Source organism: Lemur catta, chromosome 1 (assembly GCF_020740605.2).
Source record: "Lemur catta isolate mLemCat1 chromosome 1, mLemCat1.pri, whole genome shotgun sequence".
NCBI lineage: Eukaryota > Metazoa > Chordata > Mammalia > Primates > Lemuridae > Lemur > Lemur catta.
Window position 1 is genome coordinate 167,253,456 of NC_059128.1, and position 144,179 is coordinate 167,397,634.

Here is a 144,179-nt window from a genome sequence, read left to right on the forward strand (position 1 = left end):
TCATGCTGAGTAGTGAGGAAGGTACATAGAGGAAAGCCACGTGGCAGATGGTGAAGGGTACTGTGTGCTATGGTGGAAGTCTGACCACTGTGCAGGAACGCCAAACATGCTCTGTGGCTGCCTCAATTCCAGAAACCTTCACCTCGTCACATCAACCTCCCCAACTGTCTTGTCATCTCCCAGAAAAGCCACCTCTAGTTGTCAACCTAGATTCTACTCTACCCAAAACCCATTAATCCCTTTCCAACCACTTTCTCTTAGTCCCACAACCACTCTGCAATCTCCTAGGCTCCAGGCTTCCAGATCATGAACATCCTGGTCTAACTACCCTGCCCAGCTGGAGCTCATGACCAGCCACTTGAACATGTCACCAACACCCTGAACTCTCTTGCACTGCCGTCCTTACACCTGTGCAGAAAAACTCCAGTGCTCCATTAACCCCACGGTCAGCCTTCTCTTCTGTGGCAGACTGCTAGCTTGCTCCCCCAGACCTCTTCTCTTCTTCCACAGTAACAAAGTTCTAGACAGGAACATGGCTGCCCAGCTAGACCCCTTTCTCAGAAGTCCTCGCAGCTAGATGCCTAAATTCTTGCCAATGGAATATAAGCAAAAGTGATGTGTATAACTTCTCTATCATTTATCTAAAAGGAAGTGATTTGCTTTTCACTTCTGCTCTTGCCTTCTTCTAGAAGCTAGAACACTGATGTGGTGTGACCCAGCACTGGCCATGAAGCCACATTAACATAGCTGATTGGGAGGCAGAACAAGATGGAAGGGAACTGGGACTCTGAATGGCTCTGCAAAATGAGCTGCCCCACCAGTCTGGGCCACCCTCCTCCCTTTGTATTGTGACAAGAGAAATAAACATTTATCTTATTTAATCCAGTGTTGGTTATGGCAGATTCTACTACAGCCAAATTCATGGAGAAAAATGCCATAACCAAATCAGGGCAGTACCACTATAAAGTCCTTGTCTTCAACCTCAGCTGATCCCACTTTTACTCATTTTTGGTGAGCTCCCTTTCAATTTCCCTCAGTTATGGCTTCAAACTTTTAGGATGCTTAGAGGTCCCTACCCAGCCTCTTACTCTGAACCAACATACCAGCTCTCATGTCATTATAAATGCTGAGACCACCAAGTAGGGTCTCATAACACATCCTGCCCACCCCTGCAATCCTTTCCTCTCATCCCGATGGTACAGTGTCCTCCTCTCTGTGCTCTGGTCAGACTCCATCCCCTATGGACTACTTGTGCAACTATCTCAACCTCCATTTCCTCAGCTGTAAAATGGAAATGATTAACAATACTGCTTCACTTGACTGTCGTAAAGATTAAGCAAGATAATGCATGTAATTATAGCACAATGCCTAGTGCACAGTAAGCAACAGCCACCTGCCAATAACACTGCTAAAACAAATGTGATCATATTACCACCCAATGAAAGCTTTTACTGAATTTCCATAACCTCCAGAACAAAGTCTAAACTTCCGAATACGTTATGCTGTCATGGCTTCTCTGCCATTTACCCCTTGAATCTTCTCTTGCCACTCTGCCTTGAACACTATGTTCTGATAATACCAAACTGCCCACAGATCTAAAATAAATAAATAAAATTAACTTTTGCCCATTTGACAGATATATATTAAAATGCCCACCACTGGAGTGTTAGTGACTACTCCAATAAATTAAGTCCCCTTCCTGGAGAACACTTACCCCATAAAACATGCCAACATGGGAAAAAAAGAGCCTATTTTCCATCTTGTGTCTGGGAAGTGATACTGACTTCAGGTTCCTTATGTGTAAAATACAAGTTAGGTTACCCTCTTTTCATTTTTAAAATGTGATGCTATGTTAACATGGCTGTGGAAAAAACAATCTTTATATCTACTTTTAAATCGTATTATACTGTTTAGATGCACTAGGAGTGTCTCACATCCTGTGGAAAGAGAATGCAGTTCCTTTAAGAGGGGCATATGCTACATGAGCCAGATGGTGAGGCTGGCAACAAAGAGACACTGAAGACTGGGCGAGGCCCGGAGTGCCAAAGAGGAGGTGGAGAAGGGAAGCCCCGCAGTGTGGAGCCAGTCCAGGTTTCCACAAAGCTCAGCAGTGCCAGGCTCCTGTCTTCCTTTTCCTGCCTTCCCAGAAGAGGTGGGAAGGACCCTAAGGGAGTACTTACCACAAGACAAGAGTCTGCTTAGCTGACCAAGAATTCCTGTCAGGTCAAATAAAGCTGCCTTTCTCCTTTCAGCTAAGTCATCTGTGTGTCTTCCTGGGGAAGTGGGGGGAAGCGAAGGCCAGAGGGACGCTGCCTAGAGATTCCAACCCAAAACTTAAACACAGACTTATGAAGCGTTGCACTTCCGGATGAAGAAGATTATGGTCCAGTCAAATCCATTCTGGCCTGAGCCAGGTCGAGGCTAGAAGAACTTTATTCAGAATATTAACTCTGGTGCTTTTCTAGAGCCAGGACCAAGAAGAATTCCCTCTCAAGTCCACCAGAGTCTCCAGCACAGTATCCTGTTCTCTAAGTTATGCACACAACTTCTAAAGTGGTCTTTAGATGTATATTAAGTAATACTGTGATCAAATAATGTCAATTCAAAAATTAAGAAATATTATATGAATGCAAATATTGTCTAAATAAAGGCATATAACATAATGTAACAAATTCATGTTACACATCATTAATTTTTAAGCTTTTAGTAAGACTTTCAATAGAGACATACAGCAAATCTCTGATTTACCCCCAAAGGTCCTAGATAATCAGATCACAGAAAAAAGCTACCTGGTGGTAGGTACTGCATGCCAAATATTGAGAACATAAATACCTTTGCAAGCCCAAATCTATAAAGTGGTGGCAGAATTATGAACTGGTGGAAAATAGTAGGGCCAGAGTAATAGTAATCACAATGAAATACAGGGTAGGGTTTACTGAACAAAGGCTTAGAGACTAAAAAGTTAGGTAGTAATTCCTACCAGGCTTTCTCCTCAAACAATGGCAGTACTCACCAACTTAAAAACCGAGCTGACTGGGCACTTCCTAGGTCCACTAAGATTCTTCACAATCACTGCACTTCCTCTCATATCCGATAGAACTTTTGAAGCATTACATATATTACTGAAGGAGGCCAGATGCCAGTCAATTTCTGCACAGGGGCAGATATTGTTAGTTGACTGCCAACAGCGATCTCCCTTCCTTACCAATGGAAGCTCAATTTTGTTTAGGGCACGAACACAATCAACTAAAAACTCAATTTTCTTAAATGTGCATCAAGTAATGAATGAATAGTATATATCCATATAATGGAATATTTTTCAGAAATAAAAAAGAATGAAGTACTCATACATGCTGTAACATGAAGGAATCTTGAAAATTTATACTAAATGACAGACACAAAAGGCCGCATATTATATGATTCCATTAAATATGAGAGGTCCACAATAGGCAAATCTATACAGAAAGAAAGTAGATTAGTGGTTGCCTAGAGCTGGGGCTGGGGGTGGAATCAGGAGTGACTGTTAATGGGTATGGGGTTTCTTTTGGAGGTAATAAAAAATGAATTAGATTGTGGTGATGATTCTACAACTGCGTGAATATACTAAAACTCACTGCATTTATACACTTTAAATGGGCAATACGTGAATTATATCTCAATAAAGCTGTTCAAAAAACCTCAACAAAGCCAGGCATGGTGGCCTGTACCTGTAGTCCTAGCTACTTAGGAGGCTGGGGTGGGAGGATCGCTTGAGCTCAGGAGTTTGAGAACAGCCTGGGCAATATAGCAAGATCCCATCTCAAAAAAAGAAAAAAAAAGCCAAACAACAAACCAAACCAAAAACACCCAACAACAAAATCTAATTTCTTGGCATGCCTAATAGCTAGGAGTACCCACATGCTGCAGTTCTGGCTAGTAAGATGGTAGACGCATCCTACAGGAAGTTAGTAGTCTCCTCACAAAATGGACTCAGCTAACTCATGACTCTTGCCTTCTGCCTTTTCCCATTTTCCTATCTAGAGCAAGCTCTAGGCCCTGGGGGTCCCTAACAACCACAGCACGCTAAAGACGGCAGAGCAGAAAAAAAGGCAGGAGACTGGTAATGGATGACAACCTGGGATCACTGTGCCAGCCCCGGTTTCTCTCTCTGGATCCGTTACTGGAGAAAAATAGGCCTGCATTTGGTTAATTGATTATAGCTGGATTTCCATCACTTGCAGGTAAATGCTATCCCTAATGATGCAAGCCTATCTAATATCAGCCTATGCTTATTCTTGGAGCCAAGAAGCAAAAGGCAAAAAAGGAGATACAGAAATATGTGAAAAAGTTGATTCCAAATGTAACCTTCAGACACCATGGAGTTAATCTTAATTTCTTTGTTTTTAAGGGTAGTTATTTTATTTTCAAACCATACATGTTTTCCCAATTTTGATATCTCCACAGGAGAGTGCTCACCCCTCTAAAAACAAATCAATCATTAAAATATGTTTTAGTTTTGAAATATTGATAAGCCAAGTATGAACAAGTGACATATTATTTGTTCAAAGAGGAATAATTTCAAATATCATCAATTCCTATTTCTTGTTTTTTTTTAAAAAGTCTTTAACAGTATAACAAGAATATCTGGTCTTTGAAGGGTTAGGAGACATGTCCATTAAACCCTCTAGACCTGGTTAGCCTAAATTTCTTAAAGCACAGCACTATCAGGGAGAAGACAGAGGCCCACTGATACAGTTTACTTATATATATGATGCACGTAGTCAATATACTTATGCAGGACATCTGTGTGTCCCAAAGAATTAAGTTCAATGTTATCCTGAAATACTTAGGGCAAAAATGAAGAAGAATGAAGAATAACACCTAAAAAACAATCTTCCACTAAAGTCAATAAATTCCTTGATTTGGGATAATTATTTTCACGTATAACTCCAAATAAAGCTGACCTCGTGAAAGTATGAGACAGAATTTGCAATCAGGCTAATTATTCCTATGACCAAAGAAAAGGCAGGGAAAATGAAGTAAAAAGGTAGGGGAGGGACAGTGGGAGAGGACTTACGTCAATCTGAGGATGGGATATGGTCTTCCCTAACAACCCGTCACTTTTTAATTTAGCTTTATTGGTTTACATTACATAAAACTTAAACTCTTCAACCATGAGACAACGCTTTTAACGAATAAGACTTCTTCTTTGTAAGTCTAATTGCTCTCTTGTGAAAATTTAGATAACTTCACTCATCCAGTCATTAAAAGCACCACTTAAGCAATGGAGAGGCAGATCTGAGTAAAACACAAGTTCCTATCTTCAGGGAACTCACAGCTAAGTGGTAAAAATAAACCCCCATCTTACCTTTGTCAGAGTGCAAACCCAGGGAACAAGGCTGAAAAGAGAAGGGTAAGGTGTGAGAAGAGCCTTCTGGACACCCAGGCACAGTGGAGTGGAGCACCGCACTCTAAGACAAGGAACAGCACGTGCAAAGGAAAGCACACATGAAACAGCACGATGTGCTCAGACAGCAAGTAGCAAGTCAGTGAAACGGGAGAGTTGAGTGGAGACTGTGCATCTAGGAGTTCTGAACTCTACCCTGAAGACTTTGGGAAACTACTGAAGGGCTTAAGCAGGGACAGCAGCTCAGTTTTAGGAAGTGTTACCCCGGCAGCAGCAGCTGGCTGGAGGGGTTCAGGGCCAAGGCCAGGGAAGCAGCTACGGAGGCAATCTGGGCAGGCACTATAGCAGTGATGGTCTGAAGTTTTAGGGAAGCCAACTCAACAGAGGCAGACTCCCATATAATGAGACGGTGAAAGTTTTATGCCCATCTCCCTCCCCCATCCTTACATTTTTACGCTAACAATACCAACCTTCACCACAACCAAAGAGACTGGGGGCCAGACATGCTTGTGGACCAAATGACAAGAAAACGAGTGCCCAATACCCCAAAGGGATTTTTCTCCCTCTACTGGATCATTTCCATTAGCCTGTGAAACATTTTCTGGTATTGTATCTTCCTCTGGAAAACAAACACACTCTCTTCCCTGCCCCCGTAAAACCCCTTTGATCTCTTGTTATTGCTCCATTTCCCTTCACAGCAAAACTTTTCAACAGTGCTGAACACAGTAGGGCCTCCACTTCCCACCTAAATCCATATTTCCACTTGCTCCAATCCCCATGCTTTGGTCAGTAATCTCCATATTGCCAAATCCCATCAGGGCTTCTCTCTCCATTTTGAAACACTTTCTTCCCTGGGCTCCCACAACACCTCATTTTACTGCTTTTGCTTTTGCTTTTACCAACTAAAGTTGCTTCTTCTGGGTCTTTGTTTTGTTATCTCTTCCTTCACTGGATGAAACTAAATGTTGGAGTGTTCAGGACACAGCCCTAGGACCAACTATCTATCTATACACTCTCTCCTAAGGCAAGATCATCTACTACCAGGGCTTTAAAAACTGTCTATGTTAACGCTCCCACATTTGTATGTTCAATGAGACCTTTTCTCTGGGCAGCAGACTCTCATATATTAATTCAAAGTCTCCACTTAGACAATCAGTTGGCATCCCAAACACAGCTTCCAGCCAATTGCTGACTCCTCCTGCCAACGCAAACCCTGTTTCTCCTAAAGTTTTTCCCATCTCAGTATACAGTTTGGCCATAAAACCAGATACTCAAGCCCCAAGCCAACTATTAATAGTCAGAGCCCCTTTACTTTTTCATCCCACTGCCAACATCCAGTGGATCCAGGTCCTGGTACACCTTCAAAATATTATCTCTAATCTGCCCCTTCTCTCTATATCCCCACTACCCATAATGGTCAAAATTACTATCTTTTCTTTCGTGGACTATGCAACAGCTTCTTAAAGGGTCTCATTACTTCTACCTTTGCCTTCCTACAATCCAATCTTGACAAAAAGAGTTGGCATAATCTTTTCAAAATGACAAGTCAGATCATGTCACTCCTTATTTGAAAAACTCTTCAATGGATTCCCATTTTATCAGAATAAAATATAAATGTGTCCCATGGTTCACAAGGACTTGCTTTATTCATCTCTCAGACCTCACCTGGTACCACTCCTTTCCCTAAATACATTTTAGTCACACTGGCCTCTTTTTTCTTCGCTGGAGAATGGATAGACAAGGCTGAGACTGTCTGTTTGTTTATGCTTTAAGGCTTCTGCAATTATGTCCCTTCTACCTGAATCTTCTCATGGCTGGCTTTTTCTTGTCATTCAGATCTCAATTCAAAGCCATCTGTGCAGAGAAATCTGGCTAACCACAATATCTAAAGTTACTGTAATGCCACTCTGTTACTTCTATCACAGCACTTACCAAAATCGTATTTATGTTCATTATCTGTTTCTCCTAACTAGAATGTAAGATCTAGAAAAGGAGGAATGTCATCTGTCTTGTTCTCTGCATATCCTGAGCTGGGTATACAGTGGACAATCAATAAAGATATATTAAATGAATAACCTAATTCTCCTTGCATCTAGAAATAAAATTTTCTTACAACAGGAATGTTACAAGAAAGAACAGAATATAATGGACCTCTAGGTCACTAGTTCTAGCTCATAATATCATCTCTGTAATTTGTCAATTTGCATTCCTATAAAAATTGCATTTTCTGCAAAATCAGTAAAGTGTAAAAGTTCAGTAATAATCACAATCTATGACAAAACCACTTAAGAGGATAGCCATGGAAATCTTATAGTGGCTCTTTCGTTCCCATGTCAATGACTTCAACTAGCTTAGCAAGAAAAACCTACCAAAGCAAAAATACATGCATAAAATAAAAGCACTTAAAAACAAAAAAGATAAGATGAAAGGCACCATACCATCCCAACAAACTGAGAGCACCTCTTACTACCTGCTAACTGGAACTAGAAGTCAGAAGTCAACATTTACTTTTTTAAATGGATCTTGTACATAGAACTGTGATTTCTAAACAACACACTCATTTGAACACAAACAAAGAATGCACTGAGTGTTGGAAAGGACACTAGAGTTGAACCACTCCATGAGCATAATACATAGTAAGTGCTGTATTTGTTGATTGAATATCTTCTAAGAATGCAGGTTATGAACAAAAACATCTGTGATTTTATGATTAGTTCAAAGGAACTTTTTTCAGTCCTGTGAGTTGGGCACAGAGGTTCACACATATAATCCCAGCAACTTGGGAGGCTGAGGTGGGAGGATTGATTGAGGCTAGGAGTTGAAGACCAACCTTGGCAACGTAGCAAGATTCCATCTCTAAAAAAAAATTTTTTTTAATTAATTAAAAAAAATTAGCCAGGAGTGGTGTTGCGTGCTTATAGTCCCAGCTACTCAGGAGCCTGAGGTAGGAGATTGCTTGAACCCAGGAGTTTGAGGCTGCAGTCAGCTATGATCATGCCACTGCACTCCAGCCTGGGTGACAGCGAGACCTCATCTCTTAAAAAAACAAACAAACAAACAAACAAAAACCCAGTTATTCAAGGGACTGAGTATTTCATAAAACCAAAGAACTATTGTTAATAAACAGTACAGAGAAAATCATGCACTTGGCTTACTTAGGGGAGACTTACTTATGTACTGTGTGAGCTAATTTTACCTATGTACTGTGTGAGCTATTGACATTTCTCCAGATGAGCTGCTGAAATAAAGCTTCTTTAAAAACCATAAAAGCCACCACTGCCAAGCATTCTCCCTTACATACCTATGAGGATGGAGTAGTAGCAGACACCTGCAAGCCTAATTATTTAGGAGGACCATTCACCTCTGCCTTACGCCAAGTAAACCTCAGTATAAATACACACAAACCCCTAATTTTATTGGCTCTGGAGAAATGCTTCAGTATCATAATAGTTCCTGTAACAATAATAATTCCAACTTTTTATTAGAACCTGGAGGCTGAGTCAGCTGTAATGTGTTAGGACTTTGGAGCCTGAGTGAGACACTCATGAAATAAAACATGAATATCTAGCTGTTGCATGTCCAAAGACTTAATATATGCAAGAACTGTTCATTATGAGCAATATTTTCACTCCTGTCATAATATAAAACAAATCCTTTAATTTTTCAAGTGTTTTAAAAAACAATTTTATACTTAAGCCAGCCTTGAAGATAAGCACAAAATTTATCAGCTTACATTTTTTTTTAAACCACAATAATACAAGCACCCACTCTGTGCATAGCACTATTCTAGGTGCAATAAAAGGGAATCTTAACCTTAGAAACATGATTTCACTTTCTGGAATTGTGTTATCTCCTTTTCCAGAGAGTAAAAATAAATAAAATCACCATTGCTTACTATGGTCTTCCCCAATCCCCTTCTGGCTCACAGAAAGGCTAATTTCTGCCAAATTTAAGATGTAATGAACTCAGCTCTTATTTCTCCCAAAAATAAGAAAGCTTACTTTCTTATTTAAATAGGAAAGTTTACTTTTCCTAAAAAAGTAAACAATTTTCCATGCAAGAGCAGTCTGTTTCCAATAAGTATTAAAAAAAATTCTTTCAATTTTTTCCTCTAGCTTTCAAGTTTTCTTCTTACCTTTTCTTGTACAAGGCAAACCAGACGCCTTTTTACTATGTTTTCCTTTCTTAAGAAAAGTATTGTATCTTGAAGACAAACCATTTCCAAGAGTAGTGATAAAAATAATATTAAAAAAACTTTAAAGGTGAGTCACCTACATTACCTTGAAGTAAAAAAATAAAAAGCAGTTGGCACTAAGATAGCTATTCCAAATATCTGTGTCTAAACAATTAAAAAAAAACTGTTTATTTATTTTGTAAGAATGCACCCCTAGTCCAAAGTAACTATGTTTTAAAATAATTTTGGCCAAAAAATTTACAAAAACCCTTTCAGTTCAACCTAATAAAAGTGATATCTAGAAAATATTCCACATTATTAAGTCTGTCTTTAAAAGTTCAGATTCTAAAGCATTCCTAAGGCACGGTGTTCTGGAAGACAAATGTGCTTCTGCTGGCATTGTGACATATATGAAGTGTCCATGACAGGCTCCAGGTGAGCCCCGCCAGGCACCTTCCTCTTGATGCTATGGGATTTTGAGAGAAGAGTCAGACATAGGCTCCCAGGGCTGCATGGAACTCTGTAAGACACTGTACCAACTGCTGAAATTTGGGCCTCTCCTCTGGATCTAAGGCCCAGCAACAGGCCATCACAGCAAATCTGCAGAGAGACAAAAATGGAAAATTTGGGTAGTAATGACACAGTACCACTAACCTTTTGGTTAATTTGATGCCAGTTATGTTTTCTGTCTAAATGTGGGCATGGAAATGATGACATATTAAAAATGGATCAATTTTGCTATTGACAGTTCTAGAATGAAAGGAAGCTAAACCAAATTATTTGGATTACATGTGTGGATTTCAATTCTTCATGAAGGCATATCAAAAAGATTTCAGCAGATACAGAGATTTCATGTAAATACCTAAGCCACATTAATAACCTATGTTATATTTATGTTCTGAGAGAAAAAACTTGGAAGAAGAAGAAATTTTATCTAAGTTGTAAGAACTACAGTCCTCCTCCCCACCCCCCATTCCCACTGTATGGGAAGATTAGCTATGTAATGAAAGCAGGAAACAGAAAGCAACCATCTCGCTCACTAGCCCAGAATATCTTCCCTACCTATCAGTTGATACCAACTGGCAAGGCAAGATGACAATGAGAGGTTTTTTACAACTATCATACTATGTCCTTAAGGCTGTATAAACAAAAGTCAGGTCCTTACTCTATAAAGAATAACTAACACAGTATTCATAACTATGAATTCAAAACTCGTAACACAGTATTCGTAACTATAAATTCAAAACTCACAGTATTCAAAACTCATAAGTTTTCTCGCTATATCCATTAGTCTCTCAGACTAATTTGTAGTGCTTAGATTACATACTACCAATATAAGATGCTAGAAGTACTAATGTCAAATGCATGAAACAGTGAATGAATTTGCCTTGGTGGTTCTCTACAAGAGTCTAATTAAATCCAAAGAATCATTATTCTCAAAAGGGAAGGCTCTGTCTGAATATGAAAATCTGCTCCTCTTCTTTTATCCCAATACAGTAAATGGAATAAAACTCATGTCTTCAAGCTCAGAAAAACTCACAGTTCATCAGGACAGTTGATCGGCTGGGCTATTCGGTAACCATCTTTCAAGTATGCGGCCATTTCAAAGGGGTCGATGTCCACATAGGGTGTCTGGCCCAGAGTCATAAGCTCCCACAGCGTCACTCCAAAGGCCCACTAGGAAAGGAGCAGCAACACAATGAGGGGACAGTTAAAACAGCTGTCAGGGTGCTGCTGCCTACAGCCAACTATAGGCCAAAAATAGAAATTCAACTAACTCCTAAGAAAAGCTAAATATTACTTACAAAAAGGAGTCTATCATACCCAGTTAGTTTCTCTTGCTGGGACAAAAAAAGCATCCTTTAATGTGAATATTAAGTATCGTATATTCTAAGTATTAGATCTATTGGAAGGAACAGTTTTTATTGTTGATTATAAGCTGCACCACCCACAACCAAAATTATGTCTAACATTTTTCTAATATGAAAATTTGTAACTTTAAATCTTATAGTCTGTATTATTGAGGGGTGGAAAATGAACATAATTTAGTCTAATTAAAGGGAAGAGCATTCTGAGTACGTGAAATATGCAAATTAGGTAAAATATAACTCATGGATTTTAACCATATTTAAAAATTTAAATTAACAGATAAAAAGATCTTCCAACTTTGTGTAAGTAAAAGACCAGATTTATTTAAAATCAGCATGTGAACTACTGGCAGGAGCAGGAATGCTAAGCAGTGGCAACAGTGCCCAGTCATGGTCTGCTCGGGGTCCCCCAGTTTGGCCCAGCCCTGGCTGCACTGTGGCCCTGGAGGGCACGTGGAGGAAAGACAATATGTCTACACAGAGCTTCTGCCATGTGCTAGGAAGGACTCAGATTGGGGGCTCCCACTTATATCCTGCCATATGTGAACCCCAAGATCAGAACAACTGAAGCTAGATATGAAAAAGGATACCTGTGTATCATGGTATCAGATTATGAATGGCTACAAGTTCTAGGCATTTTGCATCCTTTAATATTCTCAACAAAACTGTGAGAATCATTGATATTATCCCAATTTCATAAGGTGAGGAAACTGAGGCTCAGAGAAGTAACTTGCCCAAAAATATGTTTTTTAATGAGTGAAAGAGAAAAAGTGGAAAAAAGGAAAAAAGAAAAATATCAAACACAAGTCAAATACAAGTCTGTTTATAAAATCTAAGCACAGTGCATTAAATTTTAGGTTATTATTTTTCAATAACAAAATCCAGAAATACTTCGTAAAACATAGGGATTTTTTAAAAGACTTGCATTAGTGATAATAGCTACATTTCTTATCAGAATCTATATAAACAAGAAAACAATGGAATGTTATCTTTTGAAATATTTTAAAAACTGTCAAGGAAAACTCTATATTAAGACAAAATACGTGTCAAAAATGAAGACAAAATACAGAGTTTTTTAGACAAACAAAAGCTGAGAAATTATGTCACCAACAGACCTGCACTGAGGGGGAGGGGGATAAAACTGTTCCCATTTAAGTACCTCTGAGCTAGATTGAACAAAGACAACAAAATTATTATCAGGAATGAAAGAGAAAACATCATTTCAGATCTTATAGACATCAAAAATTATTATGAACTCAATTGTATGCCAATACATTCAATAACTTAGATGAAATGAACAAATTTCTTAAAATACAAATTACTAAAACAGACACAACAGCAAACAGAAAATGTATACAGCCCTATATCTATTAATGAAATTGAATTCATCATTTAAAACCTTTCTACAATGAAAACTCCACATCCAATTTGCCTGGTGAATTCTATCAAACTTAAAAGAAAAAATAATAAACAAATCTATTAGTTTCCTAGGGCTACCATAACAAAATACCACAAACCAGTGGCTTAAACAACAGAAATTTATTGTCTCACAATTCTGGTGGCTAGAAGTCCAAAATTAAGGTGTCAGCAAGGCCATGCTCCCTCCAAAACCTGTAGGGGAGAATCCATCCTTGACTATTCTGAGTTTTTGGTGGTTTCCAGCAACCCTTGATATTCCTTGGTTTGTGGCTGCAGCACTTCAATGATCTATCTTCATATGACATTCTCCCCTCATGTGTCTATCTCCCTTCTCTTCTTAGGATGCCAGTCATATTGGATTAGAGTCCACGCTAATTGATATGATCTCATCTTAATGTTACATTTGCAATGACCCTATTTCCAAATAAGGTCACATTCTGTAGTACCAGGGCTTAGGGCTTCAACCTATTTTGGGGAGGAACACAATTCAGTCTACTACAGAATCCTACACAAACTCTTTCAGAACAGAGAGAAGGAAGGAACACTTCCCAATCATTTTGAGAGCAGCATTATCCTAAATATTAATACCAAAACCAAAGTATTCAGTCTTTTGGAACCTAATATTGTTTTCATTAACAGTGATCATTCATGTGGAGCAATGTCCAATGTTAAGGTCTATGTTTGGGAGGAGGAGACGCATAGGGGACAGGTGGAGAAGGATGTATAGTTTTAAAATCTCCATAGAGAACTGGAGCCTAAACTTCTCGTAAGCCTACTGGGATGTTCTATTCTGGCTAAAAAGGGAAAAATGATTTCAAATTAATAAAAGTTAAATAACAGTGCCTGCTCACATCTAGTTATTTGCCTATCTTAAAATCTTACTTCTATATGAAATCTTAATGTTCACAGTATTGCTTAATTTTAAAAATAGTATCCAATTTCCAAAGAGAAGGTAATTTACTACACAGATGGAACAGAGCCCAAAGAAGTGAAACAGGTTGGAAAGGTGTTCCCATCCCTTCTTCCTGAGATGAAACAGGTCTGTTCTTATTCACTGATTGTGGCAGAGCTGTGGGGAATAAATAATAAAACTAGATTTTGGAGGAAGAAACAATGGGAATTGGTGAAAAGTAGATACTGCCACTTTGTACACAGGGAATGATTCCATTCACTGACAAGAGAAGTACATCATAACTTCTGGCTGTAAGGGACTTTGACAGTAATGTTGGCAGTATCTGAGATCTGGAGTTGTACACAAATACCATGACAGCACAATGTGCATAAGCTGACTTTTAAAAGTTACTTCTTTCACAGAGTTTTGTCCACATTATCACTAAACATTCACCTAATGTTCTCACATTACACACATATTGTAACACTAAAAGACACCATAAAAAAGAACAATTAAGCCAAAGGGTACACTGCAGTTTCATTTCCTTAAACCAACAAAAGTGATTAATTATATGTTTGCTAACCAACCCTTAAAAAAATAATCAGGACAAAATGGCACAAGGATGATTTGTGGAAAACTTTTTCTCTAAAGTCTTCTGATAACTGAATGATTAAAAATTTAGATAGACTTATTTTATAATTTCCTTCTGTTTGACGTCGTTGGAAAGGGGGCGATAAGAAGGTCAAGCTGTTCTTTCCAGAGTTTTATGAAAGACTGCAGCTATGTCCATTTAAAGAACATTTAGAGAGTAACAATGTTCTTCCATTCATCTTATTCCTCTCCTCCCAACTTGTGTTATTTTATAGCTTTTTAAAATAGAGGACATAAAACACTTTTTCCACTAAAACATACATGGATGTGGCTTGTCAAAAGCATATAAATTCTCTTTTTCTTTTAATGTAGTGCTACATAAAGTTGGGGCTACTGAATTAAGAGATTTCTTTTTTTTTTTGAGACAGAGTCTCACTCTGTTGCCCGGGCTAGAGTGAGTGCCATGGCGTCAGCCTCGCTCACAGCAACCTCACACTCCTGGACCTAAGCGATCCTACTGCCTCAGCCTCCCGAGTAGCTGGGACTACAGGCATGCACCACCATGCCCGGCTAATTTTTTCTATATATATTTTTAGTTGTCCAGATAATTTTTTATTTCTATTTTTAGTAGAGACGAGGTCTCGCTCAGCCTGGTCTCGAACTCCTGACCTCAAGCGATCCACCCGCCTCGGCCTCCCAGAGGGCTAGGATTACAGGCGTGAGTCACCTCGCCCGGCCTGAATTAAGAGATTTCTATTCATTACTTCAGGAACTTATAATGCAAGGCTCACTTCAGTATACTACATACTGTCAAGAAAAAACTTTCACCCAAATTTAAATTATCTTATTTGACAATAGTAAATGTATGATCAGGTGTTTCATGGCTAGGCCTTTCTGTTAATACTAGAAACCTAACCTCTCTTTGTCACATACAGACATGGGTTCAGATAACCAAACTGCAATTAAATGAACCTAGGTCACGTGCTTCCCAAGCTTGACCAATGAGAAGAATCATCTGGGTGCTTGTTAAAAGTACAGATTCCCCAATTCTATCCTAATAATTCTGAAGCCTGGAACATTTTAAACAAGAGTCCTAACAGGGTCTTAAGATCCAGCAAATTTAGCAGCTAGTCTTAGATATGTTAGCAGTAGTGACCAGGTAGCAAAGACAGTTTTGGGGTGTTTGTTTTTGAGACAGGGTCTTGTTCTGTCTCCTGGGCTATCGTGCAGTGGGGCATCATCACAGCTCACTGCAACCTCAAACTCCTGGCCTCAAGCAATCCTCCTGCCTCAGCTTCCCAAGACTATAGGGGTACACCACCATGCCCAGCTAATTTCTTCTACTTTTTTTAGAGACAGGGTCTCACTCTTGCTCAGGCTGGTCTCAAACTCTTGGGCCCAAGTGATCCCCTACCTTGGCCTCTCAGAGTGCTAGGATTACAGGTGTGAGCCACCATGCCAGCCGCAAAGACAGCTTTTATTTTATTTTTACTGTAATACAGCTGACATACAATAAACTGTACATAAAGTAGTCAATTTGGTTAAGTTCTGACATATGAACACACTCTAAAACCATTGCCACAATCAAGATAATGAACATATTCATCTTCTCCAAAAGATTCGTCCTCCTTTGATCCCTTTCTCCCTCCACCCACCACCACCTCAACTATTCCCGAGTACCCATTAACCTGCTTTCTGTCACTACAGATTAGTTTGCATTTTCTAAAATTTTATATAAATGGAATTATTCAAACTGTATACTTTTCCTAGCTTCTTTCACTCAGAATAACCACACTGAGATTCACACATGAGGTAGAATATATCAACAGTTCATTCCTTTTTGTTGTTGAAGAGTAGACCATTATATGAATGTAACAGTTTACCCCTTTACCTGTTGATGGACATTTAGATTATTTTCAGATTTAACTACTAAAAATAAAGCTGCTATGAATATGTGTATACAAGTGTTGGTAAGGATGTTTGTTTTCATTTATCAAGGAACAAAATGACCGGATATGGGGGGGGTGTGAGTGTGTATAAATAAATAAATATATATATATATTTAACATTTTAAGAAAGTAACAGACTGTGTTCCAGAGTGAATGCACCGTATGTTCCCACCAGCAGTGTAAGAGAGAGCCAGCTCCTCTATGTCCTTGCCAATACTTGGTATGGTCAGTCTTTTCAATTTTAGCCAGATTAATGGTTTTGTAATGGTATCTTACTGTGGTTTTATTTTGCATTTCCCTAATGACTAACCCTGTTGATAATATTTTTCAAACTTGGAGAGAACATCTTAAGTTTTCTGACCAATAAAAAAAGGTATACCTCTCCACTTATGTGTCTTCTTTAATTTCTCTCAGCAACGTATTGCAGTTCTCAACGTATAGTTCTTTCACATTTTTTGTCAAATTTATTCCTAAGAATTTTATATTTTTTGATATTATTAAATGTTTTATTTAAAATTTTAATTTCCTATTATTTATTGTTAGTGTACAGAAGTACAATTGATTTTTATACATTGATTTTGTATCCTGTAAGCTTTCTAAACTCACTTATTAGTTCTAGTAGCTTTTTTGTACATGATACTGGATTTTCTACATAGGTGATCATATTGTCCCACAAATAAAGAGTTTTACTTTGTCCCATCCAAGCTTTTCTTGCCTTAGTGTAGTGGTTACAACCTCAAGTATAGTGCTGAACAGAAGTAATGAGTGGGTATCCTTGTCTTGTTCCTGGTATTAGATAAAGAGAATTCAGTCTTTCACCATTAAATACAATGTTACTATAGGGTATTTTTTGTGGATGCCCTTTATCAGGCCCAGACTGGATGGCCAGGGGGACGTGGCTGTCTCCACTTAGGCTTCAAAGGGTGGGGCTGCCTCTCCAGGTCTGGTGGGCCAAGATGCCCCTGCCCAGTGCTTCTGAGGTGGGGCCTGGCAGAGAGCCGCTGAGGTGATTTCCCACCCAGCTATGGGGGTGCTATTACCACCCCAGTAGACCTGGAAGGCAAGCATTAAGCCAAATAATTATTTTTGAGTCTTATGATTTAATATGGTTTGCCCTGTTAGGTTTTGGACTTACTTGGGCCCATTACCCCTTTCTTCTGTCCTATTTCTCTCTTTTGGGATGGATATGTCCACCCAATACCTGTCCCACCATGGTATTTTAGAAGCACATAACTTATTTGATTTCATAGGTTCAGAATTGGAGAGAAATTTGCCTCAGGATAAATTGTACATTGAGGCTTGTGCATACCTAATTTAGATGATATTTAGATAAGACTTTGTACTTAAGAATTCAGAACCGATACTGAAACAAGTTAAACCTTTTAAAGCTGTTGGGATGGAATAAATGTATTTTGCATGTAAGGACATGAATTTTGTGGGGGTCAGTGGCAGAATGTGATAGACTAATGTGTCACCTCCAAATTCATATGTTGAAATCAAAACCTCCAAGTGATAGTATTAGGAGTTGGGGCATTTGGGAGGTGATTAGGTCGTGAGGGTGAAGCCTTCATTAATGCAAGTGGTGCCCTTATAAAACAGACCCTCAGAGAGCTCCCTTGCTCCTCATGTCACATGAGGACATATAGAGAAGACAGACATTTATGAACCAGGGAGGGGCCCCCCAACAGACCGAGTCCACCAACACCTTGATCTTGGACTTCCCAGACTCCAGGACTGTGAGAAATAAATGTTTGTTGTTTAAGCTACCCAGTTTATGGTAGTTTGTTATAGTAGACCAGATGCACTAAAACACTACCTCAACTTCAAAACTTGGCAATCTTTTTAAGCACAGAATGTCACACATGACTGAAAAGAGAATACTTCTGCTGTGAATCTGTCCTAGGTTCTGTGATTAGGAAAGACAGAGGCACCATTACTGGATGGCTACCAGGCCATCACAAGTATCTGTTATTTACGGCACTTTTCTCCACTGTACCAGGTGCTTAGACATTACTCCATCAGAACACTGGGGCTATCTGAAGGGAGTATTAAACAGAATGATAAGGGCAAGGCTCTAAAGGAATGGAAACGAAAGAGATGTTCATAAGATTTTGTGAGTAAAATATCCTGAGGAGAGCCAACTACAGAAAATACACCCAGAGCAACTACTTGATCAAAGGATAGCAAGCGCTCACTTCTGAAAACATAGTAACTATTCTTATTCTCATTCCAAGGAAATACTAGGATGATTAAAATACTATTAAATAAAACTAAATATCTTCTTTATATTAATAATATTACATTTTAAATCTTTATTTCCTAATGTCTGAAATGATCCTTGCACCTGTAGATTTTTCTTCATGTCTTTAATATTAATTCTTCTTAACATCAACTTAATACCTAAATAATAGGTCTAAGATTGTTGATATGTAAAAATCTACAACCATAAAGGAAACAAGTGACTATCAGGAATCTAAGCATTACTCTAAAATTAATAATGAAAAAATAATTAAACAAAGTTTAAACTGTACGTTTAAAAATAAGAAGCATCCTCTGATAACCCTAGCTTTCTCTTCAATACCACAGTAGTTCAACAGAGCACTCTTCATAGGTATGTTATAAACGTCACGCTATCCTGCTCACGTTTGCTCAGGGTATGGCAATGATCTTTCACAGCACTGGGCAAAGAGAAAGTAATATGAAGCAATATGTTGCAGAGGTAGCCTCTGGATAACTTTACAGATTTCTTTCCTTTTTCTAGGTAATTATTAATGTTCACAGAATAAATAATGCAAAGGCACGAGGAACACATTTTTATTTGCCTTACCCCTAAAAACTATTCAAATACCTTAAAAAACGATCTCTTAATTGACATAAATCACTCTAATAAGATTGGCATGGAAGTCATTTCCTTGACTTGTTTTTCCCAAGAAAATGCTTTTTAAACACAATGTAATACATAAAACCAAGAAAACCAACAAGAAAGAAACTCTTAACTATGCATTGCTGATTGCATTTAGTCTCTTAATAGAAGGTAGTCTCCTAACAGTAGAATTACGTTAGCTACTATAATTAGCTAAATAATTCAAAGAAGACATAAATCAAAAAATGTTTTCAAATAAAGGAAAAGAAAGTCACATTAAAAAAATCTATGTTAGTATCCACATTTGATAAAAACAGAATAAAAACAATATCCAGAAATTCATAAGAATGTATGATGACGTCACATCTTGGAATAAAATTAGAAAGACATTTATAACTAGTCAAATTTAGTTGTGCATATTTCCTAAGCTGAACAGTTAAAAGTTGATATTAACATTGTAAGAATCTTGACACACTGAAATAGTGAATCCTTCCAGTAAAAATTGTGAAAACACAACCCAGACAAGCAATGTATTATTTTTATGATGGAAAACATTAATGTGTTTCGAAACAAATCATATCGATTTTTTAACCATAAAAAATGCAAAAATGTTAAGGGTATTTTAAAGAACAGAGAAAATGTTCCCTCCAAGGCAGCCCTATCATTTGTTGGGTGCTACATTTCCATCTAAAAATACGTATTTTACATGTATATAGACTCTGGTGGGAGTGGGGTTACATTACTTATTTTTGCATATGACTCTGCAAAAGCTTTTCAGCCCAAAAATAGAATATTAAATGTGGTGTTTAAACCCCCAACTCCACCCATAAAGGAAAAGGGGGAACAGAACATAATGATTACGTGTACACATTTTCAATGCAAATGTTAAAAAGCTATCTTTAACACTTGTGATTTAAAAATACTTTAAGAATTCAAAAAATATTCAATCCTCCAAAACTAAAATGCAGGATTTTTACACTAACAGTCACATCATAGTCATGGAAAATAGAAGGGTGATCCTAGCCCTTTCAATCTCAATTATCCAAGGCAAAAGATATTTAAAGGATGTGTGTGTGTGTGTGTGTGTATATATATTTAAAGGGAACAAATTTATAAGAATCTAAAGAAAAATCTGAGCATTTTAGGAGTTAAATATAAACAATGTTAAATGTAAATCAAAGGGTATTCTTACCACCACATGCTTACTAAGTACAACTCAGAAGAATCTGGGTCATACAGACATTTAAAGATGTTTATGCCAAGAAACTCTAAAAGTAATTATGATTTTAAAGTAATTCTCCTGTTAAGTTCTCACTATTATGTTAATGGTGATTTTTAAAATAAAGCTGTCAAGTGAACAAGCAGCAACAAAGTATTTGGTTTAACTGCATTATGATGAAGGCAGATTCTTACATAAAATGTGAGAAAAGAAAGAACTTTCACCTGAGGAATGTGAGTCCATTTAAATTATTAGGCCTAGAGAGACATTAAAATGAGACAGCAATTACATTTTATTTTTCCCTCGAGCTATATATTTATCTTTTGAAACTGCTTGCTATTGTCACAAGTAGCTATAAATTAACCTAAAAATACTGCAATGAACACTATTACCCACATGCTATAGCTTAACAATGCATAGCCAATCCCTAATCAATGTTATTTCTGTAAACCAATGAAAATTCCTGACAAACAATTTTGTATTATCCCACTCCCTGTTCCCCTTTTTTGCCTTTAAAAATCCACTTGTACTGCTGCTAATCAGAGTGTATGTTTAAGGCAACTGGAATCTATGCTCCCAGGTTGTAATCATCAAGTTTGGCTCAAGTAAACTCTCCAGTGGAATTAATTTTGCCTCAGCTTCTTCCTTTTAGGTTGACAAATATCACAACTACAAAAATAACTAATTCTAATACGATTTTGAAATGTTGTGCTTAACTAACATGAACTTCACCAGCTAATACAGAGCAATGAATCTAGCTGAAGAGCTGTCAATCACACTGCTTGAAGATGTATTATTAATTACAGTCTCATTTGTTGAAAGTCTAATTTAATTTTCACTCTGGAATTCCTGGGAAATATTTGATCATAACTATAATAAAAAAGAATTCCTATCATTGCTGAATTAGACAATGGAATACCTACACAGAAATAAATACATTAAATTAAGTAATGCATATTTTGGGGGCCTCCACCACGCAAGCAAACAACACTACTGGCCATCTTGTGCACTACTCTGAAGTATCAGCTATCAGTACTCCTTTTTCTAAGAGAAAAAAAATCTCTAATCTCATGAAGTTACATGAAATACTTACGGACTGTCCTCTAAGAAATATCTTCTATTTTTTTCCCATAAAACTAGTTTTGGGTTCACCACAATGCCATCTCATTTCAGCGAAGGAAACTATACTACATTTCAATGAGTAACAAAATAAGATTTTAAAATCAACCACTGAAAAAAATATTAACATCTCAAAGAGATGACTGAATTCATCTTTTTAATTGACTGTGGAATGAAATTTCCAAAGTAATACTCAGAAAAGTTTCTTTTACATTTCTGCATTCAAAAATGTTTAAATGTAGGCTTTTTTACTAAAGGAGTGAGTTTGAAAACCACATAGTTCTAATTCAACTGAAATTATGTTTTAAAACTACGTTCTAAAACCTAAGTTAAATCCATTTTTCCCCCTTTGAAAACAACTTTTTTTAATGTAGAAGCTGGTAAACGATTCCAGCTATAATTCAGCACTTCTGAATAAAAATTTGGCAACTCTAAAACCAAACAGCTTATCAAAGAGTAGAATTGGTCCTTATTGTCATTCAATATAACAGCTGTATACTCACCTAAAATCAAATTGTTTTCCCTCTATATATTATTTGAAAAAAATCAAAATCAAAACCAAAAATGCAACCCCTTCCTCCCCAAAAAAGCGCAGGTTCTCTTTAGATAACCATTAAAACTATGTAAGTTGCTTTGCATATTTCTATTGACTTACTCGGAAATTTAGCTTCTAGATATTAATGTTATAGAGTTTTATTTTATCATCAAAGCTCTGAAAAAAACAGACTAGGCTTAGTTCCCCACGGCTATACAAGCTGAACCCTAGGGTTCAGTGTCTAAGAGTCTGGCTATATCTCCCTCACCTGCCACCCACCACCTGCCATGCCCCATGCCTCTCTGGCCAGGAGATGCTGTGGGCAACGTGAAGCACGTTTCCATCCACCATTAACCTCCGCAGGAGCTCTGTGAAGCAGATGACATCCTTTCCCATAATCATTCATATTTACTCTGCTTATTTCACAAGTGTCAGATAAGTCATTTTCAGAGAGTAGTTGATCTTAAGTTAAAACAAAGTATTTTGAAGATATATACAATAAAAGACCTTAAAGAAAGTAGAAAAAAACTATATAAGTAAATTGTTTATTCATATCAATTGAATACATTTTATCAAGATACTTGGTATATAAAAGGAGCAATATATCAAATAGCACCTAGTTTCTAAAAAAGAAAAAAAGTTAAGATTGTAATTAACAAAAAGGTTTTCCCCCTTACCAAATTATTCTCATTTCAAAGATTTTAAATTGGAATATCAGTTTTTCAATAAGGAAACCATAGAAAATTTCAATTAACGAGTGTCATGAGCTGAATGGTTGCCCCAAAGATATGTCCATGTCCTAATCTCTAAAACCTGTAAACATTAATAATACCTAATAAAGCAAAAGAGTTAAGGACCTTGCGAGAAACTTATTCTGGATTATGTAGGTGGGTCCTAAATCCAATCATATGTATCCCTGTAATGGGGACATAGAGGGAGTTTTGAGACAGACACACATGAAGGAGAAGATGGTATGAACATAGAACAGAGAGATGTAACCAGAAACCAAGGAATGCCAACAGCCACCAGAAGCTGAAAGAAGCAAGGACAGTTTCTCCTCCTACGGTCCCTGGAGGGAGCATGGCCCTGCCTCCAACTTGATTTCAGGCCTTTGGCCTCCAGAACTGACCTGGGGGAGAATAAATCTCTGTTATTTTGAGCCATCAAAGTTGCAGTAATTTGTTATAGCAGCCACAGAAAACTAAGATGCTAATTAATATTATTAGTGTATAGTGATACACTATTAAAAGAGTAATCCTTAAAGTACACGAACTTTGAAATGAAAGAGTAGCCCTAAATTATAAATAAAATTTATCAAGACCCAAGATACAACAATATAGTAAGCCTTATAGTTGAAACTTTGAAATAAATTATAAGATTTTACACATGACACAGATTGTCATTGAGTGAACATAATGAAGGACCTTATAAACAGAAGTTTTACCTAATCTCTATATATTCAGCCACAATAAACTGTAACAGGCAAGAGATAGAAAATATATTAAATTGAGCTTAATCTTCCAAATAATACTAAAAAGCCAAGTGACAGAATTAAACACAGCTGCAAAATGCCCACAAGTAGATGTGGCTTCTGAAACTATACCTCATTAAGCATAACGGAACCAACTATATAATCTGGCTGAGTGGGCAGAACCACCCAGAAACTGACAAAAAGAAGAGAATGACATGGGAATTATAAATCATATAGACCATAACACTCAGAAGAGGCCCTGTGAAAAAAAGAAAACAATATATCTTTATGATCTGGTAACCACTTGATCATTCTCTTACATAAGAAAAGAAAAATATTCATATATTGTAACCTCTCTAAGCCCCAATATTCTCACCTTTAAAACTGGGATGCCAGCACCTACCTCACGGTGTTAATAGTGTCCCCCTCCATGGTACTGTGAGGATAAAATGAGGTTACACATACTGCTGGCCCATGGTTTGGGTCATAGCTCCTCTCCATAACCTGGCTGACTAGGAACTAACTATATTTGTTTTCTAGATGAAAAAATTCAGGGAATAGTTACTAGATTAACCCCCACCATTTCCCTCACAAACTAAAACATCTTAAAACAGAAAGCTTCTCCATTCTGTTGATACCTGGGGGTCCCCGCACTTACCACATCACTAGCGCTAGAGAACTCATTATTAACCAGACTTTCAAGAGCCATCCACCGAACTGGCCTGTTTTCATTATCCCCCAAACAGTGATAGTCCATGGGGAATAAGTCTCTGGAGAGAGCATTATCTGTGATCTTAACTTGAAGTGTGTCATCAATGCTGAAAAGTAAAGACATGAACATCAAATGTAATCAGAGTATTAAAAAGTATAGATCACTATTACCCTTAAATACAATATAAGTCCCACTATGACTCCTGGAGAGAACCCCAAGTCCAGGGAACACTACACATCAAACGACAGTAACGAGTTGATGGCACCTACACACAGTTCCTAGCAGCCAGGTCTTTGTGGATGACTTCCCTTCTGGCCAAGTAGCTCACTCCACAGGCAATCTGAATAGCCATGTGTACCAGGTCTTGCTGAGAAATTGCCTGTGGTAACAGAAAATGACATGGTTTGCAAATAGCACCAAAATTATGATGGTGGCTGCTTATTTTATTTCACAATCCTACTCCATCCCAAAATACTTCTTTACACCTACACACTGAGTTTTAAAAAGCTATTTCTTGACCAAGAATATGTTCCCATAGCTCCCTATACTTATATTATGATCCTTATTATTCTGTAACATAATTAAACATTTACTTGACTGTCTCTGCTCATCTTTTATAGATGTATCTCCCTAACATCTAACACATCAATAAATATCTGTTTGATGAATGCTGACTTCTAAAGGCAATATTTCCAATGCTTATTATTCAATAACTTATTCTTTTCTTTTAAAACAGTAGTTTTCATTAGGAGATTATCTTTTGCGGATCATTTTCAAACTAATACCAGTCTACAGCTCTCTCTACTGATATGCTCCTCTAAATGTATGTCAGCAGTGTGAGCTGAGGAATAAAACTCTTCCCCAAGTGATGCAAATGGGCCACAGCATCCAACTACTTGTTGGGAAACCCAGCTTTAATCCTGTCAATTTGCAAAGCATACCATACATATTAAGCCAAATACTCAATGCAGCCTTTGAATCCATTTTCTTCTGGCAACTGTAACAAGTACATTATTATAAATCCTAAAACCAACTTGATGGGGCTACAAGATACAACAAACAGCAAAATACTCACCAGGTTTTATTACAGGTTGGTGCAAAAGTAATTGTGGTTTCAGTATTGTTGAAATTTGCTGTTTTATATTGGGATACATTCTTAAATAAATGTGGTTATGTTATACATTATTTTAATGCGCATTTCTTGCTTTATGTTTTTTTGCTAATGATTTATTACTTGCTGTTTATTTTATATTTACTTTAGACTATGGAAATGATGTCAGACAAAAAGCAAATTTGAGCGATTTTCTTATTCAAGTTCAAAATGGGTCATAAAGCAGCAGAGACAACTCGCAACAGCAACAACACATTTGGCCCAGGAACTGCTACAAACTTACAGCACAGTGGTGGTTCAAGACATTTTGCAAAGGAGACAAGAGCCTTGAAGATGAGGAATGCAGTGGCCAGCAACTGCAAGTTGACAACAACCAACTGAGAGCAATCATCAAAGCTGATCCTCTTACAACTACACAAGAAGTTGCCAAAGAACTCAACGTCAACCATTGTACAGTAGTTTGGCATTTGAAGCAAATTGGAAAGGTAAAAAAGCTCGATGAGTGGGTGCCTCATGAGCTGATAGAAAATCAAAAAAATCATCGTTTTGAAGTTCTCTTCTTGTACACAACAACGAACCATTTCTCCATCAGAGTGTGATGTGTGACAAAAAGTGGATTTTATACAACAACCAGCCATGACCAGCTCAGTGGCTGGACCAAGAAGACACTCCAAAGCCAAACTTGCACCAAAAAAAGGTCATGGTCACTGGTTTTGCTGCCGTTCTGATCCACTACAGCTTTCTGAATCCCAGCAAAACCATACCATCTGAGGAGTATGCTCAGCAAATTGATGAGGTGCACCGAAAACTGCAACGCCTTCAGCCAGCACTGGTCAAGAGAAAGGGCCCAATTCCTCTCCACGACAATGCCCAGCTGCATGTTGCACAACCAACGCTTTAAAAGTTGAACAAATTGAGCTATGAAGTTTTGCCTCATCCACCAGATTCACCTGACCTCTCAATAACTGACTACCATTTGTTGACTACCACTTGTTCAAGCATCTCGACAACTTTTTGCGGGGAAAATGCTTTCACAACCAGCAGGATGCAGAAAATGCTTCCCAAAAGTTCATCGAATCCTAAGCATGAATTTTTACACTACAGGAATAAACAAACTTATTTCTTGTTGGCAAAAATGTGTTGATTATAATGGTTCCCATTTTGATTAATAAAGATGTGTTTGAGCCTAGTTATAATGATTTAAAATTCATGGTCCGAAACCACAATTACTTTTGCACCAACCTAAATACTACTACATGTTTGGAGTCTGACCAAATGCTTCACAGTTATGTACATAAGCGGTTAAGAGAAAGAAACTCTTAGATGACTGACATCTTGTAGCCAAGCATATTAATAATATATCCACTTATCTCCCACAATCTAGACCTCCAGACATCATTAGCTTTTGGTGCAATATGAACCAAATGGCTCTGTAAAGTCTGTTTCCATTCCTAGAAGGGAAATCTAGGACAAGTGCTTTCATAGATTTATCAAGAAAATGACTGAGATGGTTTTACAAAGGGTTTGAATGCATTATAGATAAACACACAATGAAAACATATATACGGAAAAACTTTGGCATCAGCAAAGTGTAAGTCTCAAGACAGGAATCACAAACATCTTCATTTTTTTTTTAAATCAATAGGTTATAAATATCTTGTGGTTCATTTTGAGTTTCTTTTTTGCAGGACTTTAAACAGCTTATATGTAAGAATGTTAATATCTACTTTCAAAGACATTACAGAAACTACTGGTAAATAATTGGTATTTGGGCAAATTTTTCTCACCTGTGGATTATTGGCCTCTACTAATTTGCACTGCCGTAAAAACAATTTAAGATTCCCCCAGTTCATGTAAGGCAATATCACCATGGGCTTTTCTCCTTCTTCTATACACACGTGAGTAATAGGAAGAAGATTTCTATAAAATAATAAGAAATTGGGAGAAAGACAAATGAAATCTAAAACCTTAGGGGCTTATTTTTAATAAAAAGTAATAAAGATAACTTAAAACACAATAAAATCCCAAACATACTTAAAAACATGATTACCACTAAAACTGTAAAATTACAAATGATCTATATTTTAAACCAGACTTAAATGTTCCCCATACGTGTACATTCTTGACAGAGAAAAATTATAAACTCAAGTTGCTTCCTGTGGACTGGATTCTCTGAAGAAACACTCTATCTAGCCACACTAAATCTTTCTTCTAAAGGGTGATCAGAGACACCTAAAAAATAACTTGACCATAAGTATATTATGACAATATCCCACTTATTCCATCATCACACTTATTTAAAAAACAAAAGGCCAGATCCAGACTGTGGTCATGAATATGATAATCAAAAAGGTCTCTAGGAGGCTGAAACTGCCACAAAAGCCACCAAGTCTTTAGCTGGTCACATGGGATTTAGAATCAGATTTCTGAATCCTAGATTTACTATTTACTACCTGTGTTATAATCTCTTTCTTGCCCTTACTTTCTATCCTTATAACATGGGGATCCCACCAACCATAAAAGGTTGCTCTGATGTGCAAAATAAAACCAAGCAGGTAATAGACAATCTTGTTCCTATTTTAATTTCTATGGCATACATATATACATTTCATCCTATTGCCTAATTACACTGCTTCCATTGATATATGGAAGTAACTGCTAATTTTTCCCTAGGTTATGTAACTTTTTACATAATTATCTCATCTTCCACACTAAGCTGAAAATTGCTAGAAGGCAAAAACTACCATAGACTCCCCCTGCCCTGTCTACTGTAGACTCTTAATTTTTATACCCACTACTTTGTATTCTGTGACTTACAAAACAAACATTTAAACAACTTGTGATACAATATCCTTATGCACATTCCTACTCCTTAACTTAGCAAATTCTGCTTCTAAGGATGTTTAATAAGGAAATGATATATCAAACATAAAAAGCTATATAAACAAGGATAGTTAATGAAATATTAATAGTAAAAAGTTGCAAACAACTTGAATGTCCCAAAGTAATAAAGAATAATAGGATAATATGTAACAATTAAATGGTCACAAAGATGTAATGAGAATATGAGTAAGAGCTTATCTCATAGGAAAGAAGGATGCCAAATTCATGTTTGCAGGATAATCACAAATATGGAGAAAAAATAAAATTCTGCACAGAAATATGGCAATAGTTAAGAGTTGTCTTTGAGTTGTGGGAGTATAGAAATTTCCACCTTGCTTTTCTGTATTTCCTAAAAATTGTCTGAATTGAACATGTAACACTTTTTAAGCCACAGTTATAAAATTATGTCATGACCACCACTGCACGAGTGGCAAAGCTGTGGGCTCCCCCTCGTGTTTGCAGGAGTTACTAACAAGGAAAGCACTGACCCTGAGAAGCTGGGAAAATGAGGACTCAGGGATCAGTAAACCTGGAAGAGGCAATCTCTCTGTGAGTGATGGTGATTATTAGTCCCATTTTATAGGCAAGGAAACCCATGCCAGGGAAGAAAGGTTAGGTAACCTGCCAAGGACAAAAGCAAGTAAATGCAGAAAAAATTTGGATCTTCATCTGATTCCAAAACCCTTGTGTTTTCCCCTGTACTATTGGATAGGACATTCCTTCCCCAGGAAACAAGGCTGAGTACAGGGGAGACTACAGAACATCCTTTCCACTAATTCCCATGAATACTAAAATGATTGCAGGTTTATAATCAGGATTAACCTGGGCATACATAATTTTAGGGTGAATATCAAAAACTGCCCAATCTCTTTAACCCCAAAAAGATGATTTCTATGCTCCTTTCTTCAAGACTGAAATTCAGTTAGCAGTGTTAAAGGTATTTTATCCAGGAACAATAAGACTGAATGAGGCCAAATCTTCTATTACACCGCCAGAGGATTACCCACTAGTAAAGGTAATAAATTTCATGAAAATGTTTCAAAGTATAAATAGCTGCTTTTCATTCTGCCCATTTTATAAAGAAAAGGAGGATAAAGAGGAAGGTTTGTGATCTCTAAGAGTAGATAAGAGCCAAAGAAGGTGCTGTAGAGGAGAAAAGGCAGAGGAAGGGTAGGTTCTGTAGGCTTGACAATGAGCACTGCCTCTCCTCAGTCTTGCTGAGTGCACTTGCAGAAGAGCTATGAGGCAATCAGCCTCAGCAGTGCCACCATCAGGCATCCATGGGCCAACGGAGGAGCCAAACTACAAGCAGAAGTAGCTCTACGACTTTGATATGAAGCACTTCCGATGAAATTAAAATAGACTGATACTTTATTTGTACAGCTATTTTAACTTATAATAAAAATTAATTATTCTCACAAATTCTAGTGGAAAAAGGAGTAAAATGAAGGGATTTCAAAATGTTTTAAAGTATTTCAATACCCATACAATCCTTATTCATGGAATGTTGAAACATGAAGCAAACATGCTGAATTGTATGCCACAACCAGTTAAAAAGGTAAAATCTGAAACTAGGTATCATTTCTTGCTGAGCGTATTGTATTTGCTTGATAAATTCTATTATATGATCTCTGAAGGTAATTTCATTTTTATTCTTTGTGCCTAACAGAGTTCCAAGTGCAAAATGGGTACTTAATAAATTAGAATGAAAGAATGAAGAAACAAGTACATACACATGGCCCATGAATAGACTACAGACATCAGAAGTCAAAAATAAATGTGTAGTAGGCTCTGGTCCCCTTAAAAATGGGATGAACTGCTATAGTGCATGGAAAGAATAATATACTTTCTACACACTGACAATGTGTTTTGTTCATTATAACTAGGAATTCTGGTTATCACTTCATAGCCAGGAAGAACAATTAACTGTGACAAGCTATAACCTACCTTTATAAGACTTTCTGCAATCACTAAATGTCTAGCATCAAATAACCCCAATTCAGTATGTCATGTCATTCCATTCAGTAAGGAAATCCTGGTAGGATGTTGGAAAGCCTTACAGCTTGATGCTGCATGAGAATGCTGCCAATGCTCGTTCTGAACATTTCCAGCCAAGACATCTTTAGGACTACAGTGAATATAAAATTGCTTCTTGGGAAAATCCTGGCTTTGTCTACATTTATCCCTGCCACTCACTTCTGTGTTCAAGAGGTACAGAACTTCATCAGGGTAAGAATATTGGCTAGGTACTAAATACTAAATTAATATTATATACCAGGATTAAACATTTTGGCTTTTCCTCCTAGGATCAGCATAAAACAACATCAAATACTCCTAACACAGCCAAAAAGTACATTTGCAATATTCCAACTTTGTTTCTTTCCCTTCTGCTGAGATTTATCAATTTTTAGTGTTTCTTTCACCCAGAAGCTAAGAGCTGTTTTATGTTCAATCACAGCAAAAATATTTCTCTCTTTACTGTTTGCTTATTTGTTTTCTTCTCTACCACCACAATGCCAAAAAACTTAGTTTCATTTTCATTATCATTTTATTGATCTTATTGTAGCTGCCTTTTCTTTAGGCCGTCAAATTCTTTTGAATATGAACCAAAAATAATAAAAAAAATTCAATACTAAAGCTCTATGTAGTCAACTTATTTTTTTAGCAGAGTTCAAGGAATTACCTGAAGTACACAGAAATTAAAATATATTTTTTCAGAAGTCCATAAACACCTTCCAACAGGGATGGTCACAGTTTCATTTTTAAACATATGTGTTCAGACTGAGTACAGTGGCTCATACCTATAATCCCAGGACTTTGGGAGGCTGAGGCATGAGGATCACTTGAGGCCAGAAGGTCAAGACCAGCCTAGGCAACATATCAACCCCGACTCTATAAAAAAACTTTTTAAAAAATTAGCCAGGCATAGTAGTGCATGCCTATAATCCTAGCTACTTGGGAGGATCTCCCGAGCCCAGGCATTTGAGGTTGCAGTGAGCAATGATCGTGCCACTGCACTCCAGCCTGGGCAACAGAGCAACACCCTATCTCAATTTTTAAAACATTTGTAAAACTTTAAAAAAATTTAAAAATAAACATATGATATCAAATTTTCAGTAGGCAAATTATATTGACTCTATATAGTGCTTTAAAAAAAAAAACACTTTGGCCCAATATTGATACTGCCACATATTATGTTATATTTAAGCCCCTTCTCAATTTTTGTTATAGCTCTGTGAATAGGATATAAAGCTTTAAAAAGATCTCTTCATATAGCACAAGCATTTTTTTTAAATCACACTATGATTTACTGATCATGTACAAGGAATTGGTTAAATAAAATGTGGTGGATCCTTTCAATGAAATACTGTGTAGCCTTTTAAAACAGCAATATGGATTTATAGTTACTGACACGAAAAGTTGGAACATCATTTTGTTAAGTTGGGAACCATGTTATTAACCTTGTCAAAGATAATAATGGTATTATGATTATATAGGAAAATGTCTTCGTTTTAAAAAAATACATACTGGACATGCACTAAAATGTTGAGATGCCTAATTTACTATAAATATTTCCACATACAAATATATGGATATATGTAAAGACAGAGATCTCTAGATACAGATGACGGATACACATACACACACAGAGCAAATATGACAAAACGTTAACTATCACTGCATTTAGAAAGTAGGTTTATTGGTGTTTGTTATTCTTGTCTTTAGTGTTCTATATGTTCAAAAATTCCACAGCAAACACTTTTTAACATGTATTTCATCATCCTATTTTTTAAGGGAAATATGGACATAAATATGTATAAACTATTTCTGGAAAGATTAGCTATGATTATCCAGATGTGGGCTTACACAGTGTTTTTTATACTTCATTGTGTTTGTAAATTTTGTGTAATGAGCATGCATTTCACTTTTATATTCAGAAAAAAAGATTAAGCTATTCCATAAAGATTTCAATTCAGAACACAATACAATGTTCTTTAAATAAAAATCTAAAGCGTTGCATGCTTGACACTGAAACGCTGGAGGTTTCTCCTCTCACCTGTGATGAAGACCTCGCAGCTTACAGCTTTCAGTGAGCATCATCGTCACCTGAATTTCAGAAGCTTGATCTATATAAAGAAAAGAAATTGTCTTGAATAATAATACTACATATATGACATTACTATTTTCTGGTATTAGTAAATAATTACCTTGGACTACATTTTCATCATAAGTTACAGTAAAATCTAAATAGATCTAGCCTAAAGTTCTACTGCAGTAGATAAAAGTCTCATCAAATAGGTTAACTTTCTGAGAAATTTTTACATAAAAATTAGAAATTCAGTAAGGTTCTGTAAACAAAGTAGAAAAAGCAATAATAGACTGGAAAAATATCTGCAACAAGTCAATAAGGAAAAATACTAAAAATGAGGCAGATGATACATACATATAGTTTACTGAGAAAAAACAAAACAAATGACCAATAAAATCACAAAATTCTTAGCTTTCCTCCTAAGTAAAGAAATGCAGGCCAGGTAAGGTGCCTCATGCCTGTAATCCTAGCACTCTGGGAGGCCAAGGCAGGAGGACTGCTTGAGGCCAGAAGTTGGAGACCACCCTGAGCAAAAGCAAGACCCCATCTCTACAAAAAAAATAGAAAAATTATCCGGGCATAGTGGCATGCACCTATAGTCCTAGCTACTTGGGAGGCTGAGGCAAGAGAATTGCATGAGCCCAGGAGGCTGCAGTGATACTGCAGTGTAGCCCAGGTGACAGAGTGAGATGCTGTCTCAAAAAAAAAAAAAAAAAAAAGAAGAAAAGGCAAATTAAACTAGGAAATACCATCTCTCCACTCCCCCGAAATCATCCTACCCACTGTCAGTTTGAGAGACAAAAAATCCAGAGGCCTGCCAGTTTAGGCAAGAATGGCCAGTTTAGGCAAGAATGTGAGGAATCAGCCTCATCCATTAGCGCCTTGGATAGGTGGGGGAAGCAACATGTAACAAAATTTTAAAATGCAGATACACTCTGCATCATCAAGCCTATTGCTAAGAGTCTACACTACAGACATATTCACAAAAGCTCATCTATATATAATGTAACAAGAACACTGTTCAATTGTAATAGCAAAAAACTCAAAACCAAAAGTATTTGTCAACAGAGAACTAATTAAATTGGCACACTGGAATACCATGCAGCTACTTTTAAAAACTGAGATTGGTCTATATGTACCGACAGAGGAAGATCTCTAAGATATATGAAATTCTAAAAACAAAGTGTAACCTGTTTATATGATCAGTTATGTTTTAAGAACAAAATTATTTGAAAAATTAGATATATTTGGGAGCATTTTTTTCTTACTCATAGACAGCATCATAATAAATTGTTTACATATGGCAGTTACTTTTAGAGATAAGTGAATTTATATTTTGTACTTTCTGTTCTATTTACATTTCCTAACCATACAAACATACAACTACAGAAGTTCCGATTGGAGATTATGGCCCATTTTATTGCTTTCTTCTTTTTACCACTTTGTGGTTAAAAACAAACAAAAAGAACTAATATTAAATAGTGGAAAATTAAGCTAACTTTCATAGATAGCCCAAATTAGGATATTATTACATTTTATGTTTATTTTTGTTTTGGTTCAAAGTAACAAAACAGAACTAAGATGGACTTTTAGGTCAATGTTCTTGAAACAAAACATGATAATGCAATTTATCTTTACTCTGTACTCTGTACTCTAAAATAATTTTTAAGCCATCAAATATTTGTGCAGATCCACAAGGATTCCTCATCTTATAGGGACCTCTATCTTAATAATATAGAAGAATTTCTCCACTGTTTGAAATGGGTCAAAAACTTTGGTATGAAGCACTTCTGATGAAATTAGACTGATATCTTTGACTTATACAGCTATTTTAACTAATAATAAAAATTAATTATTCTCACATTTCCATTAAGTGAATACTATATTTCCATCATAAAATGGAAACAAGTTTGAATTTTTAAATATCAAAAACAAACATAAGAGTATAGTGAATCATTTAAAACCCTTTTAAGGAAACCAATAACTAATTTTTACGTCAACAATAAAAACAATTTATATTGTTAAATGTTGAACCAACCTAGTTAAATGTTGAACCAACAATAAAACCAGTCCATTGAACTCAGGCACTATGATTGTCACATTTGGTCCTTAAAAGTGGAGCTGTCAAAACTGAAAGATCTCAAATTTCATTTACTTCCAAGTCTACCCATTGGAATGTCATTCTCTGCCTCATTCTCTCTCCCATTACTCGCTAGTAGTGCTCCCTTTCCAGACAACTTCTCTTAGTTAAGACTTTTACAGGAATGTAAAATGAGTAGATAAAAAGCCAAAGTCTTGAAACACTTGGTATTTCTTTGGAAGAGGTGCTTCATACCAATGTCTGTTGGAATAAACTGTAGGTGTCTAAAAATTGCTTAAAATTTGGGATCATTTAGTAAATGACAGAATGTGCCTTTATTACTCTTTCTAGAACCTAAATAATCTCTAATGAAATTATGGCCAAGACTACTGGGGACTGGTAGAGTCTTTTTAGGTTAAAAACTGTTAAGTAATGGTTGGAGTTCTTACCCAGTTAGAGTTTACCTTCCCCTCAACTGGTAAGGAGACCCAAGTACAAAAGGTAATTTCAGGATGTGTCATTTTATACATACTTTTTTTCAAATTCTTAATTTTGATAAGCATGTTCTATTAAGCAAAGGACACTAGAACTAGATGATGATCTAAAAAAACTTTCAATTGGAGAAAAAAAACTTTATCCATTTAGTAAAAAAAAACCCTTATTTTCCTGAATTCTTTTCCCAATCTAGTCCTAGTCTTTTAATTTTAAATAATGAAAGGTCTATCTTCAAGATGTATACATTCGAAAATGGTACTATTAAATGCATTCTAAAAGTTACAAGGAAATACAAAATGATGTTTTTAATTTGCTTATTTCTAAAATTACAAAAATTTAGTAGCTATAAAAGAAAATAAGAACTTAATACCCAAAACCCCGCACTGATCCATTTGTTTTATGGAATTCAATTGCACAATATTTATTAAGATTCAGGTTTCTAATTTCAATCTCTGGAAATTTACATTGGAAGACCCATTAAGTCTCTGAACAAAATTATGAATTTTTTAAAAAGCCAAACTCCCAATTTCCTGCTTTTGCCTAAAGGCAAAGGTCAGTGCTCTGAGAAAACCTTATTTTTTGTATTTTACAGTGCACTTCTAATTGTATAACATGTAACAAAGCGTTCAGATTTGTGGAAGAACTTTGTCAGCTCTATATAGCTACAACTAAAAAAATAAAAATAACATTCCAAAAGAGTATCTCAGAGATAAGTCAATCACGTGGATCTATCTAACAATTTTCAGGCACCCAGTCACTGTACTTCCTCTCTGTCACCCATGCAAACCATGACCATATCTTGGCTAAGGACTCACTGTGCTTTCTCTTATTTCCATCCAGCTTAGAGAGAACATGATAATTACAGTGGTAAGGCACAGAAACAACCAAGTGACCACAATTCAAGTATATATGGAAAGCGAAATCTTATCTTTTTTAAAACAGGCCTGGTACTACCCACATTGTGTTTTATTACTATTATTTCCTTTCTGCTCTCTTCCAACCCTACATCAACCCAATACTACATGAAATTTTTTGTTAATTCAAGATTTATTCAGAACAAATTAACAATATCCTAGTTCGAAACAGTCTATAGAATATTTTAAAACCCCAGAAGAAATACTAGAATTAAGGAGAAATGTTTCCTTTTAAAAATAAGGAAAGAGTAAAAAAAGGCAGTTGGTTTTAATCAACCTATGGTTCAAAATTTTACATTTACAAGAAGTAATATGTAAACTATCCTTCAAAACTAGTCAGAAAACCTCTACTAGGACCTAACAAACACTAATCTTTAAAAGTGTTTTGAGGGCTGGGTGGATAAAATAAATACTGAATGATATAGTAAGTTAAACCACTTGTTTAGAAAAGCTAAAAAGGGTGTGTATATGGGCATGTATATTTGTAGCAGCCTTAAATAAGCAATTTTGCTAAATTAAAAGCAATTATCAATAATTTCCAGAGATTTTTTTGTTAGATTGGTACAACCCAACTTTTTAGGAAAAAATAAATATAAACCCTTCATACTTTCTAGATATTCCTTTAAGTAAATTTAGAAACAGTTCTTATAAATTAACTTTGTAAACTTTATAACATTTTATCACCTTCTATTTAAAATTTAATTTTCCCCTCAATTTCTGCAAAGTGCAAATTTTTTTCAGAAATTATCTTGTCATCTCAACCTCTATCAGACACTGACAGACATTAAGCACCCTATAATTTACCACATTTTTCTTTTTTTCAAAATGAGCAAATAAAAGACTTAACTGAGAATTACTTAAGCGTTTATAAGGATTAGTTACAAGTAATAAAAATTCTGAAATTGTAAAAAGTCTCACTAATTTATCAGTTTTAGGGAATAAGTAATACACCTATATAAATAATATTGTAGTATTCTGATAGAGAATCTACAATTAAATAATTTATATAAATCAATAAATGAAAAATTAGGCATCACATTTTAAAAAATGGCCCCAAAGAAGAAAATACGTAATTCTGTTCATGAAAATATAAACCAGTGCTGTATTTCAGCGAACAATCTAACAATATCTGTCAAAATTTTAAGTGTACACACCCCTTAGGCCAGCAATTCCAATTATCGCTGTACCTGCACAAGAGTACCAAGAAGCACCGACACAAAACAGACACACATGCACACACACACTTATATAAGAGAAAAAAGGAGGAGGGAGGGTAAAAGGTAAACAATGGCTCTACATAAGGTACGATGGGTCTGAGAGTCATTTAAATTTTTCTTCATAGTCTTCAGTATTGGGAAAGAAAAACTAATGATGTTTTCTAAGGGGGGAAAAGAGATAGTACCAAAGGATTTTAACCTAGGAAAAACACAACGTAAGATATAGCAACAATGAAGTCAAGTGGATACAGTTTGACTAGAAGCCTGAGTAATATCTAATAAATGTTTAATGTCTTAATTTATCAGACTTCCATTTTTTTATACCTCATGAGAACCAAATATCCTAAAAGTTAGCCTCATATGAGCTTAATTAACATGGGCTGATTTAAAAAGTCCAGCACACACTCAGAAACAGACACAGAATTTTACTGGCATGAGCCATGTAAGACAGGAAAATATTATGGAAATAGTATGGAAAAAAATCTTACCTTTAACTGTTTTTACAAATGCTTGCTTTTCCTTATTTGGATCTTTTTCATCTACTAAAACTCCATGGAAAATACGCCCAAAAGTACCTAAAAGAAAAGGAATAATTAATGAGATCATACAATAACCTTAATAAAATTATAGTGCAAAACTTCCTGGCACAATGTAACCTAAACAAACATAATGAGGGCACACGTGATCAACATCATTATGTTCTAGTCCCAAGGCAAATGAACCCAAAATCTCTGGTTTTTAATGACTGTTAAAGTTCTTTATAACTATTAAACCTCTTTCTTGCCTTCAGAAACATCATATCTAAACTAAGCATATGAGAATTTTTCTGAATTATCCTAAAAAAACTAATGATATAGCCAGGAGCTCAGTAATGGGGGTATCTATAGTGTCATTTATGAGTTTCTATGCCTAGCCTCAGAGCAATGACAAGAAGAGAAAAGTGGTCTCTCCTCCCTGTTGCAGAGCTTTAAAAAGTAGCTTCAGTGACAGGCCCAAGGGTGCAAATCTTAGATCGAGACAGACAGTCCTGGGTTCTAATCCTTCTACCACTTACTACTTAGAGGGTCTTAGAAAAGCCACTTAGCCTCTAGGGTCACTGCTAAAATATTTAAGAATCAATTCTAAAACCTTTACAGTAAGAAGAGAAGTTAGTTATGACCTTTGGTGGGGGGAGGAGTAGTTAAAAATGAACTATGAAAATCCACCCAGATCTTATTAGCAATTATTTTGGAATTGCTAATAAAAAGCTCCCTAATGAGGAGATGATCATCAAAACTTAATCTCATTTTACTTTCTCATTGTAAAATTTTCTACTTTCCTTCTATCACCAATCTAAAAGACAAACTTGCAAATAGTTTCACTTTGCGGCAGATACCATGCACACAAAGAGGCTTGCTCTAATGTCTCTCACTCTGAGCTGAAGTTGTTACTGCCCATCTATTAAGTCTCACTGTGGCCAGAGATAGAGAGTAACTTGGATGCTCAAGGCAGGAAAAACTCTGGATAATCTTTATTTAAGACACCTTGATTAGAGCAGAGTAAATCCCTTCAAACACTCTCGAGCATCCTGACCTGTCAGTCCCTTCCTTACAAAAGTCTTCCCTTCTGTCCTCACTCACTCAAGGTGACCTTGCTTGACTGAGCTTCTTCACTCTCTCCCACAGCAGGACTTCAAAAGCTCCTCTGTCTTCTCTTCCCACTGCCTTAGTGCCATTTTAAAATACTATTCCCAAACATGGATTTACATATCTTCAAAAACAAAACAATTATGGGTATGGGGAACATACACAAAAGTACAGCTATACATACATTACTTTACCACAAGGTTATAGCAATTCCTACCAGCAATGTGTAAGAGACCTTGCCCCTCCATATCCCTGTCAGCCTGGATGTTATCTATCTTTTTAATTTTTCGCAATCATGTAACTATTATTTGATTTGCATTTATCAGATTTCCAGTGAACCTGGTCACTTTTTAAAATTGTAATTAGCTACAATGTTTTCTTTTCTGAAATCAACAGAACTTTAAAATAAACCATTTGAAAATATAAGAAACAAAAACAAAAACAAAAAAAACTCTACCTAGTTCAGAATTTCCTCTTTTCCTCAAATTATACCACCACAATAGATTACTTATTCTATCCCATTTAGAGACCAAAAGAAACTGCAAATATAACATTATTCATTGGTCTCCCATTCGATTCTCTAGGAAATGCTTCCTGGTCTACTTACTCTCTTCAGACTGCAAACAGATCTAAAAACTAGTTATGCTTAGAAAATATATAACCTAGGAGGGAAGAGGAAAAAAATAACAAAAAAAGAAAATATACAACCATAACAAGTGGCATTCCTACACTGAAAAACAGACCAAAAAATCTACTTCCATTAATTAACATTTATCATTAGAGGTAGTTTAAGTACCTGACTTAGCTATGAATAACTTTTCGGTATCCCAGCCAACATGAACACAAAAAGACTCATGTGCATCCACAATATTCCAAACCAAATCATAGCAGGGGTAAAAAAGTAACTATTTAACAATTTGAAGAGCTATATGCAGTATTTTTTATTAATTTCTGTCCTCTTCTTTTAGCATCTCCCTAATCACTACTCTAAAACTCAAAATAGAAAGTAAAGACCAGTAAGAAGAGAAGGGAAGGATACCAATATCTATCAAATGCTACTATATGTTAGTTCACTGATTGTACATCATTTCATCTAATCTTCATAACTAGTCTAATAAGAGTTAATAATGCAGTCTAAATTTAAAGAAGAGGAAACTGGAGATCAAAGACATTAAATGATTTCTCTAAGGTCACACAAGTAATACTTTGTGGGACTGGAACTAGGGTCTAACTCCAAAGCCCATGCATGTTCCTTCTGCTAGAACCCTCATGTTATCTGTCAAGAGTAAACCACTTAGAATATTTCAAAGAGATCTGCTATGGAGTGATCACTTTAAATAAGAACAGAAAATATACCTTAAATAAAGTAACGAACACTAATACATATGCTTTGATATGTTTGAAAATCAAGAAGTACACCAAAGCTGTATAAGGCATTTTAAAGTCTAAAGAAAGGAAAAATGAAAATCATTTTTATAAAAGAAATAAACTATACACTGCTTTCTATCCATATCTGAGACACAAAATGAGATGAAATTTTTTAAATTATTTGAAAAAAATGTTTGTAGTGGTAACATTAATTCTTACTTACAAAACTGATTCTGAGATAATAAATACCTTCTTGGAGTACATCTTTTAGAGTTATCCTCTCCCTGGATATTGCTATATCCTTCACCTTGGCTTTGGCCTCCAAAAGAGTGACACTTCTCAGGTCGTTCTTCTCTATCCGCAAGGTAGGATAACCTGAGGAGCCAACAAAGCCAAACCAAGCAATATAAATACCCTTATTATGGTATTGGGGTCAACCAGTTCAGTCAGAACCTCAAAACAGTCACAAGAATAAATGTAAGAATCATAAAAAGAATGAATAAACATAAGAATCATAAAAGAAAATAGGCATATACATGAACTGGGAGAATTACTTATGAAGGCCACACTAATTTAGTAAAGAAATGCTTTCCCACCTACCATAGTACTACCCCCAAAATGTTAAAATGCAGAATTACAACAAAAAACTCTAAAAATATTATAATCACCACCACTTCAATTGTCTTTCAGCCAAATGAAATAAGCTTTGATTCACAGAATTTAATTTAATCCCTCCTATGGACAGCTTTTCTTTCAAAAGAGTTACTAATACAGTCTCCTAATAAAAGAACTTTTCAAATAAAGAGATGTTCGAACAAATATCTTTTCTGGCATATTAATAATACATGATCAGTTTAATTATTATGGTATTCCCATAGCCTAGTGATATCCTTGTGAGATTCAGATTGTTAAATTCCCATTCATTCTTAATATAATGACAGCAAAAATAAAATATATAGCCACAAATTTAAGTTTTCACTCCAAGAAACAAAAATGTTAGAATAAAAGGAAAATTCAGTGTTAGCAAGCAAAAATTGGAATATTACCTGTAAATGATTTATTAGCTTTGGTAGATTGGTGGGGGGGTGGGGGCTGCCTAAAAAATCAGTAGACTTATGCAATGATCATCAATGGTTGCCAGAAGAACTACAAGAAAGGCTTTGGGCAACTTTATAACAGATGTAGGCTGACAACATCTGAAACCACCGATCAGCAGTTTCACTGTGATATGCTTAGGTGTGTAATTATATGCGAGTGTTTGTACGTATTTAATCCTTCCTGGAGTTCTCTGAGTTTCTTGGATCTGTGGTCTGTTGTGTTCTATTATCTTAAAAAAAATTCTTGGCTATTGTGTCTTCAAATATTTTTCTGCTCCTTTTTCATTTTTTTTTTTTTTTTTTTTTTTTTTTTTGAGACAGAGTCTCACTTTGTTGCCCGGGCTAGAGTGAGTGCCGTGGCATCAGCCTAGCTCACAGCAACCTCAGACTCCTGGGCTTAAGCGATCCTACTGCCTCAGCCTCCCGAGTAGCTGGGACTACAGGCATGAGCCACCATGCCCGGCTAATTTTTTTTGTATATATATTTTTAGTTGGCCAGATAATTTCTTTCTATTTTTAGTAGAGACAGGGTCTCACTCTTGCTCAGGCTGGTCTCGAACTCCTGACCTCGAGCGATCCACCCGCCTCGGCCTCCCAGAGCTAGGATTACAGGCGTGAGCCACCGCGCCCGGCCTCATTTTTTAATTTATAAACAAATGTATTTGTATTGACCTTTTTAAGAAGTATTTTGTTTTTAGCACACATAATAAATGAATTACCTATCTCCTAGAGGTAATGTCCACAATTAAAAACAAGTAAATTTCTTATTGTTAGCAACTAAAATTTTTCAAAAATAAATTTTTTCTATTCACTTTTCTTAAGAAAGTATTTTTAGCATATACAATTGAATTATCTTCCTCTTTAAGGTCATACAACAATAATCAATTCTAATAAGCAAAGCCTAACACCTAAACACTAAGAGCAATGATGAGCCTCTTCACTTTCGCACCTATCACTGTAATTCCTGAAAAGCATATATTTCCCTCTTTCATTGGTGGTGATGGTAGCTGCTATTGCAATTTCTCTTAAATTTCCTTTAATCTAGAATGCCTCCTCCCCTCTCCCTTTTTCTTGCCACTGTCTTATTGAAGAAACTGGGTCAGTTATTCTGAATAATGTCTGGCATCTACTTTCTCAAGTAGCATTTAACTTGTTCCTCTACCCCTGTATTTCCTGTAAACTACAATTCAGTTCTACAGCCTCGATTAAATCCAGGTTAACTTTTCAGGGGTGGTATAGGGGAAGTCAAGAATACTCCATAGCTGGAGTATCTTAGAGTACAAAATATCTAGTTACCCAATTTTTAGTATTGCTAAGTTTCATTAGTGGATTCAGGTGGTAACAGCCTGAACTCTCAACGGTAAAGTTCCCTATTTCCCTTTGTTCTTATGGTTATTTCATTAGGGCTTGCAAATGTGATTTTCTAATTCTGTGATTACTTACATACTTATTAGCTGGGAATCTCCTATAAAGAAACATTTTCCCTCATAAACCAGCACTATCCGGTTACCCTGAAATACAGTTGTTAGAGTAAGGCATTACTGGAGCCTTAGTTACCTCTTATAATGAATATTGTTTTTAAAAAAGTATCACTATTTGTAGATTTTTATACTTTATATTTCAATCAATTATATAATAGCCATTATTCTTTTTGATGCTCAAATGGTCTCATCTTTTGCCAGTGGGAGCTCTTCAAGTCTTTAGCAGTTTCCTTGATACCTGACATGCCCCAGGCTTATCTCATTCATTCCATGACTGAGACCTGAAATCAGTCATTTCTTAAAAAAATCCTGGTTCTTTTTAATGGGAAACAGTATTGAAAGAGCACAACACAACAGGACACTGGGAAGAGGACAGGTATTTTTAATCTTGTTTTACTCAAGAGTAAACACCAGCCAAAGGAAGGAAAGCAGTTCTGATGCTCTCAACTCTCCAATGGTAGCTAACTTCCTATTATGATTAGAAGACAATGTAAAGTCTTTACCATGGCCCATCAAGACCATCAAACAATTCACTAAAATCCAAAGTCTCTGTCTCTATACAGCTTAATGGCTTATTTCATATAACTACCTGAAAATTCTTCCTTCTAAATTTCTACAGAAGTGGATTTAGTAGCCCTTTTAATATAACTAGGCTATGGAAATCTCCCCAAAGCAAAACTAATTTTAGCAATTAAACTTAAATTTTATTTTTAATACCCCAATTTTAGAATGTTGCATTCAATGCTCTAGAAAGCAAAAGTTGAAGATCATGCCTAATTTTGCATATTTTATATACTATTTATACAACATGTCCTACAAGTACACTAACCATGCAGGAACACTGGCAAAAAGGCATAGACAACTTTAGTAAATTGGCTTTAGAATTAAATTAACTCTTACTGGTGATAGGAGTTGCATTGTTGGGTGTGTCAGCTCTCAGATACTGAGTTGTCTGGGTGGATGGCTGAGACAGCCCTTGTGAACTACTGCTGGCACTGATGCTGCAAACAATTTTCAAGAGAGAAATATTTGACAAGTCAGCTTCAATGAGAAATTTCGTTTTTCTAAACATACAAAATGCATGTAGCCATTATAACCAGCCTAAAATTTTGATGGAGATCACAATAATGCATATATCTCCATTACAATGTTCCATTTCTATCTCCAAAATCACTAAACAGGTTCATCTGACCAAAATTACTCAGAAATGTAGGTACTAATCTTCAGACATCTCAGATAATGGTCCTAAACCTCACATGAGAATATGGATCATCTCCCAAAAAAAGAGCTCACATCATTCAATTAGATTGCTTTTTAGAAAAGAAGTAGAGAAACAGTTCTCTTTTAAGATGGCCCCAAATTAAATGCCCTACAGATAGGGGAATATCAAACCAAATCAAATGTGCCAACTTGCCCAAATCTTGGGAAGGAGTATCATATTTGGTTCAAATTTGTTTAATCATACACATTTTTGCTTCTTCTACTCCCTCAACCCCCACTTTCTAGAATTTATGGAACTTCTCAGAAATAACTAGTACCTTAAACATCACATTACATCATATTCTCTAATACAGGAGCTCAGAAGATAGTAGTGTCAAATAGTTGCTAGCCCTATGCTCAAGATTATTAAAATTATTGCTTTTTAAACATGTACTTTTGTCTTTTCATCTGGTAGCAACCTTGTCTCAGATCACTCTTGGGCACATTCTGTCTTATTGCCTCAGATCTTGTAATTTTGCAGTAGTGGAGAAGTGAAAGATAGAAATTCATCATGAAGGTGAAAACATATGGCAAAATGGGCCCTCCATGCCTCTCTTAGCTACAGAATCAGTAGTGCCCAATCAGAAGTTCCAACTTTCCTTAATATGCAAAATCTTCTAACTGCCTATTCTTCACATGATAGTTCTGTATTTTCAAAAACTGGTGATTCAAAAAATACATAATGAAGCCTTGCATGGTGGTGTGTGCCTGTAGTCCCAGCTACTCAGGAGGCTGAAGCAGGAGAATCGCTTGAGCCCCAGAGTTCCAGGCCAGCCTGAGCAACACAGCATTTTTTATTATGTTAAAAAAAAAAAACATAATGACAAAAGGCTGCTATGTAATCTACAACACTTACACATGAATTTGTATTTTATCAATATTAAGAGCCCATACAAATATTTGAAAAATATAAATATATGATATCCAGGCAATGAGTACTGTTAAGTCCCCGTGTAGCCTTTTTAATCACTAATAATACAATCTACCTTCCCCTTTAAAAATACAACATGAAAGAAACAAAAAGAAAAAATAATAATAATACAATCTATTATCTGCTATTATAACTAAAACACTTCTGAAAAAGTCATAGCAAAAATTATGATAAGAATGTTCTGCAATAAACATTTGGAGAGTACTTATATGCAAGCCATTCTGCTCAGTACAACCACGTATCTTAAGATACATGTTTGCCTAATGAAATGCTCCTCTGTATGCCTTCCCTTAAGATGCTCATCATTTTAGGTTATCTACTTCTTCCTGTGACGCTACAGTCAGCCCTGTTTCCTCAGCAACTTTGCTGAAGATACTCTGCAACTCAAAGAGAATATAGTAAGATTCATCAGGCTATCATCTGGTCAGAGTTCAAGAAGAGCTTTTTAGGCTGGAGTTATTCAAGAGCTCACCTGTATGAGCTTATATGTGTAGTAGGTACGGGTCAATAAAGAAATGGAGAGCATAAACTCTGAAATGAGAATGGCCAGCATCACCAGTTACTAGCTGTATGACCTAAGACAAACTAATCCTTCTGGAGCCTCAAAATTCTCATGATAGAATGAGCATAATTCTACCCCGATAAGATTACTAATGAGATTTTGTGAAAAATACATAAGTAAAGCATTTAGGATAGCATCTGGCCCTCAAACATATACTTATAAATTATTATTACTGGCTAATAATGCCTGTAATCCTAGCACTTTGAGAGGCAGAGGCAGGAGGATCACTTGAGGCCAGGAGTTTGAGGTCAGCCTGGGCAATAGCAAGACCCCGTCTCTACAAAAAATAAAAAAAAATTAGCTGGGCATGGTGGTAAGCACCTGTAGTCCCAGTTACTCAGGTAGGCTGAGCCAGGTGGATTGCTTGAGCCCAGGAATTTGAGGTTACAGTGAGCTATGATTGCACTGCTACACTCTAGCCTGGGTGACAGAGTGAGAGATACTGTCTCAAAAAAAACATTATTATTACTGATTAGTCTTATTATTATTAATATTATGCTTCACCAATCCTTAGAATAAGAAACTATAGGGCTTCTGTTTTTGCAATTCTGTGTACTACACAAGGATTAGATCAAAAATCAAAATTGTTAAAAGTCCAGAATTCAATAATGGGGAAGGAAGAGAAGCATTACCATCCTCAAAAAGGGAGGAAATAAAGTTTACTTATCTATAAAATGAGATTAAGAAAAGCCTCCCTCACAGGACTTTTGTAAGGCTCAAATTGTATGATACATGTGAAAGCACTATTGGGGGTGGGGGGTGGGCAATAGAGATAGGGTCTTGCTATGTTGTCCAGGCTTATCTCAAATTCCTGGCCTCAAGCAATCCTCCCACCTCGGCCTCTCAAAGTGCTGGGATTATAGGAGTGAGCCAACACACCCCACCTAAAAGCACTGTTTAATATCACCTGCAACCAACATCGCTGATGGTTGAATAAATGCAGTCTCTATTTCTGTCCATTAACTGAACAGTAGGTGGCACTCCTGTACCACCTCAGAATTTCTGAAAACGTGGGCACACAGTTAAAGGTTTTATGGGGACATCTATGTTAATTTTTCATTCCTTCTACAGATATTAAATGGGTCCCTACAATAAGCAAAGCACTATGCTAAGTGGTCAGAATAAAATTTGGAACCTAAGACATTATGAGAGAAGCAAGGAGTAGTCAGGGACCTACCCGTGACATTTATTAAAGTCAATACCTACATAGCTCAATCTCAGGTGATGGAAATGAGATTAAAATGTATATTTGCTAGCACTTAATAGTTTAAAATCAGTATAAATAAATAATCTCATTTGATTTTCATGAGCAAGTAAGATTTGTTATGGAGCTATTAACCCTGCTTTAGAATGAAATTAGGACTTTGGGCAAAGATCTTAATTTTCCTTCAAAATAATTATTACAATTTGTACTTTTCTATTTTTCTGTGTAACTCATTTATTCATTCATTCACTCATTCATTCATTCATTCATTCAACAACTATTTATTAAGTGTCTACTACATGACAGGTACTGTGCTGGGTGCTAGAGATATAGCAATGAACACAATAAACAAATAGAACACAATAGACAACCCCACCTTTGTGAAGCCTACATTCTAGCAGAGACTTCTTGTTTAATGTCTGTCTCACCTAAGCAGACTATTAACTCTATGAGGGCAGGAAGAGTACCTGTTTGTGCACTCCTCCCTCCCCAGCCACTTAAGCCAGTGCCTGGCACAGAAAGCCCTAGGTGGGCCCAACGGAACCCCAGCAAGAGCTCAATAAACACTTACAGAGTCAATGAGCAGAGAAAACCATGTTTCCCTGGAACAGAAAGACATAAACCAGACAGAATGGTTGCTTCTGACATGAGCTGCTGATACATATTGAAAAAGGTAAAGAAGTACTAGTATAACAAAATGGTTTTTTGCCTCCCTCTATTCATTCTTCATTCAACAAATAGTTACTAAGTATATAACTACGTATCAGATACTCCATTAGGCATTGGATATACAACAAAATAAGGAGAAATAAAGGGAGACCTTGTCATCAGTAATGGCAGGAGTGGTAGGGTGGTAGAGATAATGGAAACCAGAAGATGAAAATAAAGATACTGCCAGAATACAAATTTAGGCCTTCCACAAAAGAGGAATAAATTTTCCCATAGTCACAAACTAACAGGGAAAGACTACAGTGTGGACATGCTGCAGACCAACCCCTCTGCAGAAGGACTTCAGGGTGAATGTAAAGAGAAGCTCTGCCTCTCCAGGATAGACTCACTTGGCATAACATAGAGAATGAAAAGATCAATCTGCAGTGTTGGGAGAGGGAAAGCCACACACATGGGCTCCAACTGCCCTGGCATGAGCCTATATCAGGCAATTTTATTCTCTATTTCTAAAGAAGAGCTGTATATAATAACAAGACTCTGGCTCCTGAGTGCCTAGAATGGAAGAACTCTCTACCCACCCCTTCTAAGGAATTCCATGGAGCCATGGGTTCCATCAGACCTCACAGGGCTGTTATGGGGAATAATGGAGTTAATAAATGTAATGAATGTAAAGCCATGCATTAACAGTGCCTGGCACATAGCAAATGCTTTATACTATTAAAATAGTGATTTATTACAATATAGCTATTACAATAATGAGTTCCTCCTGCTCTGCTCTGGTCCTAAAGTACAATCCTGGAAGCCATTTAATCTCTTCAAGCCTGTTTCTTCATCTTTAAAACAAGGACAGTAAGTATCACACCCATAGGTGGCTGTGAACATTAAAATAATGCACGTAAAGTGCCTGGTACAGTACTGGTGAACAGAAAACCCTCAGTAGAATGGTGGTCACTGTTGTTATCTCAATGGCCCCTATGAAGAGAGAGAAGTAGCAGATGTCTCTTAAATGCTATTCTATTAATGGATGGGAACTTCTCTGGTTACCATGGTTAACTTGCCTGGAAGGTAATCAATAACTGCTAGTAGGATAAAAAAGAACTGAAGAAGAAATTTCTTCATCGCTACTATCATACTACTATTTTTGTTTTTGAAAACAAAAATCATAAAAATGGCACTTACTATGAGTAGGGCTATGTTTTAAGAGCTTACAGTATTATTTCACAACACACCTACTAGGTGTATATCTCTGCTTTATAGAGGAGAAAAATTGAGACAGACAGGCTATATAACTTACTCTACCTAGGCCATAAAATTAGAAAGTAAAACAGCCACCCTTCAAACAGAGATGATCTGGCTCCAGAGTTCATGCTCTCACCCACTAGGCTATGCTCTGAAAACAAGTGATAATATAAGCTGCTTTTATTCAGGTGAAGTCTGGAAATTTTTGCCTGAAAAGTACAGAGTACTTTTCATGGGCGATAACTAATTATTTCAGCAAGCAGAGGCATATGTCCCATGGAATCAGAAGGTTCTTGCACAACTCTGGCCCACATGGGTCCACGGCTCTAGCACACATGCAAGCATTCAAGGAAAATACAACTTTCTTTGGATATCAAGACTGATTTCTAAATGCCATGCTTTCAGTGACCCCTCTACTTACATTCTCTCTCAAAGTCCTATCAAAATGTTCCTGCTACCTCTTTTTCTCTTCAATTGCTTTCAAATGCTGTTTCTTCCTCTGTAAAATCTAAATCTAACTTCAACACCACCATGTATACAAAATCTATTGTAAAACACATCACTCACAAACTTCCCCTCTCATTCTTATTCCTCATCTCTTCTTTCTCTTAGGAAAGTAAAACAGTGGGAACAGAGAGTACTTAGGAGCAGATACTGAATCCAACCAGCTCCCTACCCACTCATGTTCTTGTTGATACCACAAATATGCTTAACTGCAGTAGGTATGACACTGTGTTAGGATGGGGATTCAGCAAGGAGTAAGACACACAGCTCCGCAAATGGAAAAGAGCTTACATTCTAGAAGTAGGGCTAATACAACTACCCAAAAAATTATAGAAATAAAAAGTATAATAGTTGATACCAAAAAGAAAGAGACAGAGGAGAAAGAAAAGGATGGCTGGGAGGCTTAGAAAAGACTTCATGAAAGACATGGCAATGGAGCTAGAATTTGAAGAATGGACAAGGTTTGGACTGGTGGAAAATGCAGGGAGCCCTGTGGACAAAAGGAATGCATGAACAAAAGTCCTGAAGGGCAATATGTAAGACAAAAATGAGGAAGAAGAGATCATTTGACGGGAGCACAAGGGAGTAAGAAGGGGAGAAAAGGTTCAAAGAGTATGGGGGATACACCCCACATAAAAGAGGGCTTTGAAAGTCAAGTCATAAAGCTGGGAATGTCTTCAGTCAGCAACTGGGAATTAGTGAGGAGGGAAGCAAGAATTGTGTGTTGTGAAAATAAACATATCATTCCATCTTTACCTCTCACCCCATCCTGAGTATAATGTCCTCCTCCTTGTCATCTCTGACTCACCCAGGCTAGGACAAGCCACCTCCTGTATTCCTACACTATCCTACAAATATCACAGTCATCAAATTTACACACTTTTATAATTATGGGTTAATGTCAAAGATTAAATCTTTGACATCATGAAGTATACCATTAATTTTCATGTTCCCAGCATAATATCTAACCCAGTGTATCTCAAACTGGCTATATATCAGAATCATCCAGGAAGCTTTAAGAAAAATATTGACGCCCAAACACTACCCTAAACCAATTACATCAGAATCTCTGGAACGTGGATCCAAGTAATGCTACGTTTTAAAAGCTTCCCCATGACTCTAATGTGTAACCAAGCTGAGAACCAATGGGTTAAAGCATAGCAGGTGCTCAGTAAATGTTTACTAGATCAATGAATGGATGGATGGATGGATGAATGGATGGATGAGGGAGGAACTAGAAGAAACAAGGCAATTTTTAAAAGGTAATAACAATCTGAAGTAAAGTCCTGTCAAAGGGGATGGAAAAAATATACCTGATCTCCACTTCTTCCCTACAACTAAAAAAGTGTAATTCCTGACATCACAAATTTTAAAAAATAAAAATAAAATCAGAGAAACACAAAGACAGCGATTAGGTCATCTTATTTTCCCTTTGGCTAGGGCTCGATCATCCTCCCTCCTTCCCCTGAACCAGTATGTATGTGGGCTCTCACACATATGCAAATAACTCCTTTTATTTTTTTCCTTTCCCAAAACATGTACAATACCTGTCATCCAGTTCAATCCTTTTCATACTATGAAGGTGCAAAACAGCTAATATTATTGCTACAAGAAATATAACCGCACAACAAACCCCTACACTGATATAAAACACACGCGTAGAAGTGGTTGGAGCTGCATGTACAGGATCATCTGAAATAAAAACGAAAAGCACTTTTAGCTTTTTAAACAAATGTGACTGATTGCTTTGTGACCCAATATACACAATGAGTATCTTGTTCTTTGTAAAAAAAAAAAAAAAATTTCCATTTCATGTGCCCCTTCGTTGATAAAAGATCAGTTACCAGAAGCATGTGGTGTAAGTTCACACAATTTTTTTTGATGTTTTTGTTGTTGTTTTTAACAAAAATTAAAAATTTTAATAAAATTTTTGGTTAACAAGTATAATAGTCACTCACAAATGGTATACATAAAATATACCAGCACATATAATGTACTGTAGCAGTGCTGTCCAACAGAAGTTTCTGCATTGATGGAAATGTTCTCAGAGTACTGTCTGATACAGTAGCCAATGGCCACATGTGGCTATTAAGCACTGAAATGTAGCTAGCACAACTACTGGCCACTGAAATGTACTTAGTACAACTAAGGATCTGAAGTTTTAACTTTATCTCATTTTAATTACAGTTAAAAAGCCACATGAAGCTAATAGTTACCATATTGGACAGTGCAGAACTACAGATTCTTCATATTTCCTTAACAGTGATGCTTGGATTAGAGGGATCAGACATCTTTTTGTTGCCAAGGATCACTGACTCACAGGAGAAGGAATAAACAACAGGGACTCACACATTTAGAAACTAACAACAAACATTTAACCTTTTTTTCTTTTGAGAGTAACAGAAATTACTTTATCCGTTTTAAAGACTCTAGTCATTAAACAAAATGATACTTAGCTTTACACTATTTAACAAAGAAAGAGTAATAGAAAGAAAGCCTCAGCAATAGAGAAAATAACCCAATGACACAGAGAGAGACACACACATCACACAAAGAGGCAAACTGAGACGAGACACACACAGATGCATATGACATGAGCAAGTAGAGTGGAAGACACAAACAAGCAGAATTGGTGGGACTGGAGATTCATGTAATATTTGATGATGAGTACTAACATCATATTTCTATTGAATAAAACTTGAGGAATTGGGGGTTTATCCTAAATGAGATGGGAAATAATTGCAAGGTTTCAAGCAAAGGAATGACACACAAAATTATTTAAAAAAAAAACAAAACCACCAATGACTGCATGCTGTGTGAAGAATGCTGTGTAGGCGGGGCAAGAGCAGGAGCAGACAATGAGTAAGAAAGTTAGAAGGTTACCAGAGTAGTCCAAGGGACAGCAGTGGTTTGGACAAGAGGGTCACAGTAAAGATGAGAAGTAAATGGATTTAGAAGCAGAGTCAAGAGACCTTGCTAATAAATTGTAGTAAGGTAGAAAGAAAAAGAGGAATTGAAGTTTTGGCTTAGGGAATTACTTGGATAACGGTACCTTTACAACGATAAAAAAAAATGAGCAGGTTGGGGGAAGGGAGTATCAAGAGTTTTGCTTTGTCCAAGTAAAATTTGGAGTACCTAGTACACATCCATGTAGAGATGTTAAATCAACAGCTATTCAAGTTAGGAGTTCTAGGGAAAGGTGAGGACAAAAGATAAGTTACACTTTTCAAAAACACGGAAATAAGAGAAATAAAATTGCTTTCTAAAATTTAAACTTTGCATCAACAAACAACAAATCAGAATGCAAAGAGACCAAATGGCTTTTAGGGCAGTTAGACTTGGCTGTAGCTGGAATAAAAGCATGATTTTCACTGTATGCCAGGTGAGGGCTGCTCAATCTTGGGAGGGGTGGGCGGAAAAAGTCCCTGAGGCATGTGTTGGCAGTGCTATCCGAGCACTTTCTAGAAAAGAGCAGAAGACACCACTCTGCTGGGTAGATCCCCCCAAATGTACCTTGCTCGATTATCTCCAAATTCCAGGCTTGTGTATGCACTATTTCCGTTCTTCACTTTGACAATTCACCTGCCACCACTCAGGCACCCTTCACTCTCAGATGAGATGTCACTGTCCTCAGGAAGCTGTCCTCAGGTTCCCAAAGCCCCCTGCGCATGCCTTATCCTAGCTGGCCATGCTGTGTTGTTGTCACTGCCTATTGCCTTGTCCACCTCCCCTGCCACATTATAAGCAATTGAGGGCAAAGTCTGCTTGCTCACGGTTTAATCCTCTGGCCCTCTGTCATGCCACCTGGCACATCACAGACTCTCAAAAAGTGTTGGATAGATGGATAAATAGGAAGGGAGGGAGGGAGAGAGGGAGCAAGGAAGAGACAAAGGCCAAGACTATGCAATACTGCTCTTTGTGAGAAATAGTATCTTACTAGCATAAGAGAACTGGGTAAAATCATAAGAATTTGAAAAGTAAACTTTGGGAACAGTGATGGTTTTAAAAATATTTTTCCTTTCTTTTCAGAGATAAATCCAAATGAAATATTCTACCAAATAGACAATATCTCATATTATTTAACCATCAAAAAAGGCCTATTTTGGGACATTCAGATACTCTATGCCTCCCAACGTGATGAAAAGATGAAACAGGAAGCACACAGTATCACCTATGTACCATTCTTGTCAGAAGAGCTGGTCCTGAATCTAATCAAGCACAAAATCTAACAACTAGTTTACAGGAGAGAGAAAATCATGTTAAATGACACCAGGAAGATATAGCAGGTAGGGGATTCTATGGGACAAATGATACAATTTCTACAATAAATAAATAATGTGAATAAAAGGGGTGGTTGTTTCTGATTAATACAAAATACATATCAACCAAACACAGCTGTGTAGGCTTCATTTGGATCCTAAGGGGGAGGAAACTATAAAAAGACATTTTTGAAACAATCAGATTAATTCAAACATGGACTAGCTATTAGGAGACATTAAGGAATTACTATTAATTTTGTTATATGTGATAAATCAAAGTGAATAGGTATTAGGTGATTGTGGGGTTTTTTTTAAAGGCCTTTTAAAAAGAGATCCATACTGAAATATTTAAGAATGAAATGATATGATGCCTAAGATGTGCTTGAAAATACTCTACCTTAACACCCCTTAACACCCCTAACCAACCACAAAAGGAGGAGGGAATCAATAAAAGAACACTGGAAAAATGTTAATCATTACTAAAGCTGGGTGATGGGCACATGGGGGTTCATCAAAGCATACTCTGAACTTTTGTATGCTTGAAACTTTCAAGAAAATATTTTTTAAGTCTACTTCCATGAAGAGACTAGTATCCTTTTAAGATACTGCTATTACAACTATCTCAGGAAGAGTAAGACTCAATGATGTTTCCATGTCAGAAAAGAAAAAAACGAAGCCTGTAATACTATCTAAACATAACCCATACCGAAAAATAAAATCCACTTTGCATATCTGCTCTGTAGGTTTAAATAACATAATATCTTTAAGCTTACACTTTCACCTGGATGAAATTAGCTAAGAGTTAAGTCCAGGCCACAAGTTAGATTTCCTAACCCTTTGCTAATAGATAAAGATCTCAGCCAGGTGAGGTGGCTCAAGCCCGTAATCCTAGCACTCTGGGAGGCCAAGGCAGGAGGACTGCTTGAGGTCAGGAGTTTGAGACCAACCTGAGCAAGAGCAAGATCCCCATCTCTACAAAAATAGAAAAATTAGCCAGGCAACTAAAAATAGAAAAAATTAGCTGGGCATGGTGGTGCACACCTATAGTACCAGTTACTTGGGAGGCTGAGACAGAAGGATCACTTCAGCCCAGGGGTTTGAGGTTGCTGTGAGCTAGGCTGATGCCACCGCATTCTAGCCAGGGCAACAGAATGAGACTCTGTCTCAAAAAACAAACAAAAAGATCTTACACATATTTCATGTTCATACTTTATGACTACTTGAAAAGACGATATAAATTTTTATAAAAGATTGAGCTAACTTGTTATAAGATATTCATTAATTTTGCTTCTCAAAATACTCAATATTCTACAGTTTCATTTGACCTACCTACCAATCTACAAAACATCAGCAAAATAAACAGCATAGTGTCATTATCATTATCATTTGACAACCTGGAAACCACAAGGCCTCCAAGCTGCAGACAATCACGTTGATACGCAATCACCCATTTTTTCCACCCCTAATAATGAAGAAAGATAATAGAGTAACACTTACAAATAGTTCTGCTAGTGTTTTTGTCCAAAGCTGAAGTTTTTACTTCTTCAAGTTCTGAATTAAAAAGAAAATATGCTTTCAAAATTCTTTCATTTCCATGAAAATCCTTAACTACTACATATAATTACATTTTCTGAATTTTCTCTAACATAGTTTTGCATTCTATTGCCTGAACTCAATGACAGGTATTCTTTTGCAAAATAATGAAAGCTACATTACTATTCTGATAATCATCACTGCAATTATCAATCAACAGTCTGTGCCAGCATTAGCCAAAGGGCATTACAATGAAAAAAGGTTTCTGCGGTCAAGAACTTTGAGAAAGCACATACTACATTGTCTCTTTGGAGGTTCACAGTGCACATTAGCAGAATATAAAGGCTCAAAGGGATCTAGAGTAACAAAATTGTCCAATCCATAATTCCCACCCTCATATGATAAAGGAAACTCTTCTTGCCAATAACATCTATTAACATTCCTTATACTACAGATATATTTTCTGTTGTGACCATTTTTGAAATGTAGTAGGCTGGAAAACCAGATAAATAAATACATTAGGATCACATATTAAAGGGACAGTCATGAACATGAATTGAATGACCACCAAATAAAAGAGAGTGGTACGATATTAACCTTAAGTCTAAAACAGAATAGAAAATTACACCAACACAGAATTTTAATGTCAATTTTCATGTGCATGTTAAAGAAAATGGAGAAAGTATGGGATCATTCTGAACATCAGTTCACCGTTATTAACCTTAGCAGGTACTAGCACTGATGGGATCCACAGACCACACCATGTCTGGTCATTCTGCCTTTAAGAGTAATAGATAAAGCACCATGGTATAGTCAGTCACTGCCCACTTACCTCCCTGGGAATCAGGAAATGGATGTTCTATACTCCTCACAGACCAGCTGTGTAAGCCTAGGTGGCCTTGCTAAGGCCCAGTCTCTTTATATCAATTAAATAATAACTAGGTTGGACTAGAGAGTCTCTAAAGTCTCCTTTGGCTTTAAAATTACATACAAGTAGATATATAATTGAATACACTAAAACTGAAAAATGTATCAAAACACTAAAGCCAAAAGGTACTAACTTTTCATTCTTAAAATATCTATTTTAATGCAATATAGCTTTTTCATTGGCATGTACCTGGACATTAGCCATTATAATTCACTTCCTAGCCTTAAGCATTTTCATAACACTCAACACTAATTTCAATTAGGAAATTTATTAAAAGATAGTTTAACAAAGAAGTTAAGAGCACAGGTCTGCATCCCAGCTGTACCCCTTAGCTGTCTGACCTTGGTAAGTTGGTTAGAGTCTCTGAACCTCAGCTTTCTCTGCTGAAAATGAAGCTAATGAGACAATCTACTACCTAGGGTTGCTGTAAGGATTAAATGAGTTTACACACGTAAAGCACTTAGAACACAGTAAGCACTCATAAGTTTAGGGGTTTTTTAAGGATTTGGGGTTTTTTTCCTATCTCAGATACTAACCAATTCTTCCTACAAGACCTTGTAAACTCAGGTCACTTTACCTGTGTGGAACTTAAAGCAAGTGAGCTGGATGAAATAACCTTTAAGAAGAACTCTAAAATTCTTTGATTTATAACCTAGCATACTGGAACTCTTTCAAATCCATCGTAATTTCTTAAGTAATAGATAATAAAATATAATCCAAAACCAAATACTACTAACATGAAGTTCCTATATATGGTACTCTAAGTTTTAGGCTAGATTTAACTAATCTTAAAAAACAACAGTATCAACAATAAAAACCTCTGAAATAGGTATCATGCCCATTTTACAGATGAAAAAACTGAGCCTTAGAGAGACTCAGTAACTTGCCCCACTATTCTGAAAAGAGCACAGCTGTCACTCCAACCCAGGTCTATTTGACCCCAGAGCAATGCTTCTGCATAAAAGTAACTTTCTAAGGAAAACACAGTTAACACTGTCACTCAGGGCTCCTGTTAGATTTATCTTATTTCTTTACCTCTTCAGCCACTTTAGTACTACTTCACATTCCTAATGGAAAATATACTAGCATTTCTGACCAAAGATTTTGAGAAAGCAGGGACTGAATGAGGCCTGAGTAAAATTCCTGGCTACAAACTATCTGGTGATTATTTCAAAATTTCATCTGTTAGTGCTCTTTTCTCATCTGTAACTGTAATTAAGACTTGGTCAGAATTAGATCTGTGAAAAGACAACAAAATCTATTTTTGACCTTCTCACATCTACATAAAACACATCTTGGTAAGTAAATTCCTTACTTTTGTAGCACATTTTCCTTCGTTTAAAATTTAAGACTGTAAAATTTTTTGAAGAATTTACTGTCAAATTGAGCTGCATAAGTATCATAACTTCAGAATCTACTTTGCCAGTACAGGAAAGCTCGACCCGAAACACTGTTTAAAAAAAATAAGAAAAAACATTTTAATTTTCTAAAAATCAATTTTAATGTCCAAAAAGTGGCTCTATTAAACATTTTCAAATTGTTTTTGCTTCAATAAAACTAAAAATAGTACATTTAAATAAATTAAACAAAAGCTTCCAGAGATCTTATCTTCAGACTACCGTAGCTCCAGACATTAAGCATTTCATTAATCATGGATATAAAAGTTGGCATTAAAGAACATACTAAGACATAAATGAAGAGATAATTATCTTAAACTTTTGCTCACGGTTTTTAATATATTAGTTTGCTTCTTAAGTCCTGCTGTTCCAATACACTAAAGCTACAGGATCATAAGGCAAACCTTGCTGGCCTTACCAGTCATATCAGCAATAGCAACAGAAATTATGTGATAAAAAAGAAAGATAATTCACTATCAAAATGCAATTATGTATTGCTCTTAAGGAAAAAATTATATATAAACCTATAAATGAATCTATAAATTCTGAACTATGAATTAAATGCACCTATCTAAATACAAATCAGTTATTCAATCAGTAACTGTAGCAATGAGATTACAGACTTTAGTACATATCATTTTTTTCCTCAATCTTTCAGTTTAAGATTCTTTTTCTACAAATTAAGAATACCTCACTCTCCTATCTGTGTGAGTACATAAAAGACATGGGCATTTCTGAATTTCTTGACTGACTTGTAAAAATTAACTAGCGTTCCTGTGCTTTCTTAAAGCTTAGATTAATGCATGTCACTAATAACAGTGAATAAGATGGCCCGTAAAAGTTCCACAACACTGCTGTAGCTTTTACTTTCAATTTTTTAAAATTTCCATTTTCTTAAAATCTCACATCTTCAAGAGCTTTTCTAAAAAGTTGCTCAAAAGAAATTAAACTGGTGTAAATAAGTTATTTAATCCAGACATGTACTAAAGTGCATATCCTGTGCCAGACATTATGCTAGGCACCAAGGGAATTACCAGACAACATAATCAGTGCAAAAACAGTTAAAGACAAGGTTCTATAGGGCAGGAAGAACAGAAGAAGGAGTTAACTGGAAGGAGAAAGGAGGCAGAAAAGGACAGATTTTGAGTCTTGCAGAATAAGTAAGATGAACAGGAGTTCACAAACAGAAAAGAGGAAAAGATGGTTCCAAATACAGAGACCAACATGTGCAAAGGCTTGGATATCAGAACTGTACGTAGTCTGAACTGCTGGAAGCTGGGACAAGTGCAGCAACAGGCTAGACGGGCAGGCAAAGCTGGAAGGTAAAGGAACCAGTACACAAGCTGGGGAGTCTGGAATGTGCAGTGGATGGGATCAGGGGCACTGATGGACTTGATGTCATGTGGTCAGATGTGAGTGTGCAATGGTCATCTGGGCCACAGTGCAAGACGTGGGACTTCAACAAAGAGAAATAAAATCAGGTGCAGGGACTCATGCGGAGCTCAGTGCCATCAGTGTAGAAAAGGAGATAAGGGAGAGCTGAGCACAGTTTTAGAAGGATGGAAAAGAGGGAATGGTTTAAGAACATGGTGCAAATAATTAATATTTACGAAAATTATTTTTCAAAGAACTTATACATCTTATGCCTATTAAGACACACTCTATATCAGTAATTAAACTGTCCTTTTTGGGATGTGGAGGACACAATTGAAAACACCATGCTAACTCTGTCTTTGAGGACTCTTACTCACCTGATAAAGTGCGTGGAACTTCCCCCTGAACAGAAATGTTGACCTGGGGCATGTCCATAGCCACAAAATTGTCTACTTGGAATCCTAACTTATATTCAACCTGTAAAATGGAGAGAAATAAACTAAAATGGATCTGTGATAACAGAAAGGACACTAACAGCTTAACTTGATTAGCTCATTAACTAATCGATGCATGAGTCTTTCATACGTTCAAATAACTTAGCTATAAAAAATAATCCAAACTGTCATAAATAGTCCTAGGAATTTTCATTTGGATAAAAATTCAACCTAGTAAGCCACTCCCTATTTATGTCCAGAACAGTACAACCACTCTCCTATAAAACCTGCCATCGAAGATTCAGATATCCTGCTGAGGATTACATAGCCATCAACAGAGAAGCCTTGGAAAGCCAGATATGAAAAATCAAGGAGTTGAGGCATATAATTCACAGACCATAACTAGTCATCAACATCTTCTCTGACTGATGAAAGCAAAGCTCTGAGGGCCTCCATGTGGCTGGTGGATAAATATCTACCTTGCAGACCTACTCACCCAATAATCAGATTTCAAGGCACAAATTTCTCATAGAAGATCTATGTCACATTCTCTGGTCTGCCTTTCACCAGTAAGAAAGTTCTTGTTTGGATCCCCATCTAACCTCTGGACCCGTTTCTCAAGTGATTCAGAATCCAGAAGGAAAGACAGGTAACCAATGAGACATCCCTAGAAAACCAGTATTATCTATTGGCCTGCCCAATGTAGCTTAACAAAACCAATCAGCATCAACAAATAAGTACAGCCTGTTGCTATAGAGAGTTCATGGAAAAAGCAGCTCAAACTGCAAAGCAATAATTGAAATTCAGAATGGCTGCTACCTTCAAGACCTTCAATGAGGCCTTTGTCCTATCCATGGGGTCTTGATAAGTATGGTACCCCTCTCCCATTCAATGATCACAAGGGTGCCTTTAGTGGAGGGCTAGGATTGGCACAGACATGAGGCAGTGGGCTGAGAAAAGAATAGAAGGAAAGAGGTTCAAGAAATGATTCTTTTAAGAAACTTAACTAGGATGAATGGGAGATAGGCACTGTGGGGGGAACGGGGGGTGGGGAGGGGTGTTCCAAAGCTTTTCTTCTTTTCTTAATGGGAGACATTCAAATATGTATATATATGCTAACAAAAAAGACAATGAAATGGTAACATAATAAAGATGAAAGGAAAGAGGGAAAGAGTATCATTCTAGATTATAAGGGAGGGAATGGCCCCTGGGCACTGGCTAAAGCATTGGATAAGGAGGAGAGCTCAAACCAGGGTTTAGTTCCTCTTTGGGCTTCTACTTTCACACTCTACTTAAAAAGTCTCTGAGCTAAACACTGTAGGGCTATGTAAATATTAAACTCTTACTATGCAGTTAAATATGTACACAGACAGCTATTAAAGGCTGTATTTGGTAAGTGCCATATTCACAACAAATAAAATGTTCTTGCTGCAGCACATCAGAGACTAGGAAGTGTTCACGCACACCACCACAGTACCACTACTGCCACCGGAGGGTGCTAGAGAGCTACAGCCAAGCAAGTATGGCCTAGCAATGAGCAGGCTTTCCAGCAATAAAACGTCAGAATGCAGTGACTATATCCCTACGTCCATGCTATCTTTGAACAGAACCATACATGAAGGGCTGGTGCACAAGAGAAATTAGCACAGTCAGCAAGAACTGGATTTGGAACCATGAAACCATGTGACCCTTAGGTAAATTAGTAACTTCTCAGAGTTTTGGTTTTTGTAAAATGAGAATAATATGTTATGAGGATCAAATAGGATAATTAAGACAATACACCTAACTATTATCCTGGTACAGGTCCCCTCTGATACATGCAGTGGCATCAGCCATAATTCCAGAGATGCTAGCTACCTTATCGCCATGCTGTACTTCCCCATAATCACCAGCCTACTGCTGGCCCCAAGGATTCTGACACAAACCCTCCTGGTACTCTGTCAAGAACACTATCGCAGCCTTTCTGCTTTGTCCCCCATTTGGGAACCTCACTATTCTGAACAGCCTCTTACACTTTCAACCTCTTCACAAATGCCTTCCCCACTTTCTCCCCCAACCTTGCTCTCCTCAGAAGTCATCTCTTCCCCTGTCATTCAGATCCTACATCATCTGACCCTCAGGGCCTAGATAGTAGGGTCAGCATTCTTTAAGGATCACTAGGTCCTTTCTAGACATCCCTTCCTCATGCAAAATCCCCTCTACTCTGATATCCTCTACTTATAATGGCTACTTCTCAGGCTGTCAACACCAATGACACACACAGGACTCTGCAGAGGCCTTGAGCCCTTGGCTCACTTTGTCTTCTGCCATCGCCCTGCTGGCTTCCATATTTGGTGTTCAATATTCCTACATATTAAAAAATTGCTCCATAACCAAAACAAATGTAAAAATACCATTCTATCAGAGATCCTATCATTACCTCTGACCACCCCTCTCTCATTCCTACAAAACCAATTCTCTGTCTCCACCACTCCAAGTCACCCAGGGGCTATGCTCATAGCTGGGATGCAGTTGCCAGTTAAGCCACTTCCCTCCTCTCTAGCCCAGTCATGACCCCTGGTTTCACGTTTCCCACTGCCTGTGCCCCAAAGACATTATTGACACAGTCCTATTGGCACCTTCAGCTGGTTCGCTTACTCCTCCATACCCCTAGAGGGCAGCCCCAGCATCCTGACTGGCCCTTAAGCTACTGCCGCTGCTCAGCACTGCTAAAGGAAATCACAACCCAGACAGAAGGCGCTCTACCCAATGATGACCCCCATCTCAGGGGAAGCCCTTACTCTGCTCATCAATCCCTTATTCACCGACCCCCCTTCCTTCTAGTCTTCTCACTCCAAACCTCACAGGTCCTCCCTGCTTCTTCACTCTCAGGCAATGTTCTTGTCCCCTGTGGCTAGCCCGGAGGGGCCCCCTTTCTGCCTTTCTTTTCAGCACTAGGCAAATCTGTTAGATCATCCATCCTTTGCACTCCAGTCCCAAGCAAAGGTCCATTCTCCTCTTCAAATAATAAATCGTCTCCTAGTACACTAGGTTCTAGCCCATTTCACCACTGATGGGATTTCGTTATCAACTTGTATCTCGTCCTCTTTTATCTTCAATCTCTCCCATATGTCCAATTACCTACTAGACATTTCTACCTAATAATCCTACAGCCCTCAAACTTAACAGAATCAAAGCCAAACTTTGTTTCCCCAAACTTGCTCTGTCTCCTTTATTCTAGGTCTCAGTAGAGGAGCAGCTTACCAGGGACTAGAACCCCTAATAAAGCAGAGAGAGTCTGGCAAAGGGGTCAAGGGCCCGAATGGCAGTGCTAAGGGTGAGGACAGGACTGGCGCCAGAGTATCTCAGTGTAGCAAGGGGGAGAGGAAGGTTGGAGGGAGGGAGATGAGGATGGGAGTGGAGCTGGCTAGGGTGATGTATATGGTAACAGGTGGCAAAGGGCTGAGCAGGAGGTTTGAGAAGGCAACCCCTTTGGCCATACCAGCAGTTTGGAGGGATATAAGTATTATATAAAGCACGGAAGCCTGCCCTTTGCCAGCTCCCTTTTTGAGGGACTGTCTAAACATGAGAGGCATTCACAAGGCAGTTCTCTTCTCCCCTCTGTAGTCCTTAGGATATAAATTTTTAAATCGCAGTTTCTGGGATCAGAGAAGAAATCGCCAATTATTGAAGTCCAATTTTCTCTACTTTAGCACGTATCAAGGAATCTCACTTGCCAGTCAACGTATGAAGAAACAGATCTGGTCAAAAGCTAAATTTATAATCTACTGGAACTAAAGAAATCTCAACAGCAGTTGCATATCAGAAAAAAGGAATGAGCCAAAATACTTCAGAAAAGAAACTAGAGAAAATATAAATATTTGAATAAGTTAAAAAATAAACATTTTTGCTAATCTTCCCTTACTTGGAAACAAATGGCAATTGCAAATAGGCAGCTGATAAGTAAAGCCATTTCCTTCTGGAACATAGACAGTACAGATTTAAGTGAATACTTGTCTATAGCCAAACAGCCTTTTAATTGCTCTGAAATTACCAGAAGTACTGCCTTTCTCATAGAAACCTCACTCTGGGACACAGGGGATGCTGTTGGAATCTGGACCAGTTCCCTGCAGATCCTCCCAGACAATGAGGAAGAATTCCTGAAACCAGAGAGGAACTATGGGGTGAGGGTAGGTGGTAGGAATATTCTGCTACATTTTGGTATATTTTTGCCTTTCAGCTATCTAAAGTATCTACTGACACTTAACAGAAGCAGTTGCATGTTGTTTTCCCGGATACTGGGGAATGTTCTGGAATACAGAAGAAACCAATTATCTGTTAAAGTCTCCTAATAGTCTGCTTTGAGTTTGTGGTCTTATAAAAGAGAAGAAATTCCAGAGTTCTACTCCGATCTCAAAACACAATTAACACAATGGTCTTTCCTGACCACTCACTAAGGCATGTGTGACATACATGTTAAGAATAAGACACAGCTCCAAGCCTCTGAGGGGACCACAGTCTGTCTGGCAAGACAAAACAGAATCCTGTAAACACTGAAGAACAATACTATTAGCAGAAGCTACAGATATGTGAAATTAAAATATCTACAATGGTGAATTTATATACCAGGGAGTCTGGAGATCTTTGGAAGCAAATATTTCACCTGGTAAAATTTTAAAAAAGCAAGAACTGAAAGTTTCTGATAAAGTGTTAGAGCTTGAGAGCCACAGCCCTCCTTTGGAAAGTTTATGGTTGCGTCTCAGTGTCACATGATCAGGGGAAGAAGGCTTCACCCTGTCTCCTCACCCTCTTGTGTGACTTTCCCATTTCAGGTCATCTCTACCTCCTGCTTCCCTTCCCCTATCCCTACTACTATTTTAAGCAAATCCCTTCCCAAATCTGGGTCTCAGTTTCCTCTCAACCATATAATAATACAGCCATTTGAAGGAGAAAAAAAGTACAACTCTATATGAAGAGACAAAGATCCTTTACCAGGATACATTGTTCAGTGCTCTGCAAACTGCAGAAAAGTATACTTGTTTATTGTGTGTGTGTGTGTGTGTGTGTGTGTGTGTATGTGTGCGTACACACACACAGATGCTTATCTATACACCAACTACCTCTAGAACGAAAGACAAGAATGAAGCAATAGTGGTTGACTCAGGGAAGGGGACCTGGGTGGTTGGAATGCTCAAGGATAGTATTAGAAGGTGTAGGGAAATTATTTTTCACTGCATACCCTTTACACCTTGTCAATTTGTACCATGTGCATACATTATCTACTCATAAGATTAATTTTTTAAATAAATAAACTAATTAATTAACTGTGCTAAAATCACCAGATTATGACCTACAGCTAGAATTAGGAGCTGCAATGGTGGCCAAAGCCTGAAACTAGATTAACACATGCATATTCCTTAGTTTTTTGCTATAAAACATTTTAAGATCTAAGATGATTGGTTTCGTCTAAATTTTTATACCTGTTACAGATGAACTTGTGAAATGAGTTTAGCTTTATATTCAATCTACGAATTACATTCATTTTTCCAAACTTAGACCTCACTCTATTCAGAGTAAAACACCTGAAAAATCTCATGTGTAAAACTACTGGTGAGTGTACCTAGCCCATGTAGTCACACTTCCAGAAACAGGAAAGTTGCCACTCCTAAAGCAGCACAGCCCAACTTTGAAAAGCACTAACTGCTCAGAAGTTTCCCCTTTTTTGAGTTGGGTCCTGTGGTTTCTACCTGTACATCTTTTCTGTAGTCAGTACCAGGTACTGACTAGGCACAGGGGATACCCTTTGAGGTGCTCAACATCTAGGAGGGAGACAGAAAAGAAAATCAACTATTATAACATTCTTAGAGTATGACTAGGGCTATGACAGAGGATACAAAAAAGGGTACTTGACACAGCTGAAGAGGTGACACTAGGTCACAATTTTATGAAATAAACAGGTTTTAATCATGTGAAGAATGGGGAAAGGACATTTGTAGCAGAACAAACAGCAGCAATGTGACAGATCACAGGGCACTCAAGAAATTGCAAGACAGACAGCAGCATTAAAGGATTGGCTGGAGAGGAGGCAGAAAAGAAAGGCCAAGGCCAGATTGTGAAGGCCTCCAAAGAAATCAGAGCTTTTATACTGGTAGCAACAGAGAGCCCTAGGGTGGCTCTGTGGAGGGTACAACAAGAGGTCAGTCTAGGGACACGGAGACCAATTAGAAGACCACTTTCATATCTAAAAGAAACAATGAAGGTGTAAACTAAGGATGAGGCATTGGGTCCCAAGAGAGGTAGGAAATAAATCTAAGATGTAATTATTAGAGAAAACCAACTGGATTTAGAAGGTGTAGAAGGAGACTAGGGTCCCTTCTAGGCTTCTGGCCTGGTCACGTAAATAAGTGGTGATGCCCTTCAACAAGTGAGGAAACTCCTGCCTTACCAGAATACCCACCAGCAGTAGCAGCCCAAATGTGCACTAATGATACTTATTTATACCTACTAAAGAAGTAGTTTATTGTACTCTACAAATTAATGTGAACAACACAGAAGTACAATCAGAGCTATACGAAGGCTCCTTCTTACCAAAACGTACCCACCAACACTGCCTTCCTTTTCAAGCATATATATTCATATAAGCCCCTTCTATCTACTCTCTTCCACTCCAACTTACTCCTGTGACAGGCTGAGAAGACTCAAGTACCCACTACCAGCAATGTCAGAGCTCTGAAACTCATTCCAAATAAAAACATCCAGTGAGTGTGCATTTTTTGAAAGGAATGAGTAAAAGAAGGTTTTATTCTGTTCTAACTGCCACTTCCTACATTGTCTTTTTATTCACAAATCACTACCCACACACTTGCCCAGGAAACATTTTCATGACATATCAGCACTGTTTTTTCCTAAGTGTGTCCAGAAATATTCACATTCTGCGCAAGGTCAGTAGAGGTATCTAGAATAGAACCCTCTAATGAATCTTTCACTATTTTAAAATATGTGTATTATTTGTTTTTATATTCAATATCAAATGTAGGAATGGTAACAATTATCAATTTTTTGGAGAATATAAGAAACATCTCTGCCTAAAAGATGCTCATAGAAACACTAGGTTTCAGAATTGCAAGGGAACTTAAAATTCAAAAACAGATACTCCATAAATGTTTGAATTCCTTCTATAACACCCTTATCAAATGGTTGTCCAGGGCAGGTGTGACCTCTTCTAGTGAGAGGAAACACACTACCCTCCACAAAAGTGAAAGCTAATTCTAAACACAGATGCAAAAACTAGTGGTTGAAAGGGTGATGAGGAATGAGATTTTTTTAATAACACATAGTTTCAAATTGTCTCCCCACAAATTACTTATTAATTACAAAGGGAAAAGCTTTCCAGTGGAGAAACCTGGTGAACTGAGTCTTCAGAGTTAGCAATACCAGTAATGGGACAAACTGATATCATGCACACAGTGAAGGACAGCACTTTTGTGGTATCACTGCCAAAGAGACATTTCTAAATTTAATCAAGAATCTCAGACAACTCAAATTGAGGGGCATTCTACAAAATAACTGGCCTGTATGTTTCAAAAATGTTAATGTCAAAAAACACAAAGAAAAGGTATGGAACCGTTCCAGATTGATAGAGAACTAAAGAGACATCAACTAGTGACAAATTAGCTATAAATAATATTATTGAGATAACAGATGAAATGTGAATACCAATTATTATAACAATATTAAATTCCTGATTTTGATAAGTATACTTTGGTTGTGTAATGAATGTCCTTGTTCTTAGAAAACACACACTGATGTAAAAGAGGGAGGGAGGGAGCAAGTGGAGCAACCCAGTAACAATGGGTGAATCTGTGTTAAAAATATATGAGTTCTTTGTATTATTCTCATAACTCTTATGTCTGAAATTATATCAAAATTAAAAGATATCAAAAAAGAATAACATAATGTTATGTAAGAATACTGAAAAATATGTTAGCCCAGTTTCCTTGAAGAGTTCAGGTGCCCACTCATTGAAACTGACATATCTCAGTTTAATATGTCTCAAGTGAACCTTTTTTGAATTATCCATACCATTTATTTTAGTACTTCACATATCCAGGTTACTATTCACTAAATGTTCTTAACTGTTTCACATGAATTTCTCTCTTGATCTCTGTTTTTGCAGTTTTCACCCTAAAGAGATCTATCCACTAAAGAGCATATTCCATATTTGGATATGCCAAGGCAATAGGGTTGGACAGTTGAGATGCTCCAGACTGCAAGGCACATAGGCTGTAGCCAAGATCCAAGCTAACGCAACATTAATCACAATATTCCTGCAGCTACATTTTAATGTGTGTGTATAATATTTCTGTAATATATGTGTGAGTATATATAATAATAACATAAATATATATTTATATAATCACTTTTACTTATCTGACTGGCAAACAAGTATACTTAAAATATCAGTGTTAGGAAGTGAAGAGAAAAAATAAGCACTCATACTCACTGGTACCATCTTGGGAGAGATAAGGGAGAACCAATTTGGAAATATCTATCAAAATTTTAAACATGCATATTCTACGATCCAGACATTTCACTTCCTGGTAATAATTTACTATTCAGAAATAATGCCACAAAGCACACAAAAATTTTTGAACAAAGATATTCTTAATGTATTTATTTATATACATATAAACCTATATATACATATGCATATATACACACATATACATATATACACACATATGGATACACATTCACACACATATTTTTTCTGTTTGTATGTTTATCAATGGCAATGGATGAAAAAAAATTTTAAATAAATTAAAAAAGCAAAAAATAAAAGAAGTAACAAAGGTAGAAACGTTAATAAAAGATGAACTATCGATTGTTTTCACCATCCCTTTACTACAGATTTTGTCTAAAAATGAAGTGAGAGAAACTGTATAACAGTGAAGGGAAGCATTGTTTGAAATAATAATATGCTATTAAAAATCCAAATGTCCATCAATGAGGCACTTAAATGATGATACAGCATTACATCCACACAATATCATATTATAAAAACATTACAGAGAATGAGTGAAATAGAGAAATGGAAAGATGCCAAGACACATAATTCAGTAGAGGAAAAAGTACTGTACAACATATGTGTCATAAAGTCTCTTTTTTGTTTAAAAGGGAAAAAAAAGGACCTTGAAGAAGTTCCACCAAACTATAAACAATTACTTCTGGGTGTAGAAATATAACATCTCACGGTTCTTAAAATATTTCTGGAATATTTTAAGTTTTCCAATAATCATTATTGTTTTCTAAGTAGAAAAAAATTAAGATTAAAAAATCTATATTAAAGTAGCCAAATTTAAATAACTTACAGCAAATATCAGGACAGACACCACTTTATAATATTTTTTTTAAAAAGAACACCTCTACAAAATAGGTATTCTTATTTTTAGTAGCAAGACTATTTTTATTTCCCAAATAAAATCCTGCTAAGAAGCCTATCTAAAAGCTGATAAAAGAAACTATAGTTGGGTAGGCAGGCCTAGGGGCGAAGGGAGCTCCACACTCAGTTTCCCACTCTTTGACCTAGGAGAAAACTTATGTTTGAAGAACCCAGGCAATCAGAGGAAATGCAAAGAATTTAGTAACAGGTAAACCAAGCAAGTGGTTCTTAAGTACTTGAGTTTAGCCCCTTATGCTTAAAGGAGCCTCACCACAGGACACAAGGGGGCTGCATCTGCTGTACCTTTCTTTCAATGGTCTCCATAAATGGGAGAACTATACCCATTTTATCAAACTGTCTAAAAGACCAATCTTACCAATTCTTCCACCCCTACCCATATGGTTTCAAGATAACAGCATGGTCATTATCAGGTCCACTGTTCCCTTTCCAAGCTACATCTGGATGCCTGTCTGAAAAGCCTGAAAGGATATGTGTTCTGCCATGTGCTAATCACCTAAATGACGGCCATCTTCATTTTAAAGGATGTGAGAAATTTTACATGAATAGGCTAGAGAGTTAAAATATAAATCTGAAAAGATCCGGTACCGTTATATAATAGCACACTGCCCAGTGACCCTTTTGTACAGATGGCAGCCCAATTCTCGAATACAGCCCTTGCCTCTGGGTGGCCCTGTCCACGACATCTACGGTTAATGTTAACCACTCTCTTACCTTGGACTTTGCATGCCAAGTGAAGTGCAGGAAATTTGTCTCACTGGGTACTAACAGGTTAAAAGATAGAGCATAGTGACTAATAAGGTCGTTTCTCACATAATAAAGTTCTGCATCAAGACCTAGAAAAAAATAGGGAAAAAATAATTAAACACCTAAAATACCCTCAAAATCATACCCCTCAGTATTTCAAATACTAATAATAGAGTGAAGATAATACTGACATACAAATACACAACACAAAGGCTCTCACATGAAGCAGGAAGGATGTTGGATTTTATCATCACCAACAAAGATGAAGAAATTGGGACTCAAAACAATTAAGCAGTTCTTTGGCCAAAAACAGGTATGCTGGAACCAGAACTCTGGTAGCCACTCTTCTGTCTTCTGAGGGCCAGTATGATACTCTTTCATCTGGACATAGTGCTTCTTAGAGTAAGGTCTACAAAGAACCACCCTTTATCCCAAAAAACTCATGTGGATTTAGGAAGAGAGATTCAAAATGAAAGGGAGAAAAGCACCGAGGTTAAAACATAAGCCTGAGCCAAGGCCTCACACTCCCAGCCACAGATGACCTCTGCTTCTTCCAAAAGCACAACGTCCTTGCCACTCTGACAGCGTTTACCATGGTACACTCACACCAGGTGCCTTGCATGTCCTCTTCCCCACCTAGACTACAAGGTGAAGAATAATACGTTTTTCATCATATCCTCAGGACACATCTCTCTGCACAAAGCATTCAGCAAACACTTGCTAAACAACAGGTTAGTACTACAGACAAAACAAAAAGCCTGAGAATGCTGGAGAGGTGACTCCCAAATTTCACTCATTCCCATACCACCTTCTCAACCAGGGCACATCCAACTTCCAGTAAATATCATGTTCTCTAATTCTGTCATACCCCTTTATCCTACCTATATTTAATTGATTCAGTTTTTAAAACAAAAATTTTAAAGACTAATTTTAATTACTATCTTGAGTGGAAAATCAATAGTTTCATGAAAAAATACAAAGTAACCAAAAACAATTAAAAGAGAAACAAAACAATAGTACTAAATTCTAGCTAAATACTGGTGCCTACCAAGGAGTCCATGAGCTTAAACCCAACTCATTGTTTACCAACAAGGACAAGAAGGATATTAGCAAGTGTTTGAGAGAGGTAAAAAAAAAAAAAAAAAAAAAATCACACACAGGCTTTCTCCATGATAATCCAAAAGAATTCAAAGAATAAAAGCAGGGAATGACTTTTTCTTGAATTGATTTACTTTTATTTAAAAAGTTCCAAACAGGTGTCCCTCTAGTAATACATGACATATATATTCCACAAGTTGGAGAGGAAGAGGTACAGAAGAGACCAACCATGTGAAAATGCAAATTTCACATTTACTGAGCCTGCACTAGGAGTTTGAAACCTCATGGTATGCAGGAGAGGTCAAGAAGGGGATCTCTTATCTTCTAAGAATACAGATATAGAAACAACTCTGCTACAGATATTTCTCCTGTAAAATTGGTTTTCTCATTTCTGAACTGTACCTAATATAATCATTAATTCAGAAATGAGATTTGAGGCTTACGGAGAGGAAAGCTACTGCACTGGCTGGGCAGCACTGCTTTATTTCTCCTATGGCACCAAATGCAAAGAGAAAAATTTAGAGGCCTTCTGCAAAAGGTTCTCCCAATGGCAGGACAGGAAGTGCTAGCAAACAACTGGGGAGGGAGAATTGGTGGTGTTGAAGAAAGGGGTAAAGGAGTAATTGTAAATAACTTAAATTTGCTTATTTTTTAAAAAAGCCTGAGTCTTACTCTAGTCTGGACAGATACTGTTTACAAGAGACACACCTACAACAAAATTTAGAAATACATGCCATGTAAATAAAAAGAAAAACAAATAAAGTAGAAGAGGCAGTATTAACACGAGACAAACTAGAACTTAAGGTAAAAAGATTTCATACTAATAAATGTATTAATAAATATGATTTCATATTAAAAAACAAGAAGATGCAATATTATACCTTCAAAAAGAAAACAAAAACCCATAGAAAAAAGGCAAGAATAAACAGATAAATTCACACAGTTCAGACTTCCTTATTTGAACTTAAAATATTGCAAGCCTGGCCAGGTGCGGTGGCTCATGCCTGTAATCCCAGCACTGTGGGAAGCCAAGGCGGGTGGATCGTTTGAGCTCAGGAGTTCGAGACCAGCCTGAGCAAGAGCGAGACCCCGTCTCTACTAAAAAACTAGAAAGAAATGATTTGGACAGCTAAAATATATATATAGAAAAAATTAGCCGGGCATGGTAGCGCATGCCTGTAGTCCCAGCTACTCGGGAGGCTGAGGCAGCAGGATCGCTTGAGCCCAGGAGTTTGAGGTTACTGTGAGCTAGGCTGACGCCATGGCACTCTAGCCAGGGCAACAGAGTGAGACTCTTGTCTCAAAAACAAACAACAACAAAAAAAAACTGTCAGCAAACTAGAAATACAAACTTTTTTAGTCTGGTAAAGACTACAGCTAACATCACAATGCTGAATTATTGAATCTTTTTTTCCAAGATCAGAAATAAGGCAAGGATGTCCACTTGTCCACCACTTCTATTCAACCGTATACTAGAGGTACCAGCCAATATATTAAGACAAGACATAAAAAGCATAGGACAAAGTAAAACCATCATTATTCACAAATGTTGTGTGTGCAGATAACACTATGAAATCTATTAAAATACTACTAAAACCAATTAGTGAATTTAGTAAGGTCAAGGAATACAAAGCCAATATTAAAAAAAAAAAATCAATTGAATTTCTATATTAGGAACTAGAAAATAAACTTTAAAAATACCACCACTTTAAAAAACACGAGGGACCTAGTTACTAAAGCTATGTAAGACCTCTACACTAAAACTATAAAACATGGCTAAGAAAAATTAGAGAAGGCCTAAGTAAGTGGAGAGATACACTGTACCATTCTCTTAAATAAGCCTCAACACTGTTAAGAAGTCAAGTTTCTCAAGTTGATCTATAGATTCAAAGTAACTCTAATCAAAACCTCAACAGTCAGGCAGATGTCGGGGGCAGGAGAGGATGGGTGTATACATACATAATGAGTGCGATGTGCACTGTCTACGGGATGGACATACTTGAAGCTCTGATTGGGGGAGAGAGGGGGTAAGGGCAATATATGTGACCTAAACTTTTGTCCCCCATAATATGCTGAAATTAAAAAAAAAAAAAACTCAACAGATTTTTTGAATAAACAAATTAATTCTAAAATGAAATTTAAATGGCAAAACAATCTTGAAAATGAAAAAACAATGTTGGAAGATTCACATTACGTGACTTAGCAGTATACTGAAAAGCTACAGTAATCAAGACAGTGTGATACTGGCATAAGGATAGACCTACCAAAAGAATAAAATAGAATCCAGAAATAAATCTGCAAATACAGAGCTAATGGAATTTCAACAAAGGTACCAAGGCAATTCAATTAAAATATTTTCAACAAGTGCTGCTAAAGCAACTGGATAAACATGTGGAAAAAAAAATAAACCTTCAAATGCAAATTAAAACCACAATGAGATACACTTCACTCCAATTAGAATGGCTATTACACTGTTGGTGGGACTGTAAATTAGTACAGTCATTATGGAAAACCGTATGATGGTTCCTCGAAATATTAAAAATAGAAATACCATATGATCCAATAATCCCAGTATTGGGCATTTATCCAAAGGAAATGAAACAGTATGTCGAAGAGATAGCTGCACTCCCATGTTTATTGCAGGCTTATTTATAATAGCCAAGATATGGAATCAACCCAGGTGCCCAACAACGGATGAATGGATAAAAAAAATGTGCGTGTATGTATATATATGTGTATGTGTATATATATATATATATATATATATATATATATACACACACACACAAAATACATCATGGAATACTATTCAGCCTTTAAAAAAAAAGAAATCCTGTCATTGACAACAACATAGATGAACCTGGAAAACATCATGTTAAGTGAAACAAGCTAGACACACAAACACAAATACCACATGATCTCACTCATATATGGAATCTTAAAAAAAAAAAAAAAAGTATCACAGGCCTGGTGTGCTGGCTCATCAGGCCTGTAATCCTAGCACTTTGGGAGGCTGAGGAAGGAGGACTGCTTGAGGCCAGGAGTTCAAGACCAGCCTGAGCAAGAATGAGACTGGTCTCTATAATAAAATAGAAAAACTGGGCAGGTGTGATGGCACACATCTGTAGGCGTGGTGGTGGCACACATCTGTAGTCCCAGCTACTTGGGAGGCTGGGGCAGGAGGATCACTTGAGCCCACGAATTTGAGGTTGTAATGAGCTATGATGACGCCACTGCACTCTAGAGCTTGGGCAACAGAGCAAGACCCTGTTTCAGAAAAAGCTGATGTCACAGAATCAGGGAGTAGAACAGTAGTTACCAGAGACTGAGGAGGGAAGGGGGAATGGGACCATGGGGAGAGGTTGGTCAATGGATACAACTTACAATTAGATAGGAAACTAAATTCTGGTGTTCTATTGCACAGTAGGGTAACTGGCTAACAGTAAAATATTGTACATTAAAAAATAGCTAGAAGAAAAGCTTTTGAAGGTTCTTACCACAAAGAAATGAGGTGATACACTAACTATCCTGACTGGATCATTATACAACACAGATATGTATTGAAACATCAAATTATACCCCCAAAATATATACTATAATATGCAATTAAAAAAATAAAAATTTAAAAAGTAAAATAAATTTTAAAGACTCTTCTGCTAGGGTTAAAAATAAGTAAGTAAATAAAATTTGACTCCTATTACATATCACACAAAACCACAAAAGCTTCTAGAAGAAAATGTAGGTAGGTACAGAAAATCTTCACAACCTGGAGTAAGTAAAGATTTCTTGGAGAGATCACACAAAACATAAAGCAAAAGAAAAAAATTAAAAAATTGGCCTTCATCAAAATAAAAAATTTCTGCCCCTCAAAAGCCATTGCTAGGAAAATGATATTCAAGTCACAAGCTGGGAGAAAATATTCACAACACATGTCTAAAAAAGGACTTGTTTGGAGGGCAGTAGAGAGATGTTGGTTATTTTTTTAAAAAAAAGACTTCAGAATTCAAAGAACTCCTACAAAACAAAAATAAAAAGATAACTCAATTAAATAAAACGGACAAAAGACGTGAGCAGACATTTCATAATAAAAAAAATATATAAGTGGCCAATAGCACACGAAAAGATGCTAAACGTCATCAGAAAAATATAAATTAAAACCACAATGAGAACCATTAGCACCCAAGAAAATAACTAAAATTGAATGTTGGCAAGGATGTGAAGCAACTACACATTCTGGGAGTGTAAATATGTTCAGCTATTTTGGAAACTGGCAGTTTCTTATAAAGTTAAACATACACCTATTCTATGACCAGGAATTCCACTCCCAGGTAATTATCCAAAAGAAATGAAAACATCTGTCCACAAAAAGACTTGTACATGGATGTTCATGGTCCTTTTATTCATAATAGCCAAAACTGGAAACAACACAAATGTCCATCAACAGATGAATGGATAACCAACTATGGCATATTCATACAACAGAATACTACTCAGCAATGAAAATAAACTATTGAGACTTAGTAACAACAGGAATTAATTTCACAGACTACATGAGTGAACAAAACTAGACATAAGAGAGTTTATACTATATAATTCTATTTATATAAAGTTCCAGAACAGGCAACGTTGATTTACAATAATAGTAATTAGATCAGTGGTTGCCTAGAAAGCGGAGACTGGTGAATTGATTACAAAGTGCCACCACGGAACTTCCTCGGGTGATGGAAATGTTTTATATCTTGACTCCAATGGTGGTTACATAGCTGTACGTATTTTTCAAAACTCAACCACATCTTGACTGCAATGGTGGTTACATAGCTGTATGTATTTTTCAAAACTCAACCAATTAAACATTTAAAATCCGTGCATTTCACTATATATAAAGTTTACCTAAATTTTTTAAAAGAGTAGAAAAAAGAATAACATGGTTTTCACCACTTTTCTAATCTCAAAAACTTGCAAATCATAGACTACTACTAGCACTAACATACAAAGTTTTAGGAAAAAAATTACTCTTAAGTGAAAACAACTTCCAAATTTAAACCTCAAACACCTTTCACAGGGAAATAAAGAACTCTGTTCCTAATAAGTAACAGTTTTATTGTTATTACTGGTAATAATAACAAAAAACAATGTGTAAGTATTTAAGTTTTCCAGACACAGTTCAAAGTATCAAGATCATCCAGAGGTTTTGTAAATTCAACTCCCTATTAAGCTAGATGAAAAAGAGCTGTAAGCAGTTAGACAAGAAATAAACAACAAAAGCCAAGCACATCCTCAAGTGATGCATGCAGTCATTTAATAATTTGCCATTCTGTCCTACTAGAAATTCTCTAAATTATTCTAAGATGAAACTGAGGGATACAGCCAATTCCTTCCCAATCTCCTGGGAACATCTGTTCTCCCCAAACTGCTCAAGGTCTCCCTAGTTCCACCAACCCAAAGTGATCAACAGAAACCATGGTTCCTAAGTAGAGACTATTCTCTTTGAAGAATACCACAGCAACTTCTCTGCAACATTCCAACTGAAGGTTGGGCCAAGACTGCAATCAGCTAACTTTTTAGGCTTCTAAAGACTAGTTGGGCCTAAACTTGTGCTGGCATGCTTGTCACCCTGGCCATTCATCCCTGAGCCCCCATCAATGATCCTTTCCTGTACTGTCATCCCCTAATACCACTCTGACTTCCACCAACCTCCTCACCTTCCAGAAGTACAACTTTTCCCTGGTGCTATGGAGCCCAAAGGGCCCATTCTCCCACCCTCAGTGGGCACTGCCCTGAATCCCCATGACCACTTCAGATGATTACTTGAGCATCCTTATCAAAAGTTCTATTTCCTTTAGAATCATGCCATCAAACTATGCTGTCCTCCATCCTTCCCAATGTCTCAGCTACCTCATTCACTGAGGATTCTGGGACCGATTTATAAAATTTCCATACATACCTTTCCTATGTCTTATTATGGCAGACTCCCAATGTCCTTGAGACTAACCCACTCTCAACCCGCCCTTCAATGTCTCTCTTATTCCTCAACTCCAGCAACCTTCATTCATATGAAAACAACCCATTTCTATGGACAACAGCAGTATGCAAATTACTCTCCCTCCAAAATCTTGAACTGTAATATCACAATAGCTAGTAGCTCTTCAGCTCTTTCTTTTTACTATTACAACAGCTGTTCTCTGGGCTCATACTATCTCCAGTATTTATAATCCTCATGTTTCTCCCCCTCTACGCATTATACCAATCATTTCTTCAGTTTCTCTTACAGGTCTCAACCTCAATTACTTTCTTACCAGTACCCTCAACTTTCTCCTACCAGCCTATGACAGACATACATACTCCACTTAAGAAAACACCCAATATTGAACTCACTTCCCTACTTCCACAGTCTTCTCTGGTGCTATAATTGAATGACGCATAATCCTAGATGAAGCCATTCCCACAAATGAATTACTACAAAATGATGCTTCTATCCTCAACAAATAAATTAATACATATAGGCTGCTGACAATTTAGAGCCCTGTGATCCAAATCTCTATGAACACCTAATGCCCACCAAAATAGCTTGTACATTTGCAATTTACTATCCTAGACTGAAGTATTGAAATTGCAATACAATTGTTAAACAGAGTTGCTGTTTCCTTTTTTTCTTTCTTTTTAATGAAACAAGTTCAGAAGGTTAGAGTTGTTGTTTTCTGACTACAGGTTTTGAAAACATTTGTTCTGAAATAGACATTCCTTAGCTAAGGTAGTTATTCCCAGTTTGAAAGGGTTTAAATTTCTTCAAAGAAACCATATTCAAATTTTCAACTATCAAATTAGTAAATACAGTCTGTTCTATCATAAGACACGTTCCTGTAACACCACCTATAAGTGGTTAGTAAATAAAATAACACTGCCAATATAACATGGAAGTAGGTTCACATATGAATTTTCCCAAGCAAGGAGAACTGGAATAGCAATAGAATTATAACTTTCAGTAGGAAAGAATAAGACTCTTACTTAGCTCAGCTCCGGCCAAGCAGCAGCCCTCTCAACTCTATTTTAAGAATATTGAAAATGAGCACCTGTAGCCAGGGCTCCCCGCTCAAAGGAATAACACCAACCTTTATACGGGTTCCTGGATCACACCAAGTTGCACTTTTCTCCTGTGCCCACTTTTATGGCAGGCCCACTGGCTTAGAAAGTTACTTGCATCTGCACTGTCTCAAGACCATGCAGGCTTAAAATTTCCATCCCCTTATATTTTAATATCTTTAAACTCTCTTCTGAGGCAGCATAAGCCTGGCTAAGTGGTTTCAATGGGCTGCTCAAGTTATCTTATAAGGTACCAATTATGGTTTTGTTAGTACTCTGGTTTGAAAATTGCAGAGGTCTTGAGTGGTCTGCCTTTAACCTTATTTTTTCTATAAAACCTGTTACTTTTAGTAAATAGGCAATCTTGAAGTGTTTGTTTTTAGCAATGCATTTGACGTTATAACAGGAATGCTTATATTGTTCAAATATAATACTAATGTTAGGCAGTGTATAATAAGCAATTTGTCACTATATATAATGTTTTATAAATATTTATACTCTTTGACCAGTAATTCCATTACTAAAAATCCATCCTAAGAAAACTAAAGATAGACACAAAGTTTTATATATAAATATATTAATCAAGATAATTAAACTTAGTATAAATTTATCAGCAATAGACCAATGATTAATGAACTATTAATATAATAAACCCATAAGAGAGAACAACTGTTTTCAATAGTTTCTCTTTCTCTGGAGAAAGAAAGAGGTGGTACCCCAAGCCATTATATCCTTTCAACCAAACTGTTCCCACTTTATCTACGTGATATACTTGGTTCCCCTTTTGAAGACAGGTTCTAATGACCAAAAAGAGTGACTATAGAACCACAATGAGATACCATCTTACTCCAATTAGAATGGCCATTATTAAAAAGTCAAAAAACAAGAGATGTTGGCTCAGATGCAGTGAAAAGCGAACACATACACTGATGGTGGGAATGAAAATTAGTATAACTTCTATGGAAAACAGTATGACAATTTCTCAAAGAAATAAAAGTAGATCTGCCTTTCAGTCCTGCAATCTCACCACTGGGTATCTACTCAAAGGAAAAGAAATCATCATATCAAAAAGATACCTGCACTCGTGTGTTTATCACAGCACAATTCACAATCACAACGATATGGAATCAACCTAAGCGCCCATCAACCAATAAGTAGATAAAGAAAATGTGGCATATATATACGTGGAATGCAACTTGGCGATAAGAAAGAATGAAATAATGTCTTTTGCAGCAACTTGGATGGAACTAGAAGTCATTATCTTAAGGAAGTAATTTAAGAACAGAAAAATAAATGCCACATATTCTCACTTATAAATGCGAGCTAAACTATGGCTATAAGGACACACAGACTGGTAAAATGGACATTGGAGACTCCCAAACGGAGAGAGTGGGAGGGGGTGAAGGATGAAAAATTACCTTTGGGGTATAATATACACTATTCAGGTGATGAGTACACTAAAAATCCAGACTTCATCACTACACAATATATACATGTGAAGGAATTCAACTTGTACCTTCTAAATCTAATAATTTTTTTTTTTTTTTTTTTTTTTGAGACAGGGTCTTGCTCTGTCACCCAGGCTAGAGTGCTGTGTCATTAGTCTAGCTCACAGCAACCTAAAACTCCTGGGCTCAAACAATCCTCCTGCCTCAGCCTCCTGAGTAGCTAGGACTATAGGTACACCACCATGCCTGGCTAATTTTTTCTATTTTTAGTAGAGACAGGGTCTCATTCTTGCTCAGGCTGGGCTTGCTCTTGCTCAGGCTGGCCTCAAACTCCTGACCTCAAGCAATCCTCTCGCCTCAGCCTCCCAGAGTGCTAGGATTACAGGCGTGAGCCACCGCATCTGGCCAATAAAATTTTATAGAAAGGGGAAAAAGGAGTGACTAAAAAACACTGCAAAAGACTATGTAGCCACGAACAGGACTGTCACAAATAAATTTTAATGAAATGAGTTTTGCTTAGAATGTAACGTTAAATGAAAACTGGCAAGATAAAAACTATATACAGCAATATTTCAACAATGTGTGGCACCTAGAATAGTTCATGCATATAATAGGTATTCAATAAATGCTCAGTGAATTGAAGTTAAATATATATGTACACGTACATCGTGTATGTGTTCCATTTTTTGATAAGGAAATATGTTAGCAGTGGTTGATTATAATCAGCGAATTATGGGTGATTTTTACTGTATATGCTTTTATTCTTTTTCTTCTCTTAAATTTTCTATGAAAGTTGTTAAACTGGAAAGCTAGCTTTCAAAAGCATGTTTAAAGAAATATGCCTGCATCTATAGCAATTCATTAAAACAAAAATGCAATTACTGCCTGAAATAATTCATGAAAGCTGGTAAGAGGTAGCGAAAAAGCCACCCAAACAATAAAATTCAATTATAAAAAAATCACATCTATAGAGACATTATCTTTGGTATATTAAGGTTAACAACAGTAATAATAAATAATTAATGATTAAAAAACCTTCCTCCAACTTTCCCTTAAAATACCCAGACATACCAAAAGACAAAATTTGGCAAAGCACTATGAACTGAAAAGAGAGATCGAAAGAGGAGACCAAAACTTAGAAAAAATTTCTGCATGCAACATTTGACAATGGCGCTGAAATGAGAAGAGAACTTTTGGATTATCCATGTTTGCTATCTGAACGAGAATAACATGGAAAACCCTAAAGATGATAGCGAAAGGGAACCAAGCTATAATTTTCAGGAGAATAGGAAGCATGCAAGGAATTCTATTTCCAGACAAATTCACATCATATGCAAAGAAAACAGATTCAGAAGGCCTTGGAAAACATACCAATTATGTATTCTTCCCCCATAAAAAGTTATTCCAAAACATATTAAGAGATTAATAAAATTTTGTTTTGAACAGGGGATGGAGAATCATTTTATACTGAGGAGAGGTATACTTCATGATGAAGGTATAATAATCACGAATTTTTGTTGCTCTATCAAAATACAAAGAATAAAAAAATAATACAAATATAAAGAGAATCCAATGTAAGCACAATCATGGCACAAAACTATCAGTCTATGACTGATATTAAGCATGTAAGAGATACAATTTTTATATATATTTAACTATAATTAATATACATATCAGAGTACTCTGCAGAAAATTCAACTTATTTCATATCACCCATAAAGTATTTACAAAGTGGTCAGCCATAAGGAAAAGCAAAATCAATTTCTTAAAGTAGAAAATGTATAGGCCACCATATGACCACAGAGCAACAGGAAGGAGACGGAGAGTGGAAAAACTTAACACATAGATTTTGAGGGGCAGGCATAGTGGCTCACACCTGTAATTCCTAGCCCTTTGGGAGGCTGAGGAGGGAGGATTGCTTGAGGCCAGGAGTTTGAGACCAGCCTAGGCAATAGCAACCTTGTCTCTACAAAAAATATAGAAAAAGTTAGCTGGGCATGGTGGCACACCTGTAGTCCCAGCTACTTGGAGGCTGAAGCCGGAGGATTGCTTGAGCCCAGGAGTTCAAGGTTGCACTGAGCTACAATGAGGTCACTGCATTACAGCCTAGGCGACAGAGCAAGGCCTTGTCTCAAAAAAAAACAAAAACAAAAAAAAAGTATATATAGATTTTAAAGTACCATTTACCTCAAAGAGTTACCTATACTCTTAACCATTACAAAAGGCTTCAACTACATTTAAAAAAAAAGAAAATGAAAAAAAGATTGGGACTATATTTACTAAAAATTGCCAATGCATGGTTAAATAATATATGATTATTTTTCTTCTTTATGGTCTTGTATGTTTTATAGTCTACAATGAGTATGTTTTATCTTGATAAGAAATAAATATAAAATAAAGAATTTTAAATATGTTTATTTTTAGAATAGGAGAACTGTAGAGACTATCATGCTTTATTCCTGAATTTAATCTTTTTCTTTCCTTGCCCTTCATATACTCAAAAAAATTTTTTAAAGGAAAAGTAAAAGATACATGAAGACAGGACATAGATAATCTTTTTAATTGTTACTAATTATTAGTGTTTCAAATATGACAATAACAATTAAATATAGTCTGAAAGCAGGGGTTTATCACTGTCAGAGAGTGGTGTGGTTGGCATCACAGAGGTGAAGTGGGCTGTGAGGAATGGTTAGAGAGGCAGTGAGGGAAACAATTTATTCACTAATGCTTTACTGAACTAGTTCTGCCATAAGCCAGGAATTGGGTAACTCTTTATGAGACCAGGAAACACAGCCTGGTTCTAGTAGAAAGGAATGACTCAGAAGGAAGCTTGGGGTGTTACAGTCAGAAAAGGACATTACAATCAGAAAAGGCCTGAGAATCAAGTATAAGGTGGCTATTCCAACGAATGTCTTATTTGGAAAAGAGACCTAGGAACCAGGACACCAGCATGGTCAAAGGAGTAACAGCTGAGAGACAATCAGGGTAGGTTCTGATATCCCTTTGGGATAAAGGCAGGGAATACATGAAAATCAGAGGAATAAAGTCATTGAGGGTGATGATTTTGTAGAGTTTTGATGACTCTAACAACCCCAGTGAGACAAAGGTCATATAGGTAAATGAAACCATAGAAACCAAAAGAGAAGAGGATGCTGAAACACTGTCCTGGAGCAAAACAATCGAAGTAGGAAACGAAAAGTAAAATGCCTGATAAGAGCTGGTCCCTCAATAAATGATCCAAAAAGGAAATTAGAGAACAATTTACAATAACATCCAAAATACTTAGGAATGTAACCAGGGAGGTGAAATACTTGTACACAGAAAACTACAAAACATTCCTGAAAGTATTAAAGAAGGCCTAAATAAATGGAAAAACATCCCATGTCCATGGATTGGAAAACTTAATATTGTTAAGATGGTAATACTACCCAAAGTGATTTACAGATTCAGTGTAATCTCTATCAAAATCCTAACAGCCTCTTTTGCAGAAATGGAAAAGCAGATTTTCAAATTAATATGAATTGAAAGCAGCCTCAAATAGCTAAAACAATCTTAAAGAAGAACACAGTTGGAGGACTCAGACTTTCCGGTTTCAAAACTCACCATAAAGCTACTTTAATCAAAACTGTGCTACTGGCATAATGATAGACATGTAAACCAATGGAAAAGAATTGAGAGTCCAGAAATAAAGTTATATATTTCTGGATAAGTTTTACCTTTTTTCTTTTTTTTTTAAAGACAGGGTCTTAATCCGTCACCCAGTCTGCAACCTTTGAACTCCTGGGCTCAAGCAATTGTCCCACCTCAGCCTCCTGAGTATCTGGCACTACTGGCACAAGCCACCACACCAGGCTAGCTAATGTTTTTGACAAAGATGCCAAGAGAAAAAGAGGCTCTACTGGAAGGTGAACAAGAACAAGAAAGGACAGCCATGGACTGAAGAGGCAGCATTTTGTCATTGGAATGCATAGAATTTTTTTATTATGACTTAGGACAAAATCACTTCAGCTGTTCAATAATCAGACTTAAATTTCTCACTGCAAATTCCAGCAAAGTAGTAATGGCATTTGTTCATAATTTTGTTTTTAAACAGCCCAATTTCCGAGCTGAAAAACCAAAGTTATTCCTGCCAAACTCTCAAGATTCATCAAGAAAAATTCATTGTTCCCTAGACAATGTTAAGTTCAAAATTAATTCAAGGCCTGTGTTCTACATGACCTGGCCTGTCTAGCTCAAGTTCTAATAATTCAGTAATTCAAAAATGTTTTCCAAATGATTTTAAAAGTTAACTATTGGTTTCATCCCAAGGCCATAAATATGGTTGATTAGTGCCAAATCAGCAAACCATCTCCTTTTACAGAAAGAGCCACGCTTATAGCACTTAAAATATATTTCAGGGAGTTGTTCACATGTCTGTCTTCCCACTACCTTGCACACGTTACAAGCAGGGCTGGGCCTTCGTTTATTTGTAGCTGCTCAGATACATTAATGGCTGGTTGTTGATAAAAATCAACTACAACAAAGATGGGTTTTAAAACAAACATTATAAACAAAATGTCAGGAATCAGTTAAGGCAAGAAAAAAAAAATGATCTCATGGAAACAGAAGTAAAGCAGAGTTCTTACTTCTCCTGGCTTTACTAAGTAGCTAAGTGATCTTTGGCAATCAATTACTTAACCACCATCTCCAGGCATCAATTTTCTCTACAATAAAACACAGGAGGTAGACCAGATGATGTTAATGTCCCTCCTCAGCTGCAAAATTCTATTATTGTATGATATCATCCATGGTTTCCAAATGTCAGCTAAAACACTATTATTCTATGATACCATCCACAATTTCCACATGGCAGTCAAAACTTATGTAAAAATTCATTTAGTCAAGATAATCTTCTGAAGAAAGTGGTATATGAGACATTAATAAAAGAAAAAAAACAAAATCACTTAATATGTATTAAACCGCTGAATATAACTTTAGTGGATGCTAAAGGGAAAACAAATAAGGAGTTCTTATTTCAAATGTAGCTAGTTTAAAGCTGAAATAGATAAAATAACAGTTTGTTCATCAGATTCTAATAAATCTAGCTACAGTCAGATTATATGTAGAAAATTAGATGAGACCTAGACTTAACAGCATAAGAAAGGGCATTACAAATGTTAGACTTTAGAACAGAAGCACCTTTTCTTCATTATTAAAAAAAAAGCACATAAATCTTCAATCTTCATAGCTATTCAAACAATCTTGTGGATTAAATATGATTTTTCACATAATCCTCTGCCACATTCATCATTTTCCTCATATATTTCTCCTGCAATCTTAAGTGTGTTGAAAGAACTGAGAGTGTATACTCATACACAGAGAGTGTGAGAGAGCTTTTAAGAGAAACAAGATATGCATGCTCAACAACAGCAGACAATATAAATATGGCCCCACCTTCAGGCTGCCTCCTTTCTGCCTAAGACTGGCTTCCACTAAAGAAAGGCAGGCAGGCCAGCCCACACTTATGGTCCTGAGAGGTGGCTTAATAATCAGCTTCAAGAAAACATGGCAGGGAATCTCCTGATCTTCCCAAGGAAAAGCGAGGCATCTGTAGTCACTGAGCACTTTTCCTAACTTTACCACTTCAGGAAGAAAACATGATAATGTGGTCAAAATCAATAGCTCACTTAAAAACAATCCACTGGTGTGGCTGTTAGTTGGAACTACTTTAATAGACCAGGATACAAGGTGCAAAGATCCATTTACTAAGCGTCCCCCCTCCCTCATTCTCCAGAGATTCAGAATTTAACTTTCACTGTAATCTGTGATCCCCAAGAATGAAAACCCAAAGCTATCTATCACAAAAGCTGTGAACAGGTTTGCCTCTAGTGCCTGTGGGAGAAGGCGTGTGGAACCAAGGGGAGAGTACGGTGGATTTCAAATGGATGGCTCAAATGGATGCACTGTCACCTTTTCCCACCCATTAGCTTTGTACTAATACTGTAATAGATAGACATTTATAAAGAGAGCCAGACACTTACACAGTCAGGGAACAAGATTTCACATCCAATGAATATGTCATCTAAGAAAAATGCATAAAAGAATTCCCTGAAGATGTGATTTGTACGTCTGCAGAGATGTTAAAGGTGCTTCCCAGATCCTATCCAAAGATAGTAAGCAACAGAAACATACCACATAATCTCTAGCACTACAACACAAAATATTAGCCACACCCTATTGTAGAGCCAGAATATTCTATCTGCAAAAAAATACTTCAGAAAATAATATGCCATTATTTCCTGCCCTATCAAAAAGAGAAAATGATTTGACAAGCTCATACACATATCACAGGTACAGTTCCGTAATAAAGACAGAGTATTTACTCACAGTTTCACATCATCATTCAACTTTCACAGCCAACTCCTAATAGAAGTACACTATCTCAATCAGTCTTAGAGGCCATTAGTGACCCAGAGTTGGTTATTATGTTCAGGGTCTCAAAGCACAGGGAGAACTTCTTCCTGCCAGCAACAGAATACACTGCAAATTGCTAACCTGAAGTCAGTTCCAAAGCCAATCGAATTTTTTTCTCAGGCCAATTACTTAGGTATCTGCTAGTAGTTAGTTCCTTGAGGGCAGGGATCTTTGTGTTTTATTCACCAAAATATGTTTCAAGTCCCTAAAATAAGGCCTGTATACACTCAATAAATAATTATTCAATGAGTAGGTGAATAAATGTTGCTATTGAAAGCAATCAACCAGATGATATCTAAATGACCTAACATCCTCTCATTTAGGTTGTTATTCAAAAACATGCAAATCCCCCACCACTGACCAAAATAAATTGTTTGGGGGATTGTGTAGCATTTTTATATACATTATAGCCTCTGTGCTAATAATAATCCTTGAAAAGCATCCCATTTTATATATAAAGAAACCAACACTCAGAAAAATTACTTGCCTACCTATATATAGCAGAATGAGATGGAATTAAAACTCAAATATGTAGATTCCAAAACCAATACTCTCTCCCACACTATGTTATTTATCTACTATACACCCACGTATGTGTATGCATGCATGCACATATATATAGACCTTAAACACTTTTCTTTAAATGAGACTAAGTTCTCTTCTTTAACAAATAATTTAAGGAGTTAAACAATTTTAGGAAAGATGCAAACAATCAAAAACACAAACTTCAGTCATTTCCACTTCTGAGCAAGATAGAATAACAGAGACCAGATAAGCCCTCTCATTGGAAATAACCAAAAAACAGACAAAATATATGAAACATCAATTTAAGGCACTAAACATCAGGCAACAAATGACAGTGATTCCTGAGAGAAGGGACACTAAGTACATGAGTTTTATAACTGCAGCACAGAAAGGGGAGTTGAAGAGACAAAGCTTAAAGTCCAGAAAGACCACGACAGCTAGAGTATGCAGGAAAAAGTACCAGAAAGAGGTGAACACAGAAAAATTCCAATATCTGCAGAGGGGTGCCCTCCAGTATTTAGCTGAGTACTGATCAGAGCATGTATATAACAGGAAACTACACAAGCAAAGAGAAAAGGTAATAGTGCCTAGCAGCTACATAGAATCTGGAATATCACCTGTTCCCAGCAGGCAGACTGGAAGACCTCATAACTCACAGATCATTAGGGTAAAGTACACAGAAGGTTCTTGACTCGGGTAGTAGGGGAAAATCAGTCCTATACTCAGCACTGCTCCTGTCCCATCCTAGTCTTAAAAAGCAAGATTTGAAATGATCAAACTGTTTCCAAGTAATTGAACTGCATCTCACAACAAAATCCAAGACTACAAAAATCCAGGAATACAAAAATACTCAAGCCAGGTGTGGGGGCATGCACCTGTAGTTCCAGCTACTTGGGAGAATAAGAAGGGAAGATAGCTTGAGCTCAGGAATTTGAGGCCAGCCTAAGCAACATAGTGAGACCTCCATCTCTAAAAAATTAAAATTAAAAGAAAAAAAACACTATGTCAAAAATAGCACTCAGCAAGGTAAAATTCACAATGCCCACCATCCAGTTAAAAATTACCAGGCATGCAAAGAAAATATATAGAGAGAGATGGATAAATTAATTGAAACCAACCCAGAACAGGCACAAATGTTAGAATTAACAAATAAGAACACTGAAACAATTATAACTGTACTCCACATAGTCAAAAAGTAAAGACATAGAAGATATGAAAAGGTCCCAATCAAATTTCTAGAGCTGAAAACTAAAATGTATAATAAGATAAATAATACACTGGATAGGATTAATAGCATGTTGGGCATTTCAGAAAAAAAAGATTAGAAATTGTATTTCCTACCTTTTAATTATTAGAAAAGGCTTTTGACAGAATCTCCCTTGAATACTTCACATCCTTCAACTGTAGTGCGTAGTGTGGACCAATAATCTATCGAGAAATTGCTATGTGGCAAGCCATGAGCATGAGGTGGCCTCAGTGCAGTAGGGGAGAGACAGAATGTGATGGGGGCAGTGACACAGGTCTGCTTGTGTAGGGTATGGAGCTATGGAAGCCAACAAGGCAGGCACCTGAAGGGGGGGAGGGGACAATGGGACAGAGACTTGGGAAAATCAGGCAATGTCAAAGAAATTAAGCTATCAAAAACGAATTTATTTAAACTTAAGTGTAAGCTCAGCCTAATTTCCCTTTTGGATAATAACTTAGCAGGCAATGGGAAATGATCAACAGAATGCCCCAGTAAGGCACAGGATAGTGAATTTTTTTAAAAAGCATAATTCATTGATTTATTCATTCATTCCACTTTTACCGAACACCTACTGCATGCCAGGTGCTGTTTTAGGTTCTAGAGATATAGAGTGGAACAACACAAAAGGTTTCTACTCAAACAGAACTTATTTTCCTATGGGGGAGACAGAAACAAACAAAAAAGTATCAGGTGCTTAAAATAAAACAGTGTGCTAGAGGAGAGTGTCAACTGGGGGTCAACCACAGGAAGCCAAGCCTCTCCGAGGAACTGACATTTTAAGTTGAGATCTGGAAGCCTCTAGCCATGTAAAGATCTGAGAAAGGCTTGTGAAGCAGAGATACCATCTAACGTAGACCCTAGGGTTTGAAAGAGTGTGGCAAAAAGGGAACTAAGCAGATGGCACAGTGGCAGGCAGGGATGAGAGGATCTGGGTGGCAGGTAAGGGTCCCTAAATATACATTTACATATTTATAAGTCAGGAATATCTGAACTGCCTAGCTATTTGATATTTATGAATTACTGTTACTTTCTTCATTCAATAATGTAATGTATAATAGCTTCCGTAAATTTTTAAGCATTCCCATCTTTTAGATAGACAACATACTCAAATATTTTTCATGAAACTATATATCTGGATTTGCTTCAAAATAATCTAAAGAGAGGATGGGGAGAGTGAGGGCAAAGGAATAGGGTAGAGGGCAGGTGGTATAAATGAAATAAAATTAGCCACAAGCTGATAATTGTGGAAGTTAGGCGATGGGTACAAAGAGATTCATTATACTATTCAACTTCTGAATGTTTGAAATTTTCTATAATAAATATATTTTTAAAGCACACATTTAAAATAGGGGTGGGTATTTATAAACATAAATGCCCCCTTCATAGAGGATTTTTTTTTTTAGGGTGGAAAAACTACTCTGTATGATACTGTGGTGGACACAGGACACTGCATTTGTCAAAACCTACAAAACTTGACAACAGAGTGAATCTTAACATAGGCAAATTTTTTTAAATTCATGTAGGAGGTCAGGATATCCCAGGATGGAATACAGAAAGTAACAGATGCCAGCTTTTGAGGGACTCAGATGTACCCATAAGTTTTCATCAAGGGTCCCTGCAAAACTGTAAAAGTCTAAGAACCCCTAGCAGTATGCAAAACTTAGTAGGTATGGATATCAGTGCCTTTGTCTAGGGAAAAGGCCTAACGTTTTCACAAAAAAGGTGAAGGAATGACATTTCTCCTTGCCAGCAACTTTTTAGCTGAAAAGTGACCTGCTATTGCTCTTAACCTAAGGACAATATCTCATCCATTACATGGTTTCCCTACAAGGACATTACTACACAGCTATTACCACAAGCAAATAATACCACCAGTGAATTTTATAATTCTGAAAGAAAGTTCTGACAGACACACACATACCCACACACACATGAAATAGAAAGGTGGCAAATTATGTCTAAGTTCCCTTTACAACATTACCTTTTTATAATACCTCATTTAATCTAAAGTGCATCATTATTTTTTGTGCCACTAAAAAAGGAAAAAGTCATCAATTAACTGATAACTTACCACTGAATAAAACAGTTCCAATTTCTGAGATATTCAAATGTGGGAAAACTGTACATATTGTAATCAATTAAACATGGCATTGAAAAGGTTAATTTAGCCGAACCCTATCTCAGATCAATTAGACAAATTCTTCATCAGGTAGATCTAGGAATCTGTACTTTGTTAAAGCTCCTCAGAGGATTTTGGTTAAAGACTCAGCAAACTGCCAACTTTCAGAGGCAGAAGAGAAAGCACGCACTCTGGAGTCACATAGCTCCACACACACCTGTGACCACCAGCAAATTCTGTAATTTTCCAGAGCCTCAGCTTTATCTGTTAAAAAATGTCAATGCCAATGCCACCTACTTCCTATGGTTAATAAAATAAACGAGAACACGTGTAAAGTACCTGCCACACAGCAAGATGTAGTCCTCCTCCTAGCTAAATTATAGGTGATTCCTAACTAGAGACTTGTGTGCTGTCTATTCCATCTTAAAATATATGTAAGAATGAGAATGAGACCTATGAAACTCAGCATTGTCATTGCTGGGCACAGTAAAAAGAATCATTCAATAAGTGTTTATTATGTAACAGCCACATACACACATTTATTTCGGTACTTTTTAAGAGGTCCTACACAAGTGAAAGCTGTTTAATAACATTTTGATTAGAAAATACTATACTCGATTTACAACAGGGAAACACAAAAAAGCATACTTTTAAGTGTGATATAATTTCAGAATAGATAATGGTTCTGTTTCATATACAAGTTTATGTTTTGTTTTGGGAGATATAGATTTTTCAGAGCCCTGGCATAATTGCATCAAAATCCTAAAAGCAATGCTGTGGAACTTCTCAATTCAGGGTGCTTGTATATCTACCCAGATGTTTGATTTGTTCCTAAAGTGATGCTTTAAAACTCAAACAGCATTTTAGGCAGCACCTTCGGAACTGACTAGTCAACTCGGGATGTGACTCATAGGGGACAAGTTTAGCCATAATTGGTTAGAGTTCTCCCACACATGTGTAGCATAAGAAAAAGAAAAAAGAAAACCTCAAACCCACAATTGCACAATGTCTCAGGCTTGTGCTCCCAATGAAGAACACATGGATTCAAACTGATGCCGTGTCAATACCACCAACCCCACCCAAAACGCCTGAAGTTAAGGATTTGCTGCAGGGTGCTAACCTACCAACACCCCACCCACAATCTGGCCTCCATGGCAGACTATGCCAGACACATGAGCAGACAGGACACCCTCACTGCCCTCCCCCACCGAACAGCTGGCCTGAGACTTAAGAGGAAAGAGAGGTACTGGGAGGAGAGGAACACATGGCTCATTTCATTTTCTTTCTCTCAACCAACCACTTTTCCCAAAAGGAAAGGGTGCTTTGGTTCAACTGCCCAAATCTGAAACCCTAGATTCCTCTGTGATTCCTCCCTCACCCTCAACCTTTTTTTTTTGACACATTGACTGCCACATTAGGAAAAAATATTTTCCCTGGGGCCACGGTGTTCTATTAAAACGATCCTTTCTAGTTGGTTATTTTTTATTGTTTTCTGTGTGTGAGTTATATGCAATGTAATCCACGTTTTTGGAATTAAGTTGTCAATATTAATTATAACAATAAGAACATCAACAAGTAAAATTTCCACGAACCAACTGCAGGGTTTTACTTCACAAGGCCCCTGGCTCAAAACTTTCCTGAGTTAAATACAACTCACGTGGCGGTCAATGTGTTAACCCTAAGGTCTCCGCCACTAAGCCTTCTCCAAACTCTTCTCGCAAATTCCTTACAGATCCATCCCCACCTCTTCAACTGCCCTAGTTGATCCCTCTTACCGTCATAAAGGTAGCTCTATCCAATTTTCCAGATCCAGCTTTTCAGTCTCCAAGCCATCCTTTTCTCTGGGGCCAAAGTTATCTTTTCTATAACCCAGACCTGACTGTGTACTCTCCTTTTCTAAATTCTTCAACACTGAAGAATTTACCTACGAGGTAAAGTTCAAATTCCTACTCTAACCTCAACCTACCTCCCAGCTTTATATTCTGCCATTCCCTAGCTTTACCAATTTTTCATCTCAGCCACATTAGATTTTTCCCACTCCTTGATTTCACACATAGCTGTTCCCATACTTCTGTGACTTTGTTCACACTATTTTCTATGTCTGCCATGACCTGCTCCTCTTTTCTATCAAACTCAACCTTCAAGATAAGTTTCAAATGTCTTCTTTTCTGGAACACCTTCCCTAAAGACTCTAAGCCTCTCTTCCCTTCCCCTTCCCCATAGTCAAAAGTTATCACTCCTACAATAACTTACTTGTGTCCCTAAACAATATAACTCTTATGTCCGTGTTGTAACTGCTAGTCTCCCCTGTGGTTCGAGTACCTCAGGGAAAGGAATCTAATAATTTTGAATGGCCATTTTGTACAATACATGGTACTTGGTATAGCTTCAAAAAAATTTTCTGGACTAATTTGGGGAGCAATGATAGCACTGACCTGATTTTAAAGACAATGTTAACATCCTTAACTCTTCCAGAAGGTATTTATCTTAGAAGGAGAAGCAAGTTACTCAAAGTGAATTTCTAACTAGTGGGAAATGGAGTCTACCCCCTGACCCCTATCACCACAAATTCTCTATCACCACCCACTATTGCCAGGACCAGTTTATGGCACACCGCCCACCCACCAGCATCGTATTCCCAAGCCTCTGGCACTGCCCCAGCCACATACCACTTTCACAAGCTCCAGACTTCCACAGAGTTCAGTACTATGAAAATTATCAATTAAATAAAAAACATGGGAGGATGCCGATAATAATCAAGACCACTAACAAGCACGTGGCAGCAGGAATGCAGATTCTACTCCTGGAGTATACACACAGCAAAGGCAGCACGTATTCCAGACTCAGGCAGGACTAAGTAAAAACCAGGCCCTCTACTCACTGTCCAAAGGGCCCTGAATCAAGGTCCTCATCAGTTAGCTGTGGAAATGGATGCCCACACTGCAGCCTGTTAAGAACAGTAAATAAGAGCAATGAAACAGGGTCTGGGGACACAGGAAGGCCACATAGAGATTAAAAGCTCCTGAAGATTCTTCTGAAATCTTCAGAATGGACAGACTTCCATCAGGGCTGCTCTGGGTACCCCCCAAATTCCTACCTTGAAATCCTAACTTCCAAGGTGATGGTATTAGCAGGTGAGGCCTTTTGGGATATGGTAAGGTCATAAGGGCAGTCCTAACGAATATGATTAGTGCCCTTCAAAAAAGGCCTAAGGGAAGTTGTTCACCCCCTTTCACCACATGAAAACACAGCAAGAAGGTGCTGTTTGTGAACCAGAAAGCAGGCCCTCACCAGATACCAAATCCACCAATGCCTTGATCTTAGACTTCCCAGCCTCCAAAACTGTAAGAAATAAATTTCTGTTGTTTATAAGTACCCAATTTATAGCATTTTGTTACAGCAACCAAACAGATTAAGACACTCATCTATAAAATAGAAGTAACAGTACCTACCTAACACAGGGAATACCTTTGTGCCTGACAAGGCAAATGACAGCACTCTAAAAAGTATCAACTTCTATTATGACCTCCACTACTATCCTTCTTAATTTTGTTCATACAAAAAAACTGCTGCACATCATCTTCAATAGTTAAAGCCCAACCCTAACTGCCATTTACACACTGTGGAATCACCACAGGCCTTTATACCCATTTCCTTCCAAAACTCCTCTAAAATGATAGTAAAGAAATCAAAAAGACATGAAATCACAAGGACAAACAGAAAGGGAAAGAAGATACATTTCAACAAACTTTTGCAAGATAGGAGGCAGTTAGAGGAGTGGTCCCTGCGCTGCAGGACCCCTGAGAGGCTCAGCCCTGGAGGTACCAAGGGAGTACCAAAGGCTGACTGGAGGCTCAGGCCTGACAGGAAGGGAGCTATTGAAGGGAGTGTTCAAAGCAATTGAACCCCCAGATCCAGCAGGAGATCCAAAGTTTTTTCTAAAGAAACTAAATCACAGTGGCAGGAGAACTGTAGCCAGGAAAAGTCAAAGTCTATAGCCTCCATCCCTCCCCTAATTAGGTTGTTGCCCAAACCCTGGCAGCTGGTATATCATCAAACATACCAGAGGCAGGAGATGAGGGTTTCTTCTCTGCAGACACTGACTAGCCCCCGAAAGAAGATGCAAAGGTGCTGATATTTGGAGCAGACTCCAATGAAAAGTCCACCCAAACTCCAACGGAAGTTACTAGACCACCATCACACACACATGCTCTCTCTCCCCTCCAATCAACTTCTCAGCATCTTGCTCTTCATTAAAAACAGCCAACGGGCCGGGTGCAGTGGCTCACACCTGTAATCTAGGCAGGCGGATTGTTGGAGCTCAGGAGTTCAAGACCAGCCTGAGCAAGAGCGAGACCCCATCTCTACTAAAAATAGAAAGAAATTATATGGACAGCTAAAATATATATATATATAAATTAGCCAGGCATGGTGGTGCATGCCTGTAGTCCCAGCTACTCGAGAGGCTGAGGCAGTAGGATTGCTTGAGCCTGGGAGTTTGAGGTTGCTGTGAGCTAGGCTGACGCCAGGGCACTCTAGCCCAGGCAACAGAGTGAGACTCTGTCTCAAAAAAAAAAAAAAAAAACAACAGCCAAGGATCACCAGCTATTTGTGACATAAACACAGACAAGAACCCTGAAATGAACAGGTACACTGGAGGAAGCAGACTAATATTAAAAATATATTAAACAAAGAAAAAATTAAAATGCACTTACCTCAGAGGTAAGTGAAGATAATATATCCATAAAATAAGATGTGATGAAAAGGAAACAGAGAACAAAAAGATTCTAAAATTTTAAAACATGATTATTAAAATTTTAAAAATGAAAGCTTTGGAAGACAAAATTGAGAAATTCTCCCCCTGCCCAGCCCTTCCAATACAAAGAAGTAAGAGATAAGAAAATCTGAAGATCAATTCTAGGCGATCCAATAACCAAACCAATAGAAATCTCAGAAAGAAAAAACAAACAAAAAAAAAAAAACAATAAAGGGTAGGAAATTATTGAAGAAGTAACAGATATTTCTGAAAACTGAAAGGTATGAGTAGATTGAAAGAACCTTTAATATAATACAAAAAAGAAAGAAAGGAAGAAACTAACCAACCAACCACATAAAAGCTTTAAAAAACTTCAGAATGCCAGAGAAAAAAGCCCTAAGCTTCAAAAACAACAGAGAATAAAAAAGAAATCAGAATGGCTTTGGACTTCCCATCAAAAACCCTTCAGACAGAAAACTGTGAAAATGCCACAGAAATTATAAAAAAACCTTATTTTCTTCCCAACATTTTAAATCCAGCCGACCCAACTATAAAGTATGAAGATAGGATAGATATTTTCAGACACGCAAGGCCTCAATTAATCTCCCTTGAACCCCTTCTTAGGAAGCTACTGAGGATACACATTTCCAAAATGAAAAAAAACAAGAAAAAGGAAGACCAGGAGATCCCAGAAACAGAGATTCCAAGACAGGAGAGAAGGGACATGAAGTCCCAGAAAAAGCAATCCTCCTGTCCAGACTGGAGCAAGAGGATGAGATGTTGCAGAGTGAGGCTCCTCTAAGAGAAAACCAAGTGGAATTGATAGGTGATTTGATGTGTTACCTAGGGGAAAAAAATCAAAAAGCATTGAACATTTCTTGGAGTTTTGAGAGAACACAGCCATAGAAAACAAATCAAAAAGTTTAAGATGTAATTATTTGCTCTGGGAGAAACAAAAACGTATAGGAAAAAACATAATAGTAAGTCATTATTTAGCAATATATATGTACATAATATTGTAAATACTAACTGCTAATTTTACCACAAAAATGTTATATAACTATATTGGAGGGTTTAGGGGAGAAAAGAGGGTAAGAGCTCAGTTGCGATACTAGGAAATCAAATGTTTGTTCTACACTGATTTAAAATTATGAAAGTAAAACACAGGGATTAAAAAAACAAACAAACAAACAGAAAAACTAGGAGAGACAGTAACTACCCATGGAAAGTTGGACCAAAACACACCAAAGGCAGGAGACTGCTGTTTTTGTTAAAAGGCTTTTAGTGTTACTGGGCTTTTAAAAAACTATGTACATACATTAACCGGATTAAAACAACTTATTTTCATATCAAGAGTAATTAGTTCAATTTATAAAGTTGTCACTATCAACTTCATTTATCAGTTTCTTACTTGTAATGCTAAATTCACTGGCTTAGAAATACTATAAAATGATAGTTTCCCATGCCCATGGTAATTCCAAAATATGGTATTATACAAAAGTACTATTTCAAGCAGTCTTAAACACCATAACACTTTCTATGGGAATCTGCATTCTAAGAACTCAGGATGCCTGGTATACATTTCAGACCTACTCACTTGCTCTTCCCTACCCTGGGGGAAGCCAAGGAATAACTGTAAAGGAAGAATGTATGAGGAAGATGGGAAGGTATGGAAAGAAAGGATCTGATCCCATAATACTCTGAAATAATAAAAAAAGAAAAAAAAAGGAAAGCACCTGAATCTAGCAGGACAGGGTGTCTAGAGACTGTCCCTAACAGGTCAACCTTATTTGCACTAGAGAAAATACTGTTAGAGGTCCCTCTTATCCCACAGGTGAACAACAGAGTTCACTGAGGAAATGCTTCCTACTCTCCCTGCAACAGCTCATTTGGGGTTATAAACTAGATGTTCATCACTCAGGAGCTTCCTCTGCCACAAATATTGCTAGAAAATTAATTCCCAGTCTACCTTTGAGTAAGATAACAAATACATCATTTCAAGTATTAGCTAGTAATGATTTCTTTTCCACCATGCCGTAATCAAACTTTTACATACATAACATCTTCATTTCATTCAATAAAATTTTGCAACCTATATCAACATTATGTTTCATTTAAAAAATAAAATTACGAACTGTGTGACCTGGAATAAGCTACTTAAAGCCTCACTTTCCTCATCTCTACAATGGGAATAACACCTACCTCACTGCGTCACAAGAAAATCAGAAGAAATAAGGTGTATAAAGCATGTAGAAGCAGATATATGGCAGACAATCAATGACAGCCCCGGTTGTCCTCTGTCCCCTACCTCAACCCCTGGCTGGGAAGGAAGGAGAAGAAACAAATGTAAACAAAGTCACAAGTTACATAGTGCTTTTAGCCAAAAACCATTACAAAATCATGCATAATACATTAATACTTTCTAAATTAATGTGATACCAATTGTCTTATAAGTATTACTTTTTCTAAGCCTTAGTCTTATGTTCCAAGTACTAACCCAATTTACAGTTTTAATTCAGCTAAGCTGCAGGTTCAGCTAATTCAGCTAGACTAAGGATTAAAAGGCACCACATTACAAAAACACAGCATTCTTTGGGTAAAGACTACAAATCCATACACGTAACAATCTAAAGAGGCTGCTAAAAGTAATTCCATTTCTACAGAGTCCATCTCAAGAGATATCAAGAAAGACCTATAACTTTTTTAAAAATAGGATAAAATTGACAGATAATGCATGCAATAGAGAATAATTCCCCCCCTCAAACACTCAGAAGCACCATAACCTGAGATGAAATAAAGGGATTGCCATAATACCCACAAAAAAACAAATGTCCAGGTATCCGCAACTACCAAAGTCTTCCCTTTTGGGGCCATTCCTGTCAGGCTTTCCTCTAAGGGGTCACTTCCAGAGTCCACAAAGTCCCAACACAAGAACCCTATCAATTTTTCAAATTAATTCCCCAAACGACAAAGCTAAAAAGGTAAATAAAACGACCAGCTGAACCAAAGCCAAGTTCTCCTTTCCCTTCAATGTATTCAAAGTAGGAGAGTGGCCCAGAAGTACAGGATCAGTCCAAACTCCAACACATCCAAAGCAAGAACCAAAAAGATACTACTAAAGCTAAAAAAGGTCTGCTACCTGGCGATTCATTTACTATTTTAAAACATGCTTATAGGTCCCAAGATTTGGAGGCTGCCTCGAACATTTGGTACCCTTATAACTCCTCCCTCATTTTTTTTGTAAAAGTATAACCAGAAAGTATGAGCGCAGTAGCGTGGCCTCTACACTGCGGCATCAAAACCACAGCCAGAGGGTTGCAAGTTTAGTCTGAAACGTGAATGTTGAGGTATCCAAAATCCAGGATCCTAGAGTAACACGCTTAGGAAGGGTCAAAGGAACTGTGTGGCCGGGAAGAACTGTACGGGCGCTTGACTGTAAGGAACAGGGAGGAGGTTTGAAGAAGCAGTGAAGAAGATGGAAGGGGGTGGATCCGCGTCTATCGCGGCGGCCGAAGGGTCCCCAGTGCGGCGGGGCAGCAAGGGGGAAGGGGGAAGGCCCGGAGGCTGACCTGGGGCGGAGGCCGGGCAGGGACCACACCTCCCGGCCAGCACGGCAGGCAGAGGCCGGGGCCACGAGGCGCGCCCGGGTGCTGGAAGGGGATGGCGAGCGCTGGGGGCGGGGAGGGGACTCGCCCGAGGTCCGTGGGCCGCGGCCGGAAGCAGCCCCCGCCGGCCGACCCGCCCGCCCCGGCCCGGGCGGCCGCACTCACCGATCAGCCGGCGCACCTCGTCCTCGCTCAGGTAGAGGCTCACGCTGGGCCCCGCGGCCGCAGGCGGCAGCTCTGCGGGCCGCGGGGCCGGGGCGGCGGCAGCGCCAGGCGTGGGCAGCAGCGGCAGCAGCGCCAGCAGAAGCAGCAGCGGCGGCGGCGGAGCCCTCAGGCCGCGGGCCCCGGGGAGGCGGCCCCGGCCCGGCCGCCCCAGCCGCGCCGCGCCGCGCATGGCCGCCGCCGCCGCCGCCGCCGCCGCCGAGGAGGAGCGTCTGCTGCCCGCCGCGCCGCCGCCCACCCCCGGCCCCGAGCCCCTCACAGCCCCGAGCCGGGGGCGGCCGCCCAGGTCATCGCGCCGCCAGCCCGTGGCAGCCAGCCGCCGCTTCACAGCGCCAGAGCGCGCCTCCGCCGCCACCGCCTCTTCGGCGGCATCGTCCGCTGCAGGGGCTGCCCGCGGGGGCGCGCCCGTGCGCGCCGCCGCCGCCCCGGGAGCTCGCACGCTCCGCCCGTTCCGGGCGCGTTAGTGCTTGGATTGTGAAGCACCTCGGCCGGGACCAAGGGCTCTCCGGTCACCGTCTCTGAAAGAGCCTGTGCCCGCCCCACGTTGTCACTGCGTCTTAAGTTTGCTTGCCTATTGTCTGTAACCCTCCTCCCCCGACGGAGCGTCCCCGCGGACTGGCCCCGGCCGCGCCGGCGGCCAATGGGCCCTCCAGGTCCACGGAAACGCCTGGATGCCGCTGCTCTGGTTGCAAAAGAGAAACATGATTTTTGCTTAGTGAGAGAATGCGGATAAGTAGAAATCACCCTTTATCCCACCATCGGAGATCAACTTTAACATTTCCGTATCTATTTTCATGGATTTGTATTATATACATTTGTTTTCTGGAAAGAGCTTAGCAAACTTTAGTAACCTTATTTTTACCCATTACTATTTTTATTTTTTATAATCGTTCCGCACCACTATAATATGCCCGCGTCTGAGGTTGTTAATCTGTGATCCATGCCAGGCTTTGACAGTCCCCCAGTAATGAAATTGTGTGCAAAAGTGTATGTCTCTCAGAGTGCATTTGCGTCTGTGTACATCGTTGTATGTGAAGTGGTACGTACGTTACGTTTTATCATTTGTTGTCAGGAGTCCCTGTCCCCCACCCGCAGGAAGTTAAGAAGCGCAAATACACCTCGTCTATTTTATGGGCAGCAGAGCCCATGGTGTGTTTTTGTGAGCCGCCCACCATCAAGGTCAAACTTGTTCCAGGAACCCGCCCCCTCTCTGGATGAGGCTCCCAAGTGTCCCTCCTTGGCCTGGGTCACCTCGTCCCAGGGGACAGATCCTGGGCCTGACCCCAAGCTTCCCACCAGGTCCCGCACCTGGGGGAGCAGCTGCACTGGGCTAGGCCCAGCTTCAGGGCACAGTTGCTCCAGCTGCAGTGAGGCCCCAGGAGGTGGCTATTTTTATCCTCTGGGAAGGGAAGGGGAAAAAAGAGATTGATGAGGAGAGAAGTCCTGAACTTGATTTTCTCCTCCTCTAGCAAGAGAGCTGAATTTGGTTTAGAGATAAGCTGCCCTCGATTTGTCAAACTTCAGCCCCCCAGCACAGAATATTACACCCATCATCCTACAGGAAGAGGCTGGGAAGAGGGTAAGAGCTAAGGAAAAGTATTCCATCAGACAAGATAAAAACCACAAAAGTCAGCAAAAATACCTCTGTGGGTAGCCACTGCTACCTAGTAGGGGTCCAAGACTCTGCAAGGACAGCTTGGGGCTGGAAACATGCTGCCTGAACAGGGATCTCAATTCAGACAGGAGGCATTTTTTAAAAAGATGGCATATTCCCTGCATTTTTTTTAAAAAAGCCTCTCAGTCCCCGAGTAAGGAAGCTCTTATCTTCTAGAGCTTCTTTAGTACTGCTAGATCCCCTCTTGTCAGTGACTTCTTGAGACTGTAATGTAAACAGCACAGGGCTGTCAGTCAGGCCTGGCTGGGTTCTGGTACTTATTAATCCTGTGCTCTTGGGAAACTGAAACTCTTCAAGCCTTGGTTTCCTCATTCATAAAACTGGGGTGAGAATGCCTGACTCCCAGGGCTTTTACAGGATTTAATTGGAGAAGATGTAAGTAAACCACCTAGGCAGACACTTGGTGCATGTGACACCTATTGTTCTTGTTATTATAAGGAATCCTTTCCCTTTAATGACCACTTCTTATATAAGTTTCAACATCAATTACCTCCAAACAATTCAAACAAGGAGTCCTCAAGAACTTCATTCAATAGCACCATGGCTGGCCTAGAGCCTGAGCTCAATAAACATAGGTGCATCACGCTAGGCACTGGGAACACAAGGGGTGAGCAGAGTGCTTCCTTGAGGACTTTGGTAAACAAATGTTTATTCACGTTTTCATCAATGCTGTGAAGAAGTTAATGGTTCTCAAAATGTGGTTCCCAGACCAGCAGTATCATCATCACCTGGGAACTAGTAGAAATGCAAATTCCTGGGCTCCACTCCAGGCCAACAGAGATGGCAACTTCAGCGGTGAGAGGACTGGCAATCTGTGCCTTCCCAAGCCCTCCGGGTGAGAAGATCTCAGCTCTGTTGTCTCTCCTTTGGTCTGTCGTAGTTGCCTCCTCGCTGGCCTGCCTGCTTTCTCCCTTACTCCTTCGGTCTGTTCCCAACACAGCAGCCAGAGCCATGCTGTTAAACATCAACCTGACCGGGTCACTCTCTGGCTTTTAGACCACCAATGGCTCCCCAATTCATATAGAATAAAAGGCAAAGTTCTTAGGAGGTATCAAGGCAGTTCTCACTCTTCACCTTCCTCCTTCCCTCTGACTTTATCTCCTTTTACTCTCCCCAGTACTCTCCCCCATAGTTCCAGCCACAATGGCTTCCTTGCTGTTCTTCCAACACACCAGACACAGTTCTCCATCAGAGCCTTTGCACTGCTGTTCCCTGTGCCTGGAATGTTTCTCCCTCTGACATCTACATGGCTTCATCTCTTATCTCCTTCAAATCTGTACTTGAATGTTTACTGCTGAATAAGGTTAAAATTGCAAACTTCCCAACACGTTACTCATTAAACCCTCGGAGAAAGAACAGGTTCCCTGTCTCTCTCTCCTGTCTCTGCGGGACACTTGGTCCCACACAATTCTCAACTCAGCCCTGAAGAGGAGGTTTCCTTTCCCTCCCCTGCCAAGGTGTGGGTGGCAACTTTTGAAATTCCCAATAAGCCTCAGCTTGAAAATATTGGGAAGCCCTGACCTCAGCCTCCTGAGATTTCCTTGCCCCGGGGAAATGAAGGCCACAGTCATCACCACACTCCACACACTGGCCCCGCTCTTGGTTTTGTTTGTCATGGTGGTTGACCTTATTCTCCTCCTTCAGGAAACATATTTCAGAAGGCTGGGAAAATACCATGAGCAGGACTTGTTGTTTCACTGTTCCTAAAAAAGGCCAGCCTTGGGCTTGAGACACCATGGGTGTGGGGACAAGGCCACACGGAGATACCATGTCTTTCATATGTGGACTCTGGCACCTGCTGAAAGTATCTACTGGCTGGTGCCCACAAGGATAGGTGCCAGGGGACAACTCCCCAGCCTGGACCTGATTACACCCACTTAGCTGGGGAAGGGGTCGGAAGGGGTGGCTCTAAGTTCTGAAATCGGCCCCTTCCTTTGCAAGGATCAGTTGGAAATGCTGCTGTCTGTAAACCTCCTCTTTCCACAAGTAATATATTAACCCATCTGCATTGTAAAAGAGTCAAGTGGCATGAAAGTATATGAAGTAAAATATAAACAATCCCCTCCACGCACACATTCATCTCTCTTCCTGCACCACCCAGTTTGGTGTATGTTCTTGTGGCCCTTTTTCTGGGCATTTAACTTACATATATATGTTTTTAAACGCACACATAACTATGTGTGTGTGTTTTTTTTCCATTCTTACAAAAATGAAATCATGCAAAAAGTAATTGTCTACACAATTTATTTTTTGACTGATCAAAGTAAATTGAAATCTTGGACAGGTCATACAGGTACTTCTGTGGCATTCTTTTGGTTGAGATGGACTCATGGATTTCACCAGTTCTGGTAATAAACCTCACACCTTGTACATACATCTTTGTGTACATATGTAGATATTTAAAAGGGTAGATTCTCTGATATGGAATCTCTGAATCAAATGAAGTCATGGTTTAATTTTGATAGATTCTGTTGAATTGTTTTCCAAAAGACTTTACCAATATACATTTCTACCAGTGGCATAAATGAGAGAGACACAGTAATATATCAGTGCTTTTCATTTTGCTTCTGACCTTCTAGGGAAAGAAAAGTTGCTCATTGATGTTTAATCTACATTCCCCTCTTATATATTTTTGCCTATTCAGTTTACTTTGTTTTTTTTTAAGAGACAGATTTGGCTAGAGTGCAGTGGCACGATCATAACTCACTGCAGCCTGGAACTCCCAGGTTCAAGCAATCCTCTCGCCTCAGCCTCCCAAGTAGCTGGGACTACAGGTGTACACCGCCACGCCTGGTTAATTTATCTTATTTTTTTGTACAGACAGGGTCTTAATATGTTGTCCAGGTTGGCCTCAAACTTCTGGCCTCAAGTGATCCTCTTGCCTCAGTCTCCCAAAGTGCTGGGAATTCAGGCATAAGCCACCACATCCAGCCTTAATTTACTTTTTGAAATATCTGTCCAAATTTTCTGCCTATTTTTTAGTTGGATTATTTGTCTTCCTATTGATTTGTAGGTGTTTTCTCTTTACTATATCCCTTGCCATTTAATTTTGTTTACAATGCTCTTTGCTTAATTTAAATTTTGGATTTCTATTTTGGATAAAGCTGACAATCTTTTCCTTTATGGTTTCTACATTTTATGTCTTGCTTAAGAAGGACTGTACAATTAGTAATTTTTGTGTTTTGTACTTTTCTCTTTTTAAAAAAAATTAGCTCCTTAATCCATCTGGAATTTATATTTATGTATGGCACATGACACAGTTTTATTTTTTCCATATGGTAAACCATTTGTCCTAAATACTATTTATTGTATTTATTGAAAATTCCACTCAGTAATTGTATCTAAGTTTAAACAAAGCAAGAACCTCAACCTGCTTTCACTTCACTCCTCCCTCACACAACTTCCACATTGAGATTACCTAGAACTACACCGGCCGGCACTGCAGACGCTAGCCACATGGAGCTATCATACTCGAAATGTGGCTGGTAGAAATGATGTGCTATAAGTGTAAACTACACACCACATATGGAAAACTTGGTATGAAAAAAAGAATGTAAAATATCTCATTAACAATTTTTATATTCATTGAATGTTAAAGTGACAATATTTTAGATATACTGTGTTAAAAGATATTATTAAAATTTATTTCACCCATTTCTTTTCATCTTTTTTGACTTAGCTACTAAAAAATTGTATATATGGCTTACATTATATTTCTATCAGGCAGTGCTGATCTAGGTATTAGTTCCAGATTGTTCAGTATTTCATTTTAAAAATTACATTTTTTCAGCCAGATGTAGTGGCTCATGCCTGTAATCTCAGAACTTCGGGAGGCCAAGGTGGGAGAATTGCTCAAGGGCAGGAGTTCGAGACCAGCCTGGGCAACATAGCAAGACTCTATCTCTATAAAAATAATAAGAAAAATTAGCCAGGCATGGTGGCGCACACTTGCAGTTCTAGCTACTCAGGAGGCTGAGGCAGGATTGCTTGAGCCCAGGTGTTTGAAGTTGTAGTGAACTACGATCACACCAGTGCACTCCCACCTGGGCAACATAATGAGACTATGTCTCTAAAAAAAAAAGAAAGAAAGAAAATTACATTTTTCATAGCACTTTAAACAATTGACAGATTGCATGAGCTACAGTAACTGAAACTGAAACAGGAAGGTGATCCTATGAGAAGCCACAGTATTGTAGGTGATCTTTGTCTGTTGCAAACATTTTTTTTCTTTTAACCACATACCTCAAAGTTGAGTTGTTTGGCTCAAATATGCAAAATTTCAGTCAGCCCAAGGGGAAAAAGAAATTCTGCAAAGATGATAAACCTATCATCAAAGTAAATGTTATATCGGCATTTGAAGCATGAGAAGCATTCCTATTCCATGTCTTGGGCTGAAAGCCTCGAGAAGCCTGTTCATCATCCTAAGTGGAGCCAGGATCTTTGCTAAGTTGGAAGGAAGTGAGTATCTCACAAAAGATGGAGGTGAGTGGCTACCAGGACCCTGGATGGGGATCCACATGGGGGTGACAGTCTAGGGCCAGAGTGGAGAGACTTTCTTGGGCTGAGGGGGCCTAAGAATCTAAAGAGTGGGTCATGCATGTGGTGGACACAAGTTGTACCTTAAAATCCGTTCTCTCCTTTGTCCATACCCATAGAATTTTTGCTGTGCAAATTTCCCAGTCTCACTAAGTTTTGCCAGTGGAATATGAATAAAAATGATGTGTGCAACTTCTGCTTCCTCTCTTCCTACAGGTGTGACAACAATTCAACTAGATGGTGAACTGATCACAGTGCCTGGGGGTAGATGGAGGGACATGGTAGACTACTTGTCAGACAGGCCAGACTATTATGTGAAAGAGAAACCTCTAACTTACTAAAGCCATTTGAGCTTTCTTTGTTACAATGGCTTCGTCTTAACCTAACCAATTCAATGTATTTAGTCTGGCCTATCAGAAGGCAGGATCTTTTGCCTGAAGTTCTTGACCTTGACCAGTTATTTTGTAGAATGTTGCTCAACTGGTGTTGCCTGCATTTCCTCGTGATTAGATTCAGGTTATACATTTTTAGCAGGAATATTACAGAAATGATATATTCTCAGTGCATCACATCAGGAGTCACAAGGTATCGGTTTGGCCCATTGCTGTGATGATAACTTTAATCACTTGTTTAGGGTTAAGGTCTCTGATACATTTCCTCAATGTAAAGTTACTATTTTCCCTTTGTATTGATAAGAAATTTGGGGGGAGATTACTTTGAGAATATGTAAATCTCCTGTTCCTCATGAAACCTTTATTCACTAGTTTGATCACACACTGATAATTTTCTAACTTTGTTGTTCCTTCCATATTTAGTTGGCATTTAACTATAAGGGAGAACTTTATCCTATTTATTTATTTACTTATCTGTCTGGATTCATTAATTCTTATTTTATTTAATGGATTATAATCCATTACTCTCATTACATATTTTCATGCTCAAATTGCCCCAGATGTGGCCAGTGGGAGTCCCTCCAGCTGGTTTCTGTGTCCTTTTGATATGTCTCTAGGATTCATTGAGCATTTTCTTACTTTTTGGAACAACCAAATAGTCTTGTCTTCTCTTGTACTTTTCTGCCTCAGCCCTGTAATCATTTTTTCTTAGGAGCCCCAGTTCTGTTTCATAGAGAATGGTATTTAGAAACCAAGATTTGGGAACTGGATGTGCTCATTGTTACTGGAGTATAATTGCTTGTATACCCTTTCAGGAGAAAGAGCAAACAAACAAATGTATCTTTTGTATATGTATGTCTGTGTATGTATATACACATATATATACATAAATCTGTAGAACCCAAGAGTTCACGTCACTACTTCTGATTCCAGTCCCCCACCATTCCCTTCTTACTCCCTGTTTGTAACACCCTTATCTGAGAGTAAGAAACCTGGCCCCCATTACCCTTGATGAATCTGCTTATTTGCTCAATCCTTTCGTAGGTGAGCAAACTCCTGGCCCTGCCTAGTGAAACTCAGCCCCAGACACACCAATCTGCACCCCAACCTTCACCCCCAGGCATGCCAGTCAAAAGCTCTGCCTCCACGAAGGGGAAAGGGAAGAAAAAAGGGCATGTTAGAAAGCCGGGCCCCTGACACACCATCCTCTACCTCCTGAGCACACTGGCCAAAATCTCAGTCACTAAGTCATTTTTTAATCTGTGTCTATTATACTGTTCAGTTCATCTTTTTCATTTACAAATTTGCTGTAAATTTTATTTTGATTTATATATTCTCAAATTTTTGCTTCTTTACTGCAGCCAGTTCTGGCTTTTTAAAAATTATAATAATACTATAACATTTATTGAGCACTTATTATTGGCTTGTTACTGAGCTAAGTGTTTTTACATGGTTATCTCACTTAATTCTCAAAGTAATCCCATGAGATTGATAGGATTTAAGTCCCCATTTTACAGATTAGGAAACTGATTAGGTAATTTGCCAGTGTCATGCATACATGCAGAACATAATACAGCTAGAAATGGATTTCAGGCAATTTGAGTCCTGAGCCCATGTTCTCAACCATTCTGGAGCAATCGATTATAGGTATTAAACTTTTCTCTTTGCTCATCTCTTTCCTCAGACATCAGTTTCTATGGTTATCCTGCTGCTCTCCTGCAGGATATTGGTTTTCCTCAGGTATTTCTTGGCTGTTGATTACCTACTGTTATTGTGAACCCATGTTGATCCTTGAGGATGCAGGTTCTGTGATGAGCGTGTGCTTCTGGTGAGTGTGGGAGCCTCTGCTAGCTATTTTTTGCCATGAGGCCTATCTGTCTATCCTGGGGGTTACTTGCTGCCAGGACATCACTCTGCCTCTCTGGCCCCAGTGCCCAGTCAATGCCTTATCCAGGGGCCAATGCTACTGCTAACCCCTGCTCAGCACAAGAGGAGCAGGGAAAAGGGTTTCACCAGTCCTGTCGCTCCAAATTAAATATTCTGGTGGTTGCCCCAGGGTACCCTCCCGTTCTTTGGGTCCGTTGACTCTGAATTTGGTGCTGCTCCAGAACCACTTCCAGCTCCAAAGCAGGACTTTTCTCGGAGTATTTTAGGCTGTGGTTTTTCTCTGATCTTGTTTCTCTGTTAATTTGATACGATTTGCTTTCTGTCTTTTAGGGGATGTCTCAATTTTTCTAATTCATTTATAAGAAATAAAATACTTCTGCATGAAAAACTACCATAAACAAAGTCAAAAAGCAAAAGACTGATGAAAAATCTTTGCAGTTCTCATCATAGTCAAAGAACTGTGTTATAGGATGAAATTTACCTCCTCCACCTCTTCCTCCTCTACCTTTTCTCCTTTCTCCCCTTTTTTTCAAATATTGACCACTTTGTGGGATTTGGGGTTCAGGAGGAGGGACAGTAGATCTGTACACCTAGTTTTCTACCTGGTTCCATTCTTATTTCTCTAATTCTTTTTTTTTTTTTTTTTGAGACAAGGTCTCCTCTTGCCCACGCTGGAGTGCAGTGATATCACTTTAGCTCACAGCAACCTCGAACTCCTGGGCTCAAGTGATCGTCCTGCCTCAGCCTCCTGAGTAACTGAGACTACAGGCATGTACCACCATGCCTGACTAATTTTTTTTCTATTTTTTGTAGAGACGGGGGTCTCGCTATGTTGCTTAGGCTCTGTCACCCAGAGTGGAGTGCAGTGGCACAATCATAGCTCACTATAGCCTCAAACTCCTGTCATCTCTCTAATTCTTAATCTTTGGTGGATGTCACATTCAAAATAGTGTAAGCCTTTGTATTAGTCAGGGTTCTCCCTCAGAACAGATTCAGTAAGAGACAGATACTGGTTTTAAGTAATTGGCTCATGCAATTGTGGCGACTGGAAAGTCTGAGATTTGTAGGGCAGGATAGAGGGCTGGAAATTCTGGGAAGAGTTGATGTTGCAGTCTCAAGTCTGAAATCTATAGGCTAGAAATTCAGGCAGGGTTTCCATGTTCTAGTTTTGAGTCAGAGTTGCATTTTTTTCTGGAAACCCCAGTCTTTGCTGTTATGGCCTTCACTTGATGGATTGGATGGGCCCACCCACATAATGGAAGGCAATTTGCTTTACTCCAAGTCTACAGATTTAAATGTTAATCACACCTTACAAATACTTTCACAGCAACATGGAGACTGGTATTTGACCAAACAGCTGGGTACCATAGCCTAGCCAAGTTGACACACAAACTTAACCGTCACAGCCAGCCTTCCTATTCTTCCCTTTTCAGGGCTCATCGTTATTCATGTTATGCATTGTTGTTGATGTCAAGCAAGTTCACAACATGTTGACTCCTGTGCTCAGCTACACAACACTTTCCAGGCACCTGTGCTATAACAGTGATCATAAGGGTGTCATTCTTATTCAGGTGTCAGAGTCTCTCCAAGATTTTCCCAACCCTACCTGGAGGGAAGCTCGCTGGGAACGAGGGTCTCAGTGGAGTGAATTTCCCTTTCCTGACTTAATTGTTTTACCAAATTTGTCTCTCACATTTTCCTATCTTTTGCTGCCAATATAATCATAGCAAATATAACAGCATACCTTGTGTATTTGTGACATGATGCATTCTTGAGAAATATCTTTTTTTTAAATGATGCTGTTAGGGGTGCCTGCTGTGGATTCATCAGCCAAAGAAAAAGGCATTTTTTTCTTCATATTCAAGAGGATACTTAGGTCATGCTATCCTTAAATGTGTAAGGTCAACCTGGCTGCCTGAACCCCAGAAGAGTATTAACAGACCTGTGTTCTCAGGAGCTTGCTTGGTTCAAGGAGCTAAATTGGATGAATAGGAAGTGAGGGTGAGGCCTGAAGTCAGTGCTTCCAGGGAAGGAGAGATGTATGCAGCTGCCAAGAAACCTCACGGAGGCTGGGGAGAGGAGTATCTCAGGCACTGTAAGGAGGCTGGATGTCTGCGGATGCTGAGTAGTGGCCCTGGTTGCCACAAGGGCTCCTGTGGCTAAGCCCTGTCTGTGATGAAACCCCTGGGAGGGCCATTTCAGAGTCCTGCCTGGGATGGCAGTGGAGTCCACATCTGCCCAGCAGAAGTTACACTGATGACCTTCCTGGGGATCTACCAAGACCGAAGTCACATCTCCCCCAGTTGTTCTGGACTAGACAAGCTCAGGATTCTGTTATGACCTGAAGGAAGGGGAAAGAGTCTCAGAAAATAGCTGGTATGACTTCTTGCCGACCATGGTGAGTGGGCCTCTGAGCCAGATTTTATTTAGTTGAGAAAAATAAAGGTATATATCATCCTCATGCTTTGAGAACTGTGGAGCAGTCTTTACCTATTTAGTATGTGTTCTGTTAGATAGGTCCTCATTGTTAGGTTCCTTCAGCTAGATCCTGTCTTTCCCCCCAAAGCCTGCTCTGTGGAGTTCCTTCCTTTACTCAGAATATCCCTTTTGCCTGGAGTCTGTCTCCACTCAATTCTATTGAGAAATATATGAGCCCCTGCAGAAAGAACTCTAGGAGTTCCTCATCTTTCCTGCAGAAAATGATTATCGTTTTTATGTGTGGTCAGTTTGTATTACCTGAAACCCCTGCTTAATGCAATGCCTGCATCTCCTCAAAGTAAGCATTTTTCTGCAACGTCAGCTAGAATTCCCAAACTCTGTTCTATGATACACCAGCTTGGTAAGAGGCTAACCATCCCACCAAACTCTTTGTCCAATAAGTTTGGGAAACACAGCATATCAGTGCCTGCTTTTGGAAAATCAAATGCACATGAATATATTGAAGATTATGAGAAGTCCTGTTAAACTTTATTTAACTCAATAGTGGCCATACTTATTTAACTGCAGGACGGTTTTCTCATGGCACACCTATTGGCATCAGCAGTCCTGGAGACCCAGTTTGGGAAAGTTGTGCAGTGGAAGGAGCACTAGATTTGCAACAAAAGAAACTTTGTCCTGGTCCACTTGGCCCCCTTGATGGGGTCACTGTGCTTCCTTGGAGCAACCTATTCCAATTTGCAAAATGAGTGAGTAGACTTGATGTTTTTATTCAGACCTGTGACTGAATCTGACTTTTTGTTGATCACAATTAGAAAATTGGAGCCTGAAAGAGGAGCTCGGAGTTTATCCAAGAGTAAGGAGAAAGCACTGAATAGCAGTGACGTCAGACAGATCTGGGCTCAGACCCCTGCTTCCTCCTTCCCTCCAACGCTGTGACCCCAGGCAAGTGGAGTTAATAATGTCAACTCTACAGCAGGCCTTAGGAGAGAATGATGTGAGATTGTGCATGCAGAACACCCAACCCATTGCCTGGCCCATAGGAAATACAGCTGTGATGTTATTGCCACTGTGATGACACCACACAGAAGATGCTGCTGACACTGTGAAATTGAAACATAATTAATCTGAAGTCCCACTGTTGGTTATATCAGGTTTGCTCCCTGCCACCGTTACGCTCCCCCTCCCCCCAAGCCCTTGTGTTCCTAGGGTCTACATGCTCCAATTTTGTCCTACCTGCAGTTCCCAGAGTCACAGGTGTGCCCTCCCACCTCTGCTCTCAGCTCTCTGTTCCTAGCAGATCCCACAGAACATAGCCCCTTCCTCCACTTAGAAGATCACACAGGGCAGTGTTTATGTAGCAAACTTTATTAAAGATGTAGGGTAAAAGGCAGTGGGGTTGAATGCAGAATGAGAGGGTTATAGAGCCACACAAAATGGTCCAAATCTTGAGAGGACATATTAGACACCCCATGGCCTAGTTCCCTCCAGCCTCCCACTGAGACGGTGAGGTGTCATCCCTCCCAAGGCTTTCCTCAGTTCTCTTCCCTCCCTACATGCCTGGTTTATTTCCTCTGCAGGGAAGTTTAGCTATCTCTTTGTTTTAAATTCCCAACTGTTCACCTTCTGTTCACCCAGGTGTTTTGCCAAACAAAGAGCCGGTGCTCAGGAGGAATGCATGCCTTCAGGGAAGATGCAGCTGCAGTCTGTTATGATTTTAAATATTGGCTTCCCCCCCTCCCCTGCTACAATTACAATTACTCCCAAAACATGCCTAGGAGAGATGTGACACAGTCAGACAAGCACGTGAGAGGGATCATTTTGGTGACGATTTAGAGGCCATTTCTGAAGGGGAAATGGTGAGACCAGAGGGTGGGAAATCAGGCAGGATGACTTTCCCAATAGAACAGATGACAGACGATTGAGACTGGACAGGGCAGGGAAGTGAGGATAGAAACAGGAGGCCTGATCAGAGGGACATTTAGAGAATAGGATCAATAGGCTTGATGATAGATTGAAAAAGTTGTTTGGGCGTGGGGGGCAGGCAGTGAGAGGCAGAGGCCAGAGAGCAGTAGTGGTGTCCAGTAAAGGTGTGTGTCAGGGAGGTGGTGGCCAGTTGTGCTACATGCATCGAGGAGGTCAGCCAGGAACCAAGGCATGCTTAATGCATCTTTTGACAGAAGGGGCACCGGTGAGGGACTCTCTGTGGCAGGCAGAAACCTGACTGCAAAGGCCACAGCAGAAAGGGGAGGCAAGGAAGTGGAGACAGTGAACACGGAAGATATTTTCAAGAAGCCTGATGTGGAGAGTAAGGAGACACAGAGCAATATCTCGATAGGGATCTAGAGGGATTCTTTTAAGATGGAAAAATCTAAGTTGTCTCTAAGCTGAAAGGAATGTGCCAAAGTGGGGAGGGCAAAGCTAAGAGCTGTCTTATAGAATATAAGAATATAATATAAGGAAAAGAGGAGATAGTTGATGGGGCAATGTCCCAAAAAGGCAGGAGGGGCTGAGACTAAAGCCACAGTGTGGTCTGCATGTGGGAGGGACACCTGGCAGCTTCAGAAACAGAGCCTGTTACATGCTGGGCCCCAAGTTTGACGAGAGGGAGGTCAGGATGGGTTCAGAGCCTGCAGAGGTAGGGAATCTGCAGCCATGGAGCCACATGTGGCATTCCGGAGCCTTGAGTGTAGCCTTCTGACGGAATCCAAATTTTTACAGAACAAATCTCAGACGTAGCCACCTTCATGGGGCAGGGAAGAAGAAGGAAGTTAAAGAGATCCACATGTGGTTTTTCTTATTTTCTCTGAAATATGAAGGAAGGTCATTTCTGGATGAAAGCACAGAGGGGTAGGGTAGTGTTGGGGAAGTGAGAACAGGGTTCAGTGTACACGATTGCTGGTGAGGTGGATGGAAGATGGTCTTAAAGACCGGAGATCTTTAAGTTCTGGGCATTGTTGAGAGTGAAGCTGAAACTGATAACTGAAGTCTCTGATGTTAACACCAATCTATATGTTGAGCAGTCGGTTTGCAAAAGGAAAGAAGATGGCCTGCTAAACAGCTCATATTTTCAAGCAGATCCAGAGCAGTAGAAGAAAAAAGAAACAAGGTTGTAGAGGATATTTAAAGTGATACATCGTGGCATCTCACCTGGATAATTCCTGAGTGAAACCAGAAAGAGCTAAAATAGAATGAGACATTTTTGTTTAAAGCTGACAGATTAAACACAGTTTTTATCTCTGCAATCTCCCCAAACCCTACTAAAATGGTAGCAAAGGGATTTTTATAGAGGGCGTAAGCCCAAATGACAAAGGAAAATGATAATAGAGACAATAGTAACTATTAATACATTTTGGAAGCTGAAAGCAGGTGAACACTGTCAATTGGCTTAGCTAAAATCCACATCTGAAATTAGAAGAACCAGGTATCTCTGAAAGGTGGAATGCAGGAAGGACTAAGAATGGGAGAACTGATTGGGTGTCTCTTTGAGAAGCTTATAGATCCCCAAGTCCTGTCCTCGACCTGAGCACAAAACAAGAAGTTTATGATCTGGAAAGGATAAAACACAGGTCTTCGGGCTGGAGGACACGCCCATGGACAGAAAGTGAGGACAACCCCCAGATTGCAAGAATAGTCTCTAAGACTGTTTTTGTGCCTGTTGTCTAATAAATATTTGAACATTTGGCAGAACTTGGTGTAATGTTTATCACCAAGTAGCAAAGTTATGGGAAGAGACACTTAGAGCTATAGGCCATGGGTATTTACAAAGAGAATCTAAAAGATGTGGAATGTCCATACTGGAAAATCAATAGATGATGCTTAAAACTGAAAAATCAAGTAGTAACATAATCCCTTCTGGAAAAGATCAAAAGAACCAGCTAAAGGAATAAAGTGGGAATAGGAGAAGGGGACAGAAGAGGAGACCAGGAGACTGCTGCCTTCCTAACATTTTAGAGAATTATTTCACTTCTTAAACTATGTGTATGTATAATTTGGATAAAATAAAAATTAAATGAAAAGATTGGAATGGGATATAGTGAGGCATAACAAAGGAGGCTCTTCCCACTCTATGCACTGAACAGGTTGGGAACCCCTTTCCAACTACATTAACTTAATGAACATATGACTTATAAGACAGATATGACACGAAATATTAATTTGTGGCAGTCTAAAAGCTGAGACATCGAAGAACATGTTCACCCTGCTCAGCTACCACAAACAATCTGCTAATAACAAGAATGGCTGATTCTTTCAAAGAAGTTCTGTTCTCTGGGGGATGGGAGACAAAACAGCCTGGAAAGTATGCACAAACTTGGAGAACTGGTTTCCAAGTGCTTGTGTGTGTGGAGCTCATGCACATCTTTTCTACCTACATAAAAAGAGCTTTGTGCTGGGGAGGAGGGAGCAGAGGAGACAGAGTTATAGAAGAATAGAGAGATAAGGGGTGGAACACCCTCCCTCTCAACGTGAGTGCTGATGTGAGGAGAAAGGGAAGGAAAAAAAGGAAAATTTCCCCGTGAGAGAGGAAGGGTATCTAAGAGAAAGGAAAACTTATGGGCTTAGTTTCCCAGCTGCAGTTGTTCACGTGGGTCCTGCACCTCCTGATAAGATGAAGCAAGAGAAATAAATGGTGGCATGGTGCATTGAGACATGAGCAGGTCTTACCTGTGGCTCAGAAGACTTCTGTGACCTCATAGTGAGCCACAAGTTAGCTGGTAGTGAGAGCCAGGATGGCCTGGATTGCAGGGAGAGAAACCTACTCCCCAAAGTAAGGGAGGGACAGGCCTTACCCCTAAAAGTGAGGGAAGGACAAGACTGGGCTCTGTAGGATGGAATGGAGTATACCACTGACCAGTGCTGCCACAGCTGTCATCTCTGAGAGAGCAACATAAACCACAGGACATCAGTAGCTGAGTATGGCATGGGTCCCTGAAGCATAGGAAACCTGAAAAGAAATCACTTCTCCCTCCTGGAGGTGACCTTGCTAAAGAGCAAAGCTCTCAGTTTACACCAGAGCAGAGAGTACAGAGGAAGTGCAGATGGAGCTCCGAGCTCCAATTTGATAGTCACCCCAAGGTTAGCTGAACAGTTAAGGGGTGGGACTGCATGCACCAGACTCAGGTTATTTTCCAGGGGTTAGAGTCACAGGGTAAGAAATTAAGACTAGTTCAAGAAATTACTAAAGCTCCACTTTTGCACACTTGTGTTTTGTAAATGTCCATAACTATTATTTATGTTATACTTGTTAATATTCTTTAATTTGAGAGGGCATAGAGGCCTACAAAACCTAGTTGTCATAATAGTTTAAGAGCTAGTGTTTATTGTTAATTGTTATTTGCTAAGGGCCAAGTGCTTTAAACCCACAACCTCATTTATTTCTCATACACCCAGTGATGTGGCCCAAATACTGTCCCCATTTTATAGGTGAAGGAGCTGAAATTTAAACAAGTAAGTTAACAAGTTAAACAGGAGTTTAACAGGTGAAGTAACTTGACCAGGTAGGTAGTAAATAGCTGATGCAGTCTGTGTTGATTCCAAAAGCTGTGCTGACTTGGAAGAATGACATGTCCAAACTGTGCTTAGCCATAAAGCCTGGTTTTCTAGAAAGCAGCAAGTGTCTGGACGTTAGTGAATGTGTGCACACGTGCACTTTCTGGAGGGTTTGTTAGCACTCCAGAAAGGTGCTGCTGCAGCCAGGAAGATATGGCCGATGGTGCAGAATGGCAGCCAGGTGAAAGCCTTGATGTGCAGGTAGGTGCTCAAACCTGTTGACAGTGGCAGAAGCAAGTATTGAACCAGAACCCTGAAAGCCTTCAAGCTCAAGGCATGCTTTTTCCTAAGAGATTTTGAAACAGTTGAGGAATTTCTTAACTTTGGAATGTGTTCAATAAATTTCTATTAAGTTAGATATTCAGCTCAAGTTCTTTAAACTTGTGCCAAAGAGCTGTCAGCTTAGATCACAAAAGATCATAACATTAAAAGCTCTCTGCTCTGGCAAGATTCATCAAGCCCTGTGAATTTCCCTGTTAAATCCCTCCACATCTGTCTTCTCTCTTTTCTTTCTCAGGTCCCCACACTGACTTTCACCTTTATCACATCCAGCCTAGACCCCTCGTCCACTCAGCGGTTCGGATTGAGTATTACTCTGGGTGAGGAAGCAGGCTCAGTGTTGGGGACCGGAGATGAAAGAAATGTGCTTCATGCCCTGCAGGAGCTCCCAGACTGAGGAAAAGATGAGAACTTGTGGCACAGCCTGTCACTGCAGTCCAAATCCCCTTCCTCCCTAGTAATGGAATTACTGTTCTATCTGGCTGCCTCGCCGGACTATTCCCCCATCTCCCTTGAGCTTAGTGTGGCCACGTGACCAATTCTTGACAAAAACATGTGAAGGAAGTGATGTGGCCACTTCTGGGTCTGGGGCATCAGGCCTGCCTCCTCCACCTCTCTTCCCTCTTCCAGACTGGCTGGAGCCCAGATCTGGGGCTGACCAGTTTCTACCAAGCAGCTGACGAATTTGCCTGAAGGCATAGCAGAGCGATGACTTAGAAGGACTTAGGTCCCTGAGTGACCACAGGAGCAGGTCTCACCTCATACCTGGGAGAGAAAAACAAACACTTGCATAATCTGAGCAATTGTATTTTGGGGACTCTGGCTTGTGGACACTTACCTTTACCCTAACCATAACAGGAATATTTAATTAAAAAATGGTACCCCACAGTATTCCTGGTGCTACGATAAAAGTGGAAAAATCAGTTCAGAGAGGGAGGGAGATAGGAAAATAGAAGAAAGAGAAGGAGGCTGCGTGGTAGAGGGCACTCGAGGTGAATCTTGAAAGATGAGTGTTTTCAACTAACTCTACTCACATTTCTTATCTACCCATCATTCTTTTGGCTTACCATTTTTATCCATGTTACTTCTTTCAAATATAAGCTGTCTCATCCCTACTTTCTATTATGGCCTACGCAGCCTTCAAAGAGCAGATGAAATCTCACTTTTTCCAGGGAAGCCTTCTTTGACCAACTCTCCAGAAATATCTCCGTCCTCCAGAATCCTATAGCACTTAGTCTTTATTATTTATTGATAACACATTTAATGTGTTCTCTCCCAATATTTGGCACATTTTGTTAGCCTCCCCAGCATCTAGCACACTACCTAGACTTTGTTCTGTGGTCCCCAAGGGTATGGATTATCTATTACTTTGTAACAAACCTACCCCAAAATGTAGTGGCTTAAAGCAACAATTTATTTTTATTGCTACAGCTCTGGGAGATGGCTGGGCTCAGCTGGGTGGTTCTCACACAGGGCACTGCATGCTGTTGTGGTCAGATAACTACAACTGAAGACTTGACTGGGCAGATGTTCAAGATGGCTTGCTCATGTGGCTAGCAGGGAATGCTGCTGTTGGCTGAGAGCTTACCTGGTCCTATCAACCAGAGTGCCTATGGTTGGCTTCTTCATGTGGCTTGGTCTTCTCACAGAGTTATGGCTGGATTCTAGAATAAATGTCCAAGAGGACTGTGTAAAAACCTGTGATTTAGCCTCAAAAGACCCAGAATCTCACTTCCACTACATTCAATTGATCAAGCAAGTCACTAAGGCCAGCCCAGGGAGAGGAATTAGACTCCAATGTTGATGTGAGGAGCAGCAGATATATTCAGGGAGATAAGGAATTGGTAATAGCTATCTTTAGAGACTATATCACCATGCCACATAAGTATGGGGAACTGAAGTTATGATTGCTCTGAAATCAAAATAGGTGACCATCCTGCATTTCCTCACCTACAAATCAGAGCTCCAGGGAGATGGTGCTTCCTCTCTTGCCTGAGTCATGAGAAGGAGTCAAGGTTATTCTGGCTTTAAACTAGGGGTGGGAGAGGCACCCAAATGACAAGATATCCACCAAAATCTGAATAGCTCAGTGTTTGTGAGCCAGAAGAGGATGGAAGAGGCCATGGAAAGCAAATGTCTCTCAGTTGGGGATGAAGGTTTCTGATCATCACTGTTTCTTCTGAAAACCACTCTGGCCACCTAATATGGAGGTTAAAGTCAAGGATTGGAGCAGTGCTAAAATTAGAAAAGGGTTGCACAGTGCTGAACTTGGAGGAAGGTTTTCCTTAGCCCCTCAGCCACCTGTTTAAGTCAGGCTGAGGGCCCAGCATGGCCTTTGGTTGCAGGAAGAGAAGACCATTCCTGCCTAAGCTACCACCAGCCACATTGGCCTTTGAACCCTGTAGTAGACTAAATAATGCTCCCCCCCACCACAAAAGTGTTCGTGTCCAAATCTCCAGAAACTGTGAATATGTTATATTACATGGCAAAGAGGAATTAAGTTTGCAGATGTCATTAAGGCCTCTAACCAGCTGACTTTAAAATAGGGAGAGTATCCTGGATTATCTATCTGGGCAAGGCCAATGTCATCAGGAGGCTTCTTATATGTGAAAGAGGATGGTAGAAGAAGAGCCTGAATCAGATAAGGAGATTGCCAATGAAAGCAGAGGTTGGACTGATATAATTGCTGGCTCTGAAGATGGCAGGGGGCCATGAACCAAGGAATGCAAGTGGCCTCTGGAAGATGGAAACGGCAAGACAACAAATTCCCCTGAGTGCCTCTGGAAAGAAATGCAGCCTTACTAACCCCTTGATTTCAGTTCAGTGAGACCCATTTTGAACTTCTGAACTACGATACTGTAAGATACCAAATCTGTGTTGTTTTAAGCTGCTACATTTGTGGTAATTTGTTACTGCAGCAATAGCGAACTAATATAAAACCAAAGGACCTCAGTGATTAAAATAAATAAAAGTCCTGTCACTGGGGACAATGGTCCCTCAAATCTCTTTGACTCATAACATTCAAGAGCAGAAAATACCTTGTCAGGATCAGTGGGGTCTGCTGGGATGAATGTGGTGAGGATTGCAGTAGTAGCTGAGAGCAGGCGCCTGCTCTGCCCGAGAAAACAAGGAGGAGGGAGTGGGGGTGGGGATGAGGAGAGAGCCCGTGGCCAGAGGAGGGAATGGAGAGCATTTCATGAAGGAGATTCCCCTCTTCACAAGAGTCGGCACTGGGAGAAATTGCTATGTTGGGTGGCATAAATTTCCCATTATTGTACCTTTTGGCAAAACATTCAGTAAAGGCTATCTAAACTCTACAAGCTTTTGGAGACAGATTTGTGTTTGTTCTGGATGCACCACTGGGCCAAGTGAGGCCTCAGAGGAGCCAAAGTAGCTGATTACACGAATGTCTCATTTCCTTGTCTAAAGAGTAGAAACTAAGGCCTGCCTGAGCAGTCCCTGCCTGCAGTCCAAGGAGGGAATGTAAAAAGCCAGCAAGACAGAGCGCACGGGTAGGCGGGAGGAATCGGAGAAGCGGCTGTGTTGTACAGGTCAGTTTGCTGGACATCCTTCAGCCAACAATGACCAAGGAGGTTTAGAGTTCAAAACCCAAAATGAGTTTCTTTACCTCTCAGAGCACTTTGCCCCACTAAAGCTAATGAAAAATAAGTGGAGAAGAAAGATGAGGTTGGTGGCTTTCAAAATTGATGTTTATTGTTCCCCCAGCTCTCCGTCTGTCTTTACTGGAGAACACGGGCTGGGGAAGGGCAGGGGCAGAGGAGAGAAGCCCTCTCTGCTGCTGCTGTTGGTGAGAGAAGAGCCCACCGAGGGGACTGGAGCTATTGGGGACAGTTCGAGCTTTGCTCTTGATGAGGGGACAAGGCACTGCTCGCAAAATTGCAAAGTGGAAAGTGTTCCTGAGGCTGCTCCATCTCAGGGCAGCCTGTGCCAAGGGCTTGTCCACTCAGTTAGGACACTCACCCCCGGAATGGTGGTAGGCAGACCCTCAGTCTCAGCAGTTAGACACTCTGTCCCCTGGGGGTGGGGGCACAGAATTTCCCTCAACCCTCGTTTATCTATGCTCTGGGTCCCCTGCCTTAAGAGATGATTCTTACTTTGAAGTAATTCAACCCCCAATTTAGACTTAACATTTTCAGCTACTGTCCTCCTCTGCCATTGTCTTAGCTGGTTAAAAGATAATGTATTTTGGTCGGGCGAGGTGGCTCACGCCTGTAATCCTAACACTCTGGGAGGCCGAGGCAGGAGGATCGCTCGAGGTCAGGAGTTTGAGACCAGCCTGAGCCAGAGTGAGACCCCATCTCTACTATAAATAGAAAGAAATTATCTGGACAACTAAAAATATGTATAGAAAAAATTATCTGGGCATGGTGGCCCATGCCTGTAGTCCCAACCACTCAGCAAGCTGAGGCAGAAGGATTGCTTGAGCCCGGGAGTTTGAGATTGCTGTGAGCTAGGCTGACGCCACGGCACTCTAGCCCGGGCAACAGAGCGAGACTCTGTCTCAAAAAAAAAAAAAAGATAATATATTTTAAAAGTATGCAGAATATAATACCAAATTACTTCCTCCTTTAAAATCTTCACACACAGTAATCCATATTCATGAATTCAATCTTCATAGCTTCTGAACCAGAGTTGGACTCAATTCAAAATATTGTAGGTGGATAGTAGAGATGGGGGTGTGGATTATGCCCTGACTTGATTCTTCCCAGCCATCTCTCTATTATTTATCCCTGAAGGATCACTCAAATTCATTATCAAACTCACTATCTTCATTTCCATGCCGCTCTCATGTGTTTGCCAATCCATTCCAATCTGGCTGTCATCTCATCCCTCATTGCAAACTGCCTGGGTTTGTTTTGTGTTGCTGTAACAGAATACCTGAGACGGGGTAATTTAGAAAGAACGGAGCTTTATTTCTTACAGTTCTGTATGCTGGAAAGTCCAAGGTCGAGAGGCCACATCTGGCCAGAGCCTTTCTGCTGCATCATCCCATGGTGGACAACGGAAATGCAAGAGAGGGTGAGAGGAAGAGCAAGAGAGACAGGAGGTGGCTGAACGTGCTTTTGTAACACCCGCTCCAGCGACAGCAGAGCCCTCATGACTTAATCATCTCTTCAGAGTCCCACCTCTCAACACTGTTGCCTTGGGGTTCAGGTTTCCAACACATGAACTTTGGGGGACACGTTCAAACCACGGCACTGCCCATGTCCCAGTCACCAAGAACTGCCTGTTTCCACACCCCATGGTTAGTTCTCCCTTCCCAGCAGCATTTCACACAGTTCTGGAAACTCTTCTGGTTTTTCTCCCACCTCAGTGATGGCTACTTCTCAGCCTCACTTACTGGCTTCTCCTTCTTACCTGACCTTTAAGTGTCGATGGGCCCCAAAGCTCAGCTCTGTGCTCTCTCCATGTTTCTGTCTATATAAGTGATCTCATCCAAATTTGTATCTCTTATTCAACTCCTTCTCCCAAACCCCAAGCTCCAGATTTTTTTTTATGAATGATTTTTTTTTTTTTTTTTTTGAGACAGAGTTTCACTCTTTTGCTCAGGCTGGAGTGCAGGGACATCATCACAGCTCATAGCAACCTCAAATTCCTGGGCTCAAGGGACCCTCCTGCCTCAGCCTCCCCAGTAGCCAGTACTACAGGTATGTGCCACCATGCCTGGCTAACTTTTTTTCCACTTTTTGTAGAGATGGGGGTTTCCCAATATTGCTCAGGCTGGTCTGGAACTCCTGGACTCAAGTGATCCTCCCATCTCCCAAAGTGCTAGGATTACAGATGTGAGCCACCATGCCCGGCCATGAATGCCTTGTTGACAACTCTATTTGTATCTTTGATAAGCAGCTCAAACTTAATACGGTTGAAGGTCAAATTTGGTTTCCCTTGTATCCTGTTCCTCCTCATTATTGCTCACCTCAGTAAATGGTACCCCTATTTGTCATTACTGTGGCCAAATTCAATCTCTTCCCTTTTGCTTCCCTCTTTTTCCTAATCCGTTATCAAGTCCCATCTTGCCTGTCCAGAAAACATATCCTGAATTCCCTGACTTATTTCCAACTCCATGATCTCCTTAAAGATCTTGTCCCTGACTCCCCACTCAGTACCATCTAACACCATCCACACACACACATGCATGCACGCACACACTTTCTCCCATTCTCTCTCTCCTCACTCCCTGGTCAATCTCTGCCACACTCTGCCTTTATAGCGTTCATACCATTCTGCAATTGCATGGTTTTACCTCTTCACTGACTTGTTTACATTGTGTCTCCCAAGGGCCAAGACAAGGGTGAGTTGTGAATGGCACTTGCCTCAAGCATGAAATTTAAGGGGGCACTAAAAAAACTTGGTAATCAAGATAAGTAATATTTTAGTGCAATATTTAAAAAATCAACGTGCACAAAATTCCTGAGGAACAAAGCAAATTTCAGCATCACTTAGTTTTATTTTTCCATAAATTCTTCAGTATATATCTCTACATATAAGCACAATAAGAAAGTAACCATAATTCCATTATCACACCTAATAAAATCAATAGTAATTCTTTAATGTCACTTAATATTCAGTTCATGTTTCCTTTTCCTTGATTATCTCATGATGTCTTTTTATAAATGATTTGTTTGAATTTATCACCAAATAGAGTCCACACACCACCAGTTGCTATAGCTCTTAATTTTCTTTTTTTGCTCTTCCAGGCCATTTGTTTGCTGAAGAAATCAAGTCACTTATAGGTAGAATTTCCTACATATTCTCTATATTTTCTATTAACTTAGAGTTAGATCTAGGGACTTGATTAAATTCAGGTTTAATTATTTTAGCAATAATAGTTCATAGATAGTGTTGTCTACTTTTAATTGCATCATATCAGAAGATATAAAATGTCTATTTGATTCTCTTTTTGTGGTGTTAAGATTAATCAGTGGGTGAAATGATGTGATGTCTAGGATTTACTTCAAAATATCTAGTATGGGGATGGAATGAAGAGAATTGGGTACAGATATGGATGAAATAGGATTGGCTAGCAGTTGATAGTTGTTAATGCTGAGTGATGGGTATATAGAGTTCAGTCTATTATTTATATTTTTTCTGTGTTTGAAGTTGTACAGAATAAAAATTTTTTTAAAAAGGAAAATTAATAAAAATAAAGTTGTTCAGAAAAAAATTGATCACTGAGCTCAGATATTGTCAGCCTACAGACACATCTATTATGAAGTTCCCCTTTAGTCTTTCACCTAATGGTTTGAACAGTCATTGATGATCATTGCTTATACCCATTATTTCATTAGTGCAAACTTATGACATTCTAACTTTGTCTTTCCATGTATTCGACATCTATTGCTATATAACAAAATTTAGTAGCTTAAAACAACAAAGCTTTTATTATCTCACAGTTTTTGTGGGTCAGGAATCAGGGAGTGGCTTCGCTGGGGAGTTCTAGTTCAGTCTGTCGTGACATTGCAATCAGTCTGCTGACTGGGGCTGCAGTCACCTGGGCCTTCAGGCTCACGCACATGGTTGTTGGCCGGCCTTGGTTCCTCACTGGCTCTCGGTCTGATCTCCTCATCTGGTGAGCTTCTCCATACACTGCGTGAGTATCTCACACTGTGGCAGCGGCCTCAGAGTGAGCTATGGGGTGAGGCCTGGGGGGGTGGGGGAGAGAGAACAAGATGGAAGCCAAATTCTTTTATAACCTAATCTCAGAAGTGACATGCTATCACTTCTGCTATGTGCTGTTGATCACACAGGCCAACCCTGGTATGATGTGGGAAGAGCAACATGGGGTGTAAATACCAGGAGGTGGGCTGGGGACCACTGGAGGGCTGGCTACCACACTATTGTGTATGCATTAGCTGGAAACCTATAATGAAAAGTTTTCCTTCATCAACTACTTGGTTCCCCTGAAATATAGTTTGTATATGAGAGGCAAAATAAATGCTTTATTCTTTTTTTCTTTACCACTTTCAAAATAATGAATTGCTCTTTAGTATCTACCTACCTGACCAATGAATGATTTTTCATATCAATGTGAACTCATGGATTTTAATATGTTTATTGTGTTTCAATCGTGTACATCCATGCCATTATTTTCTCAGGAAATTTTTGGTTTTGCTTTTTGTTTGTTTATTTTTGATATTCAAATTGTTCCATCTTTGGTCCATGGGAAATTCTCCCTGTCAGCTGCTATGTCCTTTTGGCACAATCCCAGTAGTCTCTGATGGCTTCCTTGTTTTCTGGTGCTGCCAGATATTCCAGGCTTGCCTTGTACGTTTCCTGCGCCAGCCATTTCTCCAGAGAGTCCTGGTTCCTTTTAGTTTTTGGTTTATTCTTCCATTTTTTTTCCTTTAAAAAAATTATGTAAGCAAATATGTGTGTATATATACATGGTCATATTTCTTCTGTCCCTTTCTTAAAGATAGCATTTATAAATGCCATTTGACATGTTGCTTTTTTCACTCAACCATATATCCCAGAGATTGCTTCATAGTAGAATATAGGGATATTTCTGATTACTTTTTACAGATGTATAGTATTCCTTTCTGTAATGTACCCAGTTCCCTGGGACATTTGGTTTGTTTCAGCAATGACATTTTAAAAGAAAGAGTTATGTGAAAAAATGTGATCAGAGATTTAATTTAATGAAGGTTAATTATTCAAAGGAATATACCTAACTTAAGGACTTTATGTTTATTTACATAAAATTAATGTAAATAAATTTATTACATTTATTCTTTTAAAAAAATTTTAGATAGAGGGTCTCACTTTATTGCCCTGGCTAAAGCATAGTGGCTATTCACAGAGCACTGCAGCCTCGAACTCCTGGGCTCAAGCAATCCTCCTGCCTCAGTCTCCCAAGTAGCTGGGACTACAGGTGTGCACCACTGCACCCGGCTTACATTTATTCTTGAAATGTAGGGAGGATAGGATCCCAAGCTGATCCTATTTTTCAGTTAAGGAAATTCAAGTACGAAGAGATTGAATTCCCTTAGATACTCTAGATTTTATTTATCCCTTTATCTCATAAGTACTTTTTTTTGTATAGATGACTAAATGTATTAGCACTCTCTATTATATTAGCAATAAGCTGTCTCTCCATCCTCAATGAAAACAAATAAAAAACAAGCAAGTTTTTTTCTTTGTAATGAACTCCCTGGCTCCCACACACCTCTTGGGCTCATACCCACCCAATCTCTACTTTAAAATAATTTGCTGGGAGCTGCTGCTGCACCCTCTTTTCAATGTGGAGAACTAAATGTACCTGATAATGCAAACCAAAATATTCGTTTGTGACATAAACTTCAAACCATTCACTGTTATAGACAACTGGAGAAAAAGAAAGCCCGTGAATACTGAAACAAAGGCACCTTCCCTAAGCCCCTATCCCCTCTACCAACCATCAACCCTATAGATGTTACTCTCAGAAAAACAGAGGAGGATTTTCACAGTCAAAGTTCCTTTTGTATCCTCTGAAGATCTGATGGAAAAGGGAGTGACCACATGGGCCATTCCCAACCCTGTTTGTTCATGAGAAACAGTGGGGGTGCAGGGGGGACTGAAGAAAAGTCCTGTTCCCAGGCACATCCCAGTCCTCACATGCCCCAAATACCTTCAGTCAAACTTCACTTTTATTTGTGTATTTATCTGGCTTGAGAAATTGCAGGAGGTCTTATACTTGCTACTTTTTGGAAAAAGAAATGGTATTATTCTATAGTAAGTTTCATGTGGATTAAAGATTTAAATATCAAAAAACCAAATCACAGAAGACAGAAGGAAGAAAATAGAATCAAATAGTGATCAAATTTCTGGACAGGAAATATATTGGTAAGTTTTGAAGTGAAAACCAAAAAGAAAGAAAAACAAAAGAAAAAAAAAGAAACCACAACAGAAAAGACTAATGAATTTGAGTAAATAAAAATTTAAAACTTTTGCACTACAACAAAAACAATGGAAATAACTGAAATAAAAAGGCAAAGAGGCCATAATAGAGACTCAATGATGCTGTTACCACACACAGAAGATGAACGGCTTTTTATACAAAGAACTTATAAAAATTGGTTTAAGAAATTAAGGCTTGAATAAATGAGTAAGCCAACATCTGTGCTCACAAATCACACAAATGGAAACACTGTCATAAATAAACATGGCAAAGATTAAAGTATGCTGTAATCACAGAAGTACAAATTAAAACAAGTAAAAAGCATGACTTTTTGCCCATCGCAATGGCAAAATCTAAAACAATGATAATTCCTAATCCTGGCAACAGTGCAAGGAACTGGCATTACAGAAATATATCACTTATCCACCATGCAAATCTTGGGAAGCACTTTGTCAACCTGATTTAAGAGTCATAAAAAAAAATATTTTTATGCTTTGACCCCATTATTTCACATCAGGGAATTTATCTGTTGTGAGCCTGTCAAGCTGAGACATAACCAGGTCCACGCATGTCCGTGTCTTTCCACAAGGTCAGACTTATACTGATGCATAGTCAGTCATAAAATCTACGAGCTACATGTAATTTCCAAGGAGGCAAATCTACTTTGTACCACCCATTCATCGGTAGTCAGAGCCACTGGCACGCAGGCTCAACCCAATACACAAGTCACTCAATAATGCAAGCCATACATAGTAGTAGACTTAATCAATATATAAATGTTATAGATTAAAATTTCCACATCAAACAAAGTAACATTTAACATCAAGAGAAAAGGGGATAAGAAAGGGTGTTAACGAACCAGTCCAAGGAGAGTGATATGGACAAGGAGCGTGTCCTGGGCTGATCCAGACAGTTGTTAACATCTTGCAAGGAAGAGTCCTTGATTTGGGCAGAGCCTTCAGGAACAGATGCTGGGTGCTGATCACGAGTGGCAGCAAGACTGTGTCTATGGAAATGGCTATGTCCAGCTGTTGAAGTTCTGCTCTTTTTACCGCCCTTCAGTCCTCTAGTGAGGACTTATAGGAAAGGGTTATGCATTTATCTGGTTGGGCGAACATCTGGTCCCTGCTGGCATGATGCCTTTGGAAACACAAGATGGTGTCACTTATGTCAAGGGTGCTTTATACATTATCCTAGGGAAATGAACTAAAAGCAGTAAGAAATTCTCCTTGGCAGTGTCCTTGAGTATTACTGATACCTCAGGGGCTTCTGGATGGCCTGGGCCTGGGTCTGCGAGGCTCCTGGTGAGCGGTATTACTGGACACCCCTCTCCACAAGTATGGGTTTGCATTAATTGACGTGCACAGCAGCTCAGGGGTTTGGATTGAAGAACGGGTGAGAGGTCCCTAGGGAGAGTAAAGATGAAGACCACCCTAGGACTGGCTGCCTCAGCCAGTTTTGAGTCTGTATGGGAGGAGCTGAAGGAGCAGAAAGTAACAAAGGGCTCTGTGAGGTTTCACGTCCAAACAGTGCGGCTTCAGGCCAGTGGCTGACGGAGCATTCTCCTACTTCTCCACCCGGCCACAGAGCAGCAGCGTGGGTGCTCACAGCCCTGCGCCCACTTGTCTGTGTTCCGCCCTATCCCCAGGGGTTGTCAGGCACAGTGCTTCACAAGAAGCAGGCACACAACGCATATTCCTGAAAGAGGCGAAGCATCTGAGTGGGTACCAGCATCCTGGGGACTTGGGAATAGCTGGGGCTCAGCTGGGGGCAGGGAGAGAGAATGAGAGCTGAGGCCCCGCACGAGGTGTTGGGGGCCCAGATCTGACAATACCACAGTCTACACCCCAGAGACCTCCCAACTATAATCACCATGCAACTAACTGGACACTCAAAGTATATTTATAAAATTGAAAACTTAGAAACAATCTAATCATCTAACCATAAATGATGAAATGTGCAATTAATGAAAAGTCACTCAGACCTAAAGCTGAGACTAGGTCTCCTCTACCTGGACACATAGAAGACTACATATCCCAGCCCTCCCCACACCCCGCCTTTTACCCAGTGTTTGTATCTCAGTGTGTTTGTGAGTAACAAGGAGGCAGCAGTGATGGTTGCCACCTGTGTGGGTGTGGCTGGAGGGACCTGTGGGAGTAGCTGTGTTCTTCACCTCCCCTGCCCCCCAGCCCCTGCCCCAGTCCTCCAGAGGAAGCATGGCCTGACCATGAGCTCTGGACCACGGAGAGGCAGACAGAGCACTGAAGTCCCCATCTCTTATGAGCTCTGTGGCCTTAGGCAATTCCCTTCTTAACCTTTCTGAGCCTCTAGTTTCTCCTCTATAAAAGGGAGTGATCTCAGCCTACTTCTTGTGAGTCCACATAAAAGGAAAAGCTCTTTGAAAAGCGTCAGTGCTGGGCAAATGAAAGGTAATGTTATTATTTTCCATAGCAGGTGGGGGATCAGAGAATGGAGAGGGAGGCATTCCCCAGGAAACTGTCCTGATTCCCCATTGCCACTTGCCTGGTTCAGGTGCTTGAAGCTGGCTCAGATTTGATCTCTTCCTCTGTGTAGGCCAGGGCTCCTCTGAGTTCTCCGAGCCCTGGAAGGTGAGATGGGTGAGTAGATGAACATCTGTGTCTGAACAGATCCCTCATCCACTTGTGCCTCTCTGCCCCCTCCCCAAGACTGCTCCTGGGAAGAGAGACAGCTGCTTCTTATGGAACAGCTACAAGCACTCCTCATTTCCTCGCCCTCTTGCATGTATGTGGAGCCATGTGACTGAGGTTACACAATGGGCTATGAGTGAAAGTGACGGCCTTCACTCTGGGCTGATGCATTTAAGGAGCAGTGTGTGCCCCTCTTTCCCTGATCTGAAGGGGGTGGCCAGATGATGCAGCCACACTTCAGAAGAGCAGCCATCAGTCTGGGTTTCTGAGACAATGAACTGTAGAGTCCCAGCCAATTTATTTCAGAATGTAGCATGAGCAGGAAGTCAAGCTCTGTTTTAAGTGACTAAGATGGGGGCTGTTTGCTGCCAAAGCAAAGCCTCTCGTCTCCTGGTGATTCTCTGCAGGGAACTGAGCCTGGGAGGGGATGGAAGAGAGATGTTTAGTGGCATTTGCTCTTTTTAAAAAAAAAAATTTTTTTAGGCCGGGTGCAGTGGCTCACGCCTGTAATCCTAGCACTCTGGGAGGCCGAGGCAGGAGTATCGCTTGAGCTCAGGAGTTCGAGACCAGCCTGAGCAACAGCAAGATCCCCGTCTCTACTATAAATAGAAAGAAATTAGCCAAAACAACTAAAAATAGAAAAAATTAGCCAGGCACAGTGGCACGTGCCTGTAGTCCCAGCTACTCTGGAGGCTGAGGCAGGAAGATTGCTTGAGCCCCAGAGTTTGAGGTTGCTGTGAGCTAGGCTGATGCCACGGCACTCTAGTCCAGGCAAGAGAGTGAGATTCTGCCTCAAAAAAAAAAAAAAAATTATATTTAATTATTATGGGTTCATAGTAGTTGTATATATTTATAGGGTACACGTGATGTTTGATACAGGCATACAATGTGTAATTGGGGTATGCATCACCTCAGGCATTTATCATTTCTTTACATTAGAAACATTCCAGTTTCACTCTTTTTGTTATTTTAAAGAATACCATGACTTATTGCTGACTATAATCACTTTGTTGTCCTATCTGTGGCATTTGCTCTTGGCTATCAGAGCTCCCAAATCACTCTCCTTCAGTCTTGGCCTACTAAGAAAATAAACTATATTTTTAGAAATACTACTAATTTATTTAAAAACTTAAAATGCTAGTGGAAAGAGAGAGAGGAAGGGAGGGGGAGCTGAGCCAATCAGATTACCCCTGCTTTTGATAGCACCCCTGAAAAGCCCTAGCAAGGCCTGGGACAGTAGCCAAAGGGAGCCTTGAGCAAGTGGAGAAAGATTAGAGCAAGCCTGCTGAGGAAGAAAAACAAAACAGAACGCCCTTGTTTCTGGACGTTCCTGGCTAGACTTCCTGCCCTGGGTTTCATCATTGGCTCAGAATATTTATTGAGTGTCTGCTATGTGCCAAGCTGGAGATTCGGCTTGAACAAAACACAGCACCTGCCCTCATGGACCAGACGTTTTAGTGGGAGACAGACAGCAAACCAGTAAGTGGGATAATGTGGCATGTCAGAAGGTGACACAAGTGTTACGGAAGAAAAGCAAGGAGAGGGGACAAAAAGTAGGGTGGCTGCAGTTTTTCAAAGAGTGTCAGAGAAGGCCTTCCTGAGAAAGTGCTATCATCTGAGCAACACCTGAGGAAGGAGCTAGTAAGGCGGCCGTCTGGGAGCAGCGCAAGGAGCCACAGGCAGCCAGCGCGGCTGGACTGAGTGGGTGAGGGAGGCGGCAGCAGGAGATGGATTCTAAGAAGCACTGAGGGAGGCAGATCATTGTAAGGTCTTTGGCTTTGTCAGGTCTTTGCTTCCGAGCTGGGAAGCTATTGGTGGACTTTGAGCAGAGCAATCATATGAACTAATTTACATTTTAAAAGGACGACTCTGGTTGCCACAGAATAGGGTTGACAGAATCAGCACATAAAACTTCATAATGTCCAGTTAAATTTTAATTTGAGATAAATAAATAATTTTGGTATAAGTATATCCCATGTAATTTGTAACATATTTGTACTAAAGACATATTCATTGTTTGTTGGAAATGCAAATTTAACTGAGCGTACTGTATTATATCCGGCAACTTGTGCCTGGAGAAAGATTTAGGGCATCAAAGTGAAAGCAGGGAGATCAGCGAGGGGGTGTTGCAGGAAACCAGGGGAGGGATGGAGATGGTTCAGACCCGGGAGGTGTAGACGGCAGGTGGGGAGAAGTGGTTGCATTTTGGACATATAAGATCTGTTGAGTAGCCATAGACTCTCTGTCTCTATTTCTCTCTCTGTCTCTGTCTCCCTCTCTTTGTCTCTCTGTTTCTTTCTGTCTCTGTCTCTCTCTGCCCGTTTGTCTCTCTTTCTCTCACTGTCTCTGTCTCTTCGTCTCTCTCTCTCTCTCTCTCTGTCACACACACACACACGCCTTTTATGTGAGCTAGTTTGATTCATTGTGTCACCAAAAATAGAGAAAAGGGGGTGGTGGTCAGTGGGAGGATGTGGTACGGGCCTCTGGCATATGGGAAGGATGTGGGTTTCACCACAAGTTTCATATCATTTTAGAGAATCCATGAGAATAGAATTAGTCACTCAAAGGTAGAAAAGAGCCACAGGTCAGGTGACAGCTCAGAAAGAGCTCCTCTCCTACACACTCAGGACATGGTGATCAGCCCCTGGGAAAAACTGGCTGTGACACTTCCTTTTTGGTGCCTTTCCCTTTAGCTGGGTGCCAGCAGACATCTCTTAGCTGGAGGAAGAGTAGGAGAGAGGCTGTTGAGGGCATGGTGACTTGTAACTGGATTTTTGTATTCAGATCTTTGTTCCAAGCCAACGTGCTAAAAATTGTTAGAGGACAGGATCAACAGTTGATAGTTTGCTGGAATTGAAGAGAGCTAAGAGCTCCTGTAACAGTGTGCTAAATGCCAGCAGGTGTGTTACAAGCTAGATCTAGATATTATCATCCCCTTTCCAAGGATGAGGAACTGGCACAGAAAGTTCTAGCAACCTCCTCAGGGGCACTTTTCAGAACTTATCTGATTTCCCACCATCATCACTTGTCTAGTTCAACAAAAATCACTTCAGTACCAATGAACTGAGAACCTGAAAGGAGAAGATAAGACAGCTCTACAGTTTTCAGTCCACTAAGAGTTTAAGACCAAGTGTTTGGGCAAAAGAGACCTACATCAACATAATCCTTACCAGCTGACTTCACTCCCTGCCTTCCTGCCTCATTCATTCAGTCGCTCAGCAAAAATGTATTGGGTACCTTTTACATAGCAGGTTCTATCCTAGACCCAAGGATACATTGCTGAGAAAAAACTGAACTGTGAAGTTGAGGTTTGAAGAGAGAGACAATCAGAGTCCAGGTGAGGGGTGGGAAAGATGTCCCAGAAGTAAAGCTTGTGCAAATGCCCTGTGGCAGGAGGGAGGGTGGATGATACCAGGGATGAGAGGGGAACAGAGGCAGGAGACATGCAGATGCAAGCGTGCTGCATGGGAGTGTCTGGCAGGTCATATTAAGGACTTTAATTTTTATCTCAAGAGCAAGGAGATTCCATGGAAGTACTTTAAACAGGCCTGTGACATGATCAGATTTGCATTTTGAAAAGATAAAACCCAAATGTCTCATATAAGAAACACCCCAAGACTCCACTAAACAACTGTTAGAACTAATAAATAATTTCAGTAAAGTTGCAGGGTATAAAATCAGCATGCAAAAACCAGTAGTGCTTTTATACACTAACAGAAAACTATCTGAAAAAGAAATCAAGAAAACAGTCCCATTTACAATAGCTACAAAAAAAAAGAAATACTTAGGACCAAATTTAACCAAGGAGGCCAAAGACCTATACACTGAAAACTATAAAACATTAATGAAAGGAATTGAAGAAGACACAAATAAATGAAAAGATAGGGAGGGGATGGAGTTATGAATACTTGGTGAATGCCAGGCACACTGTCTGGAGAATGGACACGCCTGAGGTTCTGACTCAGGGGGATGGGCAGGACACGGACAATGTATATAACCTGAGCTTTTGTACCCCCATGAAGAGCTAAAATAAAAAAAAAAAAAGAAAAGATATCCTGTGTTCATGAATTGGAAGAATTTATATTGTTAAAATGTTCATACTACCCAAAGCAATCTACAGCTTCAATGCTATTCCTATCAAAATTCCAATGACATGTTTCACAGAAATAGAAAACACAATTCTAAAATTTTTATAGAACCACAAAAGACTCTGAGTAGCCAAAGCAATCTTGGGCAAAAAGAACAAAGCTGGGGGCATCAAACTATCAGACTTCAAAATATACTACAAAAGTATAGTAATCAAAACAGCATGGCACTGGTATGAAAACAAACACGTAGACCAATGGAACAGAATAGAGAGCTCAGGAATAAATCCACACATTTCTATTCAATTGATTTTTGACAAAGATGCCAAAAACAAACAATGGGGAAATGGTAGTCTCTTCAATAGTGTTGAGACAACTGGATATCCACAATCAAAAGAATGAAATTAGACTTTTATCTCACACTATATACAGAAATCAACTCAAAATGGAATACAGACTTAAATGTAAGACCTGAAACTGTAAACCTACTAGAAGAAAGCATAGGGGGATAGCTCCATGATATTAGTCTAGGCAATGATTTGTTAAATATGACCCCAAAAGCACAGGCAACAAAAGCACAAATAGGCAAATGGTATTACCCCAAAAACAAAGCTTCTGCACAGCCAAGGAAACAACCAACAGAACAAACAAAAAACCTATGGAGTGGGAGGAAATATTTGCAAACCATACATCTGATAAGGGGTTACTATCTGAAATATATAAGGAACTGAAATAACCCAGTAAGAAAACAAATAGACAAAGGATCCGAATAGACATTTCTCAAAAGAAGACATACAAATGGCCAACAGGTATTTGAAAAAAATGCTCACCATCATTAATCATCAGAGAAATGCAAATTAAAACCACAATGAGATATCACCTCATACCTGTTAGACTGGCTATTATCAAAAGCAGGAAAAATAACAAGCGTTGAAGAGGTTGTGGAGAAAAGGGAACCCTAGCACACTGTGGGTGGGAATGTAAATTGGTATAACCATTATGGAAAACAGTATGGACGTTCCTCAGAAAATTAAAAATAGAAATGCCATATGATCCAGCAACCCCACTGCTGGGTATATACCAAATGACATGAAATCAGTATGTCAAAGGGATATCTGTACTCCCAAGTTCATTGCAACATTATTCACAATATCCAAGATATGGAATCAACATAAGTGTCCATCAACAGATGAACGGATAAAAAACAGTGGCACATACACAATGGAATACTATTCAATCTTTAAAAAAAAGGAAATCCAGTAATTTGCAACAACATGGATAAATCTGGAGGACATTATGTTAAGTGAAATAAGCCAGACACAGAAAGATAAGTATTGCATGTTCTCACTTATATTTGGAATCTAAAAAGGTTAAACTTATAGAATTAGAAGATAGAATGGTGGTTGGGGATCTGTGTGCAGGGGGGTTGGAAAGATTTTGGTCAAAGTATACAAAATTTCACTTAGGTAGGAAGAATAAGTTTAAGAGATCTATTGTATAACATGGTGACTATAGTTAATAACAAGGTATTGTATTCTTGAACATTAAGAGTAGATTTTAAGTGTTCTCACCACAAAAAATCATAAATATGTGAGGTCATGCCTATGTTAATTAGTTCAATTTAGCCAGCATATGCATATTTCAAAACATCTGTACACAATAAATATATGCATTTTTGTCAATTAAAAAATAAAAATAAACAAATATATAAATTCACTTAAATATTCCGGGGGGGGGCAGTGCCCAGAACAATTTAATGACTTATTTAAAATTGTTATAATGGTGAATTCCTTTATAAATTAAAAATTCATAACCAAATGAAAATAGAAAAAAGGAACTTGCTGGTATCCAATTAAAAAAACCAAAAACAAAAAACAAAAGCCCAAGTGTCTATCACTAGAAGACTGGTTAGATCAATTAGGATACAGCCATGTGGGAATATCAGGCATCTGTTCAGAAGAATGAATATAAACTAATAGCATGATCTCTAAGAAATATTGTTTAAAAATATAAGGTACAGAAATTATATATGGTGGGCTATCATTTGTGCAGGAAATGCATATATACAAACAGTCGTTCTCCTTTATTCACAGTAGTTGTATTCTACAAGGTTGCTGAGAACACTGAATTAGTGCATCCCGAACCATTTTCTCCCAAGGGAAATACCGGGTTAGGTTCCTATAACCCTCTAGTCACAACATTTTTGTAAACCCATCAATGTATAACTGTGTTTTAGGTGTGTATTGTTGATTCAATACATTTAAGATAAAGTACATTGTTTAATATATATTTAAAATATATTGTTGATTCATTAACATTGAACTCATGGCCAAAAGCACTTTAACTCATGCCTGAACGAAGCTCACCTAACACATGTGTTCTCTCTGCAAGTGACATCACAGCCTTCTTGTGCTAAGGAACGCTAGACAGCATCCAGCGCTGCACTTGGGGGCCATTTTAAACAGCAAAATCACCCAAAAAAGCACAAAAATATGAAAAATGTGGCACTAAACAGGCCACAGAAGGGATAGTTGTTTACATTATTAGAACTGAAATAAGAAAGCAGAGCATTGCCTTGTTTGACCTCAGCTGGGGACACATGCATTGGGTGACTCAAATTTCCCATGCCTCCCCCATGCCCATGTCTGCAAATGACTGTAAAAGTACCTTGAGTATTGATTTTGGGGTTACAAATAAAGTTTAGTGATTAGACAAATTGCAAATACAGAATCTATGAATAATGAAGATCAACTTTTTTCCCCAAACTTAAACATAAATTGCAAAAATAAAAATAGTACAAGAACACTCACCAATCCTTTATCCAGATTCACCTATTGTTAACATTTTGCACCAATTGCTTTATCATTTGTGCCCTTCTCCTGCTTCCAATGTACACACACACACACATGCACAACCTTGGCCCTTTACCCCTAAATATGTCAGTGTGTAGTTCCTGAAAAAAGGGATAGTCCTTACATGCCCATAGTACTCTCACCAACTTTGGTAAATTTAACATGGATGCAATGCTTTAACCTACCATTCCTCTTAATTCTGGAACATGTCCACAGCCTTCTTGGTCTTTTGTGATACTGATGCTTTGAGACAATACAGTTATCCTATGCACACATGCTTTAAAAAAAAATGGAATATTCCTCATTTTGGGTTTTTCTGACACTTCCTGATAGTTAGATGCAGGTTATACATTCTCTCTTAGAATACTACATAGGGGATGATGTCCAATCTATTTGCTTTAAAGTACATGAAGTATCTATGAAAGGAAGCTAAAGACACTTACAACAGGGCTTGTCTTTGGGGAAGACGGCTGGAAGTGTGGAGGAGGGAAGACTAGGGAAGGAGTGAGGGAAGCAAGACCAGAAAGGAGGCTATTTCAGATAGAAAGTGCTCTGGCGCTGAGGGTAGCAGGCTTGTGCGTGTGCAGGCCACATTCAGATCTGCAGAGAAGATTAGGATCTTCTTTGCCAGCCTCTCCCTACTGTGTGGTGGAGAAGCCTAGGCTTGCCTTGTAACAATAGGCACCTCTTTTCCCATTGAATAGTCGGCTCCTTTCAGTCTGACTATTCATCCTCTTTGGAATTGAACTCCCTCGTGTGGCTGCTTTCCATACAATCTTTTGGAAAATTCAGTGTCTCCAATTTCTGTCTTTCTAAACTCTGTCTGCTCTCCCTTCCTCTCCCCAAGATGTATCTGAGTATCTGGATAAATGGGGGCCCTTACAGTATCCTCTGAAGTTGGTGAGGGGAGGGCTTTCAGGCACCCAGGTCCTCTGGCTGTCTGCTGTGCTCACTGACAGAGGGGTGTCTGCTCCTGACAGTGGACTCCAGAGGTGACACTGGTCCCATGTGGCATCCTGGGGTAATGTGCTGCCAGAGGTGGCTACAAAATTTGCAGGGCCCTGTGCAAAATTTGCAAGCCCCCTTGTTCAAAAGGCAGGGAGAAAGTACTACTAAAGGTCCTAAACTATAAAAGTTTTTCCTTTCTTCTGGGGTCTCTCTCTTGGTTTGTCCTGGCGTTCTTTTTATTTACTATTTAATGCCACTCAAGTAAAGTAAGATTAAAATTTTATACTATTAGCAGGAATTTTACCATCCATTTTTATATTGTGCAATGCCAGTTTAAGGGAAAAAATTTAAGAGCATTTACCTCATATGCAAAATCACAGAAATTGTATAATTTGTATTTCATAGGTTGTACATGCACATGTATTTTGCTCTTACCAGAACAATGGAAACATTGCAAAGGACTTTTTAATTTTACTTCTTGATATGAGCACATTATACCAACAATCGCTACCTTTACTTTACTGATTATTATTACTGACAGTGAAAGGAAGGTTTGTTCTATCTTTTATCTATCATCATTTTCAAAGTGAGTGATTGGTTAATACAGGAAAGTAATGTAAGTAAGAAAGGATATGATAGGATGCCTTGATTGTTTGTGTTTCTTAGAACACCACTCCCTTCTTTCTGCATTTGAAGCAAGTTCTGTTTCAAATGGAAAGTGTGGCCTCTTGGGGCTGTCAGCACTCCTGCTTAGTCATAGACATAACGTGGTTACTTTATACTTGCTTTGAGTCTTCCTGAAACCGTGGGTCCACTGGAATTCTGGGCTTCTGGGGTACTGCAAATACCATATGCATATGCAAATGGAGTGGCAAGGAATGGAGGATACAAATATCCTTCATTGTCCTGCTGGACTTCACTTACAAAACACAAATTCAAAGATAGAATTAATTAAAAATTCAAAATGGCAACAACAGAGCATTAAACCAAGCATGGGGGCCCCTCGGAGTGTGGACACGAGTACAAGGTAAGTGTGTTATGGCAGCTGCACAGCAGGCATTACCAGTGCGACATGGGAACGGGGGCTGCAAGGACCACCGCACATTGCATGAATCCCCTCTCCTCCTGCACACATCCATTGTCCCGTCAGACTTCATTCACAAAATTCAAGTTCAAAGATAAAATTATTAATAATTTCGAGAGGCTGGCATCCCACTGTTAAACCAAGCGTGGGCCCTTCTGAGCATGGGGCCTATGCCACCCACAGATCCGTGAAGCTGGCTCTGTGTGACCGCGTCCTCCACTGGAGCAGCCAGTCCCTGCATGTGGTCTCTTCTGGCCAACCCCAGGCCTCTGCGGTTGACAGGCCCTCCCAGCAATGGAGACTGCTAGTTGTCCTTTGGTTTTTATCTGCCTCTTCTTACCATTAATACCCAATTTGTAGCAGAAGACTCCATACCCCACCTCTTTTCCAGCTGGGCATAGACAGCTGACTGAGTTTTGGCAAAGGGGGTATAAGTGGATAAGTGTGTACAGCTTCTGGGAAGGGTCTTTATACAGAGGGTGGGAGGGCTGCCCTCCTCTGCTTTCCTCATCCTGCTGGCTGGATCTGGTGGGCATGATGGCAGCAGCTCAGCAGCCACCTTGGAGTATGAGGATGGGGGCCATGCCTAGCAATGGCAGAGAGGAGGTTCAGACAGACGTGGTCTCACACTTTACTGGCCCTGGGTGCCCAACCTCCAGGCCTGTACGTGAGGGAATAAATCTGCATGTGTTCTAAGCCACTATTAAATCACGTGTGTTTAGGCTGCTATAAAGACAAACCTGATTCTATCTGATATAGCACCATGTGTCCCTCGCCTGAGACACAGGAAATTCTGGATCACTGGCAGGCCACTTGGGGGCCATGGGAAGCCAGAAGTGGGATGTCTGGCTCAAATATCCAGTGACCCAGCTGCCTCCAAGTTTGCTGCTGAGCCATTTTCTGTGCCATATCTGAAGTGTACTCCTATGGAGTTTGTCTTAGACCAGGGGATGGCAAACCAGGGCCCATTGGCTGGCTACCTGTCTTGTAAAGAAAAGCTTTACTGGAACACTGTCATGCTTCTTCATTTAGGTATTGTATATGGCTGCTTTTTAGCTGTAACAGCAGAGTCGAACAGTTGTGAGATATGTGCTATTTGATCTCTTAAGAAAAAGTTTGCTGACTACTATCTTAGCAGATTCCCCCTCCAGGAATGCCACTAGCTCCCCTGCAACCCATCTAGCCCAGAGGGTCTCACTGCCTGCTTCCCCACTTTTATCATCTGACAGTTCTTCAGGCCAGAAGGGTCCAACTTTTCCAGGGCCACGCTGGTAAGTATTTAACAACTGGCTCTCTGGGAGGGGAAAAAGCCCTGCTGCACAGGATTTGCCCATAGCTGAGGTATAATTAGCCTACTATGGCTTATTTCAAGCTACCAACATGATGTCACTGAGAGCCGGGAGACGATGAAGACGCTCAGCTCTAAGGAGCAGTTACAGCTCCAGTACCGCACTAGAACCACTTCCTTTACATCTGGGCCTGGGCTCTTCTCAACTTTGCATTTAATGGAACCCTAAAATCTAATCAGCCAGGCCTGGTCTTTGACATACAGATGATCCCCAACTTACTGTGATTCTCAAGATTTTTTGACAATGGTGCAAAAGCAATACGCATTCAGTAGAAACTGTACTTTGAATTTTGAATTTTGAACTTTTCCTGGGCCAATGATATGTGGTAGGTAGGATACTCTCCCATGATGCTGGGCAGTGGCAGCAAGCTGCAACACAGTCAGCCGTGCTGACGAGGGTAGACAACTGATACTGTCCAGTGCACTGTGCTGCCAGACAATTGTGCCCAACTGTAGAGGAATGTAAGTGTTCTGAGCATGTTTAAGGTAGGCTAGGCTAAGCTATGGTGTTCAGTAGATTAGGTGCATTAAATGCTTTTTTGACCTACTATATTTTCAGTTTAGGATGTGTTTATCAGGATATAATCCCATGGTAAGTCAAGGAGCATCTGTACTAATTGCAGCTAAAAGAATTTGGAGAGTTTAGGTCCCCAGCTCTCAGCAAGATTTTTCCCTTTATTTTGTCAAGGTTTATACTGTTTACATTCTGTTCTGTTCATTTTTTTACTTTTTTTTTGGTCTATAGATTGAATCTAAGATATTAAACCCCATATGAATAAAATTATTGTAACATGTAATTATGATATTATTTTGTATAAATATTATTTGCTGCAGAATCAGACAGCATGACTTAAGCTCTTAAGGAGAAAATGATCTTAGATTATTAAACATCTGCAGATCAAAGGAGAATGTCACAGGCATCAATATCCAAAGTGGTACCAGCTCATTTTTTCCTTGTTTATATTTCTTCTCACACTCAGCTTCCATTAAAAAAACAAAACATTTATTCTTTTTTGAGTTATTGTGTTTTAGTGAGACATCTTCTCAAGTAATTTCTTCATATTCAGTGCATGAGTAATACATTTTCTGACTACCTGAATTTCAGAAAATGTCTTCATATTGTCTTCACTTTGGGTGTAGTTGGTCTGGCAATAGAATTCCAGATTCAAATGAATTTTCCTTCCAAACTTGGGAGATACTGCTCTTTGTCTTGTAGCATCTAATTGGTGCAAAATTCGATGTCAGGCTGAATCTCATTTCTTTATATGTAACCTGTTTGTTCTTTCTGGGAGCTTATATGATTTTCTTTGTCCTTTCAGTTCCGATATTTTACCCAATTGCATTTAAATGTGACCTTTCTTTACTTGTCCTTATTGCCCTCAGGGTGTCCCTTAAAATAACACAAAACCAAGACGAAACATTTATTTGGCTTGATACCAAAAAGTATTAAGAAGAAAGAGATGCCTCACGACACCACCACCCAGATAACTCCAATTAACATTTTTAAAGCATAAAATAACCTGATATGCAAAGAGCAAAACAACTCTGTGCAGTATAATATGGAGAGTACAGCTCTCCTCAGTTCTCACCTACAGGCTCCCTCCTCAAAGTTCACCTTCTTCACTGGTCCCTTGGGTGTCATCCAGGAAAAAATGTTTATAGCAACAGATTATGTTCACTTTTTAGAAAGTACACATCACACACACTTGCCAGCTCTTGGAGAGCACTAGAGGCCAGCACATAGTTAGCGTTCCCTCATTCCACACTGTGGATGTACCAAAATGGGTCTAAGCAGTACCTCATGGGTGGACAGTTAGATCATTTCAAGTTTTATGCCCCCACAAACAATGCTGCAGGAAATATCTTTGAATGATTATAGGTATAGTGACATATTTTAATGAGTTTATGCAAGGGATAAATTTCTAGCGGTGACAGTGCTGGAATAAAGAGTAAAGGCATTTTATATTTTGATTTTTTTTTTTCCAATTTGCCTGGCAAAAAGTTTGCAGCATTGCATTCTCAATAACAGAGTGTCTGTTTGATTCCCCACCTGCTTATTAATACTGGATGTTATCAACCATTTGAAGTTGTGCCAATCTGGATAGGTGAAAACATTGGTGTTTTACTCTGCATTTCTTTTTCTTTCTTTCTTTCCTTTTTTTAGAGATGGGTTCTTGCTATGTTGCCCAGGCTAGAGTGCAGTGGCTATTGATAGGGACAGTCATGGCTCACCGTAGCCCTGAACTCCTGGGCTCAAGGGATCTTCCTGCCTCAGCCTCTTGAGTAGCTAGGATTATAGGTGGGCATCGCCACACCTGGCTTCTAATGCAAATTTCTTTAGCTATATGTGGTTTAGTATTGCTCTCTATGTTTACTGGCCATCAGTGTCTCTTCTTCCTGACTTCTTTGTTCATACTGTTGCCCTCAATGGATCCTTTCTCTGAAGACCTGTGTCTTTCTTTGCTTCCTCAATTGTCTCTTCCCCTATCTCCTTTGCCTCTTTCCTGGACCCAGAAATCTAGATTTGTCTTTGCGTTGTTTTATTTTTATCCCATATTTCCCTTCTATTGGTCTTTTCTCTTCTTTCTTTCTTTTTCTTTCTTTTTTTCCTCCTTCCTTTCCTTTCCTTTCCTTCCTTTCTTTCTTTCTGTTCCTTTTTTTTTGAGACGGGGTCTCCCTCTGTCACGCAGGCTACAGTGCAACAGCATCATCATAGCTCACTGTAGCCTCAAACTCCTGGGCTCAAGCAATTCTCCTGCCCCAGCCTCCTGAGTAGTTGGGACTACAGGAGCATACCACCACACCCGGCTAATTTTTCTATTTTTCTGTAGAAACAAGCTCTCACTCTTTCTTAGGCTAGTCTCAAATGCTCAACCTCAAGTGATCCTCCCTCCCACCTCGGCCTCCCAGAGTGCTAGGATTACAGGTGTGAGCCCCAACGCCTGTCCTGTTTCTCTCCTTCTTGAAGTGCAAAGACAGAGGCAAGAAAGGCAGAACAGGGTGTCAGGGAGGGAAGAAAGGCAAGAAAAGGATGGGATGTTTCCAGGCCCCTGACCTGGAAAGGGGAAAGCAGATCCACAGCGATCCAGGGAGCTGGAACTTTAGGAGTCAGTTGTTTAACCTCAGAACCTCCGTACAGAAACAATGTTTTCCACGGTGGGTGGTTCCCGGCCCCTCTCCCACCCCAACCCACTCCGAAGCTGAGCAGCTGTACTGGACCTTTCCAGGGAAGTTGTAATACTGTAGCAATGTTGTTTTTCAAACCAGCAAGAAGCAGCAACAGTTTTGCATTTGTCTTGAATGGCAGTGCTGGGGACAAGAGGGAGGACCGATGGTTTGTGCTTGGCAGACAGAAGTGGGCCAAAGGCAGGCCCTCCATTCTTCTAGCTCAGCAGTCTCCAACCTTTTTGGCATCAGGGACTGGTTTCACGGAAGACAATTTTTCTACAGACCGGGTGGGGAAGGGATGGTTTGGGGATGATTGAAGAACATTACATTTATTGTGCAATCAAACCTCTCTGCTAATGATAATCTGTATTTGCAGCTGCTCCCCATCACCGCCTCAGCCCCACCTCAGATCATCAGGCACTAGATTCTCGTAAGGAGCACGCAACGTAGATAGCTCGCATATGCAGTTTATGGTAGGGTTCACGCTCCTATGAGAATCTAATGCCCTGGCTGATCTGACAGGAGGCGGAGCTCAGGTGGCCATGGGAGCAATGGAGTGGCTGTAAGTACAGATGAAGCTTCCTTGGTTGTCGCCACTTACCTCCTGCTGTGAGGTCCGGTTCCTAACAGGCCTCAGACCCATAAGGAATGTGGCCCCAGGGGTTGGGGACCACAGCTCTAGATGGACAAATGGGGTGAGATGAGTGGGAGGGAAGGAGTCTATGGGGAGAGGGAGATCATGACAAGGGGGAAGCCTCAACCTGGTCAGGAGCCTTCCCTGACCTCAGCACCCATCCTTCCGACTCCTAATTTTGTCAACCCTGCCCAGCAATGGTAGGTGTTTACTAAGTAACATAACTAATAAGCTCTGTGAACTTAGAGACTCTTTCAAGGCTGTAAGGATGACTATCCCGAAGCTGGAGGCTTGTAATTTAGGAGTGGGTGGGGAGTGCAGCAACAAATGGTCCATGCATTTTGACTTTTCAATTCATAAGGGTGAAGATGTAAATTCTTCTGGACTGTAGAAGGATCAAGGGCCTACTCTGGGCCCTGTCAGTAGTTGGCAGATCCTGTGTACCTCTTCTGGGCCACCAGTCCCTTCTCCTTCTGTCACCAAACTCAGACAAGGCCCATCTACCTTTCTGCAGGTGGTGAGGAGAAAGCTGGAGGACCACTCAGGGTTACAAGCTTTTAATAGAACCACATTTTAGTTGGATGAAATCCCAGTGATGGGCAGGCTGATCACAGAGCACTCACCTCATACCTTGTCCTAGCTTCCCCTGGACTATGCGAGCCCAGCACATTCCAAAGAGCTGGGTGGTGAGGTGCCTCTGGAAGCCACCTGAGCAGAGGAATCTTACACTGCCTGGGCCTGGCTTTGAGTGCTTTCAATTATTCTGTCCTGGTGGCTTCAGGGAGTACAATTATCAGTCCTCAGACCACCAGTCTAGACTAACCCTCCACCCTCATTGAGTTTGTTATTTAACATTTACCTCTATTGGAAAGTCTTGTGTTAGTGTTTGTTCAGTTTTGTTAACCTTGCCTAGCATATAGTAGGTGATCAGTAAGTAATTGTTGTATGAATTAATAAACTCCTATCCTTTCTCATAATGTAACCCTGCAGTGTGCTTGGAGAAATAGGTGACAATAATTTCCCTGTTGCCATTACTCCTCCCCTCTGGGATGTCTGTGCACTGATCATGTCCCGCATTTCTGCCGTGCATGTGCCTGTGCACACACACACCCCCGCACATCACAGAGGCTTGCACTTACTACACTTGTCCACGACACGTTCACTGCTCATCTGTGTGTGTGAGCACAGGAACATGAGTGTTCCTGTCACGATCTCCCACTCTCCCTCCAGGGCTGTGGCCAGAGATATTTTCCAGGTGCTTTGAAATGTCTACAGGCATCAACTTCAAGCATCATGACCACCACCACAGCAAAGTCCTTCCTGTGTACTAGGCACAGTTTACTGCTTTTCATTCATTCACTCCTGTACTTCTAGCAACAACCCTAAGAAGTAGGTCTGGTTATTCCATTTTAATGTTGAAGACCGGAGACTCAAGGAAGTTAATTTGCCTGGGATCACATAGATGAGCCCGGATAGGAACCTGGGTCTTTCCTACCCAAATCCGCACAAATCATCATGCCATCACATTTCACTGTCAAAGTGAGGGTTCAGCAAATATAAAAGCAGGAGGGAGCTGGTGTTCCAAGGCGCTGTGTGTCAGAGCCACCAGGGGCCGCTGTTTCTCCATGCTTGGGCCAGGAACCCAGCCACTGTCCCCAAAGACCTCAAGAAGGCAGTCTGAGTATGGCCTTGTGAGCCCAAGAGAATCCCACAAATTCAGATTCAATGGGGCCCACCCCACCTTGCCCCAGCACAGTTTTCAGAGCCACTCCCAACTCCCCAACTCCACATGGGAGCATGGGAGAGTGAGTTGGCAGTTGCAGATGCCAGGGGTAGAAGTCTGAACTGGAGTATGAGATTCTTCTGCTCTGTCAGAAATTCTTCACGTTGAGAGGCCTGCCTCCCTGATTTTCCAGGAAATGGCTAACTGCTGGGACCCCTTCCTGAGAGAAGAAGGTTGGATTTCAGAAATATGGGCCCCTGGGATGGGAGGGTCCTGGTCAGGTCAGTGAGCATCAAATTGGGGTACATAAGATGGTCTATTGGGAGTTCAGGAAAGAAATACTAAAACTTTTATTTATGCATTTATAGTTTTAATCTAAAATAAGAGCCAGATATGGGCCTGTAGTCTCAGCTAGTTGGGAGGCTGAGGCAGGAGAACTGCTTGAGCCCAGGAGTTTGAGGCCAGCCTGGGCAACACAGCAAGACCCTGTCTCTAAAAAAAATAATAAGAAGAATGTGGCTTCACTAATAAGTTATATTCAGATTGATGCTGGCTTCCTCACTGGGGTGTATGTCAGACAGTCCTGAGTCAGGAAAGCAAGTGTGGTGAACTGAGAGAAGAGTAGGGACGCCCTAACAGGAACAGGATTTAGCACAGTTTATCTGTTCCTGCTGGACTGGATTTATGGAGTATATTACTTAATTTAACCAAAGTAATCCTCATGGAAAGGACAAGCTAACGTTTAAGGATTCCTGTGATTCCTTCATACAAGGCTTGAAGGTAACGCTGTCAGTAGGTATTGCACGTGGGAGCCAGAGAGGAAGACACCTGGGCTGTCACTTCCTCCCCTTGTATGAACTCAGCTGCAGTGTAACACAAAAGCGACAGTCTAAACAGATCTGACAAGACAGCAGTCTCCCAAGTTCAAACCTGTCAAAACAATTTGAAATTATACTCATTATTATTTAAGATGAGACTTGCTGTAGCGTCAAGAACTCGCTGTGCCTTGATAGCAGTGATAGCTAGTGACAGGAGTGCGAGTACACGGCACATCCGGGGCAAGCAGAAACACACTTGGAGGCCGAGGTGCAGATCAAAAGGTCGCTGGTGTGTGCTGCTGCCGACAGGTCAGCACTCTTAGTTTGTTTTGGGCCAAGGGCTTGAGCTGTTGGGTTTTGTGAAGATTGCTGCTGACACTGCTCACATGCTAGGCATTGATTGGAACTGTGACCCCTGGGGACTTTGTTTCTGATTCCAGCTGAAGCATTTAAAGTCAGGTGGCTTTTGTTTGTTTTTGGTTTGCTTCATGAGTGTGGGATTCCTGTAACCCAGAGCAGGAGGAGGAGGAGCAGGAGAAGGAGGGGGAAGCCGGTGGTAGCCTTCTGCTGTGTGGCGCTTGGGAGTGCTCCCCGGAGTGTGTCTAC

At 39.2% G+C, this 144,179-nt stretch overlaps 1 protein-coding gene across 2 annotated transcripts; it reads right to left on the reverse strand.

Annotated features, from left to right (window-relative positions):
- Positions 1-8,780: 8,780 nt before the first annotated feature.
- RYK (receptor like tyrosine kinase) lies at positions 8,781-97,978 on the reverse strand. Of its 2 annotated transcripts, none has more exons than XM_045539010.1 (15): positions 97,535-97,978; positions 69,007-69,128; positions 58,797-58,896; positions 56,964-57,098; positions 54,685-54,738; positions 50,476-50,620; positions 43,460-43,560; positions 40,231-40,356; positions 37,477-37,563; positions 32,250-32,319; positions 27,097-27,229; positions 24,468-24,577; positions 24,145-24,304; positions 11,101-11,237; positions 8,781-10,160 (listed from the first exon to the last, which is right to left on the reverse strand). In XM_045539010.1, exons 1-15 carry the CDS (start codon positions 97,761-97,763, stop codon positions 10,049-10,051), a joined length of 1,821 nt encoding a protein of 606 aa, XP_045394966.1. In that variant the 5' UTR covers positions 97,764-97,978; the 3' UTR covers positions 8,781-10,048. The 2 variants fall into 2 exon arrangements, with proteins under 2 accessions (XP_045394966.1, XP_045394957.1); XM_045539001.1 differs by having other exon boundaries at positions 40,231-40,365; positions 97,535-97,763.
- Between the last annotated feature and the right edge of the window lie 46,201 nt (positions 97,979-144,179).

Bases quoted from the DNA above. Each gene is read 5' to 3' on its own strand.
- RYK (XM_045539001.1), bottom strand. From the start codon at position 97,763: ATGCGCGGCGCGGCGCGGCTGGGGCGGCCGGGCCGGGGCCGCCTCCCC. The intron at 24,578-27,096 runs GTGAGAAAAATT...CTGTTACCACAG, and splicing joins TAGAGGCCAATAATCCACAG to GCAATTTCTCAGCAAGACCT. The intron at 10,161-11,100 runs GTGAGTTTTTCT...GTCTCTCTGCAG, and splicing joins ATCAACTGTCCTGATGAACT to ATTTGCTGTGATGGCCTGTT.